Below are 144,179 nucleotides of genomic sequence, written 5' to 3'. Positions count from 1 at the left end.
GAGTGGCCATAGGATAGCAAACTGGAACCCCTAATCCCACCATAGGATCAATGAGAGTTGGGCATTAATCCCAAGGTGGGGGACATGGATGGCATATGTTATTTTGTTATTTTATATATTGTTATTTGACTTATTATATTATCTTATAATTTAAGGAACATTTTTTGTTACATGTTTATTTGATTCATATAATTGTCTTTATTGGCATGTACGAGGTCCATTTTAATTTAATTTAAAAATTAAAGTAAAATTGAAATTTGAATTTGAATTTCAAAAATATCTTCACACATGTATGAAGGAGACATTAAGTTCATTGTGATTGGATTGAAATATTAAATCTTAAGATAATTGACTTTCATAAAGGTGTACTTTTCTACATATGTGAGTTTTACGATTTACTTTATTGTCCATTGTCTTTGATGGATCTCTACACTATTTGATTATTTAAAATTAAAGGTTCTTGTGTAACGGCAAGTTGGATTCACTTGGAATAAAAATATGGACCTAAGGACAAAAAGGATAAAGTGGCATTGCTTAGGGTTTAATGTGGGTGATAAGGATATTAAATCCCATCCTTTCATCCTAGTGGTTGGATGAGGATGGGTGACTATGATATATTGCCCTCTCATGTACCTTTGGATAGGTGCATCAAGGGTATTGATGATATCCAATCTTACACACTCTGTATATATATTTCATTAAGTCTTATACCCTACCCATTTAAAAAATTGGATTAGAGAGACAGCAAACTTGAGACCTCCACATATCACCCATTTCCCTTTGAGAGTTCCTATCCATTGATGAACTTTGAAGCTTGATGGTGGTCCTTCACTTTATAAGAGCTATCACATACTACGATTAAGGAATTATCTTTCTAAGTTGTTTTATGTCAAAGATCATTTTATCCTTGATCAAAGATTCCTGAATTTTTCATTTACATTCATGTTTTAGCTTTTTTAGACCTTGATTTTGATATTATTTGCATGTCATTCTTACCTAGTGTGATCCCTCACTTGCTTATATGTTTTATGCAATGATAAACCTTTGATCATACGTGCATAGTTTCCTTTGATCTACTTTGTACGAATTCTCTTGAGCATTTCTAAGTTTTGTTATTCAAATTTCAAAGATATTTAAATCATCTTAGATGCATATTTGGTCATTTAGAGTGGGAACTTTTGCATGAAAAGTTGTGGCGGACAGGTGGACCCCAGAAGTAGTTTTGCTCTATCTTACTCCATATTGATCCGATTTGCTCTATTTTTCTTGCAAACCTTTTTAAATCGATTTTGTGGACTTTAAGAAGTGGTTTTAAAAGTGTAAAAGCTTCCAAATTGGATTATACATCGTTGAGATTATAAACAACTTTTGCATTATTCATTGGGAAAAATTAAGTCCCTAAAAGGCTCGAATTTGTGGCCTAGGCACAAGAGGTTCGAATCATGACTTCCCACATGCTTATACGTATATCTATTTACTGTATTTGCAGTTATTAAATGATTCACGGTTGACGAAATTGTGTACATTAAGTGAAAAATAGAATTGTGCTTTTAATCTTGTAGTATGAGCTTTAATGCTATGTTTTATTGTTTATGTGAATTGAAATCTCATTTGGTTATTATAATTAAGTGTATAATGTGTATGAGACATTGTGATATGTGATGAGGATGAAGAATGAAGATGGATTTATCATGTAATTTTGATATAAATGTGAAGTTTAAGTGTAAGTCACGTAATATTTCGTCTAGATGTATATTATAAGTATTTGGATCTTGTATTGAGTTTAATTGCATTTTTAGTAAGGGATTTGTAAGGGACCTATTAGGGTTGAATTTTTATTAGTCAAATGTGTATAAACCAAGCTTGTAAGCTGGATTATGGTTTTGTATTGAGATATTCATGTACGGGTGCAGTTGACGTACGGATGCATCCGTAGCTGTAGAGGTAAGGTGCACCTTCAAATTTTTTCATGGTATATAATTTTGATGTAAAATCTTCTTAGGATTATCTCAAAATCTATTTTTTAATCTAATTATAAAATTTTAAATTTAAAAAATGGTTAAAATCAAGTAGATCTATAAATCTTGAAAATGGACGGTGTAGATAATATGTTGTAAAATGCATTATTTCTGAGACTTAAAATCTTTTTTTTTTCCATGGTCATACATCTCAATGTCAAGGTGATCAATCAAAGGGTTTTTCAATATTAAAACTACCTTTTCCAATGGATTTTTTAGGTGCATCCATAGTTCTATCTTAATAGGTTGCATTCTTATATAAACTTTATCCATCATGTATTTAAACCATTAAGTTTTAATACAATAAAAAATTTATAAAGATTGTGTACCTATCCACTTGGCCTTAGACCACCAACAAAATATAGGCCAAAAGTGAAGTTGACACTACCAATGCATGGTTGTTTGAAATTAAACTTCAATGGTAGCTCTCAAGGAATTCCGGGAAGGGAAATTAAACTTCAATGGTTGCTCTCAGGGAAATCCGAGAAGGGCAGATGTGGGTGGAGTTCTTCGAGATTGGAATAGGAATGTGGTGCTGTGCTATGCGGGACCTTGTGGGATTATGACTGTGAATGAGGCCGAGATGACCCTTTGTTGCCAGGCTTGAAGACATTGAAGGACTGCGAATGAGGCCGAGGTGACTCTTTGTTGCAAGGCTTGAAGATAGCGAAGGATAGGCAGATGGATGTAGTTTTCATGGTAGAAGAGGATTCTTTGAATATCATTTTATGGTGTAAGAGAGAACAGAGAGTTCAGTGGCAGATGCGCCAATGTTGGCTACAAATTATGGATCTCGTAGTAACTCTAAGGGTATCTTTCTACTATGTCTACTGGGAAGCCAATGGTATAGTTGATGAGTCAGCAAAAAAAAAAAAAAGGTAAGCTTTCTATGCTTCGCCTACAGTATAGAAGTTCTATCCTTCCCTTTAAGATTGCTCCAATCATAATGTTACGTCTCTACACTATTTTATTTTTAAATTATTTTTATAAACTATTTTGATACCAAATTTTGGACGTTCATTCCTCTATTATACTCGTGCTAGCGAAAAATATAAAAAAAATATTTTCAATAAAATAAAAAGACCAAAATACCTTTGAGAGATTCAAGAGGTATTTTGGTCATTATATTTCTTTGAAAAATTATTTTTAATATTTTTTGATGATTACACTCCAATGAGAAGATGACATGTACCAAATTTCATATTCATGCAATTTGTATAAAAAAACTAAAAATAAAATATTTTAAGACATTGGATCTAAGATCAAACGGTGAGTGGCTCTCTTAATCAAAATTGGACGGCTGGATGGTAGGAGGAGGATAGAACTTCCATGTTAGAGGGAAGCATAGAAACCTTTGCCAAAAAAAAAAAAACAAAGAGTTTCCATTACTCAGTTAGTGATCAGTAGTGATGTCTTGAGTGTGTTGTAATTTTGGTTTGTATTTTGCTTGAACCATCGATAAAGAGCATTGAATATAAAAAAGGAAAAGAAAAAAAATATGTTGGTTTTCTCTCTAAAGGAAGAGAGGGAGAAACAGGGTCTGATGAAACCCGTTTTTTTTTGCCTTTTCTTTTTTTGTATTTTATGAGAGCAAGAGAAAAGAAACAAGGGTTATTGTATATGGGTTTTAGAATGATTTATATGGGGCAGAGAGGGGGAAGTTGGGCAGTGAAGAATGCTCTAATGGTTTATCAGGTGTAGAGAGAGAAAATAGTGTTTATGAGATGGGTCTTTTTTGTGGTTTTTCGAAGGTAGAGAGAGAAAAGCTGGTTGTTGAAGTAGCAAATACTCTTCCAGCCGTTTAGGCGTTTTCTAGCGAGCTCCTTATCGAGACACCACATTTAAAATTGGAGCAAGTAATTTCAAATCAGGCACTTTCTCTTCCACATGAGAAGTCACGAGTTGCATCCGGTGCAAACGTATCAGCCAAAATATTTTGAGTGTGATTTGTATAAGGTTACAATTTTAAATGCGAAGTGCATCTCTAAAGTTTGTCATGAGATGCAATTTTGGTGTTGAAAATTGTTAGGAAGTTGCGGGAATCTATTTTTATCTCTAACTACAACATTTTAAACTTCAAAAATAGTTCAAATCCAGCAGGTCTATAAATTTATGAAAATTTTGAAAATAATCGGTCTAGATAATGTGTTGTAAGATGTACAATTTTTAGGACTTGAAAACTCTTTTTTTATTCATAACCATACATCTCGATGTCAAGATAATCAATTAGATGTTTTTTCAATATCAAAACAACCTTTTTGAATGATTTTAGAGGTGCACCTAAATTCTACCTTTTAAGATGTCAACTTTATATAAACGTTTTCCATATATCTTATATATGAGCATGGTTTTCTTTTTCCGGTATTATGGATAACTTGCATTTTCTTCTTCCAACATTAAAAAAATCTAATTTCCGAACAATGTTAAATATATTTTCTACAAGTAACACTATACTTGTAACAAAAAGGGAAGCACAGTTTAATATAGCTTAAATTAAAAAGAAGCATGGGTGGTTTACATCAAGTGGCAGACTTACTTGAAGATATAAGATCATGATGTTCTAAACTACAATGTCTGTATTAGTTGGACGGAGCAAAATTGGCATATCTTTGAAGAGATAATTTACAATTCACAATCCTTTAAATTATAAAGGCCAATGTTAGAATGAGTTTTGAATGGTGGATTTACTGTTAAAATGAGAGTCATGAAAGGTTTAAACAGACCTCAAACCCTAATATAACAAAGTATAGTTGAGTGTTTTTTGAGGTCCGAAATAGATTACCCGTCAAAACCCGTAATCCATTCATTGGTTTGCAGGCGGAAGATCGATTTCATGATTTTGACCCCTTGAACGGTAATATACTTCCCTATCATACCCAATTGTTGTGTACCGAAAGGGTGAAAATGAGAGATTTCATGAAAATCGCTTTCCACTTAATGGATTGTCCGGTTGGCAAACGGCCCGTAAATTCTGTCACGAAGTAGCCGTGAAAAAATGATATTTGGAAAACCTCCTCCACAAAATCACCTTCCGTTGAAATTCACGAGAACAATCTTTGTCACTGTGTTACTACTTTTTACCCTTTCAGGAAAGCCGGTTTCTTCAAGGTATTGACCCACTTTTACTCTCCACCCCTTTAGGACCATCCGATGAAGTGTTCTTTAGCCAAAATTCGTTCAAAAAATTTACTGTTTGCTTCCCATTTTGTATTGGATTTTTCTTGACAATAAGAATACTGTTTGTTACCATTTTGCATTGGATTTTTTCTTGAGAATAAGAAACAACCCAAGGGCTTTAAAAATCCGTGATCCATATCAGGAATATCTTGACTGGATTTGGTCGGTAGGTGATACAAGGCCCTCCCCCAAGCCCCCCAAATTTTATTCTTTTATTGATATTTTAACCAGGTTTCCATCAAATCGTCTAAGCTGGATCTTGAGCATCACATCATCGTGTTTCGATATCTCAAAGTATTTTATTTTTTATATTTATTTAATAAATCATTTTGTAGCGATATTTGAGGGAGGGATGCATACATCAGATAGGGGTGGACCTGATAAATAATAATAATATTATTATTATTATTAATAACGATATTTTACGGTAAAAAATTACCAAAATACCCCTAAAAATTTTAGGGATATTTATTTTCACTTAGAAATTTTTTTTTGGTGCTCCCCGGTAAGAAAAGGGAAAAGTTTATATAGAGCTGAGGCTCTAAACGAGCATATTTGAGCTTACTTCAAAATTTTTAATAGAAAAGGTTGTTTTGATGCCCAAATATCTTCCAATTGATCATCAAAATGCATGGACACGAGTTCAAAATTTTCATTAGAAAAGGTTGTTTTGATGCCCAAATATCTTCCAATTGATCATCAAAATGCATGGACACGAGCTCAAAATTTTCATTAGAAAAGGTTGTTTTGATGCCCAAATATCTTCCAATTGATCATCAAAATGCATGGACACGAGCTCAAAATTTTCATTAGAAAAGGTTGTTTTGTTGCCCAAATATCTTCAAATTGATCATCAAAATGCCTGGACACGAGAAAAAAATAGATTTCAAGTTTTGAAAATAGTGTATTTTGCAATACATTTCAAGATCGTCAATTTTCAACATTTTCAAGTTTTCAAAGATATGTCGATCTACATTTTTTTTTAATCCTTAAGATTTCTAAATAAATATGAAAATATATTTTAAGGCTATCACAAGTATTTCCGGTATTGAAACCACATTTCTCAATACTATTTGAAGGTAGGTTCTAATTTGATTGTTTAGAGCCTATGCTCTATACAAACCACACCCATAAGAAAATGGGACATCCTAAATTTCAGTCGAAAATCTTTTGTAGAGAAAGAGAACTAAAATTCAAGGAGCATTTTGGCATATTGCATCGTTTTCACTCAAAAAGTTTTGTAGCAAAAAAAAACTAAAAAAACAAGCAACGATTTAATCCTAGCCATTAAGTAAGATTGAGTGGCTAAGAAATAGGGTCACCTATAATTTATATGTGAGTAGGGTCGCCTAAAAAGCTTTCCCATTGAGGAAAATTTAAGGTGTCAACCTCATACCACTGAAGTAAAATTATGTCGAAGTAAGGTCCACCAGCAAAGTCTTGTGGTGATATGAAAATTTATTGCTGGCCTTTTATAAAGAAATTCACACTACAAAAAATGGTGACTATCAAATAAATCTATAAACACTTAAAAATCTTGAAAATAGATGGCCCAAATAATATGTTAAAAAATGAACAATTTTTAAGACTAAAAAACATCTTTTTTTTCACATCTATGAATCTCGAGGTCGAGATTACATAGAAACCTTCTCCAATGGATTTTTTTGTGGGCACCATACTTGGAATAAAGTTGACACCGTATATAAACATTTACTCTAAATCAAGACGAAATATATATATATCTCACTTCGTAAGACAAAATATTTCGGACAACTAAAACCTCCCAACTATTACAACTATTATTATACGCACACAATTTTGGCCTTCCCAATAGCAGTGCCGCGTAATCCTTGCAGAGAAAAACACTCCTCACAATATACAATAACCGGGAAAAGGCACCAACTTTATGTGCACCATTACAACACCACCTTATTTCCAAACAAGGACCATCATACCCCTAAACAACTTTCCAATGCCCATAATACCCCTCCATCTTGGTGGGGGTGCAATTGCCGGAAATTCCAATTGAGGGGTATGATAGTTATTTTGGATGACGTTGAGGGTGTTTTGGTTAGCCAGCAGCGACGGTGCCGGCCCTGACATGGAAATTATCGTCTCTGGTGGTTTTGGTTTGTTTTTTGTTGTTTGACGAGGGGCTGCTGCGGCGCCTGTTTTCCATGGCCTCGTCCTTCGCCATCTGCTCTTCTCTGCACTCTTCGCTACAAAATGGAGTGTCGCCCCTGCAACTTCCAAAAATACCCCATCACCCTCCACTCGCCCAAAATCAAATTACAATAATACATACATACCCCCTTCACCAAATATTAATGGGGAATTAAAATATAAAGGGTGCGGTTTTGTATGAGGCTGAGGCCTTAAACAATCAAAGTAGGACGCACCTTGTCATTTTAAGGAAATCTTCTGCATGTCTGATTATAAAATTTAAATAGTAAAAAATAGTGTCATCATTCTTTTCTCAACTAATCGGATGGATTCCGGTATTCAAACGTGTCTATGAACACTTGAAAATCTTTTATAAAATACATTACAAAAATACATCACTTAAAATCTATTTTTTCTTGTGCCAATACAGCTGGAGGGCGAGATAGTCGATTTGAAGATTTATGAGAATCAAAACAACCGAATTTTTTATGTGTGCCTTAATTTAATTGTTTACTCCCTCAGCCTTATATAAACTTTTCAAAGATACAACTACGGCTGCAAAATGCGAAGTGCCTTGACTCGAACGTTTCTAAAAAACACCAAAATACCCCCTAAAATAGATGGAAGTACCATTCAGGTATTAGTACCTATGTCCCCCACTCTACATGGTAACAAATCGTCATTTTTAGCTAAAATAGCAGGAGTCAGGCATTGGACAGAAATTGAGGGATTTCAGTGTACAAAAAATTTATCTACCGCCTGCAGGCGTCTTCTAGAAACTGAACACCAGGCCCGAAGTCTTCCTTTTTCTCCTCCAAAAGGACAATTATGCCCCTGACTCTACTAAGCCGAGGACTGAAAACCATCTTCCATATTTTTAAATAAAAAAACTTATCAGATCGGTAACAAAATATCATCATGGAAACTAAGGAACAAGAAAGAGAAAGCTTACTCTCTCTAAATATTCAAAAAAAAAAAAAAAAGCTTTCTCTCTTACTTGAAGAAAAAGAGAGAGAAACAAAGAAAACGATGAGAGAAGAAAACAGATACAACTTTCTCTCTCTATAAAAAGGAAGGCGTTGGATGCGCAAACACACCTGTACATGAAGATATCACGCCCATTTCCCAAAGGTTTGTTGCAGAGATGGCAAGCTTGAAGGAAATGCGCACCACCATCGTAAAAGCTTCGTGATTCATGTGAAAAACCACCATTGGAATGCAGGCTTCTACTTCTCCTGTACAAGTGACCCACCATCTGGGTATCTTCCATCTCTAGAGAGCTTTCTCTCTCTTCAAACTCAAAAACATCAAGAACCGTCTCCTCTGCTCTTCCGTTGTATCGGTCACGGCAAACTGGGTACCTTAAATCCATGGATCCAGGAAACCCTCTCTCTCTCTCTCTAAAAGACAGGACCTATTTCTCTCTCTAAAATGTTATGCTAACCCCTCCCTAGAGAAGCCTCTCTTTCTCTTGATGAGAAAAGACTGATCTTTGTAGTTGCAAAGTTTGTAACGTCTATAGAGACGTTCTCTTTGTTTCTCTCTCTCACTAGGGCACTGGGACTTTCTCTCTCTACTGCTTATACATATATATATGCATGAACATATATTATAAAGGGAAGGGAAGAGAGCAGGTGGGTCTATGGAAACCAGGCGGATTTGAGAAGCCGTTGGCTTCAAAACCTGCAACTCCCTATGAACCGCTTCCAGAATTCGCCTGATTCTCTCTCTTTGCCTTTCTCTCTCTTCAAGCATGTACTTTCCTGCGCTTATAATAATTGAGAGATGACAGGACTCAAGCCCTGGTCTTTTATTCAAATGACATATACTTCAATGCAATCACTATCAACTGAAAACTTACTAGAAAATCACAGTAACATCCTCAGTCATTTCCATCGAGGTCTTATAAACCTTCTTGGGACCACTCGATTTAATTTTCACCATTTTAGTGACTTTTATAAACCTTAGCGTTTTGGATCGGTAAGAAGTGTCTATTCGAATAGACCCTTGAAGCTCAAATTCCAAATTCCATATCTATATATATGAATATTTCAACTTTGTTAGAGTTAAAGCATATGGAAATAAAAGTGAAGCTGGCAAAATTTCTTGAGATTTACGAAGAGGCATGGGCTTTGGCTTCAATTGGGAGGGAGATGGTTTTGCGTGTGGCATGCTCATGTGGGAGTATTATTTACCCTTTGGTCCTTCAGATGAAAGAGTTACTTGAAGAGGATTTTTTATAGCTTAAATTTTGATCCACCTAAGAGTTAATGCTCATAAGACGAAATGCATTTTGAGTTCTTAAAACCATAGATATGACCCTCTAAAAAAAAAAAAAAAGTAGAGAAGTGTTTAGAAAATAGAATCGGTTTCGAAAATCGGCCAAGGGCCGGATCCAAGTAACCGGTAAACCGGCTGGTTCAATCGGCATAATCGAATAGATCATGGGCGGTCAAAAAAGTGTTTCTAATGAAATTTAAAAAGTATGTTTAAAGCATTATTAAACACAATACATCCAAATAAAGTTGACAAGAAGTATAATATATATATATATATATATATATTAAAAAATCGATTTGTAGTTAGAGATATTTTCAAAATTTTTAAAAAAGATGGAAGAATGTAAAAAAAATTTATTCATGATCAAAACACTTTCGAATATTTACCAAATTGATAAAAAAATATTAAAAAACACATTACAAACAAATCTTTTATTTTTTGAGATTTTATATATATATTTGTTTATTTTTTAAAAAACATTAAAAAATACTTTCCAATTTGACCGGCTGGTTTCGAGTTAAACCAACTGAGTTTGGGAACCGTGAATTTGAGAACCTCTATTTAATCACATGACATTGGTCATTTAAAGCACTCCTTTTAGGCTGTTGTCTAGGTTAAAGAAACGTCAGGTAAATGGTGGTCCTAAAAATATTCCTGGAATGGATTCTTCCCGAGGTGCGAACGCAAGAAATGCACTCATGAGGGTACAAAATAATTTGAATTGCGAAAATCAAAGTTTATATTGTATGAAGGGAACATCTTCCTATTGGAAGGAAAAGATAGAAGGTAGTAAGGGAGAAAGAGATATACATCTTGAGGTTGTAGACTTAGGAGTTAAGAGAGAGAAAGGAAGGACTAAGGTCTAGTATGTAGAGATGCAGAGAGAATCTTCCTCTTGGGTTTGGTAACTTTTATAGTCTTTGTTCCTTTCACTCAATGGAGCCTGGAAAGTGGAAATATGTACGAAGAAACCTGGGTTTTAAAGCACCGTAGCGGGATCGTCTCTTGGGACAAACTAGTTTCGACATGCCGATCTGTGATCCCCGTAACCTGGTGAATATATAATTACAAGAAATAGACAACAAAAAAATATAAAAAAATTTAGTTTGGACCTTTGCTTCGATAGAACCAGCTAGCGAACTAGCTGGTTCCCCAGATGATCTGACTGGTTCCCCATACATTGGTAGAGCCGGACCGACCTTATCGATTTTCAATCTGAACAGACTGGTTTCAGTCTGATTGGCCGATTTTTAAAACACTTGTAAAGCTACTAAGTGACTGTATTTTAAAAGGGTGCAGATTGTATAGAGACGAGGCTCTAAACAATCAACATAAAAGCACACCTTCAAATAGTGTCGAGAAATGTTGTTTTAATGTTGAAAATCTTTGTGATAGCATTAAAATATATTTTCATATTTAATTATAAAATTTAAAAAATAGTGTAGATCGAACAAATCTATAAAAACTTGAAAATTTTGAAAATTGACGATCCATAAGTGCTTTACAAGATGCGTTTTTTCTAAAACTTGAAATCATTTCTTCCACATGTATGTACGTCCTAATGTCGAGATGATCAAATTTGAAGATATTTGAGCAACACAACAACCTCTTTTGGTGAAATTATTGAGGTGTGCTTTAATATTTTTTTTAAAAAAAATAAATATCAATATTGGAGGAGGGAATTTAGAGGGCAAAAAAGAAGATGAAAATGAAATACTCGTCATTTGAAGAAGGACAAGGAGGGAAATAGTCATAGTCCAGTAACGGGCCCTGACTCTTTTCCACGGGCGAATCAAAACTGCCCCCCCGTAAGCACCCCACCAACCCCAAGACTCTCGCACGTCTCAACCCCACTTCACATGCCGCTGACATCACGACGCACCGGTTCTTCCGGTGACTATCGCCGGAGAGATTCCAGGGGGGACCGGCAGTAACCGGTCGAGCAACGGGTAACGTCACTATCCGTAGTGTTTTGTCGCTTTCTTGAGCGATTTCCGTCCACTTGCGCCACGTGGGGCCTGCACAGCTGGGAATCACGCTCCTGCTTAATGATTCTATTTCCCTTTTTCTTAAAATTAAAAAAAGAGGGAATAGTTTATTCTATTTAAAGTATTTTATTTATAATTTTTGGGTGATTTATATTTTCGAGGAAATTGTTACCTCTACGAGCTACAGTTTCGCGCTTACTGCGGGCAGGTCACCAGTTAAAAACCGACTCTTAATATCCGTGCTGACGTGGTATATTTTTAGTAAGCACGTGTCAGAATCCCAGATACTATGGACCTTATATTGCGTTTTCTTTTTTTAAACTAAGTTTTCGGATTTTTGCTTTGACTTTTTTTAAAAAAAAATAAAAAATAAAAATTAAAGAACTTGAATACTCATTGGATCGTAAAACCTCCAATTGATTATTTCATTATATACAAAAATAATAATTTTAAAATTTTAAAATTAATACATTTTGTAACAAATTATCTGATATGTCTATTATCAAGATTTTTATATTTTTATATTTATTCGATTTGTACTAAAATGTTATGCTTCATAATTGAAATTCAACACGAATTTTCAAACCATCATAACACAGCAGAAGTACGTCTTTTGACAAAATCTAGAGGTGTGCCTTACTTGTATAGTATACACCTCATACATACCTCAACCAAAAAACTAACATGCTCGTAGAGAAATTTTTTTACGAGGTATCAACTTGTTTTACAAAGGTAACGAATTGGGCAAAAGATTGTTTGGATGTCGGAAAATATTTCAATTGATCATTTCAATATCAAAATTTATAAATATGGAAACAAGGATTTCAGGTTCTAGAAATAATACATGTTATATTCAATTGTTTATAGCTATGCTCAATATACATTATTTGAGTTTTAAATTTCATAATTAGAAGTGACGAATAGGTTTTTTGGGCATCATAGTTGTTTTGACACCAGAATGTTGAGTGAGTGTGGCTATTAAAGGCTTTATGAGTGCTTGTAATAAACATTTTGATATAATGCAACATGAACTCAATTGGAGTGTAGTCCCCCGTAGACCATACTAAACAAATAACATTTGCTGATACCGAACTGAGCTTTACGAACTAGGCCAATCAGTTAGGAAAAACCTATGTTACTGAGCATATAAAATAATCCGATAAGGGTTTTAATAGGTCATCCTTTGATGAGGTCGGAGTATGTCCTGATGAGTGAGCCAAGGGACTGTGTGGCCTCATCCGCATGCCATCACACGGCATGCATATATAATAGTCGTTTAGGGAACGTGAATCACCTTTCAGGGTGAAGCTTGTGCATGTGCGAGAGATACCCCTATGTACCATATGAGCTATGGTCACATCAGGTCTTGGTGACCTTGGTACGTCTTTAGAGAAAAACCTGAAATCCATAAAGTGGGATAACACCCCCTTGCCCATTGGCTAGACTTTAATAACTCACTAATGAGCCCTTGCATGGACTATGGGTCATGGGCAACATTGGTTCAGTTTGAAAAAGCAAGTATGGACCGTAGTTTACAGTCCCCAGTGTTTATTTGTTTAATTCTTATACTATATGGATCTTTTTCCCATCTATTGAATTTAATTATATGTTTGTTTTAATGATATATGTCTTTTAGAATTGTTATTTGATTTTTTATAGATCTCTGGATATTTTATTTATTAAATTTGAATTTATAAAAACAAGGATATTTAATTTTACAATATTTTAAATATTCAAATAAATTATAAAATTATTTTGTTAATTTAAAAATATTCAAAATTGCATAGAGATGTATTTGTGCACATGGGCCCACCATGGCTTAATTGGTGGGGCCCATGAGATGCCCTCATGGGTGGCACCCCCCACCTATTTAAGGCTTTCCATTTTGTTGTGTTGAATAATTCAACTTGAATTGATTTGGCTTGAAGCCCAAGTTGTTATGTGTTTTGGAAAGCTATTGCCTTGAGGAAGGTTTGAATGGATTTTTGAAAAGCATTACGAAGCTTGTGCATATTTTTGGTAAGCACAATATTATGTTTGAATTAATTTGTTTAATTTCTATTGATAGGAAAATGGTTTAGGGAATAGGGGACAAATGTTCTAACACCTTCCATATGATGTTGATGGCCTATATATAGAATGAAAGCTTCAAATATCTCGCCTAACAAGTCACCTAAGATTAATGGTGCATATTGAATATGACTAGAAGAGGCAAATTATTGAAAACCCTAATCCTATTTGTGCACTATAGAAAGAGGACCCCATGCCCATAAACCTCTACACCTAAATCTCTCTTCTATCTCTCTCAAGAATGCCAAAATAGAGGGGACACACCTCACTTAAGAAAGCTCTCTCTCTCTTATGGAAATTTAGGGGCACACCTCACTTAAATAGAACTATTTCTCTCATCTTGTTTTGTGATGATCTAGGGGTTGGATAGTGTAAGTAGATATTGTATCTCTTAAATTAGGTTTTATGAGTGATACCTAAATTTGAGATTTGTGATCAAGAAGAGTTCATAGATCCATTTGAGGGTTTGACCTAAATTTGTTTTTCCAGTTGAGATTGAAGGTTGATCGTTGGTGGTAACTCGATGTGGGGTGTAATAAACCCAGTTGAGGTAATCTCCGATACTTTCTTTTTGTTTATTTCCATAGTTAATCATATCATCTTTATATTTTAAAGCATAAGAATTGTGGTTATTTCTTTATTTAAATAAATTGGTTTTGTGGCATCAAGGTTTTTAAGATATTAGTTTTGCTAGTTTTATTTTTTTTGAAACAACAAGTTATTGTAATAAGACAACTTATAAGTGATCTTTGTCAAAAGAAAAAAGAAAGAGAAAAGGGCAAAAAAGAAGAAAAATAAATCCATCGGTAATATCACATTAGTCTTTCTTTGAAGGTGACCCTTACCTCAAATAAAGGCTCCAATTTTTGGATAGTAAAATATAAGTATTTTCAAAATTCAAATTTTCTCTATAAGAATACTAATTGACGAGTTTAATCCTGATCCAATAATCTGGCACGAAAAAAAATTTCCCGAGTAAATTTTTTGCCAAAAAAAGTAAATGTATAAAGTGCTCCCGCAAGGGTATACTAAAAAGGCTTCTTGGGAAGGAAAACCCCCTTGGAATCTCATGCATTGAGATGTTCCCTCATTGTAAAAAGGAGTTTAAAAAAACGCTGATCCGGATTGAAAAAGAAACTGACTCTAGCTTGACTAGGCTCGAGGGCCCACCCAACCTTTAGTACATAGTCCAGGCGAGGAACGAAGCTATGGCATTTAATGTGGTAAATGGACGGTTGAGATGGATCAACCCTCACAACGGTTCTTGTAAATGAAGACTCCCTTCACAAATATCATCAGCCCAGCATTGAAAATGCCATTTATACGTATTCAAGAGAATGGAATGGACCTTAGCTTCTATTTACATTTAAAAGGGTTGCATCATATTCATAATTGAGAAAGTTTCGGTCCACTTTGGGAGGAGTTGGCCAATGAAGGGAAACTAGGAACACTGCAACAAGGACTTTGAACTATAAACTTTAATCTCTGATGAAAGACTGTTGAACTATGAAATTTTGGCATCATTCATGAAGACGGGTAGGTGGGAGATGAAGGTATGCAAGAAAGTCTCCCCTTGCCCTTATAATTTAACTATTCTATGTTTTATTTCAAAATGAAAGAAAATAGATTTACAAGAACAAAAAACCGTAAAATTTCGAAATTTGACGGTTCCTCATTTCATCATGATTTAGGTGTTTGAGGACCCAGAATCCTGCAAATCCGTTAATTTTTTCGCTCGGATTATTGATCGGTAGAAATTGGATTTAAAGCCCTAAAAATGCTTCATTTTTTTATCTATGGCCCAAACAATGCTCCATCTTGAATGTCATCTCAATACATATTTAGGGTTGCGCATTTTAGTGGACCTGGGACAAGGAGAAAGCAATGTGTAACCGTTAATACAAGGATTTCTTAAAGGGTCAAAGGCCTGCAACGATAATGTTTTCGTGCAAGTCACTTCATTAATCTAAGTTAATCAAGAGGTTCTTATATCATGTTGAATCTAGAGCAATCCTGAAACAAATAGTATGGTATCGACATAATATTGACTTAGTAAAATTGACATTTTGATATTTCATAAAATGAAACAAATAGCATGGTGTCGACATAATATTGACTTAGGAAAAATGACATTTTGATATTTCATAAAAGGTTGGGGAGGGACCGATATTTTTCCAGTGTTCTTCCGGCCAATTTCCCTTTTGTCCTTGACAGCAAATCACAGGAGAGGTCACAACATTGAAAATGACATGCATTAGCAGCTTCCGCCATTGGCTACTCTTCTACCCAAAAAAATTAAAATGTATACGTTTTTGTATTTCAAAAGTGAAAAAGATAGGGTTTGGTGCGTCATCCCCTTTAATCGAATGCGATCTTCTTAAAAACGCTACATTAGATTGGGATTTGAGTCCAAAATTTTACTGGTCGATAATGTCAACAATAAAAATCATCATTTTCATAATAGGTTCAGGATTCATGATAAATATCATTAACAATAAATATAATGTATCTGAAAAGAAAAAAAAAGATTTTGAACTTGAGAAATTGGACTGTTTTGAACTTTGTATTTGGGCTGTTCATCACCATTCATATCAACTCCTCATAGATCATTAAATCCGTATGACTTTCTAAGCCTTGAAATGATAAATCCAAAAGAAAAATGCATTTATAGTGAATTAGGATGTCTTTTATGTCCTCGGTCCATCTATAAGATATATTTTTCACAGAGACTGCATCTGAATACAACCTCATTTAAACTCCAAAGGTTAAAAGCAGTGATTTGAAAAATGTTGGGTTGGCACGGAATCATTTGGAAATCGGTCATCCGATGCCGATTTTGAGAGTATATAAGAAATCGTCTGGGTCTAAAAGAGAGCGGGCTCGTTGCTACAGTAAAACGGCATTTTGCTACAGTAAAAACTCCAATTCACCAATCCGGACCAGTTTTTGGTCGGTTTATTGTTTTTACACATGTTTTTTCGTCGCTTCACTATTTTTTTCGCACAGTAAAACGACTATCAGGACCGGTTTTTGCGATACCCGATCCTGGTCACCGATCCTTTTTGTTAAAAGTAATTATACGCTAATTTCTTAAATCGAAAAGTATCGCTTTTTTGCCCTTTTTTTTATGTATTATTTTTATTGTTTTTCTTTTTAATCCTATTCAATGAGTTTCTTTAACAAAAATGGAGCTCACATGCTATACCACGGTTCTCGTTTTGGACCATTTGAGTGGATGAGTGGTGCGCATCGGAGAGCCTCGCTATCCTGTTTAGACTAGTCAAACAAAAGGTACCGTTGGTTCAACTGCTACACCAATGCTTCTAAACACACTTGGGCCCCGGACTCGGTCTTGGCCCCATGGGAATAACTCATACGAGTCTAAATGGATTCAGTCGAGTAGTGTACATGATATAAGGTCCTAAAAATTAAAAAATAAATTTTTTTTTTAAAAGTAAAAAAAATATAAAATAAAACTAAAAGCAGCATGAAAAGTCCAAAAAATCTAAAACTTTATATAAAACATAGATTAAAAAAAGTTTATTTATGGTTGGAGATACGTTGAAAATCCAACAAAGACAAAAATAAAGAATATGGTATACAACAAGAAAAAACTAACAAATCATCATTAAAAAAATCCAAATTACATAAATAGGTTTTATACATTGATTCCATATTTTTATGTATTTTTAGGATTTTCGATTTTTTTTTTTAGGTGGCCTGAGTTGCACTTGAGTACTCGGATCAGTAAGAAGCCGAGACTAAGTAGACTTGGCCACATTTTCAATCATTTCATAGCACTTTCACTGATCAACCGTGGATAGGTTTAACCACGACTTGTTTGGTAGACTTGGAGATCGCAACTCCTTCATGCCACTTTCGTTTTCTTTTAAAAAAATTATTTATTTTTTGTACAAAAAAAGGTCATAATTACCGGTGGATGTTAATCTTAAAGTCATATGGTCAGGGATGAGCCATTGACTAGCTCAAAATTCAAAAGAAAAATTGCAGCAAATCCTAAGCTTTAAGATTTGTGATATGATGGTTTAGGATAATTGTGACCTCGTTATATTGAAAAAAAAAAATCTTATAATATACAATCCCACAATAACAACAGTTTAATGCTTGTGAGAATGGAATCCATAATAAAAAAACGATAAGGTAATGGTATTGTGAGATACTCCCACATTTATGTTTGTAGAGCGTTAAAGGATTATCATTAAGTTTGATACACATTTTTAAAAAAAATTACTAAATTTCAACCCATTTAATAATTTTTTTAAAGATTCATATCAAATTTAATTATAACTTTTTTAAGTCCTACACGTATAAGTGGGAGAAGGTCCCAAGATCATTACCCTAAAATCAATTAAAGATCATTACCCTAAAATCAATTAAATGCTCGGGAGAATGGTACCCATGATAAAAACAAGGACGCACTTGTGAGAATTGAAGCCATAAAGTAACAGTAAAGCCATAATTAAAGCATCATCGAAGGAAGCACCCATTAAATAAAGGAAGACTAATTATTTATGATGGGAATCCCTTTCTAACATGCCTTTTTCTTGAAACGTTTTGCTTTCTTAAAAGTTGTACTTTGGAACTTTTTTTTTTTTTTTGTTGAAATCGATTAAAAACAATTGATAATGGATTATTCCTCACCGTCCTCGGTAAATGTGGTTCCCTACTTTGTAATGTGGCTCGATTTTATTGGATGAGCCTCTTCAATTATTGCGACTTATGGAAGGCAAATATATTTAAATTGATTTTGTAGTAGTTTAAGTTTTTCTAATTAACTTTTTGTTTCCCGACATGGGTTTGGGTTTCTAGTATCATTAGTGCATCAGTTAAGATCTAAGCTTTTATTCTTACCTAATATATTAAGAAACCATTAATGATGTCAAAAAACGGGTGGAGGCTCATCATCCCCACTAAATTACCAAAAAGAAATAAAAGGGAATAATGTTAGAATTTTTTTGTGCTCCAAAATTACCAATGTACTTACTAATTTGTCTGGGCTGATTTTATTTTATAAAACTGATTTCATTTACATGTCTTTGTCGGGCAACTTTTTAATAAGTCAAAAACCTTGATGTCATTGATAACAACATGTCTCTTTGGGGCCTAATGGGTGTCATTATCATCATCCAAGACTTATTCTGACAATTGCGCGGGCTACATAAATTTTGTTTCTCTTTATTAAAGATCATATAATCAATTAGACCATAATCAATATATATCTTCTCACGATTTTTATCTATGTCTTTTTGGGCCTCTATTTGCCTTTTTAAAATCCTCTACTTGAGCTAAATCACCACTTCTAATTGATGGTGTTCTAGGTCGACGCTGCGTGTGCTAGGTCTACCTAAGTCCATTTTTCATCATCTTATCGCCTTTTGGAGCCATCCTTAAGTTCTGTCAAATGTCTTATTTCGAATTATATCATTTTTTTTGTTGTCACTCATCCATCTCAACATCATTATCTCAACTATATTCATTCTATAGATATGTTATTTCTTGACTACCTAAAATTTTGTTCCAATATAGTATACAAGACATAACTGTTTTTCCAAATCTATATGAGTTCCAAATTCTCGAGGGACAATATTCCTTGCTCTTAATTTTCTCTTTCTTAATCCACGTCCATGAATTTTTTAGGAGAGGTTATTCCTTCCATTTTTCACTTTTTCGATTTCCTATTTCACTGGAGTTCCTCTAGTTCGGTTTCTCTTTAGGCCGAACATTTGTTGATATATTTCTTCATCAAGGTCTTCAATAGAAATCAATTTAACATGATATACATGTTTGCAGCAGTTGGGAAAAAGCTTTGATGATGATGATGACACATGTTTTTGCCCTCTCCATAAGCGTGAAAGAGAGTTATAATGCTTCTTTAGACTTGAGTTGTAGCATCGAGATAGCCAAATCCGATTAACCTTAAAAAAAATCTAGCAAGGACATTTAACACTTTGAAGATACTGGTTACATCTCATGTATCTAGGCCCAAAGTTTAGGGCAATTTATGTTAGTTAGTATCTACTCAATTCAAAAGGTAGTTTCATTCGAGAAACGGAGTCTTCCTCTTCTGAGATTTTTCATCATCAGAAATTAAGTTTTTATTGCGATTAACAGTTCCTCTGAGCTTAGTACTCTATTGCTGCTTTAAGCAATTTGCTATCGCTATTAATTTTCTTTGATGTCAACAGTACAGCCAACAGCTTTCACTGCCATCAAAATTGTGATTAACAATTTTAGTTGCCATTAATGGTTACATCGGCTTTATGGAATTTCACAGTGGTCAACTGTTTTTCTTCTTTTGTGTCGATAATTGTATTGTTTCATGCAATGCCCAGTGATTAACAGTTCGCGTTGCTGCTGACTGTCCTATATTGCTTTGTGCATTTTAGTTAGGTCTCCGTTAGCACACTGCTAAGCCCGCACATGTAGAAATGCAAGCTCGGCAATAAATATATTTTTAAATATAATTTTATCTTAAATTTTAGAGAATATATAATCTTTAACATGGAGATCATGAATATGAAAAACATAAATTTTAAAAACTATAAATAATAATTGTATTAAGAAAACATTTGGACCTTAAGTTACAATTGTTTTAGATGAACCACCTATTTGCATCCATCTTTAAGATTGCTTTATACTTCTGGACCACATATTGTAGAAATGCGGTCCAGCTCGCATGAAACAAATGTTCTTCTAGTTATGGCTAAAAGTTTTTGTTGTTGTTACTTGTTTATTGGCCAATAAGCTAAAAGTTTTTGTTGCTGTTACTTGTTAATTGGCCAATAATTATATTTGGTTAAACTCTTAGGGCTTGTTTGGACGACAATTAATCTTATCCAAAGTAGATAATTTTATTTAAAATTAATTTGCTCTACGTAATATTACTTTGTCAGTCACTTGGTATATACCTATTAATATATATTGTATTATGTAATTATTTAATTTTTTTGTTCAATTTCCACTAAAAACATGTGATATTGAGCAAATTATTTTGAATATAATATTATTATTATTTTCAAAACGACCCCCAGGGAGCATATGTACACTTAATCCCTTGGGTAGAAAACTAAAATGGGAAGACTTTTTTTATCCAAACTTTCACCTAAAAATCAGATGATTATATTCAACAAAGAAAATATATTTTTTAGTATTCTAACACTACATCTCTCCCATTGATGGTTTTTATCCAAACTTGAGGCATTATTTTTTCCTAGCCTATAGAGAATGCAATTTGAAAAAAAAAATATTGAATATAATTTATGGATTGAATAGGGTACGTCCCCAAATTTGGGTAGATTAGGTTTTGCCCTAGGGAATAAATGGGCAGTATGCTCCCTCGCAGGCATGGACAGTTGCTCCGTGCTTATAAATGTTTGTCTTAGCAAATTTTTACGGAGGTATTAATTTTATTGTAAGTTTATCTTAGCTATTAGCTAAACAATATCTAATTTATTGACGGGATTAATTTGTCTTTATTGAAATACAGGAAGTATGTTCTATCATTTATAGCATTATCATTGAAGAAGTTAAGAAATTTGAAATTTGGCATAACGGCTAGTCGAGAAGGTGAGTCTAGGGGAAAAAAAAAGGGTTACTGAAATGCCAATATTTTCATTTACTATGATCAGAGGGGAAATTTTCTTTTGTCAAAGTGGACATTTTCGTATCTTCTGACAGAGGGAGTAGAAGTAAACTATACTCCCAAGAGAGCATGATATGCATGCTCTTAGGTAAAAGGACTGCCCGTGCTCTCCCTCATGATTATTAAAGTTTTTTATTATGCAAACTGAAGAGATATAGACTCATTCTTTTTAGGGTGTGGTGTGCATAAGGTTGCAATTTTAAACAATCAAATTAAGGCGTACTTCTAAATTTTATCATTAGATCTAATTATGGTGTCAAAAAATCTTTTGATGACCTAAGAATCCTTTTTTATATCTAATTGTACATTTTTAAACTCCAAAGTTGATTCAAATCAAGTAGATCTAAAAACACATGAAAAACTTGAAAATGGACGGTCCAGATAATGCATTACAAAATATACTATTTTTGGGATTCAAAATCTCTTTTTTATTTTTTCATAGTCATACATCACGATGTCAAAATGATGAATTAGAGAGTTTTCCAACATCAAAACAGCTTTCAGTGATGGATTTTTGAGGTGCACGTCATTTTTACATTTTAAAGTTGCAACCTTATATAGAATTTTTGCTTCTTTTTATGTAGCCTCATGCTTAGCCTGTAAATTATTTTTTGGTACAAATGAAAATTATTATTAATGGCAAAAACGAAAAATGACATGTAGTTATTTCAAAATTCACGAAAAAGCAAAGTGTACTTTATACCTAGATTCAAAAGTAAGATTTATATTGAATATATATATTAATATAGAGCCCTATGCAACAAGGCATAAATGGGTCCTAACTGACAGGGACAATCATTTCTAGCCATGGTTGTTGCTTTGTAGTGGAACATAAACACATGCATAAGAATCAGAATGAATAAATTAGGAGTGATTTGGCTCTTAAAATAATCAATCTCCAATCTTTAAATATTCAAAAGCTAATAGATATTTTCAAAAAGAGTCGGAAGAATATTTCAAACTCACTTCTTACTTTCTTATATTTTAGTTTGGAGTGTCCACCGGCCACAAGTTTCTTCCCCTCCTTTTTTTGTTGGAGGTCTTGGGAGCGGCCTGTACCTTCAAAGTCACAACACTTTTATAAAGTAAGATCTCTAAGGAAAGTTTCACGAACTTGTTGGGCCCTAAGTAATAAATGACCATTTCCTCTTTCTCCCTCTAATGAATGATGCTTGACTCTCTCTCTCTCTCCATTTGTTGATTCAATTTTGCCCCTCCCCCTTTTTTTTTTTCGTATTTCTACTATTTTTCATTCGATTTTATAATGCCCCAGATTTTTCTTTCCAAGACTTTTATTTTTCCATTTTTTTAGTTATTTTTATAATTATTTATCTCATAGTTTCGGTAGGGGTAGACCCGTTTTGGGTATGGGTATGGGTCTAAAAAATTGGACATGGCAGGTCAGATCGGGTCTGGTCCAAATCTTGGACCTGAATACTATTTTCTGGTACCATATCATTTTTTGGGTCCAAGTCCGCCAGACCTTGACCCTATCCGACCCGCTGCCAACCTACGTTTCAGGTGATTCTGTCGAAGCATGTGTACCCCGAGTTTTAAGGGTTTTCTATATTGAAATAAGGGAAAAGTTTGTATAAGTTTGCAACCTTATACTATTGAGGAAATGTGCATCTCAAAAATCGTACAGTGGGGAATGTTCCCACATAGGAGAATCCTCCGACTGATCATCTCGACCTTGTGATAAATTGACACGAAGAAAAAAAAGAATTCAAAGTTAAAAAAAACAAATACATCTTGTAAAAAGTTATCTAGATCGTATGTTTTCAGGATTTTCAAGTGCTTATTGATCTGCTCGATCTGTACTATTTTTAAAATTTTAAATTTTCTAACTGAAGATAAAAAAATATTTTCAAGCTATCATAAGATTTTGAATGCCGAAATGACATCTCTAAATAAATTTTATAGGTGCACCTGACTTCTCCAATATAAGGAGGCAACCTTAGACAAACCTCACCTTTAAAATAAATCCTAAGTCACTGGAAATTCAATTTAGCATCAGGGCCATGGTTTGGAGCTCCAAAAAAATAAATTCTTTGAAAAAAAAAACTAAATAGACCATTTTAATGCTCGGTATTCATTTATTTTCTGAGATTCATTGGTGGTTGCTTGCTGATTTTTAAACCATTGATTGGGTCATCTCAAGATGGATTTTGGAAAGCGGACCATTAAGACACACCAACACTCTGCCTCTTTATTATTAGTGTGAGGTTACATAAGGCAGCCTCCTTACAATGTGGAAGTAAGACGCACCTCTAATATTTGTTTAAAAATGTTGTTTTAGAGCCGGAAATCTTATGATGTCTTCAAAATCTATTTTATCCTTAGCTATAAAATTTAATTTTTTTTAAAATAGTACAAATCGAACATAGTAATAAACACTTGAAAATCTTAAAAGTATATGGTTTATATAACTTGCCACAAGATGCATCATTTTTTGGTAGAATTCGCTTTTCTTCATTTCATACACCTCGAGGTCGATATGATCAATTGGAGGGTTCTTCGAAATTAGAATACTCGGTTTTGGAGGTGCAACTTACTTCAACAGTATAAAGTTTAAACATTATATAAAAATCTTCCTCATTCTTAACATGCACTCCTTATTAACCTAATAAAATTCTTGTATTTTTTATTTACTAAATGGAAGAAAAATAAATGTGTACTCTTTGTCGCGTTTCCAATTCCTGCAAACACAAATTATTTTCTTTTACTTAGCGTAAAGACAAATTATGTTAAGATCGCATGTCTTTCTTACACGTGCAACAAGAAAACAAATGCATTTTTCATCCCTAATTTTGCGGAGTCAGACACATGGTTGTACACGTGCGTACACGCTGTTCTGTGTGCGTGTGCCTTGTGAAAGTGGAGACACTCTCTACTATTCCATGGGTGGTCCGCACGTGCGTGTCAGCGTGTCTCAAGCGACTGTCTGTCTCCCTTGTAACAATGCGAAAGCAACAATGAGGTGGTTTGGGCACTGAAATGAGACAAATTCTTTGTAAAAATACTCGTCTTAAGGTGGTTTTCAATGTTTTAATAATAATATTTTCAGTAATTTGGACATTTAAAAAGCTCGCTTTCTATGGTGCAAGGCACGTGCAATTATGTAGAGCTTATGTGCAGGCAATGCCGAGTGGTCACTTGGTTATTGCCTTGAAATTCGAAGATGAAATACTTATGTTGGGCACTTATCTTCTTGCCAAGAATTAAATGAAGCAAAAGTACAAAAAGAAAAAAAAGGTTTGGTCAAGCCAAACAGAGCCTGCACGGGCGTAGCCCGGCCCTCGAGCCACAATTTATATAGCCCAAATCCTACTCTTTTGGGCTGGGCTGGGCTGCACTGGGCCAGGCCAAACCATTGCTAGCCCTACCTAAGGGGAAGTCTCTCCGCCTCCAAGATTGAGAGATTTCCAAGCTTCATGTTTATAATAAGGTACGAAGCTGCTTTTCATAAAACAGTGCGAGTGTTTTTGCTCTCAAGTCACAAGCGTTCTATTTTGGTTTGTGTGTCCATGATAGAGAGAGGCTGAGAGATGAGAACAGCCCAATGCAAAGCTGCTAAGCATGACAGGTGTCACAACACGAGGTCTTGAGTTCTACCCTCATTATGTCGAGATTGTGAGTTTCACCTTTACTAATGTCCCAAATTAGATTATAAAGAAAAAATCTATCCCTTGTCCCAAATCAATGTAAAAAACCCTTTCACCCTTGTTTAAAAACTAGGAATCGGGCTCAGCTTAAAGTGGTTAACATTCACGTAAGCAATGATCATATCTACGAATTATTATGGCACAAATTGCAAAAGGAAAATTGTTTCATGCGCTCTGGCCGCATAGAAACCTTGTCCATTGCAAACTGCATTGTAGAAGAATGTGTTCACAATCTTCAAATTATTCAAAACAAAAAAAATGCTAATACGACCAAGGTTATCAAAATAATCCCTTACCGATTTGTTAAAGGCCACCGTGTGGAAGCTAGAAAAGAACAGCGGTCGATCTTTTGGGGATCCAAGGGCTGGCAATTGACAGGACGTCCCGGCCCTAAAAGTACGTTTTGGGTCATAAAATGCAGCCAAGGGGCCTGGCCACTATAGCCCGAGGGCCAGTACAAGGGACATCTTGGTTCGGCCTGGCCCAGCCCTCATTTTTTCTTTGTTTTAGTTATTTATTTTTTCTTCACTTGTTTAGGCCCGTTGAAAGCCCTACTGGGTCAGGGCTGGAACTGGGCCTGGGCTTGGGCTGGACCCATGGCTACAAGCCCCCCGGCAGCTATGGCTTAGCCCGGCCCCTTGCCACCTTCGGGGATCCCATTACCTCACTTTACCGAGGGAGTTTAATGGTGTCTATGACCACTAAATATTCAAATATTCGGCTAATTCTGGACAATAACCTAATTTAGGTGGTAATCGATCGGTGGCTCATGGGCATGGCGTGCTGCGGTGTTCAAATACTCGGCCGAGTACACATGGACTCGGGTCCTTGCCGAGTCACCATGGGATTTTGGGGTATTAATTTTTTTTTTAAAGATATAAAATAATAGTAAATTGTGAAATCAATTGGGATAATTTTAACAAAGATTTTTTTTTTGGGCTTATATATCCTATTTTTATATTTTCCTATTTTTTTATTTTTCTAAAATGTCTCCAAAAGTAAAGAATTTTTCTAAATTCACGTTTTATATATGGGTACGGTTTGTATAGAGCCGAGGCTCTAAGCATTCAAAGAGTGTCGAGAAATGTGGTTTCAATACTGAAAATCTTTGTGATAGCCTTAAAATATATTTTCATTTTTAATTATAAAATTTAAAGCTTAAAAAATAGGATAGATCGAGCAGATCTATAAAAACTTGAAAATCTTGAAATTTGATAGTAAAAAAATGCGTTAGAAGATTCACTATTTCCAAAACTTGAAATCCATTTTTTTTTTCTCATGTTCATGCATCTTTATGTCGAGATAATCAATTTGAGGATATTTGAGAATCAAAACAGCCTCTTCTAGTGAAATTTTTGAGGTGGGCTCTAATTTGATTGTTTAGAGCCATGCCTCTGTATAAACTTTTTTTTATATATATTTCTTCATCAGATTTATATTTTTTATGCTGTTTTTTAGTTTTGTTTGACTTTTTCTATCTTTATTTTACTCTTCATATTTTTTAAAATTCTAATGTTCAAGGCTTTTTGTCCTATACACAACTCGGCCCAGTTCACTCGGACTCACCAGAGTATCTCGGCTTTCCGGGGCAGTTTCTATAACCCCTGCTTCGAATTAGCTGTGTCGAAACTCAAAGCTCATACTTGAATTTTTTTTTTTTTAAATATAGTGCTTTATTTAGATACTTGGGGACACAATTTTGAAACACCTATTCCAATACTAGGCACATAACAAGAGTCTACTGTCGACTAACCGGTCCATAAGGATCTGTGTGTCAAAAGACTTGGATCGGTCTGCTGTTCTTTGTTTTCAGGAAAGTGTTTGGATCGTTCTAGTGATTGTTGACAATGTCATAGGCTTGTAATAATTGCAATAATAAAAAATTAAATAAACAACTGCCAACCAGAAACACGTAGCAATACAATTCAACAAACTACAAATAACTTTGTCAATAGCTTCATTAAAAAATATATGACCAAGTCTTTGTTGTGTTCTTAAACTTTTGTCCCACTAAAAACTAGAAAATAATACTAAAAAGAAGTTATATTGCAGAATTTAGGGAAAATGTGTCGAAAGTTTATTTATTTTTGGTATTAGTTATGGAGTGGACCAGGAATGTAGACGGTAGACCACCATGTATATAAACTGTTTTATACGTCTAAGGTGTCAATTTACTAAAATACCCCTAATCGGTCCATGGTCAAAAAAATTCACTGCAGTCAGTTTACCCAAATGACCTGAAATCTATGCCATTTTATGGAAAACTAAAATAAGATTTTTAATGGTACAAGTCTCGCATCGATCCGATATAGCTTTTAGAAGATATGGCTGATTTATTGAACAAATTTAAAAATACAAAGTAGCAGGCACATATTGAATTAGAGCTTGGATTTTGTGCCAAAAATGGTTCAACAGTTCTGGGGTAGTGTGTCAATTTTCTCTATGGCTTTGTGTAATTTGATGTGATGCTTCAGCCTATGAATAACCCCTTACAGGGTCCAATTCAAGAAGCCACAGCCATTGCTCCTCTGTTCAAAGGCTTTGTTTAACTATGAATACCATACCAAAAGCCTTTATTCCATTTTCTGAACTTTTTTGCTCCAAATTCACCCTTAAAAAACCTAAAAAAATCTAAATAAGGTCCAAATTATTCCTAATTTGGACATGGATTTTTCCAATTACCTTAAGTTTCCTTAATTTAATCCCAAAATCTAGCCCTAGGGCAATGTTTAACAATGGAAAGTTCAAGCACAGGCAGCCAAAAATTCGTAGATGCTATAGGAGTTCCAATATAACTTGGAATTGCAGAGCAATTAGAAGGTGCGCATTTCTAAAAAAAAATAGAAGGTGCGCACTTCTAAAAAAAAATTAGAAGTGTGCACCTCCAAGCCCCAATAGAAAGCCCCCATTGAATGGGAATGCATACTTTTTATGGGAAGTTCACCCATGAACATCTTTTATTTTTATTTTTTCAAAATTCAATTCAAGGTAAAAATTTGAGGGCGAGTTTGCCCTCATTTGGGCACATCTATAAAAATATGAAAAAAAGATAAATTGTAAAAAATAAAATGACCAAAATGCCTATAAAATTCAGAGGTATTTTGGTCATTTGTATTTTATTTTTTATTTTTATTATTTTTAACATATTCTTTTTATAGGTGCTTGTGGGTGATAAATTTCCATAATCAAGATTTTACCTAAATTGGATATGTAGAAAGTAAATAAATATAATTAAAATACTCTAATATGCTCTCAAAACAGAACTACTCCAGGTTTGGAAACTTCCAAGTTTATCAAACACGTCTCAATTGTCCATCACAATCTTAGACACGCTATCAAATATAATATTTTACCAATCGGAAAACAAAAATTTGATAGCTTTTAGACTCAAGATCTGGTTTTTTAACTTCCAATTATCAAACACACCCCTTGAATCAAAAGTCTTCCTCTAATCCCTTCCCACAGATTTTAAGACCCAATCCATAGGACCTCCATTAATTTAGGCCTTAAAATCCTAAATTTTCCATATACTGCCTCATATAGGTCCTATGTTTCCCGTATACCAATAACACTTCCCACAACATCCCGATCAAAAACTTCATAATCTTATCCCAGTCCCATATAATCATATTAGGGATCCGCTTCCAATCAAGTACATATATTCAATATGATTAGGCATATTCCTGCCTATGAGTTCTATACTCAAAAGGTAGATTTTCTTTTCTTTCTATTATTTTAATTTGAAATATTATATAATGAGACCATTTATGTTTAGTACAAGGTGATCGTCATTAGTATTGACTATTGGATGTAAAATTTGGTAGCTGAGTTTATTCCATTGAGTAAGCTTAAAGTTCAGAAAAAAGTTTTTTAAATTTTGTTGCATACCTAAGCAATCAAATTTCACATCGGATAGTTATAAATAATTGTGACCTCTTTGTACCAAAAGTAAAATGGCCTCATCGTATAACATCTTTTTCAATTTTAGTTTTGTACTTTCACATGATTTCTAGAACCTTTGATCTAATACTCTTCAACATTCAAACCCCAGGTTTTACTTTGAGTCTGTTCAATTTAAATTTTGATTCCTAAAGCATTTTACTTTGAGTCCGTTCAATTTAAATTTTGATTCCTAAAGCATTTTACTGTATGTGCCTAGAAGTGTACGAATAGAGATATATTTGTCTGATTTTGGCTAGAACTCTTTCTGTGTTGGGTTCAAATATTTTTACATTCCCTTTTCTTTGAAAGTTTTCCGACAATGTACTTGTGCGCAGCAGTGGATTCGCTTATAAATAGTTACATGCATTACTTCCACATTTTTTTCATTTGTTACACTATTCCTACATTTTTGTGTTCATCCATATGGTTAACTCTAAAGTTGATTTTGGGAAAACTTCCCGTACCCGTTATGGGAGGTAATGTCTAAGATCAGTATTTTAAAACCTGAAATGGTAGGCCTGATCATTCACCCATAGATCCATGTCGGATTTTTGGATCGGCGATGTGAATTGAGTCTTGATCAGTTTGAATAAGTGGTCCAAAAACTATAAACATAAGATAAAATAAAAATTAAAATAAAGGTTTATAGGGGTGGGATTAGAGGGGACCCAAAAATATATTAGATAAAGCTTAAAATAGATATAAATTATGTAAAGGGGGTTCAAGGAGGTAATCGGGGCCTGTACCTACACAATTCTGGAATTGGTTCAACCTAATTGATTCTCGTCTATATCGATGACCTGGATTAGAAATAATCGAGTTTTAAAACATTGGTTGAGATTGTGCTCATAGTGTTAAGTGGTTTAGGATGCACATTCTTATCGTTATTCATGCCGTTAATAAGCTATAAATTGCATTGTTGATGTAGCAAAAGCTAGTAAGGACAAATTGTGGAGAACATACGATTGATTAACTGAAAAAGGAAGGTGTATCAGAAGGAGCCAATGTCGGGTTCTTGGGAGCCCTAGCTTGTAGAATCAGGAATCTCAAATACTGGGATCCTATCCAAGATCGTATATATTATTAGCTAAATGCGAAGTAGATGAATACAACTATCAATCAAAATAAAGCAAACATAAAGAAGCACACCACAAAAGGATAGGTATTATGTTTTCATTGATTATCTTTTATAGATATCATGTTCTTGTTTTCCAATAAAATCCCTTTTCATTTTCAATAATAGCTTTAATATTTTAGAAAAAATATATGAGTACGGTGATTTGGCTATCACCAACCCATCAGCCAACAAATGACATTACAATAATACCTTTAATCTTTACGAGGATAAGCCATTACCTATCCCAAAGGAGTCATAACAAGACTGAGGTCCTAAAGAATCAAAGTAAGGCGCACATTTAAATTGTGACGAAAAATGTTTTAGCACTAGAAATCTTTGTGATGGTCTGTAAATTTATTTTTATCTCTAATCGTAAAGTTCAAAGCTTCAAAAATAGTGTAGATCGAGCTGATCTTTGAAAACTTGAAAACCTTGAAATAAATTCATTGTCTAAAAAGCACATTACAGGATGCAACATTTCATATACTTGAAATCCATTTATTCTCATGCCCATACATCTTTAGGTCGAGATGATTTATTTGAGGATTTTTTACTATCAAAACAATCTCTTCTAGTGCATTTTTAACGTGCACCTTAATTTGATTGTTTAGGGTCTCACCTATATATAAAATTTTTCCTAATAAGAATGATAAAAATACTTTCCATCGTTATATTATTTTAATACTAGTAATATAATATAATAATAAAGTATTAATAATATTATTAGAAAATAATAATAGCATATATTAACAATGAATATCATAGTAATGTAATACAACAATGTGATATAATAATTATTATTGTTGTTGTGGTTGTTACAACAATGTGATATAATAATTATTATTGTTGTTGTTGTGGTTGTTATAATCATCATCATCATCTTCATCAATGTGATATAATAATGTTGTCATGTTATTATAACAGTTTGTATACCAACAAAAATTTCATATTCATAATACAATATCATAATATTATGAAACACAATAATATTAAAATTAGAAATAATATTGTTATTGTTGTCATTGTTGTTATGTTTATTTTTAAAATAATATATGATAATATATTTAATAAATAGCAAACCTAGGTTTCAAACAAATGATCCAAACATTGGATTTGCATAACTTGGGTACTATCCAAAGCTGACCAAACATACATGTTTTAATAACAGGTTAGGATAAAGGGTTGGCGCAACAAGGTTATGATTCAAAACCTAGGTTTGCTTACTCATGGAGCAAACTACCCATTAGTGATTGACTAAATACTAGGTTTGCTTACTCATGGAGCAAACTACCCATTAGTGATTGACTAAATACAGATTCGGATTGAGAATTGCTGATTCAAGTCGGCAATTGGTAGGCGCCAACCCTATTTTTAGCCAGAATTGAGAATAGGTTTAATTTCGAAAAACTCATTCGAACATGGTGAGTCTGTCTGTTATGTAACTAGCCGGAACAAGAGTTTTTCAGGGGCAGAATCACCTATTTCCTTCCCATATTTCTTTCTTGTTATTTTTATTTTTATTTTTTAAAAATAGAAGTATTATTGAAAATTCTTTTGGACCATATCTTTCCTGCACGATGCTTTCTATCAAGCCTTTGTTCGTGTTCATACTTAGCCTTGAACTTGCGTGAAGTTAATAGGCCTTGAATATGGGTAAATTTTTTGCCAAAAGAAACCCCAGTTCTCCAAGGCCAAGTTAGGTTGTATAGATGCAACCAATTGGCTCCCTAACATGTCTGATAAATTTAGTATAGGAAAAAGTTTATATAAGGGTGAGACTTTAAACGATCAAGGTCACCTCAAAAATTCAGTAGAAGGTGTTGTTTTGATGCTCAAAAGTCCTCAAATCGACCAACTCGGCTTCAAGATGTATGGACATGAGAAGAAATACATTTCAAGTTTTGAAAAATGGTGCATCTTGTAATGTATTTTTTGGGGCGGCAATTTTCAAGTGTTCATAGATCTGATCGGTCTATACTATTTTTTAGCCTTTAAATTTTATAATTAGAGATATTAAAAGGGTGCACATGTTTTAGAGCGTTCTTTAACAAACACTTTTAACTAGAAAGAGTCGTACCCAAAGCAGTAATGGCACTCAAGATGTCATGTTGTGGCACCTTATCATCCTAACTACCAATGCTTTGAGCCCATTTCTATACATAAACCTTAAAAGTGCTTCGGAATGATGTTAGGATTTTATAACCGATAAATAAACTTTCGAGAGTGCTTCGGAGAATTGGTAATGAAAATTGAAGTGAATGAACTATTCGGTGCCCATTGAAATAGAAGAGGTGGGCAATAAGAGCGAAGATGATTTTAGAAATTGCGTTCCGTCTAAGTAGCAGATGAGCAAGGAAAATAAAGCAGTATGCAAAAGAATCGGTCTTAATTCTATTTTTATACAAATAAAGAGTGAATGAAGAAAAATGAACCAAACCAAAGAATCGCCATTAATTCTTCCAATGTTAGTATCAGCAATTTCATCCATTATTTTGTCATTCCCTTCATTCATTGTTTTTTTTTTTTGAAACGTCGACTATTAGTAGTAGGTTAGAAATTTTAAAACCATTAGTAATTTTCGAAAAGGGTTAGCAATGGGAGAAATGAAATCCGAGACCAATAGCTGAGTCACAATCGGTGCTATTACCTTGACCTCAACCCCATTCCTATAAAAGAGGTTTATGGGAGTCAAGAGGCACGGTGTCTCAATGAATTGGCCCCATCTTGATGGAGCATCTCGGGGCTGGTCAATTGATACGAAACCGTTGTTAGCATGTGTAGCCATGGAAGAATTAGAGAGAAAGTAGGGATAATATGCTTATTTACTGGGGCCCTCTCCAGTTTGAGTTTGGCCGAGCCCAACACTAAATAAACTTGGCTTGGGCACGGGCTCGAGCAAGGGCTGGCCGAGCCCGTTGCCAGCCTAATTTCCAAAAATAAAACCAAAGTGATAAACTTAAAATGAAATCTAAGCTTAAAGACACACAACACTTGTGAAAATGGACGAAAGTGAATATGATGAAAGGACAACAAAAGTTCTTACTCGAGCCGGCCCATAGGCCTCACTGACGCTAGACTATTCCTTTGACAGACAATGATACTAAGAATTCAAACTATTTTTTCCTTTTTTTTTTCTTTGAAAAAGAAAAGTGCAGGGTTCGTCAAGGAGCGCGCTTCTACATGTGCGTCCCTTGACGCAATGAGCATCCATCTTAAAGATAGACGTTAGAAAGGTGGCAATCCCAACCAAAACACTAATTCAACTGTCTAGAAGAGATTCATAAAAAATTATTGTCCTTATTTTTAAAATTATTAACATATTTTTTTTATACTCATGCTCACCACGGTATAGATTATCAACCTATAAAATTTTTATTCAGACATCTATCTCTAATATAGATTTCGGAAGGAGGGCTCATATGAATAGACGAGTCCACAACTCCTTGAAACCTTGTTCTTTTGAAAATGCTGGCAAGTGAAGAAGGATATTTTGCAGAGTTTCATATCAAGTACATTTTCTCTAACCCTGAGTAGTTGTTTTGCCTATAAGACCAGGAGCACAATTCGCTCATGCGGGAGCACACATAGACATCGACCACTCAATGCCAACAATGTACATCATGGGATCAATTGAAGTCTCGTCGGTGTCTTTTTATTTTATTTTAATTTTTTGAGAAGGTGAGAGTTTCATTAAGATAATGAAAGAAAATAAAATAAAAAGAAAGAAAAGAAAAAGAGCAGCAAATAGCCAGCTAAGGTTGCTGATTTTGTTAAGGAATCAGCATCGGAGTTGAACCCTCTGACAACATGGATGAAGTGGGCTTCAATGTTCTTCACAAGGGACAGGATTTCATCCATAAGGCCACGGAGGCGCCACGGGTTGGAGTCAAGGTCAAGGCGCCAATTTATAACATTGGCTGAGTCACATTCAATAACCACTATTGGGAAGCAGCGATTTAGCAAAAGGATACCCATCTTTAAGGCCCAAAACTCAGCTTCATTAATCTTGCAAGAATGTCCTTGTCTTCAAGTACATGAATATCACGCCATGCAATTCTTTGAAGTGTCTGAATTTAGTTTATGATTAATCCCATTCAAGAGGTTGTGGCTCATTGTTTTTTTTTTTTTTTTTGTCCCTAATAAGTTGGTTGTAGCTCATTGTTCCAATTATGGTTTAAAAAATTGGCCATATGGCTAAGTAATTGCTGAATCGGGTGGGACCCGCAGGGTACTTAGGTCGAGTCTCGCTTGGACTCACGTAGATGGATCATTTTTTAAGGTTTTTATACAAGGCAAAAAGAGTAAAGGAAAAGTTGTTCGTGAGGAGCAAGAGCCCTTGGACTTACCAGTGCCCATCTTTAAGATGTACGTTGTAAAAAACCTAGAGATCTAAAATAAATATGGATGGTGTAGAGATATCATCAAAAAAACCCATATTTTAAATGTTCAAAATTTTATTTATTTTTCATGTTCATGACCATCTTAGCCTAAGTCATGAATCTCTAAAATTTTAGATTAAAAATCCATCTTTAGATAGACTTGAGAGGGCGCCCGCATATGTACAATATGAGTTAGGAGTCGGATCTAGAAGGGTTTAGATCTCTTCTCTAATAGGTACCTATATTTATATTTTATTTGTTATGTTCAAATTATCTCTAAGTCTAACGTTTTTGGAAATCGGCCTAGACATGGATTTCTTCTTCAATGTTGAACCAAGTTTAGTGAAGTTTGGTTCAAATTAATCATGTTAAGCCTCTCTACATTAATATTGGTCAAATTTAATAGATCTATACCAATTATCATGTACATCTTGCCGAGACTAATAGGAGCCATCACTCGGTGTGACGGTAAAAGGCTCGGGTAGCCAACGAAAGAGTGAGGGTTCGAGTCCTGAGAGTGGCCACTTTGTGCATAAGCCAAAAGTTATGACCGTTTCTAGCCCACCCGTCCCGAGACCCTGCTTAGGCGAGACCAGCACTGACCGGGACCAACACTGGGTTATGGTTATGGCCCTTATCTTGTCCAAACTAAGGCTGAGTTCAACCAGAGACCCTGCTTAGGCGGGACCAGCCCACCCCTCCCGAGACCCTGCTTAGGCAAGACCAGCACTGGGTTATGGTTATGGCCCTTATCTTGTCCAAACTAAGGCTGAGTTCAACCCGAGACCCTGCTTAGGCGGGACCAGCACTAAGTTATGGTTATGGCCCTTATCTTGTCCAAACTAAGGCTGGGTTCAATGTTTCTTGATAAATGCTCTTTTATTGAATTTTTTTTGATAAATTGCTTAATTTTTATTAGAGATTTTGATTGATATCTCCTAGGAAGGATTAATGCTATTAATCTCTTTTTTTCAAAATTATCTTATTTTCATGGTTCAAATTTAACTTTTTGGGGAAAGAAGCTAGCATTTTTTTGAAACGAAAGTTTTTTTTTTTTTTTTTTAATGTTATAATATGAAAATTTGTCAAGGATTTTTATTTACAAGGTCTATCTTATTTTCAGAAATTTTTTATTTACATTGATTTTACTTTGCTTTAATAAAATAAAATTTCTTAAAAATAATTGTTATTATTATATTCATGAGCTATTACAATAGAGCGTAAGTGTACAACTCCTCTTTAAAACCAATTAATTTGTTCATTATAATTATATAAAGTTATTAATTTATATTAAAATTGTTATGTTATCTATAAAATCCATTACTTTTTTATTTCATATAAATTGTATTTGTTATATAATATGAAAATTTGTCAAGGATTTTTATTTACAAGGTCTATCTTATTTTCAGATATTTTTTATTTAGATTGATTTTACTTTGCTTTAAATTTTTTGTTGTAAAATAAAATTTCTTAAAAATAATTGTTATTATTATATTCATGAGCTATTACCATAGAGCGTAAGTGTACACTTCCTCTTTAAAACCAATTAATTTGTTCATTATAATTATATAAAGTTATTAATTTATATTAAAATTGTTATGTTATCTATAAAATCCAGTACTTTTTTATTTAATATAAATTGTAGTTATTATATGATACATTTATTATAATAAAATGTGATATTGTTTTTGTAAAGAAAAGTACTAGTACTATCATGTAAAGTCTAATTGTATTTATTAGAATAAAATTTAAAGAACTTTAAACATTAATAATTATTTTTTAATTGCAATATCCATTCAAAAGAATGTAATAATTTTTTTACAACAAATATTATCTTGTAAAATTGAAGGATAGCAATCAATGCCATCTCTCATACATGTTCAACTCCTGGTTGCGTTAAGAAGCTGCTCCCTTAAAACTCTTAATATAAAGAAAAGTGACCCATAAAACAATGAGATGTTGTCGAAGGGCACTACACTATAAGTCAAATGATTGTAAGCACTTCCTTTATTCACTCCCTATAGTGTGCTAAGATTGTATAAAGACAAATTTTTAGGCAGCTAGATCTAAATGTTTAATAACTCAAAATCTTTTATTTGATATTAGCAAGGTTTTAAAACCCGAATCCGTGACCCGGATCGTCCATCTAAAAAATTGGGTCGGATCGACAGGTCGGTTATCCAGATCAGAGAATCTGTCAAATCCAGCCTTAAAATTTTTTCAAAAAATACTAAAATTTTTAATAATATTATGTGAGTTTTTTTAAAAAAAATAAGGGTAATGCATTATTAATATTCATTATCTTACAAAGATAAGTGAATATTGAGATGTCATTTCTTATTTGAATGTATGTTCATCACATTATCGTTATGTTTCCGCCCATTATTTATGGGGCTTTTCTCGTTCTCTCTCTAGAGATGACGATGGAGCATATTGGTTTTGAGGTGGGTCTAAGCTCTTTGCTCTTATGATCTCAATTTTTATGTATTTGATGTTGTTTGTGATGTGATAGAGAAAAATGAATATTTTGAGTTGGGTATTGGAATTTTGAAATAATAATAGGGTAGCAAAAACACTAGCCTCACAGGTCTTTATTCCCCGGGATTTTGAGCAAATTTTATTTTATAATTCTTTTATTTGTTTTTTTAACTTGAGAGAATTTGATCATTGGCAAACTATTGTCCCTAAATTATGTATACTTTTGGAATAAAAATTAAATCTGAACCAAATTTGGTGGGTTGAATGGGAACGCAATATGGCAATGCGTTGCCATAAAAATAGAACTATATCGGGCCACTAAGTCGTAATTTGTTGGCTTGAAATGTGTAAATGCTACTCTCTCTCTTTTTTTAAACTTTCATAGTTTTCTATTTTTTCTCAAAACAATTCATCAAAAAATAAAAAAAATAAAAATTCCTTCTCAAAACATGCATTGAAGTTATTTTGAAGCATGTGATTTGTATAAGGTGTCAACCTTAAACAATCCAATTAAGGCACACCTCCAAACCTCATCGAAAGATGTAGTTTTGGTATTGAAAAATTTCAATGATGACTTGAAAAATTACTTCACATCTAATTATGAAATTTAGAACTTAAAAAAGGTATAAATCAAGTAGATTTACAAATTCATGAAAATCTAGAGAATGGACGGTCTAAATAATTTATTACAAGATATACTATTTTTATACTTTAAAATCTTTTGTATTTTCACATCCATGCATATTGAGGTCGATATTAAAACAACCTTTTTTGATAGATTATTGAGCCGTGCCTTTTTTCTATAATTTAAGGTTGCATCATTATATACTTTTTTTCCTATTTTTAAAACCTTGATGTTATAATTTTCGATCTTGAAAAAATATTTTTAATGCTATTTTTAATACATGCATGGTTGTTTTTAAAACCTTGATGTTATTTTCAACAATTGAACAATTAATTTTTAGCCGTTAAAAAGATGGTTTGTCAAGAGTTAACAACCCCTCGAAATACAAAAGTTAATATTAGAATAAGTTGTGATGAGGGTATTTAATAAAAAATCATTATTTTTTGTTCATAAAAAATACTTTACTACGTATTTAATCATTAAGTAATGAAAAATTTGAAATTTTTATAAAAGTACAATTATATTTTGAAAGTTATTGTCTTGAAACTTTATTAGTAGAATAACTTTGTCTTTTAGTAAAAATTTCTAAGTTTATACCTTACAAAAATGACAAAAATAACCATTGTCTTTTAGTGATATTTACACAAAAACCATTACTTGATGAGCAAGATATCATAAAAAAAAGTAAAAAAATTTTTAACAAAAATTATATAGTTAGCAAATCCGCCCTTCACAACTCACTTTAGTATTAACTTTTGTAAGTTGAAGGGTAATAAAGTGTAGATTTTCCCTTAAAAAAATATATATAAAATGTTATTTTTCTATGCTATAAAGGCCAATTATTTCTTGAGCCATTTATATACACAAGGGTAATTTATATTTTGAGTAGGTCATTAATTATTCTAAGTTGTAAAGGCCAATTATTTCATGAGCCATTTATGTACACAAGGGTAATTTATATTTTGAGCAGGTCATTAATTACAGGGGTTTGCATGCTAAAACCCAAGGGGGCGTTTTAATCCACATCAAACATATGAAGATAAAGGTGGGATGTGTTGCTTGCCGCCTCTTTTGAAATTAAAATATTTTTGTAAAAAATAATCTAAGCAAAGTTGGCTCAAATTAAAAACCGGCTGGTTAATTAATTAAAATAATAAAATAGTTTAAAAGTGGGAATCGGTTCTTGCTTGTTATCAGATGAAATTGGTCAGTTTTGTCAGAGAATTGGGACGGACCGAGCTAAATTGATAAGTTCTGCAGGAGATGCCGTCAGATCCTGTATTATGGGATCTGGAACGATTAAGACGATTTTCGAATCTTGACCAGATGAGTGATTTGGTAATTCTTAGGTAGATTGCAAAATCTGGGATAAATAAGATCGCTCTTTTGCTTTTTCCTAAGTGCTCGATATATATGCTTTACTTGTATGGGATGGCTCTTCGGCAAAGTAATGTTTTTAATGACGCCAAAGACTTTGTGCTCTCGTGGACGCAAACTGTCTATTTACTCGCTCAAGCAAAAACCAAGTAAGGGGTATTTGTAGGATGCCAAATTTTGAGGACTTATCCTCTACTACCTGGAGGCCAACTCTAAAAAGGATAAAAGAAAAAGAATCAAATACGTCGCTCTACAAGCCTTAAAAATATAATGTCCTAAAACTGAATAAAAACCATCCAATTTTTGGACAACATGATCTAAGTGCTAAAAGGCACATTTATGGAAAAACATCATTTGATGATATTTAAATGGATCCCAAATTTTAAGACCCAATTCTTTTTAAAGTACATTTTTACTTGAGGGAGCAAATAAATAGTTGCTCCCGCGAGAGCACAACATAAGTTCTGTTTAACGAATATACTTCCCTTCTGTCTCGAGTGACATGGGATAGGATGCGCAACGTCTTAAATTCCTTACCCAATGTGTAATTGCGCTACAACTTTCTCGCAATAGGGACATATAAAAAAAAAAAAAAAAAAGAAAAAGAAAAAGAAAGAAAAGAGTGCATCACCTTTTTCAAAAGAAAAATTAAGGGAGGTGAAAGAGTGACTTGATACATTCATAATCACTACATTTCTCTTGTTGTAGTTATCTTTGAACATTTTGTCGTCATAATCGTAGGAGTTTTTTTTTTTAACTATTTGGACTCGGCTACATGAATCCTAATACATCATACTATTATATCATTTTTCTCTTATTGTTGTAGTTATCTTCAAACACTTCGTCGTCATTATCATTCTAATAGTTTTTTTCTAACTATTTGGACTCGGCTACACTAATCCTAACATATCATTCTACTCTATCAAAAGCGGTACCTTAAATTATCTTCAAACATTTTGAGTCTCTCCTCGCTAAATTTGCAAACCTATTGAGTATAACCTTCCAATTTTTTAACCCCCAACGAGACGTTTATGATCACCATAAAAACAGCAAAGCCACTTAGGGTAAATAATACACTTCACAAGACTCGATAAGAAATCAATTTCATTTTTCTTACTTGAGCACAAATATAGCTTATTCAGTCCGAATTTAATGAACCAGCCTGTCCACGACACATTGTAAGATATCTTGGTCAAAGGTAGGCCAAAAAAGACTGGATTTCCTTAATCTCCATCATAAATTTTAAGATGTTTTAGCCAAATACACAGCCATCATTCCCACTCCCGGGGTGGTATCGGATCGGACCCGACTCGAGACCGATTGGTAGACCCAATTCGGTTCCGCGCATGGGTTAAAAAATTGGACCCAGCGAATCGGGTCCCGAAACCCAGACCCAACCCGTTACCACCCCTACCCATTGGCTCCTCTTTGTCCCCTCAAATTATCCTCTTTTTGGGTGTGAACCAAAATCTTAAAATTTTAATTTTTTTTTTAAAAAAGAATCACTTCTTTATCAAAAAAGGTGCAGTTGGCATACGGATGCATCCGTAGCTGTAGAGGTAAGGTGCACCTTCAAATTTTATCATGGTATATAAGTTTGATGTAAAATGTTTATAGATTTATCTCAAAATCTATTTTTATATCTAATTATAAAATTTTAAACTTAAAAAATGGTTAAAATCAAGTAGATCTATAAACATATGAAAATCTTGAAAATGGACAGTACAGATAATATGTTGTAAAATGTTCTATTTATGAGATTTAAAATCTTTTTATATTTCATGGTCATACATCTCGATATCGAGATGATCAATCAAAAGGCTTTTCAATATTAAAACTATCATTTCCGATGGGTTTTTGAAATGCATCCGTAGCTGCAGAGGTAAAGTTGCAACCTTATATAAACTTTTTCCTTATAAAAAACAAAGAAGTATCAATTACGGGTTGAGCTAATATCTAAGAAAATCTATTCTTTTTTAGTATGTTACTTCAGTATAAGTTGAAATTTAAGAAAGGAACATCCTTAAAAAGTAACATCAAGTGAAAATCATCTTTTAAAACTCAAATGAATAGGCTGAAGCAGTCACCCACGCGTTCCTAGTAGAATCGTCGGTCCGCTAGGTCTACTTGGCCAAAATAGAAAGAAAAAAAACGCAAGATAATATAAATAAAATATATAAAGTTTAAATTGTTTAAGATAAATAACATTTTTTCTATTTGGCAGAGTCCTGAATTGGAATAAAATTGGACCAGCTACCTACCGGTTTTGGTTTGACTAAATGGTTCGACTTTAAACAATCCAATTAAAGGGCACTTTCAAATTTTAACATAACATGTAATTTTGGTGTAAAAAATTCTTAAGATTATCTGAAAATCTATTTTCATCTCTAATTATAAAAATTTAAACTACAAAAATAGTTAAAATTGAGTAGATTTATGTACATATAAAAATATTGAAAATTGGATAGTCTAGATAATCTGTTGTAAGATGCACTATTTTTGGGACTCAATATATTTTTTTTCCATATTCATACATCTTGACATCGAAATGATCAATTAGAAGGTTTTTCAATATGAAAACAATCTTTTCCGATGGACTTTTGAGGTGCTCTTTAATTCTACATTTTAAAGTTGCAACTTGATATAAATTTTTTCTTTTTATGAAATACTAGAAAATGGAAAAGAGTTCTGCGTGTGAGGTCGTCTTAGCCCAAAATGATGCTAAACCCCCTAAAAAAACATAGATTAAAATAAGTTTGAAAGGCTAGGAAGTGGGGAACGATCTTTGAATGATCAAAACGTAAATTTCAGCACAAAGTTAAACTTTGAACTCTACTCTTGATCTCAAGCGTCCAAGTAATTTCTGGACCGCGTACGTGTTGGAATAGGAGATTTAAGTTTTAAGTGATCTAAAATTTATTTTTCTTAATTTATTGTATATTAATTAAAACCCAAAATCACAACCCCCCTTTATATTCAGGGGCTTGGGAAGGATTGGAGGAAAAGTATCCACCCAACGGTCGCAACCTAGGACTGGATTAGCCCTGGCCCTGCCCAGCCCAGCCCAGCCCAGCCCAGCCGTGATCCCATAGGGCCGGCTTATGCCCGCCTGGCCCTTTTAGGGCTGGATTATGTCGGGAAAACAAATAATTTTTTTTTAAAAAAAAAAAATTAAAACGAGAGGCGAACCGAGCTGGCACTAGCCTAGCCTAATTCTTAAAAAAGTAGGGCCCGGGATGACCGAGCCAGGACTCGCGGCCCCTTTAACCGGTCTCCGCATCATTTCCCCCATAAAAAGCTATGCAACTGCTCATATTGACCTTCTCTTGACATATCGAACGTCTTACATCTTCCGGTCGTGCCACTTACGCCGTTGGTGTATGGTTTCACCGGGTTCTCTCTCTCCTCACCTTCTATTCAAAGTTTGAAACACTGAAACGCACACAAGCTCTCGCTCATTTTCTTACGTGGCTGGGCCACGGAAAAAGCCCCATGACGTGTTCTCTCTCTTGCAGCACAAGGTTGTTCCAGACAAATACATGCACCGCCATGACCTAGAAGCATACAACTCTCTCTCTCGCACTGTAACATGGATTGAATTTGTTTTTCCAGATACTCTCTCTCTCTCACTGCGTCCCCATTGGGATTCCCTCTCTCTCTTTATATATTTTTTTAGTAAATTGCATTGGCTTTCCGAATAGAGACAATTTGTATCTGTTCGTCTTTTCAATGCAATTTGTTCGTTGAGGTTGGTTAAGGACAGGGATATGTTGAAGGATCAGGTTGCTTTCCTATTGCAAAAGTACCTTGGCAATTATGTCAGGGGCCTTTCAAAGGAAGATCTTAAAATCAGCGTTTGGATGGGTACTAATTTCTCACCTCCTGGTTAATCTGTTGTACTTCAGTTTCTTGTCAAGTTTAACAAATTCCTGAGCTTCAATTGCTCATTTATAGAATCTCATGAAATGTGGATTTTCCTTTGGATTATAGGATTTTTGGTGCTTTACCAGAATTGTTTCGTATTCTGTTTAATTTCATATGATATCGAATTTTCTAGTGTTTTAATTGCGAGAATCTTTGTATACCAGCTTCTCTATGAAGTACGAACTATATAGCTTTTTTTTTTTTTTTTTTTGTTTTATACTACTTGTGATTGTTAAAGGTAGTTGTCAACCCTTGTAAGAGAACAGGAAATTGCATAATCCCTTTAGCTGTAAAAGTGTAAGTTATGAATCATCTCACTGATTAACCAGTTAGGATGGGTGAGCAAGCGGAATCGTGATAAAATTGCAGGTTATACTTGGTTTATGCTAGTTTCTCGCTATGAAGTGTTCCATGGATTTTGTAAATAGAACTTGCTATCTGGCTCTTCAAGTGCAATAATGTGTATGGCTTGGGGTCACTTGGTCTCTCCCTCGTATCAACCAGGTTGGTTTTCATGAACTATTATGTAATCGAATATGGATAATAGCCCAAGTCAAAGCTGAGAGGTGAAAAAATGAGCATATCTAGATAATGAAGAAAAAGGAGCTTCTCCAAACACACCAGTGAATCAAACTAAGACACCAGAGTGAATTAAACTAAAAAATTTAGTTGCCTCCCTCTATTCACATCTAAAGTGTAATACATGACATGATTCTTGTAGTGATGACAACTTAGGCTTGAACTTGTGGAGTTCTTATCAACTGAGGATTCCAGAATGTAGTGACTATTATTATTGACTTTATTTTTGTCAGAGGCTTTATCCAGTTGACAATACTAATCCAAACTTCATTATTTGACTTAGGAGAAAAGAATTTGATGACTGTGAAGACAAGAATAAGTTCTTTAGTTCTTATCAACCAAGTTCACTTGAATGTATTAACTATCATCTATTGACTTTATCTTTGTGTTTACCCAATCGACAATGATAACTCAATGTGCATTATTTGAAGAAAAAAAAAGTGGGGAGCTAAAATAGGATTGCCAGGAGATCTACTTCCTATCTGGAATAGCTCTTCAAACAATCTATTGTGCTCAGATGTCATTTCCAACCTCAAAAGATTAATAAATCAGAATTTGATGGAGAACAAATGCAACACCGAGCAAATTAAGCAATGGCAGTTGAGAAATATTTCGGAAGCAAGAAACAAATTTTATTGGCGATCATAAAAAGAGCATTAAAAAATACAAGATAATTTGTTGGCCTATTTATGGCTTCTCTTCTTCCAATTTTAGTTGCATCAGGGATGAAATTTCATTCAGATGAACAAGACGCTTTTCTTGATACTTAAGAGAGGAAGGAAACAATGATTAATCATGTCATGTGATTCAAGGACTCTGAGTCAATCACCCATTGAGGAGAGAGAGAAGCATTAAATAGTAACAGCTGAGTACATGAGGCTTGAATGTACTAGAATGGTTGTCAAAAATTCTCTTGAAGAGGGCCAAAGAAGCTATTGCACGTGTTTAGTTAGAATAAGAAGTATTCCTTCAATTTATGTCACAGCCGTTGTATGAGGAATGGAATCATCTGAAGTAGTTGTGGTGGTTGCATTTTTTGGGTTGGATAACATTGAATAATCAATTTTCCCTCCGGTCTTACTGTAATGTGTACAGGGAAGAAACTAAGTTCGCCCTTGTCCATGACTGAAAAATGTTGTGCCTTGGGATCCCTCTCAAATCAGGTGTTCCTTATGAAACTGTGCAACTCCAATGAAGACAACAGAATTGTATACACAGTTTACCGAGCAAGATGGTGCTTGATTCTAGTTTTTTCTTTCTAGTCTCACCCCAAATTTCCTTCTTTTTCTTGTTAAACACAAATTTTTCCTTCAATATGTAATATGATTATTGGTAAATATTGACATTCACTGTGCATATCTCCTTATTTGTTAACTCCAAGATATGACGATTCTTGTAGTTTCTTGAGATGTTAGGCCTCAAATGCCCGATTTTGGAATCTGAGGATATGATACCTCACCAATCTAAATGGACTCATTATGGATTGACAGTTACATGCCTACAGTAACCAGATTTTGCTTCAATGCACTCTGATCAATGTGTGTCTTTGAAGTTTCAAAATTGTTGTGTAATTGATGGGTGAAGGGGCTGGTTCGACATGGGGCATCAATTGAGACATTTATTCTACCCAAGGCATTTTGACTTTCAAGTGGATGTCTGACTTTTTTATTTTTTTAAAGCAACTTTCATGTGTTGAAACTGAGATCGCATTGCCTACTGATTTGTTGTTGATGAAAAAAGCCTTAGGTAAAACATGATGCTTAAAGTAATTACTATGTCTTCATTTACAAATACTTGCATGGACCTGGATTTCTGCGCCTGCTGAATTTGATACACATACTTCCTACAGGTGATGTTGAGTTGACAAATATGCAGTTGAAGCCGGAAGCTCTGAATGCCTTGAAGCTGCCTGTAAAAGTCAAGGCTGGATTTCTTGGGTCTGTCAAGATCAAGGTTTGTGTTCCTTGATATTACTATTGATGAAAATTTCTTATGCGTGTAGCATTTGGTTCTCCAGGATTTGTTTTGTCCTAAGCAAATGACCTTAAGATAAATTATTTTATGATTTCATGTTCTGGGTTTTGCTCTTCTACTATTTTGGGTTTCAGGTCCCATGGAGCAGGCTTGGTCAAGAGCCCGTTTTAGTTTATTTGGACCGCATTTTCTTAATTGTTGAACCTGCAACTCAAGTTGAGGGACGTACAGAGGATGCTGTCCAAGATGTTAAGAAAAACCGAGTGCGAGTAAGGGAACTGGTGCTATGTAATCGAACTGCCATATGGTGCTTTGATTAAAGAATTGTAACTAAATAATTGAAAATGTTGTTTGTCTAACACAAGGAACTGGAACTGAAGCTTTTGGAGGCCATGCAACCGCAGAAAACAGAAGTGGTATGTTAGTTTTGGACATCTTCATGCATGCAGCTAAGAGGATTATTTATTATTTTTTCTTGTAGATTGAAAATCCTTTTGTATTGAAAAAAACATGACTGACAGATGGTGTTTTCTTTTGGTGAGTCTCTTAACAAAGATGATTATGTGGCTTGGATTTTATTTTAACTGTCATGTCCTATCTGAATCTGATACATGTCTATCCTCCCATTTTCCATCATCAATGAATGACACATCATTTATCTGCATGACTTGTTGTGCAGCGTTTAAAAAGTCGCATTTTCTGACTCGGACTCGGGAGACTCACTCACACTTGGCAGCAGTGTTCAGAAAATCGACTCGGCCAAGGTACTCGGGCCTTGGCCGAGGTGGGTTACTCAAGTGAGTCCAAGTAACTTGCCCGAGTCTAAGTAACTCGCTCAAGTCCAGCTCAATAATTTTTTTTTTAAGAAAATGAAGACAAAAAGATGATATATATATATATATATATATAATATAGTGACCGGCTTTTTTAAACAAACGGCGAATGGCATGTTGGTTAGGCCACCCCACATAATATGCCTCTTTGCAAGAGGTCTTGAGTTTGATTCTTGGGGGGCTACATTTTTTTTTGGAACTCCCATCATATAAAAGAAAATGATGGTATTTAAAAAGTGATGTTCTCTAGTGAGATTTGAAAGCCAACCATGCTAAAATATATGTGTTAGAACGAATCGTGGATCCATTCAAGCACATGTGACTTAAATTGACATATTAAAATAAATAAACTTTGCAAACATGCTGTACAGCCTACTCGCCCATAGGTCTAGGATGAGTGGCCTCGGCCAATTCTCAGAATACTGCCTGGCAGAGTGCTGGATCCAAGTAAAATACCTTGGGAATCTGCCAAGTGCTACTGGTTCTCAAGGTTTCTTTGTTAGTTTTCTATGACTCAGTCCAACTCAGACTTGGTCTGGTTAACCTGACTTGGACTCGGGACCTTAGCGAGTCCTGACCTAAGTCCAGGTTTAAAACACTGGTTTGTGTTTTGTTATTCTAACTCTAACCGCACCTTGGTACCTTCTTTTTGATGTTCAGTTGATGTTCCTATCCTTATCCTGGTTTCTATTCTATATGGTTGATGGTGTACTGTCATTGGATCTGTTTAGAGGGTACATTATCTGAATTGCTTTTCATGGGTGCTTTCAAATGATCAGATCCAAATATTTCTATCTCGTAGATAATCTTCCATTCGCTTCTTTTGTCATTTGTGTCCCAAAAATTCTTCATTATGACTTAGCTGTAATAAAACTACAAATATATTGGAGCCTGTTTTGGTCTTTGTAATTCTAAACAAAGCCAGTCAGCTCAAAGGATGCCATATTTTGATTCCTTTTCATACATATTGAGGGAAATTGAGTTGTAATGCAGAGGCATATCCACCAAGACATTCTACCTTAACATTTTAATATTCTAAGAGCATGTTGACTGTAACAAGGGAAAAAAATAAAAATAAAATCTAAATACCTGTATGTTCTATATTTGAATGGGAATCTAGACGTTCCGTCTTCTCTGGTCCCAAATCAACACTCCCGCTGTTTTAGGAGCTTATAGTGCAACTGGATTTTAAATGGATCATTGTACTGTGAAGATAAAACAAGCAGAACGCATACCTTCAAGAAAAAAGGTTTTACAAAACAGTTGATGTCAGTTGTGATGATTGTAACTGATGTTGAATTGTATGTTTCCAAATGCTCGTGGCATTATTATGTACTCATCGCAACTTTATTTGAGGCTGCTGGATTAAATAGCCTTCTAGGTTAAAATGCATTTTCTGTTTTTCTCCTTTGTCAATTTGACATTAACTTTCAAGAAAATTAGTTTTAGAACTTATATATTAAAACAGTAAGTAGTTATGACATTTACGCTGTTGACATTCATTTCAAAGAGATGCTGGAATTCTTCCTGAGAAAAGTAGTTATTACCCATATCTATTCCTCTTTTCTCTGAGATGGACTTGGACTATGAAGATTCATTCTGCAAATTTTCACCTTTTTATCCAATCTTTGTATTGATTCTAATTTTTTTTGTGCATGTGCACCAATTTTAATTATTTCTTTACAGAATACCTCATGGCTTGGTTCTTTGATCAACACCATAATTGGAAACTTGAAGCTTTCCATTACCAATATTCACATTAGATATGAGGATCTGGAAAGGTATGAAACTTTGTATATATCAACTTTGCTTCTGTACCTCATGATGCGCCCAACTTCTTTCGTTTGGTTTATGTAGTGATCTTGTCACTGTTATTTGGTAGCAATCCGGGTCATCCATTTGCAGCGGGTGCAACTTTGGCGAAGCTTTCAGCTGTCACTGTGGATGATAGCGGGAAAGAAACTTTTGTTACTGGTGGTGCACTTGATCATATTCAAAAGGTACTCTGACAACATGAAATACCATTAACATAGTATATAATCACTCAATTGAATAATGTATGTTTCAATTGGAGCATGTACTTTTGGTAGGATAGACTATATTACTTAAACCCGCATGCTCCTGAAATTCCCTGATCTGTTTTGTCTTATAAACTATCTGAGATAGGTAGCCTTTTGTGGCTTTTCTAGCTCTGTCAACAATTACCAGCTCTGCTATATGGTTCAACACAGGGATCATATTGTCTGATTTCTAGGCTTCTGTCAGGTACTATATGCTTTTCTAACATCTTTCTGGGTTTTCTGTAAACTTTGTTGCAGTCTGTGGAGCTTGATCGCCTAGCCGTGTATCTTGATTGTGATATTCATCCGTGGAAGGTTGACAAACCTTGGGAGAATTTGCTTCCTAATGATTGGAGTGAAGTATGTCATAAACCTTAACTAAATGCTTCAAGTTCTTATCTCCACCATATTATTAGTTGAATGTATAATGATATTTGACTTTGGAATTCAGATCTTTGAATGTGCAAGCAGCCCTTCGACTAATGTGCTTGCAAAAGGTCACAGTTATATCTTACAACCTGTGTCGGGCAATGCGAAGTATACCAAGCTGAGGCTTGATGAATCCCGGAGTCTTGATCAACCCTTACAGAGAGCAACAGTGAAGTTGGATGATGTCACATTATGCTTATCCAAGGTTCCTCTCTCTTTTGGCTATTCTCCTGTCTTAGACTGGGAGGCTTTACTTTCCTATTGGACTTCCTGAAAGTAACACACTTTACTCTACCCAGGATGAATACAGGGACATATTGAAGCTTGCTGAAAACTTTGCTACATTTAATCAACGTCTGACATATTCTCATTATCGACCAAATGTTGGAGTGAGATCAAATCCCAGGTTATGGTGGAAATATGCTTATAAAGTCATTTCTGATCAGATAAAAAAGGCCAGGTTGTGTATCCTTTTTCCTTTTATGTCTCTACCTTTTCTCACATTTTAAGTCTTATATCTACAGGACTAGTAATTTTCAAAGAAAAGAATAAGGAAATATTTTCATGATTGATGAATATAGGATGTTCATTTGGCTTTAAAATAAACTGACTCAATAGTGCAATTAACAACATGTGCTTCAGCAAGTGATTTATTCCTATTAAAATTAAAATATAAACCTCATGCCATTCTAGTTTTAGATAAACCATTTTGAACATCCTATGGAGGATCTTTTAGTTTCTTTTAGGTACAAATTTTGAACATTTTACTAAGGATTTATAGGAGGTGAGCACATGCTTTTCCATGTGGCCCATGCTTTTCAATGCGGCAAAATTAACATGTGCTTCAGCAAGTGATTTATTCCTATTAAAATTAAAATATAAACCTCATGCCATTCTAGTTTTAGATACATCATTTTGAACATCCTATGGAGGATCTTTTAGTTTCTTTTAGGTACAAATTTTGAACATTTTACTAAGGATTTATAGGAGGTGAGCACATGCGTTTCCATGTGGCCCATGCTTTTCAATGAGGCAAAATTCTTCACTCTTCTGTGTTGTTGCAGCATAACGAATAAATCTTAAAACCATAAAGGCCTGTTTTATGACAGTTTTATCAAGAGTCGATTATTTTGTATAAAATTATCATATTCTGCATGATACTAGTTCAGTAGTTTTTTGTTAGGTACCCATATTCTGTATAATATTATTTGGTTAGTTCGGTACCTGGCATCAAACTTTGTATATTGAAAATCGGTCATGGCCCTAACCCCCCTTAAAGTTCCTTCTTCTCCATTCGATACTTTTCACTCTCTTTAAAGTTCATCTCTTTTGCACTAACTGCTGATCTTCATTTCTTTCTGCATCAAATAACCCCATCTACCTTTAAAACCCCACAAAAGACCCCAATTTCTCCCACAAACTCCGCTCTTCTCCCAGTTTCCATCTCTTCAATGTCTTCACCTGTATGTATCGTCTTGAATTTTTCCCTGCGATACAGATTTAGGGAAGCTAAACCCCTGTTTTGAGATGGGATTTGGGTTAGTCTATCGGCTAAAGTGACCATTTTTGCGGGTTTCCTGCTCTTTTTGCGAGATGGGTTTCCTGTGTTCTTTGTGGATTCTGCACTGTAATTGTGATGAATTCAGAGCTAAAATAAGAGAGATGCTGATTAGGTTTGGACGACTTACCTATCCTCGCCACCTCCACCGTTGTCACAAAACACCACCAACAGCAGTGCATTTAACACCATTACCATCACACGTTCCATCACCAGCATCACAGCCTTTCACCACCAAAATACCCGCCTCAGCCATTCATGGTGGATCACCATCATGGCCTCCCATTTCCGCTGTCACCAAATCCCTCAGTAAATCACAAGCAACCAACTCAGCCATGGCTGAACTTCGGGCTAGACATGCCCTGCAAGAACAGACCCAACTGGAGAAAACTCTAAGATATTCTTGGAAATCCTCCTTGTGGATTGTTGCAGGCCAGAAACTCAATCTTGGATTCAATCTGGCCCCATTCCCCCTGGAAAAAGGATTGAAGACAAAGTGGTTGTTAGTCTTCCGCTGCCAGGATCTCAAGGAAGACATCAAAGAGTTCGACTGCTGCCTGGTTGACTACTACAATGCACTAGGAGCTCCATGCAGTGTTATAATAGAGAAAATCAAGGCCATCTTGAATTTGTGGGCACCCATCCAAGCAGTCTGTGAGGAAACAAACAGCTTGTCATCTGACTTGGGAGCAAATAATTCTCTAAGGGACATTTCCAAACAACAAAAGAGTTTTTACATTCAATATCTCTATTGTATCAGTGAATTAGTAGTGGTAATCACTTGAAATTTTGTGGGTCCTTGCATGGTGTCTCTGCAAAATGCCACCCATAATGGTAATTGCCTGTGTACCAGAATGAGAGACAGATAGTGTTACATAGAACAAAAGAAATATTTTTTATCAAGTATCTTCTAACTGTAGCACCTCACTGAGGGTATGGCTTTAAATAGAGCAGAATGACGGACTAGGATTTGTGTAGCCGACCCCAATTAATTGAGAAAAGGTTATGATGATTATGATCTTCTAACTATGTCATCCTTGGCTACTTTCTCTCACTTTGCTTTGAGATTTTGGGCATATGTACTTATCACCATCAAGCACTCAAAAAGAATTAAAAAATAATTTAAAAAATAAAATGACCAAAATAAGCATGCAACATTGTGGGACCATTTTGGTAATTTTTTTAGAACTACATTTTTAGGCGTGCCAACTAAGGTGCACTCATTGGGCTGTAGATGGATCAGGTCCTAGGTAGGTTGCCCTCCAACTGGATTTAAGTTAGACCTTAACATGGACTGAATGGACCTAACCTATAGGGTTGGCCCTGGTCTAGGTTGAAATATAAAAGGTAAAAAAATAAATTTTTTTTTGTACTATATATAACAGATTTTTATAGATGTATAATTATTATATGAATATATTATGTTGGTTTAGGTTAGGTTAAGCCTGACCTGGACCTAATTCGACTTGATTTGGTCCAAGATGGATCTGACCGGACCTGACTTGGGCCAGTACAAGTCAAATGGATCCAGATCCACACCTGGGTCGGGTCGACCGGACCTGTTTACCATGCTACGCACACCTTCAAAATTTCATCACAATATCTTTTGCATAAAAAGAAAGAGTAAAATTCAAATAGTGAGAGCATAACCGGAATCACTATTCATTTTAGCTGACAACTTAATGGCAGCTTTTCCATGTGTGTGTGTGTGTGTGTGTGGAAAAGATTATATATGTCCACTGACTTGTACTGTAGTGTAGGCCACTTAGAAAGTAGGGGTCCATTTGACCCCAAGTTTTGCACACAGGTCGATCTCATCTAGGCAATACAAAGTAGGGTCTCTTGGACCCAGATCTAGAGCTGGGTTGGGTTGACCCACTAACTGTACCTGTTTACCATCCTACGCACACCTTCAAAATTTCATCCCAATCTCTTCCATAAAAAAAAGAAAGAGAGTAGGATTCAAATAGTGTGAGCATAATTGTCATCGCTGTACAATTTAGCTGACAACTTGATGGTAGCTTTTCCACATGTGTGTCTATATAGAAAAGATTATCCAAGTACACTGGCTTATATTGTAGTGTAGGCCACTTAGAAAGCTGGGGTCCGTTCGACCCCAAGTTTTGCAAACAGGTGGATCTCATCTAGACGATCCAAAGTAGGGGTCTCTTGGGCCCCAAATCATGTATTTATCTGTGTGAATGTTTTTGTGAAGGATTTTTTGATTGTTAGTTATAGTTTTGATCAGTGGTTTAAAAAGCGGATCGGTGACCCGGATCGGGCATCTCAAAAACCCATCCAGATCGGCGAATCGGCGATCCGGATCGGGAATCGGCTGAATCGGTCTGATTAAGCTTTAAAAAAATTCCAAAAAAAGTATTAAAATTCATTATAAATATTATCTTTTAGGAATCCAATAAGAAATGAGGGTACTACATTATTAACTTTCATTTTTTCATCAATTTGTGAATATTGAGATGCTCTTTCCCTGTATAAACTTATGTTAACCATTAAATTTGCATCACATAAAAGAAAAATCATATAATTATCATGGATAAAATATATAATCATACATGGGCTATTATAAATAGTAGACTAAACCAATGAAAGAATGGCCATTAAAATCTCGTTTTGGTAAAAAACCCTAATTCGCTAAAAAAACCCAAATTATTACAGCCTAACTAACTATAATCCAAAGTTATTACAACCTAACTAATTATAATATTATATATTAAAATTATAATTATTAGTTTATATTTTATAATTATTTTATTAGACAAATAATAACAAATTAAAAATATTTTATAATATTATCTAATTTAAAATGTATTATTGACAACTGTAAGAAAAATAGTACATTACATGATTTATAATGTAAAAATTAATAAATAAAATAAAAGATTTGGTTATCAATGTAAAAATTAATAAAATGCATACATTACATGATTTTATTTTTTATTTTTTTATGCCTTTCGTATTATTTACAAAAATAATTATACCACTATATACAACAAAAATTAACTGCTATACCAAAAATTAACTTTTTTATTTTTCATTTTCTTATGCCTTTTATATTATTTACAAAAATATTTATACCACTATATACAACAAAAACTACTATACAACAAAAATGTAACGCCCAAGGGGATTCGACCTTGGGACATCAAAGGAAATGGCAGAGGTCATAACCATCACGCCGCCTCGCCGCATGTGATTATAAGTTGTTGATTAATAGAATATATTTACATTCCGTTTTCATTTAATGATGTTTGGGAATTATCCCACATCGCAGGATGGGTATTCAACTTTGCTATATAAATACCTATGTAATATGAAATAAGGCATGCGGGCGGAAACATTGGGGCAACCTCACACGTGATATGTGGCACCTGATTTTGTCGCACGTGTCCGCGTGTCCGTGTTGGAGTGGTGACGTCTGCACGTGTCTATGTAGAATCGAAGTGGTGACGTTAGCGGTTGATGATGTCATCGGGCGGTTTATTGTTTAAAATCGTTTAAAACCGCCCGGTTCTCTTCAGACACGGGCGGTTCCAGTTTTTTGAGTGGAACCAGCTCATTCTGTGGCGATTCCCGAGTCGAACCGGGCGAGTCCAGCTCGACTCGGCGTTTTTTTAAACCCTGGTTTTGATTAAAATATCAGAACTAAATTGACTAGAGCGTCTTTGTCTTATGGTTGTAATGTTTTTGTTTTCCATTTTGTTTAGTGGTTCTCTATTTGCTTTTGATGCATATTTTCACTGCATTGACTGATCAAAAACGTATTTCATTGTAGTGGGAGGCTATATTGGGAGCAGGTTCTGAAATATGCACGTTTGCGCAAGAGATATATATCACTTTATGCATCACTCTTGAAATCTGATCTCAATCGTTTGATAGTTGAGAATAACAAAGACATCGACGAACTTGATCGTGAGCTTGATATAGATGTCATTCTTGAATGGAGGTAACCTGTGGGTATTTCGAAGACTGCTGTGACATTATTACTTTTTATTATGCTGTCCATATTCTACTTCTAGGATTTATTTTTCTTTTATACCCTGTGCCAACAGGTGGTCTTATTGTTTGTATCAAGACTATTGTTTGTCTTTTACATTTATGCATTCACAAATGACAGTCCTTTCATGTGCTCTTAAACTTGTGTTTGTTAAAGTTATTGAGAAATGAGAATGAGCCATGTTCCCCTAAAATCGAGCTGTACCATTGTTGACTTCGGATCTAGAATCTCCGTTTATATACTCTGGTCTTCATAAATATTCAGAATGTTTCTTGCAACGATGAGTGTTCCCTCTTTGAGGTCTTGGAATATGTTGGTCTTTTTCCTTTCCTGTTGGTGCTGCCCTGGTTTATCTTCTCTTGTGCCTTCTATTATCTTCAGAAGTCACAAGTTTGAATGCAATAGAAAGGACATGTGCTTGATATCGAAGTCAACTTTTTCAGAGCAATAAAAAGAACCTAAATCTTTCTGGTCCTTGTTGGTACTGTATAAAGAAAGTATTTTTTCTCATTAAAACGTCCATTCATTTCTTGCTGGATTGGTCAAGATGACAATCCTCACAAGAAACTGTGTTGAGTAGGTGAAGGCTGTTGTAGTTTCTTCAGCTACTCCCCATCCATGAAATACAAAACTGAGTAAACAGCTGCCTAAAATGAAAATGTCAATGTGCTCAGTTGTGTATTATCCATTTGTTAGCTTAGTTCTGTTATCAATCCACTCTGCTTATTTCTTTCAAACACACAGCTGCCTAAAATGAAAATCTCAATGTGCTCAGTTATGTATTATCCATTTGTTATCTTAGTTCTGTTATCAATCCGCTCTGGTTATTTCTTTCAAATGTTTGAACTGCGTTTCTATTCGTCTGTACTTTGTAGGATGTTGGCTCACAAATTTGTTGAACAGTCCATGGAGTCAGGTGCTGATCTAAAGAAACAACAGACAAAGAAATCTTGGTGGTCTTTGGGATGGTTGAAATTCTTATCTTGATGTTTTAAATTTAATTATCTATTGTAGGTTACTGGTTTCTTTTGCGGTTGAACAACCTAAAATTGAATCATAAACAATTTACAGGTCTGGGCAATCCAATTTGGATAGTACTGAACCTCGGAGCTTCACTGAGGATGATTGGGAACAAATAAATAAAATTATCGGCTACAAGGAGGGAATGGGTTCTCAGTTGCTTCCAGCTCAGGATAAGAGAGCACTTCAAACCTTGTTGGAAATCCGTATGGAAAAGAATGCTTCAAAGCTTCTCACCGAGGATTTGCATTTCCTTGCTGACCTATCTTGTGAAGGTTTAGATTGCTCTGTAAAGCTTTTTTCAGAGGCAAAAATTGTTGATGTGAAATTGGGATCATACAGGCTATCTTCCCCAAATGGCCTACTTGCTGAGGTGAAGCTTTCATTATAGCACAGAACCTTGATAGTCATTTTTGTTTGATTTCATGGCCATGGCTAATGTCCATTTGATGTCCATACAGAGTGCAACAGCAGATGACTCATTGGTCGGTGTTTTTACATACATGCCTTTTGATGCTCAAGTGGATTGGAGTTTGGTTGGGAAAGCTTCTCCGTGTTACATGACTGTAAGTTAAATCTTTCAATGATTTTCAGTGCTTTTCCTTCAAATATTCTGTGACTTGAGGTTCAATACCACTGATCAAGTTGTCCTTCTTTTTATAGTATCTGAAAGATTCTGTAGACCAAATTGTCAGTTTTTTTGGAAGCAGTAATGCTATTAGTCAGACCATTGCTGTTGAAACTGCAGCTGCTGTTCAGGTTGGTTTAAAGATATCTGTTCTTAAATTTAAGTATTTGTTTTTTTGGATCCTTAAAAAGACCATTGCTGTTGAAACTGCAGCTGCTGTTCAGGTTGGTTTAAAGATATCTGTTCTTAAATTTAAGTATTTGTTTTTTGGGACACTAAAAAATCTTTAATATTTCTATTGCATGGTCATATGCAGATGACAATCGATGGAGTCAAGCGTAGTGCTCAGCAACAAATGAGCAGAGCATTAAAAGACCGTGCCAGGTAGGGGCAGCTAATTGGGCATGTTACTGCTAGAATGCAAATAGGCAAAAATAGATATTCTATATTAACTTAATTAAAGTTAAGAGTATCTATTTTACATATTTTAAGTTATAGTTAAGGGATTGATACATGTTGTTAAAATAAAAGGGGCCCTTGCTAGAGAGAACGTAGGGCAGTTAACTTTGAAAGAGAGGGATTTTAGTGCAAACCATGTTGGTGTCTACATACAATATGCCACATAAAGGGAATACTGACATGAGAAAGAGGAATACCCACATGAGAGAGTAGATTTAAAATAATTTCTTCAAACATTTCTGGTTGTGTTTCTATCCTCAAAGTATGGAAAGAATATTATAAAAAAATATGTGACTTTGAAAACTCGGAAGAGTTTAGGATAATAGAAATTTTGGAAACTCGGAAGAAAGTTTAAGATAATAGAAAGATTCCGAAATTGCAAAGCTTAATGAGAGGATGGGGAATCACTCTAGATTCCTAATATTCTTTGAATATGAGAGAGATTTTACATGAGTGGAAGGAGTGACCTAGTGTCATTCTTTTTTAAGTTCGGATAAAAATAAGGAGGGGGAGTGAACTTCACATAGGATTTAAAGTCCTAATCTATTTATTGAATCAAAGGGAAAATAGAACTTTTATGCAATTTTATTTCCTAATCTATTCATTGGAATGAGGAGGGAATAAACTCCATGTAAATTATTTTCTAATCTATATGCATTAAGAAAAAAAGAGAAATTTATCCAAATACCCGTTAGAGATGAACTATATTTAATATTACACCTACATCTTTGATGTAATTTCAGAATACCCATCAAAAGACGCATGATCTTGAGTTGGAATAATTGCAAATCATCTCTTATCGGTATTTTGATCAATTTCCCTAAAAAACTTATTTCCTAATCTATACATTCTAATGATAGATAGGGGGAGTAACACACTTCTAATAATAGATGAGGAGAAGGAAAGCTTAATCTTCAATGTATTTAATAACTTTCAAGTCTTCTAAGGATGCTAAAAGCAAAATTTAGTTAAAATATTGAAGATTTATGTCTTCAATTTTCAAATGTTAGGATGCTTCATAAAATTGTGTAGTTTTTTCTGAAAAAAAAATGGTAACATGAAACCGTACTTTCTTCCTTTTTCCTATTAATTTAATAAATCTGTATTTTCAATCATTTTTATGCTTTTAAAAATATTTCATACAACTGCTTTTTGTATATCCTCAATTATACTTACACTTTTTTGTGCTTCCAAAAATATCTATAACAGATTTTAAATTTTTATTAGAAAAATCTTTCAAATTAATAGAATTTTAAAGTATTTGTAAATAATTATATTGTCTTGGCTACAAAAAAGAAACTTATCAAATCACACCTAAAAATATAGCTATTTAGCTATTTCACCTGTGATTTAATGAATTTCAAAACCCATAATGATGTGTCATTTGATGGCCTATTCGAAATTTTATAGAAAGAATGATGTCCTAGTTGAAATTAGATCAAAAGATAAAGACGAGATGTTAAATAGGTCTACTTTTAGGTGTAATTTCATAAATTTTATTTATAATTTTAGAATATAAAAGAAGCTTTAAAATTTGTATACTTTCAAATCTTGTCTTTTTAATGGTTTGGGTTTCATTTATGACTCATTTTGCTGCTTCAAAGAGATTTTGGAAATGTAAATATTACAGGAAGTTTTATGACGAAATTTACATAGAATACTCATTTCTGCTTTGCTTTTCAATTATAATCTTCCCCCTCCCCCTCTCCTTTATTATATTTAAACTTTCTTGTTCTTTCGTGTGTGTTTTATGTAAATGATGTCAATTTCCACCTAATAGTTCCTTTTGGTCTTTGTATACTTTGTCATTCTTTTATCTCTCTTTGCTTGCATGCATGCAACACGCATGAATCTACTAATAATATAGTTAATCTAAAAGTGAAGGAGATGTCAAATGATTCATTTTTGGCAACTAGTGTAAAAAAGAATTACTCTTTGGTCCATTCACTAGGATATCGTAGGGTCAGGCAACATAGAATGCAGTGTCAACTAACATATAAACTGTAGCATCTTTTTTTTTGTGATATGCCTGAAGAGAAATTTCTTTGAATTTTTTGGCGCTCTTGTGGAGATAGTTAGAACTCTGAAGTAAGAAAGAGATTGATTTAGTAGTCTTGTTTGAATTTTTGGATTCACCAGTTGATGTCATTTGGTATTCATAATCCTATTGTCCTCCGGCAGCTACATCAGTTCGATACATTTCCAAAATTCTCTTAAGTGTGCAGGCCTTAATTATTCATGTCCCTGTGCTTTTACTGGATAAAAGGAAATATATTGTCATAATTACTGGAAATCAGATAGGGCATGGATGCGCATATATATTGATAGGGTTCATTTAGGAACAAGAAATTGGATACACATACGAAAGGAGGGATATGATCCTTCCTTATATAATATAGTCATCTCTTCTAGATGCCCTTAATAATGCCTATGTGAGAGTAATGAGATGGGTGACTTTTGGTCTGATATGTATCTTGTTAGGTTCTTGTTGGATTTGGATATAGCTGCACCAAAGATAACCATTCCAACCAACTTCTGTCCAGATAATATTCGTGAAACTAAACTTCTGCTTGATTTGGGAAGCTTCACACTCCGCACTCAGGTTCCTGCAGATGAAATCTTCTTTTGAAAATTTGTTTGGTTTTTGCCATGTCATCCTGAATTTCTGATGTGATATTGCTTGCTTGTTAGGATGATGGTGTTCAGGAAGCGGGGTCCCTTGAGGAACACCTGTATTTGCAGTTCAAGCTGGGACTAAGGGATATCTCTGCTTTCTTGGTGGACGGTGACTTCAATTGGAGAGAGAGTCCTTCAGATTGGAAACAAAACCGTTACTTGCCTGTTCTTGATAAATGTGGGATAATGTTAAAACTTCAACAGGTTGCCCACTTTTCTATCTTCCTCATAATCAATGCCTTAGACTCTCAAAGCATGGACTCGGCTGAGTCCCGAGCTGAGTTGATTCAGTATGAATTGGCCATTCTTATGAGTCTTGTAAATCCCAGCTGTGATTCATTTGGTTGCCAAACTGATCAGCGCATAATTAGACAATGCCTCTAGTGAGAATTTTCTTCCAGATAATACTATGTGAATCATGTCCATGTTTTCTTGTTTGCTTAAATATTTGTTTACAGATTCGATCAGAAAATCCTTTATATCCATCAACAAGAGTTGCTGTGAGGTTGCCTTCACTTGGTTTCCATTTATCACCAGCTCGTTATCATCGATTAATCCAAGTTGTAAAGATATTTCAGACTGACAGAGCCACAGAGGACTTAGATTCTCTTCGCCCTTGGAATCAAGCTGATTTTGAGGGATGGCTGTCTCTCCTTGCATGGAAGGTATACCCCTTTGTTGAAGTGTCTTATGGTTTTCATTAACCTCATGAAATTTTCTTAGTTTTCTCTATTCAATTTGATAGGGTGTGGGGAACCGGGAAGCCGTGTGGCAGCGCAGATATGTCTGTCTTGTGGGACCATTTCTCTATGTATTGGCGAGCCCCTCATCCAAATCATACAAACAATGTGTTAGGTACTTTAGTTGGCCTTTTTTTCTAATGGTTATACTAATACATGGCATGTTATCTCTAGGCCTTCTGAACATGCACAAGCATGCTGAAAGGGTACATGCAAAAACTTACACAGAAGCGCATACACTAATGCAGGCATTCTGTCATTCATTACTCGGTGTTATTATGCGTATTTGTTTCCTTTTTTTTTTTTTTTTAAATTCACTCATGCATGTGTGCATATTGATTAATAGTTCTTTGTTGAGCTCTATCTTATTTGTTTCATCGATTGTATTAATGGGTTCTTCTTTTGACTTGAACTCTTTCTTTTGTGCAGTCTTAGAGGGAAGCAATTATATAATGTGCCTGCGGAATCTGTTGGCAACCACGAACATGTTCTTGCAATTTGTGATGCTGGGCAGTCGAATCTAAAGGTTTGACTGGCTTTACTTTTTTAAATTCGTTTTAAGCTTGATTAGCTTATAAGAAAGCTGAAATAGTGTTAACTTTCATAGATTAATATTTTTGCTGGATGCTTAGGTTGTTGAATTAGCAAATGCATTGGTGATGCGGTTTGATAGTGATGAATCAAAAAAAACCTGGCAAAATCGCCTTCAAGGGGCTATATATCGTACATCGGTAAATTTAGAATTTAAATAATTTCTACATATGTTTTATTGTAGCCTATTCATTTATGTCTTTTATTTCTCTGTTCAGTGGCTTCAGGCTATGCCATCCTTTTGTTTTACAGATTTGTGTAAAGCAATAGATGCATCTAGATTACCATCGAATGAGTCAACAATTATGTTAGAATGAGATTGACATGCATGTCCAAGAACCAAGATGTTTCTGTTTGAAAAAAAGGCCATGTACGACATTGATACATATGCAGTTATGCTCTTGTCTATGCTGTGCAAACTTGTCACACATTTTGTTGTATATTTGCTGGATGCACATGTCACACTGTCACACATTAACTTCCAGAGTCACACCTGATTGAGGGTGTAGGAGCTGCACACAAGTGGACTCTTGAGCACAGCCAGAATGCCATGCAAGGCTATAACATAATTTCCTGAGCACTGTGAGAGGCATTAATGGGGAAAAACAGCACTGCTGTGTTATTACTTTGTTAAACCAAAACATAGGAGGAAGAATAACCATGACTAAGATTCTGGATAATGTAACTTATAATAAACACTCCTACAGAATAGATTTTCGAGAATAGTCTGTATATTAGCAGTGCTCAATTGACTTAATGTAGGTATGTTCACATCTACATAATCACTTACAGGTGAATTGCCAAACTACCTTGTAAGCCTTCTTAATTCGTAATAAAGAAAAAAAGGAAAGGAAAAATGTCTAAATTATGTCTAGAGTTCTAAACTGCCCCTGACAGTTCACTTATAATAGAAACATACAATATGGATAAGCTACCAGTCTATGTGAATGAATACATGTTTCATTTTCTATTGATGATAAAAACAAGCTGGATTACAATTTGGAAAATGTTTTTTTAAGTGTGAGGCTCTAAACAATCAAATTAGGGTGCACCTCAAAAATTTCACTAGAAGAGGTTGTTTTGATGCCCAAATATCTTCAAATTGATCATCTCGACCTCAAGATGCATGGATATGAGAAAAAAATGGATTTCAAGTTTTGGAAATAGTGCATCTTATAATGCAGTTTTAATTGTCAATTTTTATGATTTTCAAGTTTTCATAGATCTGCTCGATCTATACTATTTTTGAAGCTTTAAATTTTATAATTAGAGATGAAAATATATTTTAAGGCTATCACAAAGAATTTCAGTATTGAAACCACATTTCTCGACACTATTTGAAGGTGCGCTTTACTTTTGATTGTTTAGAGCCTTGGCTCTATACAAACTGCACCCTTACAATTTTGAAAATTAATCTTTCAAACACGTGATTGTTTGTCCTCAGTGGAATTAAATGTTAGGTGCTCGTATTTATTACCAAGTTCATGGATGCACATGCCAAAGTATTTTGGCCTGCATGCTTGCATAGAGGAGCAAAACGTATGAACATATATGTATTAGAAATTGGAATGGAACCTTTTCTATATAATATATAGACATGCGCACAAAGTTATGCAGGAAGGTGTTTCTTGCATGGACATATTACAAAATAACTATGGCAGAAGGTAATATATATCTGAAATCAGTATGAAAATAATTCCATAGAATGCACTGAATGAAATTTTTTCCTTATGATATGCCATATTTCAATCTCGGCACGATTTGTTCTTGAGTAAAATGAATGGGTTCACACACGATTTTCTCTTGAGTAAATTGAGTGGTGCACATTGCATCCTAGCTGCTTTATATTGTTGTACTTATTCTGCATTGGTTACATTTTCATTTCAACTATGCATTTCTGGTATATTTAAAATATTTTTCACTGACACATATTTCTATCTGCAGATTCCATCCGTTGCTAGCATCTCAGAAATTTCAAGCAGTACTGAAGACACACATACTGCAAACTTTGATGTCAATAAATTGGTGAAGAATGAAAAAATATTCATAACCGGTATTCTTGATGAGTTATGGATCAGATTTAGCAGTAGCTATCAGGTACGCTTGTTCTGGTTTTGGCAATTGTATTCGAGTTGCAGTTCTGCTTTCCATATTTTTGAACAAGTTTATTTTTTCATGTACTATCATTCTGTAGGGAAAATACAGTTTTAAGAAGATGCTGCTTGCCAAAGAAAGCCGCTTACTTGAATTTCGCGCCACAGGTGGTCAGGTAACATAAATATTTGTCATATAGTATATCTGCAACATAGAACTTCTTATATGTAGGGTACTTTAGCCAGATAAATACCTCTTTTTATTGCTTGAAAACAATTTCTATTAACTTGATCAGGTTGAGCTTTCCATAAGAGAACACGAAATGTTTGTTGGTGTTCGTCTGAAAGCATTGGAAGTTGAAGATTTATATGGTTTGAAGGATGGCAGTCCTCCACGGTTTCTGGCAAAATCCTTCATTGAGAGCAATGTAAATGCCAGTACCAATTCTTCCTTGTCAGCTGATGCTGGCAATGCTGGCAGGACAGGTATCTATGATCAAAATGAAAATGATGGTGATGACAAATTCTTTGAGGCTTCAGAGAACCTGGTCGAGTCATCTGAGACTAATACTGAGTACTTGAGTGCACAAAGATCCTTTCCAGATGACATATTCTTAAAGGAACCTCCAAGTTTTAATCGTATTACTGGTCTACTTCCAGATGCTGGGCTTCAAAATCAAAGTGAATCATTGGAATCTAGTGGGAATATAGATAGCTTTGTGAAAGCTCAAATAGCTATCTATGATCCAGATTCTCCATTGTATATTAATGTAGATAAACAGGTAATATTCTCCTCTTGTCTAATTGAGTCATCATATTTTGTTCTGATTCAGTGGCTCTTCCATGATGCTTGATGCGTAAATTGCATGATTTCACGTTACAGGTGACAGTCACCCTTGCAACTTTGACATTTTTTTGCTATCGTCCTACGATTCTTGGGATTCTGGACTTTGTAAATTGCATAAACATGGAGGAAAAAGTAAGTGATTCTTCCAATAAACATGTGGACTTTTCCACATCAATGGAACATGATTCCTCCGGGATGGATCTGGCTGAAAATATAGAATCCACATACCAGAGGTCAGATTCTATTGTTAAAGGATTGTTAGGAAGAGGCAAATCCAGGGTCATCTTTTCTTTAATTTTGAGTCTGGCTCGTGCCCGGATCTTGTTGAAAAATGAGAATGGAACACGTCTTGCCACATTATCTCAGAATAATCTTCATACTGATATCAAGGTATTCATGATGTTTGTTCTGTATCATAAGCCTACTTTATATTTAGTGTTTTGTACTTCTCTGTGATTAGTTGTGTTTTATTTCTGTCATATTTGATCAGGTCTTCCCATCTTCATTTAGTATAAAAGCTGCACTTGGGAATCTGAAAATAAGTGATGACAGCCTCAGCAGTAGCCATCCTTATTTCTGGGTCTGTGATATGCGGAATCCTGGTGGAACTTCATTTGTTGAGGTACGGTAAAATTTTCCTCTTGGAAATGCGAACATGTTATTGTCTTGTGAGTTTTTCTCTCTCTCTGCTTTCGTCTTGTTGAATTTATTTACTTTTTTGGTAGTATAGATATGATATACAGTAGAAATTAATAGCTTGATGTGCAGTAGTAGTTAATGGAGTACAATTCTTCCCATCAAGATTCTTTATTGATTATCCACATTATGAAACAAATGGGGTGATTGTAACAATTTTCTGACCAATAATTCTTTGCATTCTTTTGTCAAGGGGGAAGATAAAAAGCGTGTGTGTGCATCATCTTTCCTTTATGGGTATTTCATGTTGCTCAGCCCATGCATATTGCTCATTGAGTCATTTTACACATACATATGCTACATCCAGTTTCCTTCAACTTTATTTATATGAATACCAACTAAGGGAGGTTTACAGAAAGATAATAAATTTTGCACAGCCAAGTTCTCTCTCTTTACGTGGCACACTCATTTTGATTTTTTTCATGTATCTTCACATAGCATGATCATTTCTTCTTTGTAATTTCTTCTGTGTTTTGAGATTCTTCTCAGAATATTTCTATTTGTCATAGAAAATTGGATATATAGTGTGGCTATTGTTTGTATGTAGGAAAATTTGCACAACTAATTCTACATGCATATGCAGCTTGAGTTCAATTCGTTCTCAGAGGATGATGATGACTACAAAGGATATGACTATAGTCTTTTCGGGCAACTTTCTGAAGTACGGGTCATATATTTGAACCGTTTTATTGAAGAGGTACTTCACATACTTATGGTAGTGTATATCTAGATGTGGCTTGCTTATCTTTTTCCACTCATGCTTTTCAAATCACCCTTATAAATTGATTCTGTGCAGGTTCTTAGTTACTTTTTGGGTCTTGTTCCCAGAAACAAACAAAATGTTGTAAAATTGAAGGACCAGGTAACCAACTCGGAGCAGTGGTTCACTACTTCTGAAATTGAAGGGTCTCCAGCCTTGAAGTTGGATCTTTCTCTCAGAAAGCCTATAATCTTGATGCCAAAGAGAACAGATAGCCTAGAGTCAGTATATTACTATTGTTAGATTCCTTTCTGATTGCTTGTTTCTTATTGGTTCTTTGGGATATATTATTGATTTCATCAATTATTCTCAGTTCTTGTCTTTTGCAGTTGTTTCCGTTTGAATCATTAGTGCATTTGTCGTTCTTTCTTGGCAGCTGTTTGGAACTTGATGTGGAACATATTACAGTGCGAAACACTTTCCAATGGCTTTGTGGCGACAAGAATGAAATGAGTGCTGTCCACATGGAAGAGATAAAACTTCAGGTAGTATAATAATTTTTTGAAACATTGTCTTTGTTAGTGTGATTTTATTTGCATTTCAGGTAGTAACTGTGGGCCATCTCATACTTCAATAATTCTATATTCCAGGAAAATTTTGGCTCTTTCTGTTGATGCTTTTACCTTAACTGCATGTATGCCTGTTTGCACTTCCTGATGTGATCACTATTTCATGCATCCTCTTGAAAAAGCTTACAGAAACTACAACTGGAAATACATATGCCTGCACATCCATTAATGGGATTTTATTATAATTCATCTATGAAAGGCCCTCAACTTGCAATTGTATACTCAAGTTAATTATAGAAATATCATTTCCGACTGTTATTGCCAGAAATATTAATTCCAACATGCATGTGTGAGAAATGAACGCTGCATGTGTGAGAAATGAACGCATGTGGAAGGTTTTGATTTGTTGTTGAAAAGCCTTGTAGCATGCTGTCCAACAATTTTCTTATCAAATCATTCACCTAAATTTGTAGACTAAAACCTTTATGTTAAAGGTACATAACCTTGAATTCATAGTTTAGATTTGGTATAGATCAGCGCTATTGGTTCATATGATAAGAGGCATTCAACTTTATCCTTTGCAGTATCAGTTCACATGTTTGTTGGATTTTGTCTTATTTGCTAGTAATTTATATATTGGAAACGTGTTCATGCTTTGTCAACTAAAATTCACTACATGAAGATACGGAGGATTTTTTGTTTTCTGGTTCAGACTAGATGGACCTCTATGACCTTGGGGTTTTCACATTTTGAGGGTTTTCTTCCATAGCAATTTTTGTAGGCAGATTTCTCATCATGTCTGAGTATCTCTTGTCAATTGTTCTTTTACTTGTATTTCTTTCATGTGAGGTATTCGTTCTTATTTCCTTAATGAGTTTTTCCTATGCAGATTAAGGATATAAACTTGGCTGTGGGTTCTGGTTCTAGTTCTGGTGAAAATATAATTCAAGAGATTCGAGGATTTTCCATTGTTATTCGGAGATCACTTCGTGACTTATTGCATCGAATTCCCGGTACAGAGGTTTACATCAAGGTGCCTGAGATTCTTTTCTTTTTTTTGATATAGTTTATTCACTGGTTTACTGTTCTAGACATTTTTTTTGGTGAATCAGAAAAAAGAAAGGGCAAGTCAGTGGGGATTTAGGCCCCAACCCTTTGGTGAGAAATGGAGTCCAAGACTTCATCATCGGGCTCGGTAGTACTACCGCTAAGGCCCCAGTCCATTCTCAAAAGAAAAATTCAGTACTATGATCTTCTAGTATGCTCCTTAGCATTCTCATACCAATGCTGTTCATAGAGCTGGTTCTGTGTTCTGTTGAAAGAATTTAAACGCCGCTATGACCCCGATTTATATTTATCGATGATCTATTATTAGGAGTGCATTTTGGCGCGCATGCGTGCAATAGAGTTTAGGACAAATTTGCTCTTCATCTTATCTTTTGTTTATGATAGTACAAAAAACCCTAAACTATCTATATAACACTAAAAATAAAAACCTTTCTCTCCTTCTCTCTCCCTGCATCACATTGGGCTGTATGCTAGCATGTAGTCATACCATGGCTTTTAACAAATCTGCCTGTTTCTGTACTTAGATGGAAGAGCTTAAAGCTGCATTGTCATGCCGAGAGTACCAGATAATAACAGAATGTTCAGTGTCTAATATCTCGGAAGAACCACATCTTCCTCCTCCATTGGATCATGGTCCAGAAGATTCTATTGAGGTTGAAGAGGAACATGTGGTTACTAGAGCGTCAGGCTCAGGTAGCTCTGAATTACCAGATAGAGGAGCATGGATTACCATGAATGTTTCAGTGTCCATTTGTCTGGTAGAGTTGTGCCTGCATTCTGGGTCCTCAAGAGATTCACCTCTTGCTACTGTGCAGGTACCAGTTCTTTCTTGGTGAATATATATTGAGTTGTGGGTGTTTGTCCTGTCATGATGTGATACATATGACTGGATTTTTGGAGAGTGACTGCATTGTTGAACCATACATCCTTTGGTTGGGGGGAATTGGCTTCTATCCTTTTATGTCCTGTTTCTTGTTTCTTTTCCTTTGTTTATATTATCATATCCTATTATTGCTTTCGATGTGATAGCCTGATAAATGTGTCTTTAAAAGTTGATGGCATTTTCTAATTCTCATTTAGTGAAAGCATTATTGTGGGAGAATGACAATGCTGCCTGCTTAGCTGAATAATGTTTCTCTGGATATCTACAAGGGATTACAATTTCATGAGGATTTCGAATCCAGCTTTGGCATTCTAGGAATAAATTGAGGATTCCTTTCGAACATGTTCAGCAACATTCAGCTTCAGTCCTTTTGTGTTTAGAATTTAACGTCAATGAAAAAATCCTGTTGTTTTCATAATCTTTAGACATTCTGAAAACTGTGTAAGAATAAATAACGCACAAAGCCCTCTGAGACTTTTAAATATATCTTGTTTTACGTCATTTGCCTTACAGAACAAGATGACATAAGATTAGGAGTCATGGAATTTTCTCCATGGATCTGAAATTTTTACGAGATTTTGTGACTTGTTGTATCAACTTGGTTGAGGTTCTGTTTTTCTTCTTTCTGTTGGTTCATGCTGCCTTATCTAAAAGATTTTTTGTTTTGCAGGTCAGCGATGCATGGCTTCTTTACAGATCTTGTTCTTCTGGTGATAATGTTCTTATGGCCACACTTAAGGGATTCAGTGTTTTGGATGATCGTGAAGGAACAGAACCAGAATTCAGGCTTGCAGTTGGAAAACCCAAAAGCAGTGATTATATTCCCATTGATAATAAGGAAAGTCTTCAGATGGTTGAATCAGGAATTGAAATTTCCAATAGCAGGTACAGTATGGAACCCGTTGTTACAATGCTGATTCTTGATGTCAAATTTGGGCCCTCATCCACTATTGTATCGTTATGTGTCCAAAGGCCATTATTGCTTGTTGCACTTGATTTTCTGCTGGCCACAGTGGAGTTTTTTGTTCCATCAATCCGTGATATATTGTCCAATGAAGAGAATGATTCTGCTCTGGATATAGTTGGTGCAATCATTCTTGACCAACCAGTTTATTATCAGAGCAGTGAAGAAATCTCACTTTCACCAAGAAGGCCCTTAATTGTTGATGATGAGAGATTTGATCATTTCATATATGATGGAAAAGGAGGCTGCATAAATTTACAAGACAGGCAGGGAGTGAACCTTGCCCGTCCTAGCAAGGAAGCAATAGTATATGTGGGAAACGGAAAGAGTTTGCAGTTCAAGAATGTCCATATAAAGGTACATTTGTGTTTGTCAATGAGTCTATTTTCTGTGATCTGGATTACAATTTATAAGTTTGTCTCTGTGAAACCTGAACATTCATCTTTATATCTGTAGAATGGAGAATTTTTGGATTCTTGCATTTATCTGGGAGCTAATAGTAGCTATTCAGCTTTGGAGGAAGATCATGTCTTCTTGGGGAAGGGAAATGTGAGGCTTCCGCAAGATGGTTTAGAGGAAATGACGGGATGTATACCTTCTTCTCCAAGCGTGGTGACTAGTAGCTCGATCACAGAGTTTATCGTTGAATTGCAGGTTATATGTGATGCTTGTGATTTCCATTTATAATAAAAATATCAAACATTATTCCAACTTGACATGTTGAAGCTGGGTTTCAGGCCATTGGTCCAGAGCTTACATTTTACAACTCTTCAAAAGATGTTGGAGAGTCAGTACTGCTTCCTAACAAACTTTTGCATGCTGAGTTGGATGCAAATTGCAGGTTGGTTTCTATTGAATCATGAATTTTGAATGTCAAGTTCCCCTAGTTTTAGACACTCTTGTTTGTTTAATTCCATGAAGTTCACAATTTATTTTCAGACCTTTCAGAAATTTTATGTTTAATGGATATAGAGTCATCCTTTGACTGCTTCCTATGAAAAGTGGCAGTTTTATTTATGTTATCAATATTGCAAATATTCCATGGTAATTCCTTCATGTCCATTATTACCAGTTACATTCTTCAATTTAGGAATGTTAATCATTGTTAGTAGTGGTAGTTCTTGACTACAGGGTGTCATTCTTGTTGGTGGCTTGAAGATAAGCAGCAATGTTCAAAGAGGTGGAGGCAGCCACCTTGGCGGCCAAGGGGGAGTCCAGATGGTTGGGCGACCCTAAAGTGTTGGGGGGTTGGGGGTATCTCTTTGACATACATGCATACTTATATACTTTGTTGGTGTGTGTATGTTTGTTTATATATATATATATATATATATATATATATATATGAAAAATGGAAAATGCTGAGGTTAGCCCCCTAGCTCATATCAACATATGAGCCTAACGGCCCCGATTAAATCTGGGTTGATCTGACGTCCACGACTTCATTTCGTATTCGAATTTTAATTTCTTTTCTACAAATCCAAATAACTTGAAATTTTAGGCATCAATTCTTTTCATCAAGGCGCACCTAATAAAAATATTTTAAAAATAATTCGTAAAACATAAATTGACCAAAATACCCCCCGAAACTTTTCAGGGGTATTTTAGTCAATTTATTTATTACAAATTATTTTTTTGATATTTTTATTAGATTATCATATTTTTGAAGAATACACGCCTAAAATTTCAAATGATTTGGATTCGTAAAAAAAAATTAAAATTAAAATACGAAATGAGGTCGTGACCGTCAAATCGGTCGAGATTCAATCTGGGCTGTTGGGCTCATATGTCAATATTTTCCTATAATATATATATATATATATATATATATATATATATATATATATATATATATATAGTTATGTTCGGGCTTACGCGTCAAACAAATAGGTGTTTGGAGGGTGAGGGTTAAAGAAATTTCGTAGAAAAGAGGATATAGGAAAGTTTGGAAAGGGGTTAATTTGTATCATCTAGAGAGAGATTCATGAGGAGTAACGCCTGTGTGGGGGGGGGGGGGGGCGAGAGAGAGAGGGTACAACTTGGGGATATGTTTTTTGTATTCTACTTTCTTTTTGAGATGCTTGTTTTAAAAGGGGATGTGGGACGTCCTATCCGTAGACTTTGGTATTCTTTTGTAAAGAGGTTTCTTTAATGAAAGAAGAAAAAAATTGTTTCTTTTATTTGGCTTGAATTAAAACCACTAATTTTTCTCTATTACTGTTGATTTTGGCTAGTTCTAAGATCAAAAGAAGGCCGGATATAATTTTCGGGCTCCTTTTGCATCATTTGGTATCACAAAAAGGGTTAGCGACTACGATGACTAGTTGTGGTGGTTACAACTGTAGGAATGCCAAGCAAGACCAAATATACAAGAAATCGACAACTTGATAGAGATGGTTGAAAAATTGTCCCATAAGCGAGATTGCAACAACACACATCGAACAAGATGAGATCTACGGTGTTAGATCCATATTGTGCGAGTTCTTTTGGTGATCGGCATAAATTAGAGCGTGAGTCTGAATGGGAACGGCTTGATGTTACGCTCGATTGCGCTTATGGGTTCGATGCACGTGGCATCGACGGGAGCATGAATACAGAGAAAAGTTGGGTAACCGACAACCCTATATCGATGTGATTGGTGTCGGAGAGTAGATCGAAATCAGTGTAGAGACGATCATAGAAAGAATTTTACCTCATTTAGATCCACCCCTAAAGCAGGATCGTCCCAGGCTAGGAGACTGACACCTCCAACCAAGGGACTTGCTATCCCTACCACAAATATACGACTTGAGCATCACACAAGTAAATAGAGCAAAGTATGTGATTTCTTGATCAAAGAAAATTCTAAATTTGTCATTGGAGCGGTAGATGCATTGAAAGATACAAAAAACCCTTAGTCTAATGAGAAGAAGGGTAGAGTTAGTTATAGATCAATCTGCTGAAAGGAAGAGATGCTATGGGAGACGCACACCAAGGAATTGATGATAATTCCCTTTGGTGTCTCAGCTAGAGGGTTTATTATAGGGTGATACTCATCGAGTAGTGGATGTTATGTCCACCAAGGCATGGGCCAAGAATAGGTTGGTACCTTGTTTTGATGAAACTCTATTCTCTCTCTTCTTCCCTCAAAACCTAAGTCAAAGAAGACCAATATCAACACCTCTATTATGCAAAATTATGCAAGATCTGAGCACTTGCAAATAGGTCAAATGGTTTGTTCGAGCATTGTGAGAGAAGACTCATCCTCATTTGTGCTTGATGCTAGTGACATTGCACATACAAGGATGTAACATTTTTTGGTATGCACAAAATGTTATTTCTAGGATGCCTATGAGATGCACAGTATTTGGGCATCTTCCAATTGCAGAATTGTATATCAAAAGCATGAAGGATATAGAAGCAATTAGGCAAACACCGATCAATGCTCAGAGAAATGGGTTTAATTGAGGCATTTGTGCTGCCAATGCACTCTCATCAGCTTGTACCAAAGCTGATTAAATGCTCAAAATTGTGAGCTGTAGAGATGAAGGATCATGACAAGTTGTTTTATTGCTGCTACAATGTTGACAAGACAATGGGATGCACGTGATATTTGTTGGGAGCAGACCATCCTCAGTGATCTCATGCAGAAAATGCTTATATTTTTGTATAGATATGGATATTGTAAGTCTTCTATTATTCTTGTGCCCATTAATTCAATGTTGAGGGGTTTGTAAGCCCAAAGCCTTGCTAGGAGCATGATCATGTGGAGCCCAAGGGTTCAAAGGTACGCTAATTTTGAGCAGACGAAAGATGTAATCAAAGTTTCAAGGGAGATGAAAGAAAATAGGATTCAGTTTAATGAGTTCTTTTTTGAAGTTCTAATCCCTGCGTACTACTGCACTAAAAGCCCGCTTTGTGCGCAATTGCTCAGCCTTAGGCTCGGCTTCGGCATAACTTCGGTAGTCCTCTCCATACTGTGTGTCATTATTGTGAACTAAAGGAGAAAACTTTTATGTCTTTTAAGAGGATTGGCCACAGAGGATCAACCGTATGTGATGAAGTTTCAGATCTGGGGCTCAAGGATCTTTCTTAAATAACACTTGTGTTCTATTCTCTGGTGGATTTGGAGTTTGGACTGCGCTTGGGAAAAGGCTTCCTTGGTGCGAAGTCAAACTTCTTCGGCTGGAAGTGATTTTTTTTCTTCAGCGAGGCTAGTCGTTTTGATCCCTCAATCAGCAATGTATTCTCCACCATATATGCCAGATGAATGACCCTTCCAGGTGCATCACGATTGCTTCGTCTCATGCCTTACAAAGAAGGATTGTGTTGGGATGTAGGACTTCACCATAAGCTAAGGGAGGACATTCATGCCACAACAAGAACTCGAGACTTTTTTTTTTCCAACCCATGGAGTATGACGCAAATTGCATCTAGGATGTTCAAGAATAGGGCCGCTTAGAATTTTATTTTATTTTGTTTTTATAGGGGGTGTGGTTAGTCTTGTTTATTTTTTAATGATTGTTTGGATTAATTTTGAGGGATATCCATGTTGAGATTGAAAAGGGGTTTTTATTTTATGTCATGAGCAAATTAATGAGTTCTAGTTGGATGGATTTTCTTATTTGTCGGATTCCATGGTCCTATTTTGGTAGGGATTGTTAGCTAATTAAAAAGAGAAAGATGGGTGAGGGTTGATCACGTGAGGGTTAGAGAAATTTCTTAGAAAAGATGATCTAGGATAGAAAATAGGAAGGTTTGGAAGGGGGGGGGGGGGGGATGGAGAGAGATTTATGTGGAGAGAGAGAGGTTACAACTTGGGGGTATTTTTTTGTATTCAACTTTTCTTGTTGAGACGTTTGTATTAAAAGGGGAAGTAGACTTTGGTATTCTTTTGTAAAGAGGTTTCTTTAATGGAAGAAGAAAAAAATTGTTTCTTTTATTTGGCTGGAATTACCACTGCTAATTTTTCTTCATTGTTGTTGATGTTGGCTTGTTCTAAGATCGAAAGAAGGCCGGATTTAATTTTTGGGCTCCTTTCGCATCACTCGTTAAAAACTTAATGAATTTCATATGAATTTTTATGTAGTGGTCCTGCTAGATTATATATTCATAGATAATTACATATTAAAATATAAATAATACCTGATTTCTTTATTAATTTTTAAAAATAAATTTTATTATTCCTAGGTCTTTCTGTATAGATGTATAATCTGAGGGTTGAAACACATAATACAGGCCGGTTCACCTAAATCTACGTTTTTCAAGTGGACACCGCCCCTTCTAACTGGAAACGCCCAAATTTTGGTGTTAAGCAATTTTTTAAGGTATACTAGATTATATTATGCTGTATTATAATATAGCATATTACATTTTGTTAATAGGACAAAATGTCCTCACGTGAAGCTTATAAATTATTTTGCATTATTATATATAATATTATATTATATTATGTTGTATATTATATTTGAATTAAAAGAGTTTTCTTTTTTTCAAACCTCATGGTAGATGATATGGTCTTCTAATGTTATATTATACAATATAATAAACTTTTTCAGTGTTATATATATAATGTAGTATAAAAGAAAGAATATTTTATTATATATATCACATTATATATTATTTATGTAATCTTTTCATCTTATATATAAGTTAACAAATAATATTTGGTGAAATTGTTGTTGAAAGATTGTGACTTGTCATCATATAAGAGTTCGAAGCCATAAGTCATTGAAAGATTGTAAGTGACGTGTTATCATATAAGAGTTCGAAGTCATACAATAATTAAGAGACTTATGAGTCCTATCATTCTGCGATATATAGTACATTAGGTCTTTGTGATAAAATTTCATCAAACATATGGTTTAACACAATACTTTTTATTTTTAAATTTAGTCCTGTAGTACACAACCCCAATTTGTCTTTTTTATATAAGGCATACTTTATATCAAATAAACATAGGTAAAATTCCTGAATTACAAGAATTGCTGAAACTTTTCTCATTTACTGTAGTATCTATAAATGCATTAGAAAATTCCTTGAGCATGTCAAAATAGAAATATCTGAATTGTAATGCGCAAAACATGTGTATCCCTCGCATATATATATATATATATATATATATATATATATATAGAGAGAGAGAGAGAGAGAGAGAGAGAGAGAGAGAGAGAGAGAGAGAGAGAGAGAGAGAGAGAGACTTAACATCAAACACCTAGAGGTCATCTTTTTTTATTTCTTTCCTTATATGTAGACTTAGAGATAGCATATGCATCCATGTGTGTGAGAGTGAGGCCTCACACATTTAGAGGGCATGTTCATCTGTGTCTTCTTCGTATAGGTAGAGAGAGATAGAGATAGAGAGGCTCGTGTCGATCACTTGCAGGTCACCTTAATCTTTTTCTTCTTATATGATGAGAGAGAATATGGGTCCATATATGTGTTTATGTGTGTGTGTGTGAGAGAGATGCCTTGCATCGAAAACTTGGAGGCCATCTTCTTTTTCTACTTCTTATATATATATTGAGAGAGCGCATATGGGTCTGTGAGCTAGAGAGAGAATGGCCTTAACCATTTTTATATGCCCATGTTTTTTTTTATTTTTTTAAAGGGGCTTCATGTGTTTATTTATTTATTTCTATTTTATTTTTAATAGTGTGGCACTAGATACCCGTCTTGAGCCCTCCTAGGCCTAACATAGGCTTTTTACAAGCTGGGTGGCCGAATTTTTTAATACTGCTCGACAATCATGCTACATCTGTAGTTTATAGGGATCATAGTCCTACAGTTGCATGAACACCTTTGTGGTCTTTGGCAGTTCATAGGGGTAGGCTTTGGCCCTCGGGTTTGATGGTTTATGCAGAGTTTTGTCTTTGCGCAAGGGATTGCTATTTTTCATGCAAATATTTTTAAAAGTACTTATCCTATTGGGTTTTTTTGGGAGTGTTCTAGCTGTGGTGTTATGGGGTAGTGCAGTCCATATTCTTTATTTTGTTTTTATTTTTATTTTTCTTATAAGGCCACTTAGGTTCTCGTTCTCCCTCCAGGCCTCTGCCCCGATCCCATTAAGGACTTGCATTCCCAAAAAAACTGTTCTGATTGTAGTAGAGCAAGTATGCTTCTCCAAATTTTGTCTTTTTTAAAGGTTCTAATTATGCAGTCAGATGTGGAAAAAAGAAGCAATAAAAATAAGCAACATATCTAACAATGAGGATATTTTGAATAAGAAAAGCATAAAACAGAAGTTAATTTGATGGAAAATAGTTTTATTGCAATGCAGGGAAAAAAATTGGTAATAAATTTTTGGGAAAATATCTCCATACCCCCTATTTTTAGGTTTCATTTCACAATAGACCCGAGGATTTAAAAGATATCTTGAGGCATAAAAATTGTAGATTTTATTTCTTCTAACCCCCTGAGCTAATTTAAACTTGTTTTTTTAGGCCAAACTAATCTAAAACGACATGCCTTCTCTCTCTTGTGCCGATTACCCCTCTCACTCTCTCTCCCTCTTGTGCTCACTACGTCTCTCTTGCCTGTCAAAAGAACTCACGGCGTCCAAGCGCTTCAATTTCTCATTCCAACAAAACAAAATCTTTCACCCCTCTATTTGTCTGTTTTGGGAGATTGTTCATCAGTAAGGCCAAAAACCTCGTTTTAGATTAATTTGATTTCCCTTTCTATTGAAGGCTGAAAATAACTACTGAAAATTCTCAGAGAGAAAGTGCCTCTCTCTCTAAATTCTCTCATTCTTCTAAGTTCTAACAATTGAACCGGCACTGAGAGAGAGAAGGCATGGCTCAGTAATATCAAAACCCCAAAACCTACTAAAATTATTTCGACTTCCTCTGTATTGACAGCTGAAAATAAACTATGGAATGGGGCTTTGGTCACGCTACTAAGATTGGACCAAGCTTGCAAGATGAGAGAGAGATAGAGGACTTCAAAGCCCGGTTGGAATATGGTGGTTTGGGGAAATAGAGAGAGAGGTAATGGGGCACGAGATAGGGTAAATGGGGGGAGGGTTTTAAGGAGGTCGAGAGAGGGAGAGGTAATGGGCAAGAGAGACAGAGAGTTTTGGGGGCTACTGGTCTATGGTGGTTTGGGGAAAGAGAGAGGTAATGGGGGTAGAGAGAGAAAGAGGTTGGAAAAATGGGGAGGTAAAGAGAGAGGTGGACGCAGGAAGAGAGAGAAAGAGAGAAGTTTGGGGTATATAAGTGAAGAGAGAGAAAGGATTGAGTTTAGAAAGAGCATGTCTTTCTCACATTTGTTAAGGTTAAAAAATAGATTTAAAGTGGCCAGGGGGTTAGAAGATATCTTTTGAAACCTTGGGTTTATCAAGAAATGAAACCTAAAAATAGGAGATATGGAGGTATTTTTCTTAAAATTTTTTATTGCACCACTAAAATATTCATCCAGAGTATTTTATCATAGGATTGTTGAGCAAGCCTATTGTAATGGAAACCATTGCCGTAGTTTGTCAGCATTGTCTTCTATGGACGTAATCTTTTCTGATAAGTTTTACATAAACACATTTCCAACTACAGCATAAGTATGGCTTGGTAGTTGAAATGGAGGTCACATGCTACAATACGAATTGTGAGTAGTTGAGTTAGTCTTTTAATTATCTGATATTTGTGGCACAGGTTCATTTTTCTTTTTTTTGCTTCCAGGCTCATGTTAAAGGGAGATACAATTGATGTAAATGCAAATGCACTTGGATTTACCATAGAAAGTAATGGAGTTCGGATTCTAGAGCCTTTTGACGCATCTATATCATTTTCGAGGGTTTCTGGGAAGATGAATATTCACCTAGTTGTCTCAGACATATTTATGAATTTCTCCTTCAGCATATTACAGTTATTCATGGGGATTCAGGAAGACATTATGGCTTTTCTGAGGATGACATCAAGGAAGGCTACTGTCATCTGCACTCAATTTGATAGAATTGGGACAATTCAGAGTATGCTATTCCGTGTAGTATTCATGTAATATTGATCATTTAAGTAGCAATAATCATAGGATAGTGTTATTGTAGGATAGTCCATGCAACTACAACCCCACCTCAGAAGCCCAAGTTTTTGATGGATTAATTCATTTTCTTGACATCCACGATTAAGATCCTGCAAGAAAAAACAGAAAAAAAAAAAAGAAGAAAAATTTGGATCCCTAAAAAAGCACCATCTTGACTGCTCTCTCAACATTTGATCTCAAACTACCATTTTGGGATCCTGACTGGACCGTGCGTTTAAATTTCATGGATTTTGAGGTATGGTTGTAGTTGCTTGAAGCCCTGGATCGTGGTTATACAGAAACAGGACCCATTATTATATCATAATTGATATTAACTCCCGTGTAAGAGGTTTGACTTGCTACTATACCTTGTAGGTGACAAAAGAAACCAAACTTATGCCTTTTGGCGGCCGCGTGCTCCACCTGGCTTTGCTGTTCTTGGGGACTGCTTGACACCACTGTTAGACATCCAACCTTTTCTCTCTTTCTATTCATGGTTGATGAAAGCATTTAGATTTTGATACATGTCATTCCTGTGGCAGGGATAAACCACCATCAAAAGGAGTTCTTGCAGTAAACACCAGTTTTGCTAGAGTTAAAAGACCCATATCCTTTGAGCTTATTTGGTCCTCTCCTGCATCAGATGAGGTCTCTAATTCCCAAATACTTGAGCCTGCTAAGGCTCATGAGAAAGAATTCGGCTGCTCTGTTTGGTTCCCTGTTGCACCAGCAGGTTATGTCGCATTAGGCTGTGTGGTTTCATCTGGGAGAACTCAACCACCATTATCTTCTGCATTATGTATCCTTCAATGTTTAGTGTCACCTGGTTCTCTGAAGGATTGTGTAGTGTTCAGCTTTTTGGAACAGTATGAATCCGATTCCATGTTTGTGCTTTGCTTTGATTTCAGCTGTAAATCCTTTTCTAGCATTTATCGTGTGTGCTCCTCTGCTCTTTTGCAGGTACTTCGCAAATCTTGCATTTTGGCGAGTGGATAACTCTATAGGTTCATTTTTACCAGCAGATCCTTTAAATCTGAGAGCTAAAGGCAAACCTTATGAACTGCGGCATATGATTTTTGGCCACATTGAGGAGTCTTCTAAACCACCTAGTAGTCCAAAGGTTGGAGAGATTGTACATAAAAACAATGAATCTCGTATTCAGTCGCAGGGAGCAGCAACTGTGTCACCAGGCAGTTTGTTTGAGACTGTGGCGAGGTTTACTTTTATCTGGTGGAATAGAGGCAGTGGCTCAAGGAAGAAAATATCTATATGGCGTCCTATTGTTTCAGATGGTCTTGTTTATTTTGGGGATATTGCCATGAAAGGGTACAGAATATCCTCATATTCTCATTTATTTAAGAAATGCACATTTAACATTTGATATGAGGATTTCTTTATATAAAAATTACCAATGATTTGCATGACTTGGTTTATCAATATTGATGTAGGTATGAACCACCAAATTCCACTGTTGTACTTCGTGATACTGCTGATGAAGGCGTTCTAAAGGCCCCTTTAGATTTTCAGCAGGTAGGACATGTCAAGAAGCAGCGAGGTGTGGATACCATCACATTTTGGCTGCCTCAAGCTCCTCCAGGCTTCGTCTCTTTAGGATGTATTGCATGTAAAGGTGCACCTAAAAATGATGACTTCGGATCTTTAAGATGCATTCGTTCTGACCTCGTAACTGCTGGAGATCAATTTCCTGAAGAAAATATGTGGGATACAAGTGAGCTTAGACATGCTCCAGAACAATTTAGTTTATGGACACTTGATAACAAGGTCTCTTTCTATTTCTCTGCCTCTTGCTCATCTCTGCATATGTTGGGCATAAATCCTTGATTGAAATGTTTCTAACCATGCCCTGCAGCTGGGTACGTTCTTGGTTCGAAATGGTTTAAAAAAACCTCCAAAAAGGTTTGCCTTAAAGCTTGCAGATCCATATTCATCTTCTCAATCAGATGACACTATGATTGATGCAGAAATAAAAAGGATTGCTGCTTCCCTTTTTGATGATTTTGGTGGGCTGGTAAGGAAGCTAAATTGATCATGTTCCTTTCCCTTTTAGTTTATCTGTTCAAGAAACAGGAAAGGATCTTATACATACTGCTAGAAGAAATTCAACTGACCACTTAATGAAATATTTGCTGATGTTAATTTCTGCAGATGGTTCCATTGTTCAATATCTCTTTTAGTGGCATCACGTTTGGTTTGCATGGAAGATCTGACAATCTGAATTCAACTTTTAACTTCTCATTGCTTTCAAGATCATATAATGATAGATATGATAGTTGGGAGCCTCTTGTGGAACCAACAGATGGCTTTGTGAGGTGAATTTCTGAAACATGCTCACTCACCGCTTTGAATTATCTTTTAACCTAATGTGTCCTGGAAGCTCTTGATAGGGGTTTGAAGGTAAGACCTGCTCTCTCATATAATGCATCATGCATCTTTTAGGAGAACTCCGCAGGTCAATGTTGTCAGACTCGCTTCGGAGTCTTCTTCGGTTTGGTGGGAAAAATAAAGCAATTCGGTGCTTTGGCCGATTCAGGGAAAGACTTAGGACTTTTTTTTTTTAAATTTAATATAAATAAATTTGATATTTGTATATATAATATATAAAAATAATGGAAAAAATTCAAAATAAAGATTTCAAAAAAATTACTTTTATATAGATATTTCTTTGCTTCGGCCGAATCGTCCCGAAGCAGACCTGAATTGGACTAAAGCAGCCCGAAGCGGAACCGAATCTGACCACAAAGCGGCAACAGCAGGCGTCGCTTTGCTTCGGTCTAGGCCTAAAATCCGAGGGCTTCGGCCTCTTTGGCCGAAGCGAAGCTAATTTGACAACACTGTCGCAGGTCTTGGATCTTTCTTATTTGTATTTAGCTTTGTCGGATACTTGTCCAATGAATTACATTCTTCTTCGGCACAGAATTACGTTCTTCTTCAGCACAGTCTCCATGTGTGACAGCAATGCCAGCATTGTGAGAATAATATCATGCATGGTTCATCTTATTGATTTTTCTGTTCCTTAGGCTTTGCCACTTCAGTCTAATGATGGATATCTAGTGTATATGCAGGAGGTCAAGTGTTCAAATCTTGAAGTTTGTCCCAAAACAATGCCATGCTTTATATACATTTATATATAAAACATGACTTTCTAATGTTGTAGGTATGTCCATACATGCCCTTACCAAGGTTTCTATGCAGATATCAGTATGATCAGAGGACACCAGGTGCACCCTCACAGCTAAGCTTGACATCGACAAGAGATCTAAATTTGAATCTTTCAGTGTCCAATATGAACATGCTTTTGCAAGCATATGCAAGTTGGAATAATCTAAGTCAATTCCATGAATCCTACAAAAAGAAGGTGGGCCATGTTTTATCTAGCTTATGAGTTTCATGTTTTAATGTTGGCTTACAGCACGTGCTAGGTTGCGTATCATGCTCATTCCCTTGAATGGCAAGTTGGGTCCTGTAACAGTGGGCCAGGCTGAATCTGAAACCAAGACCCTTTTAAAGTAATTGATGTGGGTGAATTCATTTGGATGATGACACAGACATGGACTCAGATTTATCAGAGAAATAATAAATTCAATCTTGCTAATAATGAATATTGATAACTAAGTGAACTAAATATGATAAAATCATATGCAGGGAATGAGTTGGCAGATGGTTTTCATTGTAATATGATTTTCCTTTCCTGATATGTGGAAATTTTCTGTTGTGATTCCTCTTCTAGATCCAGATTGTTCTGTTCTTCCTTTCCAAATAGAGGAATTGGGCTATCCATGGTGGAAATTGGACTCATTGTACTAACATGGACAAGGCTCGATTCTATCAAAGTAAAAGTTCCAGCTAATTATAGAAAAGAAGAAATTGTTCTTTAAGGATTTTTTGTTTCTTAAAGGTCTAGATTTTATGATTTTTCTTTCTTCTGGATTTTATGTTTATTAGATCTCTTCGTAGGGGTCACTTGTTGATTGGTTTTATGTTCAATTATATTAAATATTCAGCTGAATTCCCCCCCCCCCCCTGAATTTACCGAATAAACTTCTATGGGATCAGCTTGAATTCTTTCTAAGCACTCTGAATTGTATAATGCTTTTCTAACTACTGAAAACCATTTTGTTATCTTTATACGATTTTGCAGCGATCAATTTCCGCAGTCATTGATGGAAGATCTGTCATTGACATCCATCAAAAGAAAAATTATTACATTGTACCACAAAACAAACTTGGTCAAGACATATTCCTGCGCATTAATGAAAAGGGAAGATCATATATTATTAGGCTGCTATCTGGTGGTACTGTGACTGTAAAGGTTCCAGCTGCGAAAGACATACTAGACTCAACCTTGAGGGATAACATAAATGGGCGAGCTCGGAAGATGGTGACAGTTGTCATCGCGGATGGAGAGGTTTGATTGTCCATTTTCAAATTAATTGTATCTAATGTCCTGTGTATGTGCTAGCTATACCAACTTGGTAATTTGGGTGCTTGTTTTTTTCTTGCAATAATGCAGCTACCCAGTTTTGATGGAATAGCTTCTCATCAATACATGGTTGCTGTTCGAATCTTCCCTAAAGAATACATATCAAATGAGTCTATGAATCGGCAATGTGCACGCACTTGTTGTGTTAATTCAGAACATATTTTGCCTTCTGGAAATGCCATTGTGAGCTGGGGAGAAGTTTTTTTCTTTAAAGTTGAATCTTTGGTATGTTCAACACTGATTGCTAATTTCATTTGTTTATCTAAAGTTGTTTTTTGGCCAACTACAGGAAGTTGCTAGAGATGTAACATAGTGGCTTGCTTATTGATAGATCAGAGATCCAGATTTCTTCCTCTTAGACACTTGAGTACATTATTAGAGAGTATTGAAGGCATGCTATATTTTGGGGCATTATTACCCATTATTGAAATATGTGCATATATGACCCATTATTGGGCCTCATGATAAATAAACTGATCATCAGTTCTCTTTTTTCATGAAGATTCTAGATCTAGGCAGACTATATATTATTTCTTTCAATAGACTTAAATATTCGAATTTTCTTCCTACAAATACTCCTACATGCAGTAACTTTCTTTAACTGTATCCACTTCTCAGGATTCTTTCATGATAGAGTTCATGGTCACTGATTTGGGAAAAGGTATGGCATTTGATATTGTTATATATTTGGTAGTTCTATCTAAAATGCTGATGATGCACTTAGTTTGAGGTTAATTGGTCACCTTTTGGCTTGGTTTTCATATAATGTTTCTTTTGGCAGGTGAACCTGTAGGAATATACTCATCTTCGTTAAGGGAGATGGTTAGCATGTTCCATATGAAATCAAACTCTTTTGAGTCCAAAAGCAAATTTGCTTGGATCGATCTTGCACCAGTAAGAGACACTCTGTATAATTCTTATTTCATGTATTTTTTGTAGCCTATCCGAATCTTAATTCTGTCTTTCACATTTCAGGGATGATAAATGTTTAATAATACTTATTTTTGCTGCAGGTGCTTCAAGGGGAGAGAAATAAGAAGTCAAATGGGAGATTAAGATGTTCATTAATTTCACCAAGATTTGAAGATGGAAATGAAAAGGAAGTGTTGTCCACTGATACCAAGCATCAGTCTTTTCAGATTGCTCCTACTAAAGATGGTCCTTGGACTACGTTGAGATTGAATTATGCAGCACCAGCAGCTTGCTGGAGGCTGGGTGATGATTTGGTTGCCAGTGAAGTTAGTGTCAAAGATGGTGATAGATATGTCACCATACGCTCTCTAGTTTCAATTGTCAACAACACAGATTATGCAATTGACTTGTGTCTCCATTCAAGAGATTCCAATAGAAACTCTAAGTTGGTGGATGATGACAACCAAGACCAAGAGAAAGAAACCATCAATAACAGCTTCATGGTAGATGAGAACTTTGAAATTGAAAAGTACGATCCCTCTGCTGGTTGGGTTAGGATTTGTAGGCAGGTTCCATCCCCTCATGGATCTATAGAACAGAAAGGAAAGGAATCATGCTCTGACTCGGTGAGGATTTCTACTATGACTCAGACTTGCTTTTTCTGTATTAGTCACTTGTAGATTAGTGATACATAATTTTCGCCTATTTGGCTGAGTCGATGTGGACTCTCTCGAATCACTCGGGATCAAGATTCCAAGCCCGTGTATATATAAAGCTATAGTACTTGGCGAGTACTGAAGCAACTAGCCCAATTACTACAACAAGCGGTGAGGTTTTTGTGGACTTGAAGATTCATCAAAACTCTACTGAGTTCACAAGCAGTGAGGTTTTTGTGGACTCAGAGATTCATCAAAACTCGCCTGAGTTCACACTGGCCTTGATATATTATGGCAGTCAGAAATCTGGACTGGTTTTCCACATTTTGGAATATATATATATATATATATATATATATATATATATAGGAAAATGATCCTGTGAGCCAGTGGGCTCACAAGAAAAAATGAGCCCAACAATCTGGGCCGATCTGGCTTACAGGAAAAAATGAGCCCAACAATCTGGGCCGATCTGGCGATCACGGATGTCTGGTAGTGTTTGAATTTTAATTTTTTTTCTACAAATCCAGATCACTTAAAATTTTATGTGTGTGTTCTTCTCATCAAGCCGCACCTAATAAAAATATAAAACAAATAATCTGCAAAAAATAAATTGACCAAAATACCCCCGAAACTTTACGGGGGTATTTTGGTCAATCTTTTTCATGTAAATTTTTTTTTTATATATATGTTTAGAAGATTCACCTATTTTTAATGAACACATTCCTAAAATTTCAAGTGATTTGGATTTGTAGAAAAAAATTAAAATTAAAACACTATCGGGCATCCGTGATCATCAGATCGGCTCAGATTGAGATTCAATCTGGGCCGTTGGGCTCATTTTACTTGTGAGCCCACTGGCTCACAGGATCATTTTCCATATATATATATCAACTAGATGGATCAGATTTGTTCAGAAACAATCGAATTTGACAGATATGAGAGATTGAAGATTTCAACTAGCGTTTGTCCAAAAACGCTTGAGATTTATTTGTATTAGTTGGTTGATCTTTGATGTTTGTTCCCTAAGCCGATTGTTGGGGTTTTCATTGGAAACTAGGTTGATCCTCAAAAAAAAAATAAAAAAATAAAAAAAAGAACCTTAAGCTGATTGTTGGGGTTTCATCAGAACATAGGTTTTCTTAAAAAGAAACAGAAAGAGGAGCTTAAATTTGTGAGATTTTAGTATTGGATCTGCTATCCACACCAAATTTTCAAGATCCAGGAACACCTAGATCTGAACTCAAAACCAAATCTGGTTCGAGGGTTTTGATTGGGGTTGTCTGAGGAAGCATTGACAATGATTGAAGGCACCTGTTCATAGCGATCCTATAGATTGGTCGATCAGTCTCAAAACTTGGGTAAATTTAATTTTTTTTTCAATTTAAATTCATAAGATTGAGAGTTTTTTACCCATTGTATTCATGTTTGTAGCATTTTCCATGTTGTTTATACTTTCCTTAAATATTTTTTATATTTATATTTTTCTTTTTTTCCTTTTTTCTTTTTTTCTTTTTTTCTTTTTCATTTTTCCCAAAATTTTGTGATTTTTTCGGGCTTCTTGGTGACTCCGGGCAGGCAAGTTGACTTGTAATCTCTCAAGTTGCTTGGACTGGCCTGGGGCTGAGTTCCGGCCCCAATCTCCTTACTGGTCATTCATAGTGAACCATTGCTATCATTGGAATAGATAATAGTAATTTCTTGCATTCCTTTCCTTTGTTAGTATCTGTTAATTTCTCTGGTAGTATGAAATAAGTTCCATACTAAAATTGGTTAACAATATGAGCTACAGTTTACTCACTTTGAATTTCCATGTCATGTAGATATTGTGAAATTTGTGACATGATGTCATATTTTCACCATGCAAGAATGGAGTCAAAATTTCTGTGAAGTAATGGATATAGGGTTCACTAAAAGCTAAGCTTAGGCTATTCAGGTATGTTTTGGGCATTAAGGGACTACAATACAGCATCCAATATTCAGATCCCACCTCAAATATGCTTGAAAAACTCTGGTTTCAACAAAATTGAAGGCAACTACGTTTAGTCATTGGGGGATTGTACTGATTGGGTACGCTTGAAGACTGGTTGAGCATAATGAAATGTGACCTTTTTGAAAGAGAACTCTATTGGTGTAAAATGGTAAAAGGAACTGGAATGGCATGGTCTGCCATTATTGCTAGGGAATCATGCAAATATAACCGAAGGAGTTTAAGCCATAAAAGACGGTTAAGAAATGCAAGAGATTATGCTATCTCTACCCTATCCGTCGAGTAAACCTCCATGCTGTTGATGTCTAATAATACTGGTGGAAACAATGTGACAGAGCCATTGCATTTTTTAGTTGTCTAAAATTGAGAGGATTATTTTGGTAAACTAGGGACATCAAGAATATTTGGAAATAACAAAGTTTAGGAGATTAAGATGTGCATAACCAATTCAAGAAATTATGTAATGCTGGAACTTTAAGCTAGAAAACTTGAAGTCTTACCTGAAATCCTGGCAGTAGAATAATGATCTGGGAAATCCGGTCATATGATTGGATTCTAAGCACAGTAGAAGGTTGAAGAAGAACCGAAAAAGCAAACAATGATTACATGCATATGGTAAATCGTTGTTCACATATGCTTAGGGTGAAAGTAATTTCATCCATCCATTTGCGAAATGATTTTTACCTGCAATAATACTTACTCGCTGCCGATGTTGTCTTTGTCTTGTAATAAATTAACTTTTAACCATTTCTACTTGATTTTTATATTTATCTTTTCCACTATTGCATTGTGAAGAGTGTCTGGTCTTCTGCCATCCTTGAAAGCTGGTCAATTTAAGGTTTCTTTCTTTGTTACAAGTGTTCTCGCAATAGCTGTCATTAATCTCTTAAAATGTATTATAAAATTGAAAGATTAATCTCTTACACGTTTTATAAAATTGAAAGATTTGATTTCACACTTTGCTTTATCGTTTTCTTTCTTCGTCAAATAGTGAGAGATGGAGCTTCATTACCAGTGAAGGTAATCAAGGGAATATCTTCTTTTAAATGACCCAACATGTCATTCTTTTTTGTTGTAATATATGAGATAATGAGCTTCATTACCAATGAAGATAATGAAGGGAACATCTTCTTTTGAATGACCTAAGCAGAAAAATATTTGCTTTTTGGTTTTTTCTAATTATGCAGAAAGCTAATAGTGTGGTTTATCTTTGACCTTCTTGATCGCCATGTAGGTACTTTTCAATATGGACTTGCCAACTGGCTGGGAGTGGTTAGATGACTGGCACGTTGATAAAACATCTGTAGATGATGCTGATGGGTGGGTATATGTTGTGGATCTTGATCAACTAAAATGTTCCCTCTCATTTAATTCTGAAAATTCATCAAACTCTGTGAGGCAAAGACGGTGGATTAGGAATAGGAAGCGCATCTCCAGGGATATGACACAACCAATAGCAGTTGGCCTTATAAAGCCAGGACAGACAATTCCATTGCCTTTGTCAGGCTTGACTCATCCTGGTTCAACTTATGCCTTGCAATGTAAGCCTGAGAATGATCCAAGTGAATATTCTTGGAGTTGTGTTGTAGGTGGGAATTCTAAAGATTCAGGTCAACAAGAAGAAGTTTCCCAAGTTTGCGTTTCCACACTCTGTGAGTCAGAAGTATTGTTGTTTTGTCCTGCTTTGAGTGAAGGATCTTCGAAGGACCCCCGTGGGTTGTGGTTCTGTTTGAGCATACATTCCTCAGAAATTGGAAAGGATATAAATTCTGATCCCATAAAGGACTGGAATCTTGTGATAAAATCTCCGTTCTCTATGTCTAATTTCCTTCCATTATCAGCAGAATTTTCTGTGATGGAAAAGCAGCCTACTGGTGAGTTTGTGGCTTGCTCTAGAGGGATATTCTTACCAGGAGAAACTATCAAGGTTTATAATGCAGACTTGAGAAATCCTTTGTACTTTTCCCTTCTGCCCCAAGGGGGATGGCTGCCAGTGCATGTATGCCTTCCTTTTCCTTTCCATATATGCTTTGTCGACTGTTTGTGTAGCATCTGTTGCGTTATTTTTTTTTTGTTCTCTGACCGAAACTATTCTTGTACAGGAAGCTATTCTCATTTCGCATCCGAGCAAGAAACCTTCTCAAACACTAACTTTAAGAAACTCGTTTTCTGGAAGGTCTGCTGATCCTTTTATATTCAGCAATGAGTTTTTGTTGAAATTGTTCATTTAAGCATTGACTTTTGGATTACTGTTGATACTGTACATTTAACTTACAATTTTAAAAATGCAGGATAGTCCGTGTCGTTGTTGAACAAATCCAAGATGGCAAACAACCCGTAGAAAGGGTTTTTAGAGTCTATGCACCATATTGGATTGACTTTGCAAGATCTCCACCTTTAAATTACAGGATATTTGATATATCTGGAAGGTCAAAAGCGAGAAGAAGAGGAATCTCTAATCCATTTTCGTCAAATAAGTATGTGGAGAAGGTCGTTGAGTATATTAGTTCAGAAGAAATCTTTGAGGGGTATACCATTGATTCTACATTTAATTTTGGGTTTATGGGCCTTGCGGTGGCTATTAGTTGTCCCAGTGAGGAGTGCTTTGGACCCATTTCTGATCTGTCCCCACTTGCTGGTTCGGTATGTTTATCTTCTTCTTTTAGTAATCGGTATTTTGCCAATGATTTCGTTAATAACTCTGATATTTATACGACACAGGATGGCTTTGTTGATCTTTGGGCCCGCGATAATGATGGAAACAATATCCGACTCTTTGCTTCCACAAAACCGTGCCCTTATCAGTCTGTTCCTACAAAGGTATGGATTGACACTTGTTTATTGTTATCTAATGAGAACTAAAAAAGTTTGTTTGTAATTATTTTCATTATTGCTGCAGGTTTTGTGTATACGTCCATATATGACATTCACTAATAGAATTGGCCAAGATATGTATATTAAGTTAGGCACCATGGACTTCCCAAAGGTGCTTCGTGCATCTGACTTGAGGGTTTCGTTTATGACTCGTGCAATGGAAGAATCGGAAAAACTCCAGGTAACTTGATTTCATCGCAAGGAAGTAAAGCGTCACAAAAAATATAATATGTGTGACTTTCAGTTTTATCAAAAACTCTATGATACGTGTGTGATTATGCAGGCACCGACATGTGCATGTGAAATAAATAGGTGTCATCATATTGCATGTCATGTGCATGTTTGTCATCACATAACACATGTTTATGCATAAGTATTAATAAAAAAGAGAAAAAAAGAAAAGGAAAGAAAAGAGAGAAACTAGTCAACACTTTTTTGTCAGGTCCATTTTGATAGACCCAAACATACATTTGTGTTAGTTATGTCTTCTTTTTTTTTTTTTATAATTGGCATCATGTTTTTGAAATCATATTCATTGCTTTCAGTGAGTGACTGGGTTTACTTTGGATTTGGCGTATGAAAACCATGTTGGGCTCCAAAGGCATGCCACAACCCAAGTAGAAAATAGAAATGGAAAGCCCTATCATGTAGATTTGGACCCAGAGGTTTGTTGGCACAAATCTATGGGGCATTATCATTCACCCAGCAAAGTTATTGATAAATTCTAGTTTTGTAGAGACTGAACATTCTACATGATCAAGTTGATTTGAACAAACCTCAACTCAAGTGAATGACTTTAATTTTATGCTGAACATGTTAAGTGAATGATGGAGATGATCATGTTGATCTTTTGCATGTGGAAACAGACAGTCTTGTTGACATTTATTGTCAATAATCTGTTCTTCCCTTTTATCCTTTACTGCACTTGAGGAAGTAATACCATGCCATACATCTTATCACATCCACTTATTGACTTCCAGCAAATTTCTGTAAATCATGAATTTCATGAAAATCGGATATGTGGATTTAAGTGTACTACGGAATTTACAGAATGAGACAAATTCCAGTTTGAAGTATATGGCTTATAGTTATCCAAAATAAATATGCAATAATATTTTTATTTCCAAAATAGAATCTCTTGAATTCTATAACCATAAGAGAAAACAAGAAAACTTAAAAAACTCTTATATACAGATATATTGCAGATATTTATCTTGACATTTAGGACATTGTAGTCCAGATAGTAAATGTGCTTTGGGCCTAGGCCACTTTGATCTCATTAAGCATCAATGCTTATGATGCTTATAAGTCGTGATCCATTAGTGACCCTTCTACAAATGGACTCTGTTTCTAATTTCTAGATGCTGGGTCCTCACGGCCATCAGAATACCTTGCATTCTGTTATGTTCTTTCCATTTGATTAGTGCTAAGAGAATTGTTATGGAGGATCCTTGAGCTCTAAGCATATTCTGTTAAATTTTATGCTTTAAAGGTCCTTTTACTACGATAGTCAGCAACTTTGCATTGCCCTGGTCAATTATATAGAAATTGCAATATGATTAGTATTTACTTGTCTCCTTATATCTATCGTGTGTATTGCATTTGGGGTACATTTCTTTTGTTTGAAATCTCCTTCTTGGAAAGAGATTTCAACAGGATTAGCGACTTTTCCATGGTTCTGGAGTGAAAAAGCCTCTCCACCCAATTTTGGAGAAATGAGCCCCACAAAATGGCGCTATAGAAATTAGCAGATTTTTGTGGGAAATTTATTTCATACGAGTAGAGGTATGAATAGATTTCCAATTTGCATTCAATCTATTCCTGTCGAATTTATTTCTGGAAATACATACTTAACAAACATGTCCTTGATATCCTATTAAACTGATGTCAGCATTATCTGTCTTGTCAATTTGGTTGCATGCATTCACTGGTTTGGTAGTTCAGATTATCTTGCAAGCTTAGATGATTATGATGGCACCTAAAATATTAAATGTATATGAACAGAGTGAGAGTTTATAATAACCTGTTAATAACAGCTTGTAAGGTCTACTTAATGGTTTTTCCTCATTTTACTTTGTATGTAGAATCTGTGTTGACAATTTTTCTTCTTCTTCTTCTTCTTCTTATTATTATTTTTTTGCAATTATGTTAGTAACAATCACTTCTCCAAAATTAAATACAGTAAAATTATTCTTCTTGTAGATCCGGTTGGAAGATACCGAATGGAGTTTTCCTTTAGTGATTTTAAAGGAGGATACTGCTACTGTTGTACTAAGGAAACATAATGGTAATAGGATTTTTCTGAGAACCGTAATTCGTGGTTATGAGGAAGGATCACGATTCGTCATTGTGTTTCGTCTGGGATTGTCAATAGGTCCCATAAGGTACTGTTGTCATTTTAGATTTTACTCTCCAATTCTACTTCTGTTGTTAAACTGTAGTTTGCAGGCAACTTTTTTTAAATGATCTTGTGAACTTTCAGGATCGAGAACAGAATGAGCAAGGCAATCAACATTCGCCAATGCGGTTTAGGGGACAATGCATGGATCCCTTTGAAACCTTTTTCTACCACAAATTTTACTTGGGAGGATCCTTGCGGCCAGAGGCTTCTTGATGTTACTGTTCAGAATGAAAGTTCTGTTAGTCGGCATCAATTCAGCCTCGATAAAACTGGTGATTATTTATCCACTGATGGGAGTTTCCAAAGTATTCAGCTCCATGTTGTTGAAATGGGTGATATGAAGATTGCGCTTTTCATGGATAATCCAAGAGCATTGGAACTTGGTTCTCAGGAGAAAAAGGAACTCTTGGAATCTGTAGGCCTTTGGGGTTCTCCTATGCTAAACAAGAAGCAGGCAGATGCAGCACCTATAGAACTCATGATTGAGTTAGGAATCCTCGGTGTTTCTATTATAGACGCAAAGCCAAGAGAAAATCTCTACTTGTATTTGGAGAGAGTCTTTGTTTCATATTCAACTGGCTATGATGGCGGAATGACAAGCCGGTATTATTTCTTATCTTCCTCATTTACCTTAACTTTTTTTTTTTCGTTTTGTTTGCAATGAAAATAATGTGATATGAAAGAAGAAATATTTTTTTTTAGCTTCAAATTCAAGATTGATTATGTTATGACTCCATTTTGATGCCCATCCCATTCTATGTACAATAATATGATACCCCTCATGCTTGATCTGTCTTCTGATCTAATAGGAACACCATTTCTTGAATGCGAACTGCCAGTCTTTCATCACTCTATGGTTTAACTGAATAACCATCAAAGAGACAATCACATGGCTACAATTTCATCTTCATCACTTTTGTTTTTCTTTTCCCCAGACTTTCCCGATTCCAAGGCGCAGAAACTTTTTGACTTCTCTAATGATTATATTTGTGCTCTGAAAACCCCAGTGGCCTTGTGATTTGAAAAGTTTCAAGATTTTCTTCATTCAGAAGTTTTGGGTTCAGATCCTATGTTTGCCTAGTTAAAGGAAAAGCTTTTGCATGTTATTAAGCCCTTGGAATATGTCTGCATTAAGGTAGCAAGATTGTTTAGGATGAACTTTTTGTAGTGAGAGTCTTTGTCTTTTCATAATGGAGTTTGTTATTGATGGAGTTATTTTTTTCACAGGGTGCTTATTTAATTCATACTGCTTCACAAGCAACAATAAAGGATTTTCTTCTATGTGGATATTCAGAGATTGACGTGTTTCTTATTTCAGGTTAAAACTCATACTGGGATATTTACAGATTGATAACCAGCTCCCCCTTGCCTTGATGCCTGTGCTGTTGGCCCCTGAGAATACTGTTGATGCACATCATCCAGTCTTCAAAATGACAATTACAATGAGCAATGATAACGTTGATGGCACTCTGGTGTACCCGTATGTGTGCTTCAGGGTAGGCTTTAATATCTTAGTCCAAACAGAATTTACTGTTCATATTGTAACTTTGGGTGATCTCTATACATGCATGGATTAAATAGTTTTTCCTTGAATGGTGAACAAGAAATTAAATGGAGTCTATCTTTATGGTCCAGGTAACTGATAAATACTGGAGTATTAACATCCATGAACCAATAATTTGGGAACTTATGGATTTCTACAAGAATCTCCGAACAGATCGCATTCCTGCAAACACCAGCATCACTGAAGTTGATCCAGAGATTCGAGTAGAGTAAGTATTTCTAATTAAGTACATCATACAAAAGAAAATGTGAAACAGTCAAAAGCTTTGATGATGTATGGAGAATTGGGCTTCAAGGTACATGCTATAGCTCGTACTATAAGAATCTCGTTTTATCAGCATGCACTCACAGGAGCTTTTTGCCATAAGGTCTAATGCAGCAAACCAAATAATTGTTGTTGATGTGTGCTTCTGTAAGGTTTCAAATGTGCTTCTGGGATGCCTTTCTAATTTAGGGACAAAAATAATTGCCAGCAAGCATGCTTTATTATTCCGACAGCAATGGAAGCAAAGCAGTATAGTACTATTCATGCTTTTAAAGTTTTTTTTTTCCTATCTGAGAGATAATAAAGCAGTACACGATTCGGTTTAGAAATTTTAGCTGTCCAAGATTCCAGGGTTTAGAGAGACTCAAATATGATGGGGGGGCTCCAAAATACAAGTTAAATTTGTAGTATAATAGCATTGCTCTATAAAGATTGGAGAGATATCAGCCAGTGATGTCATAAGTACAGCTCTCCCGACTCTAAATGTTCCTGGTATCGGAGGAGGAATGCCAAACCTGATAAGATTGGAGATAATTGGGGAGTATGGCAATAGCGGCCTTGATTTTGTCATCCTGGTCTAAATACACTGGCTAGACGTAACAATAACAAAAATCCTAGTGATACATACAATGAAGTATGATGATGAAATTTATATTTGGACCATGATGTTTGAGTTATAATTCCTTTAACAATATGTATATCCGTCTTAGCCTTCGAACCATCTGGTTGGTGTTGTTAAAACTTAAACCATCTTTTGCTGCTAGAAATCCAGTTTGATAAATATTTATAAGTAAATATCTTCACTTTGAAACCACTTTCCAGCTGCTATATGCAACACTATGATCATTTCTGTCATGAGTTATAGCAATGTTTGCAGCAACTTATTTTTTGTATATTTTTCAGCTTAATAGATGTTTCCGAAATAAGGCTGAAGTTATCCCTGGAGACCGCACCATCTCAGAGACCACATGGTGTCCTTGGCGTGTGGAGCCCCATATTATCTGCTGTTGGCAACGCATTCAAACTTCAGGTCCAAGAAGCTATAGAACATGTTTGATACTATGTGCAAAATAAATGAGTTTAAGCGTACATTACAGACTGGTGTAAAGCTTGAATTCCTATAGTAATATCCATACCTTTGTTTGCTCTGATTTATCACCGTGCGGATCTATTTCAGGTACATTTGCGAAAGGTTGTACACAAAAATCGGTTCATGAGGAAAAGTTCTGTTCTTCCTGCCATTGTTAACCGCATTTGGAGAGATCTTATCCATAATCCTTTCCACTTGATTTTTTCGGTGGATGTACTTGGTATGACAAGTTCAACTTTGGCTACTCTTAGTAAAGGATTTGCGGAGCTCTCAACTGACGGACAATTTCTGCAACTACGCTTAAAGCAGGTGAAAAATCTCAAATCATTCCATGGATTTGTATACATACTTCATACGTATACAAGTTACTGATTTACCACATTAATCTCAGGGGCGGTCAAGGAGAATTACTGGAGTAAGTGACGGGATTATTCAAGGAGCTGAAGCTTTAGCCCAAGGAGTAGCATTTGGTGTGTCTGGAGTTGTAACGAAGCCCGTGGAGAGCGTTAGGCAGCACGGTGTCTTAGGATTAGTCCAGGGCTTTGGAAGGGCATTCCTGGGATTTATAGCTCAACCAGTCAGTGGGGCTCTGGACTTCTTTTCATTGACAGTCGATGGCATTGGTGCAAGTTGTACAAGATGCCTCGAGGCTTTTAATAACAGAGTGACACCCCAGAGGATCCGAAATCCTCGGGCCATCCGGGCAAGAGGTGTACTTGAGGAGTATTGTGAGAGAGCAGCAGTTGGACAGGTAATTCAATTGTTTTTTTGTTTTCGTTTTTTGGGCTTTCAATTTATTAGTTGTTTCGTCTAGAAATAATCTCGCCTGGTAAGATAATAGTACTGAATATCGTTGCTTTTTCTTTTTTTTGTATTTGATAATCATTTGGTGTTACTCAATGTACCATTCAGATTCGGGTTATTAAGTGTGACTATTAGGGATGGCTATCAGGCAAGATAGATATCATCTTCACACTTTTTGTTAGAATCTTTTAGGGATGAAAGAAGTGGTTATGTGGAACTTAAGATATTAAATTTTAAAGTTTTCTTTTTCTTTTATTCAATAAACTTGAATTCCACTTATAAAGGCCACTAAATATTGTCGTAAATAAAAAATAATACTCTAGATACAACCTAGGATCTTTATTTTCATTGCCAAAGCAAATAAAAAAAATCCAGGAGCAATATACCATCTTCCACTATGATTTTTGTACAATATATGTTCTTAAAAAATCACAGAAAAATAAGAAATATGACTGAAAATTGATTAAACCAACCGGGAAGAATCATTAGAAGGTGCTTGGAATTACCCTCACGGGTCTTGATCCACCTCACACTCGATTCCTTGACTGATGACTCACTTTTGGTCCTTTAGGTGTTGCTGAAAATTCTGAGATGAGAAGCTTTTATGGGCAATGTCTCTTACTCTAATAGAGCATGGAAACGTAACTAGGGTTTGTAGGAACCTTTAGGAACAAATTAGGGCTGGGCTTGGAGGCATAGAAACCTCCTATGGCTGGGCGTACCCCTTTTTTTTCTCCAAGTAGCAAATCCCTAACTAGAGTTTCAATGTGCCACCCTTGTCTTGTCAAATTTTAGGTGGCATGACCCTTTTTGGAAAGAGGGAAAGAGAAAAACGCATTTTTAATAAAAGAGAGAAAGAGAGATTTGGTACATGTAGGAGAGAAAAATATGTGTGTTGAGAGAGAGGGGCTCAATGTTGTTTAAATAGAAAGAATTCCTTCTACTATTTAAATTTGAATGCCTTCCTCGGGTATTGTCTATTCAATGACACAACTTGACCTATTGGAACTTAGGAAATATATGGGGTGAGAGAACAAATTTGAGCCATCCATCCCACAAATTAGCCAACACGATTTTGGGAGGGATTATTTGGAACTTTATCCCCTTATAATTTGACCCAAGTCGAACTTATATTTAAGCTAAAATTATAGCCAATCCAAATCTTTCTAATATCTTTCCAAAATATGTAGGAAGTCGAAATAAGCGGAGTTTTGGTGAAACCAAACTCCTAATTAAAAACTCTTTGAATATTTAATAGATTCCTCTAAAATAACAAATGTCACATAAATAAGAGAAAAAGGGTGTACCACCCAATAGAAATTAAGTGATGCCCACAATGCCCCATGTCCCACCCATGGGTGGCACAAATGTGGGGCTGGATCCTGGGCCCCATATGTGCCCTTCCAAATTTTAGAAATTATGAAAATGCCCTTTTGAAGGATTTTACAACAGAAATAAAGTTTTAAAATTATGAGAAGTTTGTAACAAATGATAAAAATATTTCTAATACCAAAAAAAAATATTTTAGAAGTGGACTGGTACCAATGAGTCAAAATTAGCGATAATAAGGGCACTCCACTCGACCTAAGGACTATGATCTATTATTATTTTCTTGTCCAACCAACAAAGACCTATGACCCACAATCTTGATGCAGGGGCTCATGATTAGCTTGTCAAAGTTGGACAATAAACATTTGAACCATGATCATAGAATGTGGATTTCAGTTACCCTTTTTGAGAGCAAGTCCAGCATTAGTCACTATAGTGTAAAAAGGGGGCTTTCTCTATACACATATATACGTGTCCCTCTATAGGACTGCTTCTTAGTAATGTGGCTGTAATGTTTACATGCTGTGCGAAAGTTTGTTGAGGCTTTGGCTCTTGCTCTCACAAGCCTATAACTGCATACCATAGACCACAAAATTCTCCACCTACAAACATCATCCCTAGGCATCTCTCCGACCTCAACAAGAGATGACCCATCGTAAACCCTTCTCGGCAGTGCGACATGCTCAAGGGTGAGGGTTTTGGACATAACCAGGGTCATAAACCGCCCAACTCTTGGCCAGTCAACACACATTGCCACTGAAGTGTGTATTTCACTATAAAATTTCTGTTTTACAAGATCTCTAGGCATTAGAAAGGCCACAAAACTCAAAATGGAGACAAATTATATTATTATATACTGCACTTATCCACATAGTGTGGGCTGACAGAACCCTCTGCACTACATAAAATATAGCATAACACATTATGAAAAGTGAAAATGAATACTAACACTGAAATTCTCCTTTTGAGAATTCAGGAGGATTTCAGGTGAAAAACCTTTATTGGCAAAAGAATGTCTGTTATCAAGGGCAATGGAATTTTTTGGAAGGACAAAAGTCTTGTATGGAAATAATAATAAGGGTTCGAGAAGATGAGCTAACAATGCTATATGGTTGGTTCATTTAGAATTGGATATGATATGTAGGCACTTCAAGAGTTTATATATACATAAATGGAATATTGAGTTTAACACTAGCAAGTGTTATTTATAGGATTTCTTAAGATCGAAATTTATTTCTATCATATTTTATTTAAGGGAAAATATCTCCATACCCCCTATTTTTAGGTTTCATTTCACAATAGACCCGAGGTTTTAAAAGATATCTTGGGGCATAAAAATTGTAGATTTTATTTTTTCTAACCCCTTGAGATAATTTAAACCTATTTTTTAAGCCAAACAAATTTAAAAAGACATGCCTTTTCTAAAAGCCATCATTCCAAACTTTTAGAGAGAGAGAGAGAGAGAGAGAGAGAGAGAGAGAGAAGGGCTTCTTGGAGGTGAGAGGTTACCAGGAAGAGAGATAGGTGTTTGGAGAAACATAGGAGAGAGAGAGTGAGAGAGAAATGCAGGAAGAGAGACAAAAAGAGAAGTTTGGGATATATAAGTGAAGAGAGAGAAAAGATTGGGTTTATAAATCACATGTCTTTCTCACATTTGTTTAGGTTAAAAAATGGGTTTAAAGTGATTAGGGGATTAGAAGATATTTTTTGAGACCTTGGGTTTATCAAGAAATAAAACCTAACAATATAGGATATGGAGATATTTTCCCTTTATTTAAACGCTCAGAAAATTACTGTTGTCCTCACTAATGTCTTACTGCAGATGGTCCTTCACCTTGCTGAAGCTAGCCACCGTTTTGGTTGCACAGAGATCTTCAAAGAACCATCAAAGTATGCATGGTCTGATTTTTATGAGGATCACTTCGTAGTGCCACAGCAAAGAATTCTTCTTGTGACAAACAAACGCATCATGCTGTTACAGGTATGCTGATTTTATATGTATTATTTATCTTCATACTAATGATCATGATTCATATTTATCCATTCTAATCTTCCTCCTTATCAGTGTTCAGAGATGGAAAAGATGGATAAAAAACCTTCTAAGATTTTATGGGATGTACCTTGGGAAGAGCTATTGGCATTGGAGTTGGCAAAAGGAGGTTATCGGAAGCCTTCCCACTTAATTCTTCATCTTAAGAATTTCAAAAGATCAGAACCCTTTGCTCGAGTTGTCAAATGCAATGTTGAAGGTGATGAAGAGGAAGGTGACAGCCAGGCAATGAAGATCTGTGCCCGGGTCGGCGAGATATGGAAAGCATACCAGGCAGACCTAAAGAGCATAAGTTTGAAGGTCAGATCTCTTGGCTTGCTTTTCTCTCTCTCTCTCTCTCTCTCTCTCTCTCTCTCTCTCTCTCTCACACACACACACACACACACACACACACACAGACACACGCACACAGAGATGCACATGCGCACACACGCACTCACATGCACTCATTCACACACACATGCGCGTGCACATATACACACACCCCCTCCCTCCCTACCTCCCTTTGTCTCATGGCATGGCTTGTGTTCCAGGTTATTTTAAATCAGGGACAGGTAAGTGTAGCTCGTAGTGAAGCATATCGTGACGTGTCATCTTATCAGACCCAGGCCTTGGTGAAGCCTAGGGAATTCCACTCTGTGGCTTCTGGGTCTGATGCCACGAGATTTAGAGTGCACACTGTCAACTTTCAGAAGGTGTGGAGCAGTGAGCGTGAGATGAAGGGCCAGTTTACATTGTGTCCACAGCAGGTGCATATCTGTAAAATTTTGTTCTTTTCTGGTTTGGACTAGGCTTTATGTGATGCTTGTATATTAAAGTTGCCAGTGCATGAATACGTCACAAGTTTCTTTATTTGCAGGCCAAGCATGATGATGAAATATGCAGCATTTGGAACCCCATGTGTCCCGATGGGTAATGACTTATACTTGAGGCTAAAACCCAATACTGTTATCACAGAATAGCGTAATTATAATGTAAATGTACAACATATTTTACTAGGAGCCTTTTTAGTTTTTGTAGTTGAATTGAGATTAACAATAATCACGTTTCCTGTGCGATTGGTTAGAAAAAGCATCTCACTGGATGGCATAAACATAGTGTTCCAGGAAAAAACAGACGAGTCTGTATTGTATCTGAAGACTATATTGCATCAATAAATATGTTAGTCAAGCTACAACGTACATTACCTCAGCCTTGGTTAAGCTTTTAGCCGAGGTTCATGGATCAGTCTTGACATGAATTGTGTATGCGAAGCCCCCAGATATATTACAGGTCTGAAAATGAACATATGAAAGGAAGGTGGCAGATTATGAATTTGGGAGTAAACAAGATCTACTCGAGAGAAGGCAGGGAACTTCATTTCTAGGAAAGTTCACGGGGATAAAAACATGCAAAATCAACTTTGAGAAACAATAAATAAAAAGCCATTGTTGGAAATTTTAATTTTTTAATTCTATAGATTTGGCAAAGGATCTGTGGGATTTTCTTTGTTACTTCCATATTTTATCAATCATAAATTTTAGTTTACCTATTTTGAAGAGGTTGCATGTTATTTGTCAAAACTACCCTGGGGAGCTCCTTCCCCTCAATTAACTACCCTGGAGCTCCTTCCCATCATGATTTACTCTTGTCACTACTTGATCCATTTAATCCAAGGGCCCTTTCATGGTAATCCATGTGAGCCATTAAGGTTGAAATGGAAGTATAACTATTTGTGGATTAGGATCTTCTGAAGCATAAGTTTTGCAGGTATGTCTCTGTTGGAGATATAGCCCGTATTGGTTGCCACCTGCCAAATGTTGCAGCCGTGTTCCAAAACGTCGATGGTCGGTTTGCTCTACCCATTGGCTATGATTTGGTGAGTTAATGGCCAATGATTGATTGTAAGGTCAAACTTATTTTGTGTGTGACAAATGATCACTGACAATGGCTTTTTCTTTTTCCTTTGCTTATGTCCTTTTTCATTTTCCAGATATGCAAACCCAGAGTTGTGATGAAATTTATGTTGGTGATCAACATCACTATTATGACTATAATAATGGTTTATGATCATGATTGCAGTCATGATGATCATGATCTTATTGTCATTAACTTATTATGAGATCATAGCATGATTATGAAGATGAGGGTTATGACGTTGTGACTTAAGTCATCATTGTTGCCATGGCATCTCATGAACATGATGGTGATGATGGCAATGACCACACAATGCCGAATATCTCCATTTAAAAACTTAGGAATATTATGAGCCAAAGAGGTTTTCCGCTGTTTGAAAATTCTTTTGATAATATATGATTTAACAAAAAATAAGTTTCTTCAATCTTAAAACTTCTGGAAACATTCCAAGTTCAAGCTGCTGTACTATTCGCAAGATGGCAAATTCTTGATTCTCCTCCTCAGTTTTCTTCCCCCCTGTACTCTCCAGGATTGCTGTTTGTTGTATCCCATGGGGATGCAAACTTCGTTTGATCACAGTTGTCCTCTTTGGAAGCATCTCTCTTGTTGGAATTGTTTCCATTCTATTTATACAATTCAGTTAACATCTTAAAAAAAAAAACTTCTGGGAACTTCTTGTTTTCTTTTAAGATAATTTCTAAATATTTCAAAAATTTATAGCCCCGAAATTTTCTTTGGGCATACCAGGAACTTTTCAAATCTGCCCAACATATTACCTCAAATTCCCAAGAACAAGATTCCTCACTGTGAAAACAACATTATAATGGCGATTTTCATGGCCTTGAACAGGTATGGAGGAATTGTATAGATGATTACGTATCACCAGTTTCCATTTGGTTGCCTAGAGCCCCAGATGGATACGTATCAATTGGGTGTGTGGCTATAGCAGGGTATTTTGAGCCACCACAGGAAGCAGTATATTGTGTCCATGCTGAGATTGTTGAAGAGACAGTGTTTGAAGAAATTAGGATTTGGAGTGCACCAGGATCGTATCCTTGGGCATGTTACTTATATCAGGTCCAAAGTGAGGCACTTCAATTCATAGCCTTACGCCAACCCAAAGAACATTCTGAGTGGAAACCCATGAGAATTTCGAAGCGTTACACCGAAGATTTGACTGAAGTTTGATTGATTATGAAGCAGTTTTTGTGAAATTTGTTCAATGCAAACGAGAATTTCATGTGTTTCCTCCAAATCTGGCAGCGATTTGCATCAGGTTCTTCCATGTTCAGGAATGAAGTTTTGGTGTGTTTTCTCCAAGTGTGGCAAGGGTTAATGTACAAATATGAGGGGGTTAATCTTTTGGTTGGTCACTCCATTGATGAGAAGATGATTTCATATATTCTTTATAGAAATAAGACATTTTTATGCCCATCTTCCAGGTTTTGTGGAAGCTTTCATTCATCTATGATCATACTTTGCTGTTATGAAGTTCCTGTTCAAGGATCATGAAGATAAGTAGCATAATAGTGAATCTTCAATATCAGGGTTACCTTGTAGATCTAGAATGCATAACGAGGGGCTATTTTAGATATTATAGGAAAAGAATGTGTATTGGAATTTATTCATTGTCTGAGATCGTTGTGATAGTTGAATTGAATAAAAATAAGTGAATAAATGGAAGTGATAGGGGCACATACAAGCCGGTCCTATGAAGATTTAGAAAATAATGCTTATGGGCATTAGTAATGGCGAAAAAAGGGACTGAAAACAGAAATATTACAATTATCCATGATTTACCACAATATTTGAGAGAGAGAGAGGTCCCCTGCTTCTCTAGTTGGTCCTCTTCTCAAATTGCTTCTCGTTAATTATGGGAAAAGGAAATGTTCAATACATAGATCAACAATTTGTATCGAAACCAATCTTTTAACTTCATTTTTTTTTTTTATTACAACTTTTTTTTTTGGACAACAACCACGGATCCGATCTTAACTTCCTTAGGTAGCGATTGTTTTGAACGACATCTAGTGGCATTTTGTGAGTCGACCTCCACCATTAAATTGTCAGTCAACTTTATAAAGAGCTCTACGTCTTGTAATAACGGCTGCATTTCTGCCTCTAAATTGGTTGCACGGCTACCCTTATGGTCTCCTCCCACTCCAGCTGGACCGAGGTTATTCATCGAGCTTCCATCAGAGTTAAGATTTAACGTGCCTGAGGGGGAGATACCCATCTCAGCTGTATTTTGTGACAGTCTGCATCCACATTACTAATATTCATATCTAGATAAGCTTCAATCTTTGTTAACTGCAATCTAGTTGAAAAAGGTTTTCAAAATCCTATTTTGATCAATTCATCGTCTAACAGATGTCTTTCAGAAACTGTTCTGCTTCTTTCTATCATCCACATCTCTCACAAAATAGCTGTTCTGAAGACGTCTAAATAATTTTCCAATCTTCGGAAGAAATGGAAAATTTCAGATGAGACGATTTAAAATGTGACATCGTCTCTCAGGCAAATTCCCTAATACAAACGCACGCCCATCTTGTTGAAAGCCCAATTCCAAATCTAATGAGCAAAAAGATCATCTAAGAAAAGATCCCCATCCCATCCTCCGCATTGTACTTACGCATCATACACATACTGATCATTACTCGCCCTCTCTCTCTTATCTAATCTACGATTAATAATTTTTCCAAACTCAATACCCAAAAGAAAGCCGGGACCAGTTCCATAGCTTGTCATTAAACAATAGCATGTACAACAATATAACCGAGATCAAATCATCTTGTCTCAAATTCCCAAGAGACCTCATCCATCGTCAATGTCCGTTGAAAGGTAAGTTTCCTAATGTTTTTATAACAAGAGCCAAACTAGTCGATTACATCTGACACTATCATATCTGCAACAAATATTCCAGTTGGTCTCGAAACCCGACTCGAAACCATCTCCCCCACCCATCTGTTTATAGTTCAGGAACATCTTATCTCCTTTGTCAATCATCCATCTAGAGTTCCTTACGAACAACCCATTGCATTGTCCAGTCCGTTTTCAAATGTACAAGACATATCTTCCCTGCTTCCCATCATCAATCAACAACAAATCTTTTATCTATACCACACTTTGCCATTGAAACTTCCTTCCACAACCTTGACAACTTTCCCACGACCACTTAGTTACCAGAGCTTTATTCATGTGCTTCAATCTTGTAACGCCAAGACCTCTATCGCTTTACTTTATCTTAGCTAACAAGTTGGTATTTATTCTTCCTTGCATCTCGCTCTATTTTCTTTCCCACCTCATGCATGCCAATCTTTCTTTCTGACTATGTGAACAAGATATTTCTACCAAAACTGGTTTTAGTCAAATTTACCTTTAACCCCAATATTGCTTCTCAACATCTCAAAAATCTTCTCAAGACAACAACTGTTTGCCCTATGTATCATAAAAATTAATGTATTGTCTACATATTGCATGTGAGAGATGATAAGTCCTTCCTGCCAACCATAAACCCTTGGCTTCCACCTTTTCTTTTGAAGAATCATAGGAAGGCTTCTTTTTATGAACTTTCTCCATTTTTTTGCCCAAAATCCACAACTCATTATTTCTTGCAAAACATTCCAATCCAGTCCATGATATAATAATTATTAAAAAGAAATATTGTATAGGTGTATCTTTCCCTCATCGCTTTTTTAATAAGCCGACATTCGAGATATTGCTTTTGATAAGTCGACATACTAGACACCTTTGTGCACTTGTAGACTCAAACTTTGGGTGTGTTTGATAAGTGGAAGTTTCTGGAAGTGGGAGATAAATGTCCCACTTCCATGTTTGATATTAATGTGTGGAAGCTGTAAAATGGAAGAGCAGTCTTCTATAATTAGTGGGAGAGTCCCTTTCACTCCCAAAACTCCATGTGCCAAACACACCCTTCATGTTGATGTTGAAGTGTCGTATCTTCAATTTATAAGTCTGATATCAATTTTAAGGGAATTAAATAGAATTGATTAGGGCATGTTTGAAAAACAAGTAAGAGGGGGCTGCCACGGCACCCACTTCCACAAAAAGTGGAAGGTGTGGCTTCCATGCATCGTCTTCCACAAACCAGGCCTTTTTGCGATGGGCATGGAAGGCCACGCTTCCACATGGGCTCACAAATATGGAAGTTTGATTTGGCCGAACTTGGGAGTTTTGCTCCAAAAAAATTCCACCAATCCAGCAGGCCCTTATTGTGAGGCAACCCTTTGAGTTCGTTCCTGACATAAGCCAATTGAGGATGTTCAGATCGGTCCCCGTGTCAAGAGATAAATAGGCACATTATACTACATGCAAACTTTTAGGGAAATTATTGAAATTTTCTATATTGATGATTCAGAAGATACTATATTTCTTTTAAAAAAATCAAGGCTTGTATCTATTTTTTCAAAAAAAAATGTAAGGCTTAAAATGCCTTTAATAGAGTTAATAGGTCCGCCAAGGTTGCTTATGGACCTATTAGGTCTGTAAAGTTTGAGGTAATATATCCTCAGTATGCTTGAGGCTTCAAGAACATAATAAGTTTAGTGTCACGGATCTATTTAGGTCGTGATGGGTCTTTACGGTAGGTTAGTGAAGCGTCAAACACCCACTTGGGTGCTTTTTGGAAATCCAAGAAGCATGCAAGGCCAAGCGCCTGGAAATCCAAGAAGCATGTAAGGCCAAGCGCCTGGAAATCCAAGAAGCATGCAAGGCCAAGCACCCATTTGGGCGCTTCCGAACCCGAAGTGGGTGCTTAGGCTTTTACGGACATATTAGATCAATAAAAACTTAGTAGGTCTGTGATGGTCCCAAACATCCACTTGGGTGCTTAGTGGAAATCCAAAAAGTTATGCTTAGGGCTTCACGTACCTATTAGATATATGAAGCAATACATAGAACTAATAAGTTTGCTGGGGTCATTTTGGGAAATAATGAAGCATGAAATATTGGGCATGCATGTAAATTTGAAGATATATGGTATTCTTTGAACTATCCAAAAGATGGATATTTTTTATAATTTCCTAAATTTTTGTGAGAAATATATGAAAATGCACCTAAAAGATGAATTATTTAATACTTAATTCATAATTTTATTTAATTACACATGATCATTTGGAATAATACAAACTAGGTCAAATGTTAAATACGTTAGGTGTATTTTGAAACTTTTTTTTTTTTTTTTTTGGACTAATATCATGACTTCTATTCAATTACGAAAAGGAAATTAGATCATCATAAACTAAAAAAGCATAAACAAAAATTCCCCCTTAGCAAAAAACTTGGCTACATCATTAGCCTCTCTATAAACATAAGCGAATGACACAATTTCATAAGCAGCCAAATCTATTACTCGAAGTTCCCAAGGCTACATCATTAGCCTCACTATAAACATAAGCGAATGACACAATTTCATAAGCAGCCAAATCTATTACCTGCAATCATAAAGGTCGAAGTTCCCAAGGGACTTTCTGTTTCTTCTTACCCCATCTAATAACGTTGAAGGAATCACCTTCTATCGTGCAACATTTTCCCATATGCCTTCAAATGAAAATATTCAAACCGCATAACAAAGCCCTCAATTCTGTAAAGTTGGCTGTTGCAAAACCAATTGGGCCAGCATAAAAGAAAATAACATTACCAAAATAATCTCGTAAAATACCTCCTATTCCTGTTAATCCCGGGTTTCTCAAGGACCTTCCATCAAAATTAAGCTTGCAGCTACCTGCACACGGAGCAATCCAGATACTTCTTGGTCTCGATCTGCAAGAACCAAGATAAAATAAATTTTACAGATTAGCCATCACATCCACTTTAAATATATCAAATCCTTCTTTATTCACTAAAATCCACCACCAAATAGAGGGCTTGAAACTTTTATTTACAATCTTGAATTACACTGAAAGAGGGTTTTGACCTGGCTTGATAATTATTTGGCTCGATGATTATCTGAGCATTATGGCTATCTAATGAGGTCCAAGACAAGACAACTTTTAAGGTAAAAACTTCGAGCTGAACTTTCGTAGAATAAGCTGTTATCATTGTTTTCCAATTTGGTTGCTTAATGTTTTATGCGGGCTGGAATGTAGGAATCCACCAAACCAAACAGCGCGCGTACATGCGGACCACTGCTTGTGGGCATAAATAAATTTATTCCCCAAAACGCCTTCAAACCAATGTTTAAAAAATCGCCGTGTCGAGCCGGACTAGCCCAGTTCGACTCGGGAATCGTTATAAAACGCGTCGAATCGACACCAAAAACGGGAATCGCCTGTGTCCAGAGAGAACCGGCCGATTCCCAATAGTAGACTCACGATTCTGTCCAAGTCCCAATAGTAGAATCGCGAGTCACCCGGAAGAAAATGGGCTGAACAGTGTTCTTCACGAGATTTCGATTTTTTTTGTCTTTTTTTGATCGATTTTCAATGTTTTCAGCCTTATGAACGAATATTACAGGCTTTAATTCAAATTTCGAATCATTTTCACTCAATAAAACGAATAAAAAACCACTTATTTTGATGAACAAATTTGGTTCGTAGAGTGAGTTTTAGGGTTTCCGCCATTTCAGTGATTTCAATCGAAATAAAGCTTCATTTTTTGTTAAATTTCAGGCTGAGTAATTGTAAAAGTGTTGGTCCGATTTTTGAATTCATAATTTGTGATTATCTTGGAGGAATACATATCAATTTTGAGTTTGAAGGCACGGATGCACAAAGAACAAATAAAAACTCGGTTTTTTTTTTTTTTTTCCCCATGCGATCAAATCCAGTCAATATTTTACAAATCATGTATTAAATTTATAGGGTTTTGATGCTTTGTAGTGTTGTTTATCATTAGATATATTCAATTTGATTATATTTGTCCAATTTCAGTTGGATTTTATAGAAAATAAGAGTGATGTATTTTAACAAAACAGTAGACTGTTTTTTTTCTTTTTTTCTGCCATTCTTACGATTTCAATTGAAATAATAAAGCTTCATGGTTTGTAAATTTTCAGGCTGAGTGATTGTAAGAGTGTTGGTCAGAATTTTGTGTTCATAATTTGTGATTATCTTGGAGGAATACATATCAATTTTGAGTTTGAAGACACGGATGCACGAAGAACAGATAAAAACTCAGTTTTTTTTTTTTTTTCCCCATGCGATCAAATTCAGTCAATATTTTACAAATCATGTATTAAATTTATAGGGTTTTGATGCTTTGTAGTGTTGTTTATCATTAGATATATTCAATTTGATTATATTTATCCAATTTCAGTTGGATTTTATAGAAAATAAGAGTGATGTATTTTAGCAAAACAGTGGACTGTTTTTTTTTTTTTTCTGCCATTTTCACAATTTCAATTGAAATAATAAAGCTTCATGGTTTGTAAAATTTCAAGCTGAGTGATTGTAAGAGTGTTGGTCAAAATTTTGTGTTCATAATTTGTGATTATCTTGGAGGAATACATATCAATTTTGAGTTTGAAGGCACGGATGCACGAAGAACAGGTAAAAACTTAAGTTTTTTTTTTTTTTCCCCATGCGATCAAATCTAGTCAATATTTTACAAATCATGTATTAAATTTATAGGGTTTTGATTCTTTGTAGTGTTGTTTATCATTAGATATATTCATTTTGATTATATTTATCCAATTTGAGTTGGATTTTATAGAAAATAAGAGTGATGTCTGTTAAAAAAAAAGTGGACTGTTTTTTTTTTTTTTTCCGCCATTTTCACAATTGCAGTAAATATTTTACAAAGAATGTGTTAAATTTATAGGGTTTTGATTCGTTATAGTATTCTTTATCATCTCATGTATTCAATTTTATCTGATTTATTCAATTTGAGATTGATTTTTGAGATTGAATGACTGATGTTTGTGAAGAACTGCGTTTTTTTTTTTTTCCTCAATTCAATCGATTTTATTTAATATTTTGATAATAATATGTTAATATTATAGGGTTTTGATTCCTTATAGTGTTGTTTATCAAAACATGTATTAAATTTAATGTAATTTGTTCGATTTGAGGTGGATTTTTTAGTTGGAATGACTGATGTTAGGTTGGTCTGTGAGGAATTGCTTTTTTTTTATTTTTTTTTATTCATGATCAAATTTTTTGAGAAATCGTGATTTTTCGAAAATTTGTTTTTGATTATCCTGAGGAATTAAACAATATTTTTAATTTTTATTGTTAAATTTCTAGTTCAAAACATTACATGTTGATAGATTATTTATGTAAAAAAATACATGTTATTATATTTTTAATGCAAAACTGTATTTTCCAAGTTGTTGTTAATGCAAAAAAATATATTAACAAATACATGTTGTTGAACTGTATTATATTTTTAATGCAGTTTTGCATTAAAAAAGTATTTTAAATTTTTAAAATTTTTAATACAAAAAATACATGTTGTTAAACTTTATTATCATGACGAATTAAAGTGAATATCATTGTAAAAAAATCGTGGCATGTTGTTATATTTTTTAATGCAAAATTGTATTTTTAAATTTGTTGTTAATGCAAAAAAATACGTTAACAAATACATGTTGTTAAACTATATAATATTATTAATGCAGTTTTGCATTAAAAAAGTATTTTAAATTTTTTAAATTTTTAATGCAAAAAATACATGTTGTTAAACTGCATTATCATGAGGAATTAAAGTGAATATCATTGTAAAATATCATGTATGATAATTATATTAGCTTGCAATTATCAATTTTATTATTAAATTTTTAATGCAAAAAATGTATGTTCTTGATAATTGAGTTGTAGGCATGTTTGGAGCTTGCTTTTTTTATTATATTATCTTGCATATTTGTAATTGAGATGTATGAATATTTGGCATGTGTGACTTATACTGACTTTTTTTTATCTATAAAGTTGCATAAATAATTTTTTTTTCTCAGTAGGAACTAATTCACATTTGTCGAAATGAAGATTTGTGACAAGTCCATATGTATTGGCTTTGTGAATTACTATACCATTGTAAATATATTTTTTATTGATACTATGTCAATGTAAATTTATTGTTCTTTATGTAGTGGCTAATATAGGCTATTTTTATCTATAATGTTGCATAAATAAATAATCAGGGCTGCCATAACCTGCTTTGCGACCGATTACTTAGCTGTGGACTCCATTCGGGAATCTGAAGGTGCATTAAAGAGATTGTTTACTTGTGAAAAATGGTTAAATGACTGCCTCTCGAAGTCCAGTATCAATATAAAAGTGGAAGGCATAGTCTCAAATAAGAGGTTCTGGTCTCGATGTTCCAGTGTTGTAGAGGCCACTGCCCCTTTGGTCACGATGTTAAGAATGGTGGATGCTGACAAGAAAACTACCATGGGCATCATTTATGAAGGTATCGAGAGGGTGAAATCAGCTATTGGGGAGAAGTGTAGTTTTGCTAGCAAAGTGATCGAGATTATAGAAAGGAGGAGGAACACCAAATTTGAATGTCCAATTCATTATGCTGGTAAATATATATTTATATCATTAGAATGTTTCACTTTAAATCCTTTTTTTATGAAATTGTAAATGACCTTTTTCTATCTATATATTTTTTAGGTTACTACTTCAACCCAAAATTTTTCTATTTGACACCTGAACATCCTCACAAGATTATGGAAGGGGTAAGATATATTATTGTAAGGTTGGAGAGAAGCCATCGAAACCAAGTAGCAGCAATACAAGAGGTATTATTTAATGTTTGGGTAAGAACTTCATTGAGTTGTTATATTTGTGAGGAATAATGCACTAAAACGAAATATATTTGTTTTAGCTTGCTATGTATAGGGATGCTATAGGATCCTTCGGAGACTTGCCAGGAATTCTCGAACTAAGATGGATCCAGGTTATCCCCTCGCTAATATTTTATTCATTCATATATTTAATCTTATGAATTGTTCTTGCCCTTACAATGCTTTTTGCATTTAATCCAGCTGAATGGTGGGAGGTATATGGTACTGATGCATCTCACCTAAAAAGAATAGCAATCAAGGTGCTCTCCCATACATGTTCTGCTACTGGCTTTGAGCGCAACTGGAGTACGTTCCAATGGTTGTGCACTACTAGGAGGAATCGACTCGCTTCGGAAAAGCTTCATAAACTAGTCTACGTTCATTATAACTTAAACCTCCTAGAGCGACAAATAAGAAGGAAGCTTGAACACTATAGGCCGATAGACTTAGACACATTATTTGTCACAGACACAACAGACCAATGGGTAGTAGAAGAGGAGGAGCCAATGTTGCACAAGAGAGCGTTCCTTGAGGCTATCGGTGAGGAAGATCTTAAATAAGGTGATGAGCAGCATGAAAGAGGAAGCAAGCAACCAACGTATCTACAATTCGTCGGAGATGTAGGTGATATTGCACCTAATGAGGGAGAGTGGGAAGGGGGTCTAAGGAAAAATGAGAGAGATGATGATTCTGAGGCCACCCTATCCCAGCCATATTATTCACATATCGAGTCCCAACAGCAACAGTGTAAGGACGAGCACGAAAGTGTAGGTGAGCATGAAGGATGGAAAAGCTTCGGGGATTTTGGATTGGGAACACAACAGAACACTAACACTCAGGGATTTGGGTATAGTCAGACGCCTGCTAATATCGATGATTCGTTTTTAGATCGAATCAATGAATTGTCAAACGAATTCAATCAATGGCACCAACGTGACCAAGAAGAAGAACGACGTCGTCTGTCATTTTATTTTTAGATCGTATGTTACTAATTCTATGTTTTATTGTAGTCCATGTATGTTGATATACTTATTCCATGATAATTCTATGTTTATCCTTTTGTGTGATGTAAATTAAATGATAAATAGTAGTTCATGCAGGGCAAGAACATATCAATATTCGCATATTCATGCAAAGAAATGAAAATTCTTAATGAAGTACCCTCATTTCTTATTGAATTCCTAAAAAATAATATTTATCATGAATTTTAATAATTTTTTCTGATTTTTTTGAAGCTTTAGTATGACCGATTCACCCGATTTTCGATCCGGATCGCCGATTCACCGATCCGGATTGTCGATTGGCCGATCCGGATCGGTTTTTCAGGTGCACAATCCGGATCACCGATCCGCTTTTTAAACCATTGCTTCAAACCATATTTTTGTGGTTCTATATAGGTTAATAACAAGAAATTAGATATGTATTTTTGGTTGAATATGAAGTCTTAGAAAGAAATTAGGGGAATATTTGGGTGGTCGGTCACTTAAGATTGTTTTATGCATTCGTTTGAAGGTCAATGCACATTATACAGATCATTGTATGGCTTGGGCACGGAATGTATTGATGAACTTTTTTTATTTTATGTCATAAATATTTGGCCTTTTGAGCTTAGATTTTGAAGTTTGGAGGTTATGCAAGGGTAACTATGTTTGTAAAATGTGAAGTACGATTTGATCATATATTTTGTATTTTGAATGGTTCGGTCTTACTTCTAAATTCTAATAGAATGGAATGGAATGGAATGGAATGTGATGAGCAACGCCGCGAGCCTAGAGAACCAGCCATCCGTTCTTAGTGCTGCTCCGCGGGACGGATAAATCATACCGCGTTGCTGTCGCACGCGTGTGGTCTTGGAGTTGCATATGATGTTCCACCGGGACCAACTTGCACGGTAAGTCCTTCATAAAATGACGTTTCACTCGAGAGACCAGATGGACCCGCTACAAAACTTAACCTTCTTGGTAAATAAAGTTGGGAGACAGCGTAACAACCAATTATTGACTGTTGAGATAACGGTGTCGATACGATACGATACGATACGCTGCAATTGGTTCCCATCTACTGCCGACACGATTGATGTTAACCTGTTGAGAGAGAATTCAGAGAGAGAAACAGTGGTTGAGAGTTGCGGTGAATTGGAGGGATATGGAGACTTAGACGGCGAGAGTTAGAGAGATAAGCAGGGAGTTAGAGACGCAGGGAGTTGAGAGTTGCGGTGAAATGGAGGGGTTGATCAAGGGCCTCCTCGATGTTGCTCTTGGACAGGGGAATGAACCAGACTCTCCTTCACGAGAAGAACGCTCCAGATCCACCTGGGCCGAGGTAAATTCAAATTTCCCAGTTGAGAAGCTCGACTTGCCAATAAGTTTGTTTAATCAAACTTGTGATTATTCAGGTTGTATCGGAAGGAAATGACAATGAAGGTTCACGTCCTCAGGACAATTATCGTCCCCATCATAGACAGGTTTCTCTTTCTTTCTCATTTGTTTTCTACTTCTTTCTTTTTATTTAACTCAATAAGAGGCTTCAGCTTTTTTGTTGTGAAATTTAGGAGGAGGCTGATGATGGTTGGCAAAATGTTGGTGGGTATCAAAGGAAGCATGAGGAGTATCCACAACACAAGGTAACAATACCTTTTTACATTTCTCCTTTTTTATTTGGTCCTCATATTGAATATATTTGTCTCTTTTTTATGTTGAATTATGGGCATCTTAGTTGTTTCCAATTTAGAAGATAGCAGCGAGAATTAGGGCAATGAACTGAGTGGGCACTTGCAAACAATTATCTTTTTAACTAAATTGGATTTTATATGAAATCTGTAAATTATAAATGTTGAGGTAGAACAAATTACAATTAAGGCTGACTCCCTCTCTTTGTCTCTCTTGAATCTCTATATCTCAAGCGTAATGATCCTCTCTCCCTTCTTCACCATCAATCTTATTAACCACAGGGTTTAGCAAGTAGCCAACAATATGACAACGCGGATTCATATGCATCTCACGAAGACTGCCGTCCACATCGAACCGACATAGACTATCCTCCCCGTAGAGAGGTCGGCTTTATTTCTTCTCTATTTCACCTTCCTTTAGTTTCCTAGTTATTTTATTTGCTTTTGAAACATACATTGATCAGGACACTTCTTCTTTATTGTTGAGTTCAGGGGGTGAATGTAAATGGTGATGGTTGGCAAACTTTTAGTGGACATCACCGGAAACAAGAAGAGCACTCCCCCAAGGTTTCTTGCCTTTTTTGTCTTCCCTTATTGCACATATTATTATATTTCAATTGGCTATTACTTCTTTGCTTTTTTTTTGTGTTCATTCTCATATTGGATCCATTTAATCACAAAAAATCTGATTATTGTCAAAGTTGAATGCTTCTTTGCCAACTTGAGAAATGAATGAGATCTTTACATCTTGTGCTAAGTGCATAACCATGAGAAGATTAGGTGCCTTTGGTGGCCGCGAGATATTGGACAATGTACCAATTGAATGTATGAGGCTGTCTTTGAAGGTGAGTCTTTACAATGTTTGACTACTAGGGCTAGTTGACTTGGACTCGCTCGAGGAACTTGGGCTTGACAGGCTGCCTTGCCAAGTACCTCCCAAACTTGTGGCCCTATAAAAGTTCGTTAATATTAATTAAAATGGATTTATAATTGATTTAATCTTTGATTAAATTAGTTATAATTGACTTGTTATTGGTTTTCTTATATACTTTTAATGGTATTGTGATTTTTAATTGTTTTCTTAATTGTTCTATTTTTCTCAGAAAATGATATTCAACAAAAAAAAATTATGTTTTTGACCTTTTGAATATATTTTTTTCATCATCTGAATACTATTTCCACTGTTTATCTTGCTTTATTTTTTCCAGTTTTTTTTTTTTTTTTTTGGGATCTTTTGATCTTTCTTGGCTCGGTTCAAACTTAGGCAAGTTGAATCGGAGTTAAACCGAGTAACCAGGCCATGCTAGGCCTGAGTTCCATCACGACCTGAGTTTGAAAGCATTTCGCTAATGTTTTCGAGCTAGTAACCTCTTTTCTCATGAGAAGAATATCACCAATATATATTGTTGTGGAAAGATATACTGAAAGGGTTCACATATAATGCATAAATCTACTATGGGGACTCTGCTTAAAAATAAATATCTCAGAACCCTATGCATATTCTGCCTGGAGAGTTGTAAAATAAATCTTTCAAGTTAAACTTGTGGGATTTGTATGAGACCACAAAAAGCCTTTAACTGGCTTCAAATAATTCTTTGTAGAATGTGTCAATTATTAAATTTCACAAATTCTTAAGATTTTTCATTTGCATTAATGTTGGAAGGTTTTTATATAAATCATATTCAATTTGTTCTGGTCGCTATTTTGATATTTGATTCCAAGAAAGGGAGTCGACGTTATACCATTTTCCTGCCTGTCTAAAAACAGCTTACTAGTGAATCTCATCATGAATATGGGACTGGTTACACTGTTGATACAAACCCCTCCAAAGAAGAGCTCTCTGATCTATCAAAAGCATGTAATAGACTCTGGGAGCTGGATCTCAACCGCTTGGAACCTGGAAAAGACTATAAGATTGATTGTGGAGAAGGGAAGAAGGTTTATCAAAAGGAAGATATGGCTCAAAGTAAACTGTTTACCTGGTTGAACCCTGATATATTTAAGCAGCCAACTTATTTTCGTTTCCGTTTATTACTGGATAATTACAATCCAAATGAAGGATGCAAAGAAGTTGTTACTTCTCAAGAAAGACAAGAACAGGCTGCATTTATTGAGGAGATTAGTTCCACTGCACCAATCAAATATCTTCATCAATATCTTGTCCACTTAGGTATTGCACCTGAGAGTTATGAAGATTTCAAGGGAATGCTGGTGCATTTATGGTTCGATCTTTACAACAGAGGTGGGGCATCCAGTTCTTCTGCTTTTGAACACGTTTTTGTTGGTGAAATCAAGAACAAAACAGAAAATGAAGTCTCTGGTTTTCACAACTGGATCCAGGTAATGTGCCCCCTTCATAACAATTGATTCATATTATGCTTTTGTCACTGTTCTTGCTTGATTATTGCAAAGTTTGCAAAAGGCTTCATTAGGCAGTATGCTTGTTGGAAAATATGCAAAGTCTAGGAAAAGAGCCCGGGCTTAATTGGTTAACGCTTGACGATTTGCAACGCTACGTCCTAGGCTCAATTCCTACTAAGGGTAGGGGCCCTCTCCCCACTGACTCTCCCAAAAAAAAAAAAAAGATGCTAAGTCTATGGATTCGTGCCCACTTAAGCTGATGTGGTTTATCACTTGGCAATGTTAGTCACAAAATTCCCCCAAAATATCACTTTCAGGAAATTTATTTGCTTTTGTGCCTGCCCAGACAGGCGCTTGGTAGTACACACGCACATGCACATGCACATGTCATAAAGCATATCAGTAATTTATCGGATTTAAATTTCTTTCTACATTCTGATTGGCTCATTCCATAAGTTCTAAAAGGACATAGTGAGAAATCCATATTTATTAATTTTTATTTTTGATGAGCTATTCATTAGCAAAGAGATGCTAGATTACACTTAGCTCTCCCCACCGCACGCCACCCCCTAAAAAAAAAAAAAGCATGGGAATTAATGATCTCTAATAAACCACAATAAGGAATGTTCAACAATTAAAAGGTTCGTGGAGAAATGTCTATTCTCCAATTGATAAGGCTCTAGCTTTTTCTTTCTTAGTTTTGATTCTCCTATTGAATCTTTCATGATGATCCTTGAGCAGTATTTGTTGCCTTGAGCACTTAAAATACTGGACTAGCACCAAGCTATAGACTTTCAAACCTCAAGTAGGATCACCACCTATTTTTGTTTTTCATGTTATCTATTTTGCGTTTTAGGTTTTTAGGTCCTGAGGTTGTTGGCTTGCAGTATTACTCGGACACTTAACACGTGTGTCAGTGTCTAGTTTATGTTGAGAGTGTCTAGCACAGGAGGCTACAAAGCAGTAACTATTTGCACATCCATGTAGTATCCTACCCCTTAAATCTTTTAGTTATATATGTGAATTTCTCATGCTTAAACTCCAAGGTCATTAGGCCGAGATGGTAGAGCGTGCTTCGCTTAAAGGAGGAGAGAGAGGTCATGGGTTGAAAACCAACAGGTGACGTTCTCTTTGGTGCCATTTGTTATTGCTTCATATCGTCCAGGAGCAATATTCATTTATAAAATCGATGTTACTCTCTTTGGCAGAGGGGGCTTCACTCTAAAGAGGTCTTGGATTCAAGTTGAGTAGCACCCATAGGAAGTCGGGGTGCCGTTTATATTGCTTCATGTTGTCCCTTAGTAGTGTTAGCGTTACTCTCTCTCTGTGTGTTTGTGTGTGTGTGTGTGGATGTGTATCATCAAAGTTACAAAGTCCCCTTGATTGAGTGAACTTCATTAAGAAGAGGTCTTGAGTTCAAGTTCGAGTGGGGCACAAAATTGGGTGGTTGCACATTCTCAATATTCAATTAAAGGGATACGACGTGTTTTGAAGTCAACACTTCTCATAAAAATGTCGACATGTACTGGAAAATGGTCAAATAACCCGATGCATCTGTCCATGGTGCTGGAGGAGTGTCTGGATGTGTCGCACCTGACACAAAGGGAAAAATGGTGTGTCTATGTGAAATAAAAGCTAAATGAGATCAGTTTGCTAGTAATTGTTGTCCAGCTGAAATCAATTGTTCATCACAGACTGAGGATTGTTTTATTTGGAATGTAGAATCCATCAGAATGCCTCATCTGTTACGCAAAATTATTGGAAGCAACATAAAGATGGTTCTTTGCAATGTGTGTGGAGCCATACAGTTAGTAGCCTATTGTCAGTTAGCTTTATGTGAATGATTGAGTTGTGCTCATAATAGCTATGTTACTTGTAAATGTTCCAAGTGTTGTTGGTGAATCTCTTTCAAAATATGTGTAGGTTATCTTTTAAATCTAAATTTAGTGATTTGAAGAGATACATGTGAACTGATATTCTTTTTTTTCTCTTGGTTTATGTTTTTGCACTTTGCAGTTTTATTTGGAAGAAACAATGGGAAGAGTTGATTATCAAGGATACATCATTCCCAGAAGGCACAGAGAAATGGTAAGCAATAAATATTCATTTTGTGTCTCGACTTATTAAAAATAATAGTCTTTATATTTTCATATCTTGCTTCTATCTTTTATATAAGTTTAAAACCCAAACAGTGCAGTAGGATGCACATTCTTTCGTTGACTTTCCATCTTTCTATGCACCTAGGGATAGAAGACGTGCAAAATGAGGACACACACATTAAGAGAACGATGCTTATTTTTTATTTTTTTGGTTTCACATAATGAGCAAGATTATGTTGAAATGGCTGTTGTCTAACTGGAAGGGTATCCATTATCCAGCTTGTCATTTCTGGAGAGGGACTCATCATCTTATCTACCTTAATAATGGGTATGGAAAGGAGGAAGGAGTAAAAAATCTACTCCATAACAGTTGATGTATAGTTGTCAATGCCAAATGTTTTTAAGAGTTAACTGTCTCACAATTGGAAATTTGGAATTGATGACACGAATATTGATATTGATATTTCTGTATTCTCTCTGTCTCTCTCTGATCCACCTGGAATAATTGCAGAATAGTCTCTAATCCTTGACTTTCTCATCCGTGAAACAATAATAGGAACTTTTCTTTAGTTATTTTGATGTACCCAATTGTTTAAATAATATTTATGGTATCAAGTAAAACTGATCTGGATTACTCATAAATCTCTCGCTTCAGCTTTTATGATTTTAATATTCCTTCTTGTGATCTACAGCCAGATTCTGAAACTCAGTTACTCACAGTCCAGTTCGAATGGAATGGTATTTTGAAATCAGTTTCCAGCACTTTGGTTGGAGTGAGCCCAGAGTTTGAGATTGCACTCTACACCCTCTGTTTTTACATTGGTGAGGAAGACAACCACGTTCAACTTGGTCCCTACCCTGTGAATATAAAATGCTATCGTTTTGGGAATGAGAAGATTGGCTCCGTCTTTCCAATAGCTCAGAACTAGCTTTCTAGTGGATGAAGGGAAACTATATGGATTTATGTTGGGCGTCTGTAAATTGAGCAAATGCTTTATTTCAAAGAGAAACGACCATGCTATTCATTATGGACCTTTGGCTAACTCTCGTATAAGCATACCTCTTTGATATATTATTAGTTTTTAGTAGAATTGAATAATAAAAAGGAGTGTTGGGGTTTTACTGGAAATTTTTGTTTTTTTTTATCTCAACAAAAAAATGCATGTCCAGTTATTTGTTACTAATGTGCCTGAATAGAGAGAGAGAGGATATGTAATGATCTAATGTGCCTGACTAGAGACAGAGGATGTGTAATAATCCAATGTGCCTGACTAGAGAGAGAGATGGTGCCCTCTCATACTCTTAGGATCCCATGCGCTCTACCACGTACCACATTCAAATATGGAGGGTTTCTCTCTTCAAATCGACTGACTGCTTAATCCTTTTCTAGAGCTTGTTTTCCCTTTTTTCCAATCCATTTCCATTCTAATTTCTCTCTTAATACTGCCACTAAATTTGCTCTCCCGCTACATGCATGATTCATGAATCGGGCTTGGTCAAGCTGGACTTGCCCGGACGATCATGCCTGATCCCAAACCAGGTCAAATTGGAAGTTAACGCGGTGTTCCTTAATTCCTTGATGTTGTGTAAAATGCGCCCAGTCCAGGGGGATATTCACTCCGTCTAGCGGGTCAAACGAGTTGAGTGCTATCCTCTTCATTTTTTTGCTTTTATTTTTTATTTTTTATGTTTATTTTTTATTTTTTTTTACCAAAATTTAGGTATCCACTCTTCTCTTAATCTACACTTAATCTAGTACCTGTAAAAAGAGAAAAAAAAAAAAATCCCAATAATAAAATAAAATGAAACACCTAATTTCATATTCATATGGTTATTAAAAAATAAAATATTCGGAGGCGTTGGATCTAGATCAAACGATTAATGGCTTAATTGATTTAAATTGAATGGATGGGTGGAAATATATAACTTCTTAATTGATTTAAATTGGCTGGATGGGAGGAAATATATAACTTCTATATAGTATGGAGTGTATAGAAAACTTTCTCAAAAAAAAAGAAAAAAAAAAAGGATGTAGGTGCTCTTATTGTTAATGGGGAAATTTATTAAGAAAAAGTTTCATTTAAGGTTGCAATCTTATACTATTGAAGAAGGTGCACTTTAAAAATCCTTTAGAAAAGAGTGTTATGATGTTGGAGTACCTTCTACTCAATCATCTCATCCTCAAGATGTGTGGATATAAAGAAGAAACAAAGAATTTCAATCCCTAAAAAGATGTACGTGGTGACTATGTTATCTGGATGGTCTAATTTCATAACTTGATTTGAAAGGCATCATAAATTTAAATTTTTAAAAATTTTTAAAAATTGTTTTTGAATTTAATTTTTTGAGAAGTCAAATTTAGATAAAACTAGATTTAAAAGCCATCATAAAGATTCCAAAACTTGAATTACATTTCCAAACAAATTTTAGAGCCTCGCCTATAAAGAAGGTACATTATACAAACCTCACTCATTTATCAAAATGCACTTAAAGATGAAAGATGAGCTACTTAAACGTTTTATATATGTTTTATTAATTTAAAAGCACTATCAAATTAGACGACCATTGAAAATGAGTAAAAATACTAAATAGTAATTTCTCCTTTCCTTGGAAAATGTTTCTATACTTCCTCTACAACATAGAAGATCTATGCTTCATCCAGCCGTCCAATTTTGATCATGAGAGCCACTCACCGTATGATCTTAGATCTGACGTCTCAAAGTATTTTATTTTTAGTTTTTTTTATACAAATTGTATAAATATGAAATTTGGTATGTGCCATATTCTCATTGGGGAACACCTATAAAAAAAATATTAAAAATAAATTTTCAATAAAATACAATGATCAAAATACCCTTTGAAATTTTCAGGGGTATTTTGGTCATTTTATTTTATTAGAAATATTTTTTTTTATATTTTTCGCTAGTACGAGTTTAATAGAGGATTGGACGTACAAATTTTAGTGTTAAAATAGTTTATAGACAAAATTAAAAATAAAATAGTGTAGAGATGTGACAATGTGATTGGGGCAATCCTAACCCTCCATTCAGAATGGATGGTTGGATAAGGAGAAGTATATAAGTTTTATGTTGTATGGAAAGCATAGAAAGCTTGCCCTTTTTCCTTGGTCAATACTCATTAATTGCTAAAAGCTTTAGAAGATAAATATATAATACCTGTGAATATCTTCCTGTACTACACATCGCTGCATCGGATAATGCATTGTTGAATCGATCTCAAGAAATTTGATTGAATTCGAAGGTAACTATCTATTTATTTTTTATTTACAACTATTACGAATTTTCTGATTTTAAGGGCATAAAAGGTATTTTTTCTCTTTTTTTTTTTCTTCCAAAATGCCTTTATTTGAAACTTCAAGTTCCGAACTGACTTGCTTGCATTATGCCTTTGTTGTTGCAAGGAAGTTACGATTACTCTTAGCTGCCAAATGTCAAATTAAATGGCTTGATTGTACCAAAAAGTTTGCGAAGATTTTTTTGAACTTTGAATCTAGTCATTGACATACTCACACCTACCTGATTGGAAGTCGGACAAACATGATTGATTATGTTCTCCTTTTATTAAAAATAAATGGTCTTTTTGTATACTTTTAATTAAAACATATGCTCAGAATCTAAAGTTCTGAACTTAAATTTTAGCAAAACATTTGTTTGGAACTTTAATTCCTAAACACTATTTATTTATTTATTTTTATTTTATTTTATTTTTAATGTTATGTTTGGAGCTATGTTCTATCCATAACTTTCTTGTTGAACTTTTAGAAAAACTTATCTTCAAAATTATAGTTCAAAACATAATTTTTTACTCAAATCTAGATTAGGAACTCTAAGGTCAAGAATGTAATTTCTAAGCAAAAAATGAACTCACAAGTTAAAGAGTTTTGAACCCATAACAAAGGCGCATTGCAAGCAAGTGGGTCCGAAATTTGGAGTTATGAACTAAAAGCATTTTAGGAAAAAAAGAAAAAAGAAAATAAGACATGGACATAAAATAAAAAAGTTAGACATTTTTAAACGCCTCAAACATAGAAAGATATTTACGTTAATTTCCCATAACATTTAGGTATATCAAAATATTTTTACTTTTTTTTGTTTTAGAAAATCGTGAGGTCCATTTCATCAATGTTAGGGAGAGGAATGCTAGGGTTGCTTCTTTTGACATTTTCTGTATCTTTTCTGTTATCTTCTTTTCTTTATTTTTCTGTTGTATTTTCTTTTCATTAATCAATGATTCGTTAAAAAAAAATACAAAAATTTCTACTTAATTTGAATCAACTTTTAAGATTATTGTATTTTTTGTAGAATAGAAATTATGTGAACAATTTCAAAATCGTTAGTCTGGTTTCTCTCTATGGAGCGGTTGCCCCGCAACCAAGACAAGTGGGTACTAACTAACCGTTGTCTCTCTCTCTCTCTCTCTTTCTCTCTAACCAAAGTTAAAATCAACGCTCTTCCCATCTATCTAGCATCAAAAAAATCGGGAATCAATGGAATTAAGTCTCAAGTAAGTAATTGCGAGAAGCTCTATTCGACTCTAGGCTTACCGCAAACTGTTCGTTCCATTGCCCAACCTCTTTCCCATGTCCACCACCGCCCTCTCACTCTTCAATCCCCACCCCCCCTCCTCCTCCCTCTCTCTCTCTCTCTCTCTCTCTCTCTCTAGACCCCTCCGCTCCACAATCGCACCTCACTCCTTCCCCATGTCGAACGCGCTTCGCCTCCATTTCTCTCTCTACAAACCCCGGTCCTCCCTCTCTCTATTCAAAACTCCCCTCACCAGAATTGCGTCCGTTCCCCCTCTTTCTCTCTCTAGAAAACTAAGCCCCAAAATCTCAGCAATCACTCTAGATGAATTGGTGAGGAGGGTGAAGCTCAAAGAGGTCTTGCGCACTGCAAATGAAGGCCTTGAAAACCTTATCTACAGTGCGAGAATTGGCGCTCAAAGGCTTGATCGTCGATTTTCTCTCTCTTTGAGATTTGAGCGTGCCCTAACGCTTGTATCTAATCAGACCAAGCTCATCGATCGCGAATATGGAATCTCTCAAAAATCTAAGGCGTTTACCATGGATATTCGTCGAAATTGGCCTAGGGTATGTAATTCTTCTTTGTTTTAGTTCTGTTCGGGCTGTAGCATTTCCTTGTTCTTTTCAACGTAGTAGAAATCAGTTGGTTATAAGAAAAAAAAATTTGGAAAATATCTCTCATCGACCGAGCTGTGCCTATTGTTTTGGATGCCATGGGCTCTCTTGAGCTTTTAAATGGGTTTGTATAAGGTTGTTGAATTCAAATTATTAAAGCTGTTGCACATATATGGCTTTTCGTTTCTTTGAGTTTGGAACTTGATGGTCTCATGGATAAGTTAATCGTTTGTGCATTAGAATATGGTTTTATGCTCATTGAAATGCATTTAGAGTATGGATTATGATTTACTTTGCTTTCTTCTGCAAGGAAGCATTCGTTTGTTTTCCCTCAAGTAAATCTATATATCTTCTGGAAGAAATGCATTTGAACTATCCATACACTATGTATAATGTCTTGTGGTACCTGCAAATTCTTTAGCACATTTTGCAACCAAATTGCATGACATACACATGAACATGCAGCTACATATTTGGTTTCACATGTGGATAATGCAACAATTGGTTACTTCTTTGAACATCAAATAAATGCTGTAGGTCCAATATGAAATACATAACCTGTAGTACTTTTTCTATCATACAGGTCACCTTCCCCGTCGCTATCACAATAACCAACAATCGTGAGTTCATTTGAATGAGAAGTAGAACAGACCATGATCCAATGTGCCTTTTAGATAGCAAAGAACTTTTTTGGCTGCCTTCAAGTGAGTTTTATTAGGAGCTTCCATATACCGACTTAGTAAGCCTACTCCATACAAAATATCGGGTCGAGTACATGTCAATTAATGCAAGCTTCCAACCAGGCTTTAAAAATAAGTGGCATCCACTCTAGAATCATCATCTCTTCCATTCAACTTGCATTCTACTGGTTTAGTTACCGACTTGCAATTCTCCATTTTAAAATTTTTGAGAATTTCCTTTGCATATCTATTTTGGCAAATAAAAATCCCTTCGTCGCATTGTTTAACTTCAATTCCAAGAAAGTAATTCATAAGCCCAATATCAGTCATCTCAAATTCAGCAATCATGTATTGCTTAAAATCATCAATCATGCTAAGGCTGTTTCCAATGAAAATTAAATCATCAAAATATAAGCAAACTATCAATAGATCGCCATTGTCATTCACCTTCAAATATAAGGCATGATCATAGGGGCACTTAGAAAACCATTTTCTTGAAAATATTTATCAATTCTTGCATTCCAGGCTCTAGGAGCTTGTTTCAAACCATAAAATGCCTTTTTCAATTTATAAAATTTATCTTCATGCCCCTTTATAATGTAACCCAGTGGTCATTCAATATAAACTTCCTCTTCAAGATGACCATTCAAAAAAATGAAGATTTTACATCCATTTGAAAAAATTTCAATTTTCTTTGGTAGCCAAAGCGATAATTAATATAATAGTATCCAATGTAGCCACAGGAGCAAATAACTCTTTGTAGTCAATCCTGGCTCTTTACTTGTATCATTTGGCAACCAGTCTTGTTTTGTATCTTTCTACTTCACCTTCTCGTTCTTCTTTGCCTTATTGTTAGTGTAGTAAAGAGCTGTGTCCTTTTATTTGAAGAAACAAAACAAACTAATTTGCCTTATTGTCAGCCCTTTTACTACACTAATTTGTCTATCTACATCAATGAAATGTGCTCATTGTTAGTATTTTTTGTTTGAGCATAAATTTTATTCATACTCTGTGTCCTTGGTGGCCTTTCATTTGAAGTTTCATCCATGGAAGAAATAGATGAACTTTACTCTTGTTGAGGAAATGAGGGTGGAGTATTTTGTTCTTGTGATCTCTCTTGAACATTGGCATTTCCACTCAATTTAATTCTCAAATTACCTTTCTCTTCTTTTTTGATCCATTCCCATGAGGCTTCTTTATTAAATTCCACATCTCTACTAATCATCAATTTCGTAGTTTCAGGACCATAAAGCTTGTAAGCCTTTGATTTTCATCATATCCAATAAAAATACATTTTTGACTTTTGTCCTCGAATTTGGGTCTCATTTGATTTGGGACATGAGAGTATGCAATGCACTCAAATACCCTTAAATGTGCCACATTAGGCTTATGTCCACTCCAAGCCTCTTGGGGTGTTCTAAATTGCACACTTTTGGTGGGACACCTATTCAAAATATAGACAACACAAGCGTCCGCCTCAGCCCAAAATTCTTTTGCGTATTTTTGCATTTCAACATGTTTCTTGCCATATCCAAAATTATCTAGTTTTTTTTTTTCAACTACTCCATTTTGTTGGGGTAAACATGGTGCTGTAAATTGATGAAGAATACCGTGATATTTGCAAAACTCATCAAATGCCTTTGAGAAAAACTCACCACCCCTATCTGATTTTAAAACTTTAATAAAATAGCTTCTTTGTTTTTCCGCAAAAGTCTTGAAATTTTTGAAGATTTCAAAAATTTCTGATTTTTCTTTCAAGAAATAAATCCAGGTCTTTCGACTGCAATCGTCAATGGAGGTAAGGAAATACTTATGTTGCCCATAAGAAATTTGGTTAAGTGGCCCACATACATCCGTATGAATGTGTTCAAGGGGCTTTAATGCTCTATGTTAAACACCACTTGGGAATTTTTTACGGTGATGCTTCCCGAGCACACATCCTTCACAAAGTTGTTCCAGATCATCGATTAATGTCAGCCTTTTTACTACATTTTGGTTATGCAATAATTTCAATCCATTAAAATTGAGATGTCCAAACCTCAAGTGCCATAACCATGGATTTTCCTTTAAAGATGCATTTGAACATTGCAAAAGATCACTTTTGATAATCGAAGAAAACGTTCTGTTTTTTGACATGCCAATTTTAACAATCCAGTTTTCATTTCTATCTTTTATGGTGAGGGCTAAATCCTTTTGATGAATATCATGACCTTTTTCCAGAAGCTGCCCCAAACTGAGAATATTATTTTTCATGTTTGGCACATAAATTCATGTTTTCTATTCTTGAGTCGAATTAGAATTTTACCTTTCCCTTTGACCGGAACTTTTGAGAAATAACGAAATGTTACATTACCGTTCGTTGATTCATCCAATTCCACCAACATTTCTTTTCTTCCACATATAGGGTTGCATGCCCCACTATCATGAAACCATGAGTTGCTATTTTCACTTTCTCCTTCTTTGCATGCTAACAGTTGCAAGCCAACAGGATGATTGGTTCTTGATAGTATCCAGATTTCTCTCTAAAATTCACTTGTTCTCCATTCTTTTGGGAGTTCTTAAACCTACATTCAGAACTGTAATGACCAAATTTTTTGCAATTAAAGCATTGAATCAAAGATGTATCGTACTTTTGACGATTGAATGGTCAAGTAAAGTTTCTACCACCTCGACCTCTTGAGGATTGCAACATTTGGCTGCTTCCTCTTCCAGCACTGGAATTGGAATTGTCATAACCTCGTCCACCTCTGTTGAATGTCCAACGTCCTCTTTGACTTCTGCCTCTAAATCCTCCTCTTCCATCTTTTAGGGAGAGATTGGTTTGAAGCACTTGCTCCAAAGGAGTGTTTGTTTTCTTCATCATTCTTTGTTCATGGGCTTGCAAGGAAGGTTTTCATAGTCGACAAATCTTTACTTTCTTCTATTGCTACAACTATGTGCTCAAATTTATGGGTATTAGATCTTAATATTTTTTCCATGATATGTACTTCGTCTAGCTCTCCACCATTCCTCTTGAGTTGATTTGCTATGACCAACACCCTAGAGGATTATTCAGAAATTAATTTTAACTTTTTGATGTGTAGCATCTCAAACTCGGCTCTTAATGTCTGCAGACGGACTTTCTTCACTTTGTCTTCTCCTTTGAAGACATTTTGTAGGATCTCCCATGATTTCTTCGTGGAGGTGGCGGAAGCAACCTTTTCAAAGGTGCTTCGTCAATGCCTTGATAGATTAAAAAGAGGGCTCGCTTGTCTACTCTCCTCAATTCTTTTAGAGTAGTCTTCTGATTGTTTGGGGTTCATTGTACCCTTTTTCAACGACCTCCATGCATCATGCAATTCGAGCAATGTCTTCATTTGGATGCACCAATTTTCATAATTTTCTTTTGTAAGATGAGGAACTTGAGATTGGAACATCATACCTGAGGATGCCATGCTTTACGCTCCATGTTCTAATACCAGTTTGTTGGAAATTGTATGACAAAATACAAAATATGGAATCAATAGAGTGCTTCAGTACAAAGGAACAAATATGAAGCTTGCAATGAGTCAACAAATTTTCACTATTGCATTAGAATTACACGAATACAATCAAATGGTATGGTTTTTAGGACCACACTCTCTCTTTTGAGGTTTTTGCGCATCTTTCTTGTTTTTCTCCGTTGATTCTACTTCTTGAGGTTGGTCTTACATGCTTATTTTGAAGATTTTTAAACCGCCAATTGCACCGTCATACTACACTGCATAAGATGGTCTACAAGGTTCCACCGCCATTTACTAGTCTTCCATACGTGTTTTCGTGGGAGGCGATAGGGAGATGTGGAATGGTGCGGAAGAGGATAAGTCAGTGAGAGAGTTCGAGAGAGAGAGAGAGAGAGAGAGAGAGAGAGAGAGAGAGAGAGAGAAAAAACTGATGACGTAGATGTTGAGGGTTGACATCAATGGAAGAGGGGGACATATTATTTTTATTATTTTTTAACATAATATGGTTTCTGTGTTTCTGAATGGTCTCTTTGTAAAGAACTAATAGTTTGTTGATTGATTTGTTGACTAATCCTTGATGTTTATCTGGTCTTGCAGTATAGGAAGCAGCTAAATGAATTCCTGGAAACACCATTAGGCAAACTATTTGCAGTGAGTACCCTGTATTACATCTTGATAGTTCCTTTTACATTTTTCTTTCTTATGTCCATCTAGTATGGTTCATTGATGTTCTTGTAGGTTTGCATACTGATTGGATATTTTTAAGTTTCTTCACCACGAGGTTTGCTTATGCAATCTTTATGTTTGCTTATAAGGTCTTGAAACATTCTTTTTTTATCACTACCAGATTGGTATCTTAGGTTGGGTGGTTTTTGTCAATAAAGAATTGGAACTTAATTAAAAGATATAAATCAGGTCATGAACTTAAGAGAGTCAGCGGATGGGGGTATTTATCCCAAGGTTGTGCCTATCACCACATACTTGAGATCCCATGTATATACAGTTCATAATAAAAGGAAAGGAGTTCTTGAAGAGATGACCATGATGATTCCATAAAGATATATATATATATATATATATATATATATATGGTGAGACCTCTTTGTGCAGGAAAAGGAAGTATAATGTGGGACTGTTCTGGACATGTGTTTGAGTAAAAAGGCTATTATGAAGGAAGTGCATGGATTTTTTAGGGATTGTATATAAAGAGATCGTTACCTTTTGTACACAAAACTCACACACCCCCAGCTGTTGGATTTCATAGATACCATTTAAGGGTGAGTGTGGCCTTTTTGTACCTCAGGTAAATTGTCTTATTATATAATTTCCTATTTTTAATAGTGAAAACAAGAGGTAGGTGTTATTGAGAGAAGTATTATTTAATCCACTGTATTCATTATTCAATGCATTAAAATTGATTGTGTACTTATCCCAAAAAAATAAAAAAAGACATTTCTTTAATGCATTATATTCAATTGTCTAACAGTACTGTAGCTCTTAAATTTCAGTCTTCTAACCAGCACCCAAATGGAGACAAGCATTCTTGTATATTCGGCATTAAGAAATTACATAAAAGATGGTATCATAGTTGTGCATGTGAGTTCGAACCTAAGATCCCTCTCCTACAGACTGGGTATCTCACTGTTAGATCATCGACAAAAGAGGACCATCTTTCCATGAACAATTTTGGTGGTTTGTCATTGTATCAGAGACATCTACTTAGAGCTTGCCTCCTTACATGGATCAAATTGGGGAATTAACCTTAGGATTGTTTGAAGTGAACTATCAAACAAAGGGCAAAGTCATGTGGGTCCAAGAGCTCACTTTCCAAGCTACAAGTAGTCCTGTCATTGTATATGACCCAAATTCACATGTGTGTACTATAGTTGGGAACAGACCGGACTGCCAGGCCGCCCTAATTAGCCCTGGCCTGAAAAACTAGCCAGCCCAGCCTGGCCCAGTCAGCCTTGCCCTGAAAAACTAGGGCCGGGCCACAAAATGTGGCCTAAGGGTTGGGCCACGATGACCTGGGGCCGAGCCTGGGTCTACACTAGGGCCACGATACGGCTAGCCTGGCATGTTGCAAACCCTACTGTGGACTATGGGATGTGCGTGACTAGACTAGAAGGGGTTACTATTGCCTAGCTTATCATGCCTCAAGTTTCGAGTAATCCATACTCAGGTTTTTCTCTCGTCTTGTAAACCGAGAGGTTTCCACCTCTTGTCGAGTTACTACAAGATGGGAGCTGGAATTGGTTTACGGACATCATCATTGAAGCTGGGAAACTCCCCTTGAGGTAGAGTATCACCTAAGGTTATCAAAGCTCGATAGGCTGAAAAAGAGTGACATAGTTTGCTCTCTCTATTCAAAATCCTCACCTCTTGGTAGAATATCATCCAAGTTTAATATCCTCACCTCTTGAAACCCTAGATTACTCGGTAAATATTGCCCCAAAATCCTTCAAAATCGAATTGTTGGCTAAGGAATCCCCAAAATTTATTGTAATCTTTAGATTCGTAAAATAGTGGCTTCCAATTTTCTAGATTTTAATCTCCTTATGACCATGAAGATGTGGTTGTGTTTTGAGAATCTGTTATAAGTTCTATCTTTGTACATTTTGATCGCTTGTTCATACTAGATCCAGCTGCATTCTATTGAACTTGAAAATGACCAAAATTTATTTTATTCTTTTGGCTCCTGAAGTAACTCACATCAGCTAACACTATGATGAGTGAACTATCAGGAACAACTCATCGAATCAGTTAAGTCTTAGGTATAAACAACCCTCCCTTCATATGATCCCACCATGTATGCTTATATATGTATCTAAATATATAAGAATCTCAATTTCTAATCTGTAGTTTTATGTTTAGATTGCATTTTCAAACAGCTATATCCTCTTACACATGCATTTATCCATATATCATCTATGTACATGTATAACAACTCTGAAAAAAAAAAAGAACAAAAAAAAAACCCTTTACTACCAATATTTGAAGCCCCCCCCAGACGGGTTGGTTGAGGAGATTATGATATACATACTCGTAGATTTTTCTGCTCACCCATCTATCGGCCACATATGCAGACACGTAATTCAATGTGAGACGCTCGAATATGTGGTTGCCATGTGGTATATGTGGGTGCGTAATGAAATCCAGCATATGTGGGTCCATGTGGTGCACACAGTGGGTTGTCTCTTCCTAAGGATGAAGTTCATTGTCTGCAATGTTCAAAATTGTGCCGTCTTAAGAGATATAATAGCATGGAACTCGTATATCTGTTGGTGCACAAGGATTGTTGCATTTTGAAGCCGAGGGCACCAATTGAAGCCAACCCCCCCAGACGGGTTGGGTTGAGGAGATTGTGATATACATGCTCGTAGATTCTTCTGCTCACCCATCTTCGGCCACATATGCAAACACTTAATTCAATGTGAGACGCTCGAATATGTGGTTGCCATGTGGTATATGTGGGTGCGTAATGAAATCCAGCATATGTGGGTCCATGTGGCACACACAGTGGGTTGTCTCTTCCTAAGGATGAAGTTCATTGTCTGTGATGTTCAAAATTGTGCCGTCTTAAGAGATATAATAGCATGGAACTCGTATTTCTGTTGGTGCACAAGGATTGTTGCATTTTGAAGCCAAGGGCACCAATCGAAGCCAACCCCCCCAGACGGGTTGGGTTGAGGAGATTATGATATACATGCTCGTAGATTCTTCTGCTCACCCATCTATCGGCCACATATGCAGACACTTAATTCAATGTGAGACCCTCGAATATGTGGTTGCCATGTGGCATATGTGGGTGCGTAATGAAATCCAGCATATGTGGGTCCATGTGGCGCACACAGTGGGTTGTCTCTTCCTAAGGATGGAGTTCATTGTCTGCGATGTTCAAAATTGTGCCGTCTTAAGAGATATAATAGCATGGAACTCGTATTTCTGTTGGTGCACAAGGATTGTTGCATTTTGAAGCCAAGGGCACCAATTGTTTTCATTGAGTGGGGTGGAGGGTGACTTGATCTCTATGTTTTGATAAATATATATATCTTTGTCCCGGCTGAGTTAGAGGGGTGGGAGATTCTTGGGGTTTTATAAATGCTTTAGAGGTTATTTATGTTGCAAATTAGTTGGGTTGACGATTAGAAATGAGCATGTGATAGCTGCTGCGCGTATAATTGCAGTTGGATGGACGAAGTGGAGATATGCATCCGGATATTTCTGTGATCGTTGCATACCAATGAAACTGAAGGGAAAATTCTATTCAACCAGTCATGCTTTATGGGGTGAAATGTTGGGCGTTCAAGAAATAACATACCCATAAGATGAGTGTAGCTGAAATGAGGATGTGGAGATGTATGAGTAGCAAGACAAGAAATGATAGAATTCAGAATGAATACATTCGAGAGAATTTAGGTGTGGCATCAATAAGCGATAAGATGAGGGAAAGTAGACTTAGATGGCCTGGCATAAGCCTAATACAACACCAGTTAGGAGGTGCCATTTGGTTCAAATAAAAAGCTCTAAAAGGACAAGGGGACGGCCAAAAAAGACATGGATGGAAGTAATGAGAAAAGATGTGTGACTTATGGTCTTATTGAGGGTAAGGCCTTTGATAGAGCGGAATGACATAATAGGATTTTTGTAGCTGACCTCAAATAGTTGGGATAAAGCTCGGATGATGATGATGATGTTTGGTTGTGTTGGCGTCCTTTCTCATGTGAGGCTTGTCTAGTAATACTTGTACCACTCAGGATATCGATTTTTATGTCTTACATGCCACTATGCCATAATACTGGAATCTCTTACCCTAGGTGGCAGTTCCGCTTCAGAATTCTGATTCAACGATTCCATAAAGGAATCTTCATGGAACCCATTTCCTTGAAGTTAAGAATCTCGATTCCACATTTTTAAATCTCGTTTCCCATATTTATTGAATCTTGATTGATCATTTGTTGAATCTATTCCACTATTTATTGAATCTCGAGTTGATTTTTTTGGAATCTAGATTCTACAACATCAAATATTGCAGTTTGTAGGTCCAATAAAATGCAATTCAATCAACATAGTATCTTGCTTCCGCCTTCATAGATTCTCGATCTGATTTTTTGGGATTCCACAGTGTCAAATATTATGGTTCATGAGTGCATGAAAGCATGATTCGATCATTTATGAAATCTGATTTGAGTTATTTGGAATCCAATCTTTAAGACCTTTGGGGATCTTGATTGTAATACTAGAGTAAACCATGGCTAAGCATACTTAATATATTGATCCCAATACTAAGGAGTTCTTGCATAAAATTACTCTAGAACTTGAACTTTTTGCCTTATAAACATGATGTAGAAACTCTAGAAGTTGAAATCTTGATTGCAATTGGGTTGAAACTCGATCCCATAGAGGTAGGAATCCCGATTCCAACTGAGTTGAAACTTGATTCCAAAATGATATTGAGTCTTGATTTGAATTAGGTTGAAACTCAATTCCAAAGAGGTAGGAATTTTGATTCTATTTGGGTTGAAACTCATTTTCAAAGGTGGGAATCTGGATTCCATATGGGTTGGAACTCGATTCCAACAAAGTTGTAATCTCGTTTCTTGCATTATAGACAGTGATTTCGATAGCTACAATCTTCCAGCCATATGCGATTTCGTGTTTTTTATTCCTAATTGATTTAGAATCTCAGGTGTTTCCAACAACTTATAACAAGCTCACATTGGATCGTCTTCACCTTAGAGGAATGCAATTCCTAGCATGTGCATATGTTGTCGAGACGAGTCAGAGTCAGTGGCATAGCTACTCTATACACTGTAAACATGCTCTCTTTATCTGGTCCTATGTCCTGAATCTTTTTAGTATTCACTACGTTGCTTCCACATCACTTTAGACATTAATGGTTATCTCCTTATTCCTCTCCCGACCAATGTTTTACTACTAGTGTGAGTCAAGCCAGACTCACCTGAGTAATTCAAGCTCAGCAGGTTGGCTTGCCTGAGTTCTCCACCCCCCCCTAAAAAAAAAAAAGAAAAAAAAAGGGACCCACAGAAAAATGGGAAAGAAACCTCAGGGCGACCTATTTATACTAAAATGGTTTTATACTAAATAAGTCGATTATAAAATGATAATTGCGTAGGTGTTTTGTACTTCTTCACATTTTTATGTCTTTTGATTAATTTATTTTTTGCATATTTTCTCATTTTCCTGAGAAAATAACTTTAAACAACTTTTTCCTTTTTGTACTTTCTGAAAACTTTTTCTCAATATATAAAAGGTGTCAACCTTATACTGTAGAAGTAAGGTGTACCTTAAAAACCCATCGAAGAATGTTGTTTCGTCACTGAAAAATTATTTGGTCTGTCCATTTTTAAGATTTTCTAGTGCTCATAGATCTGCACCAGTTTTGGAACTTTCAATTTCATAATAAAGGTGAAAACTTTCAAATGATAATAAAGGTGAAAAGTTTCAAGTTCATAATAAAGGTAAAAAATAGACTCTTAGGCCATGATGAAGTTTTGACACCAAAAATACATCTTTTAACAAGATTTTGAGGTGCACCTTACTGTGATTGTTTCAGGTTGACACTTTATACAAACGTCACCCAATATATATATAAATATATAGGGTTTTGTTAGGCTACTCATGCCTCCTATACATGGAGTAACTAAATGTACTCAACATTTTTGGACTCTTCGATACCCTTGATTTATGATATGAAATTTTCAAGCAAGGTTATTTTTGGTCATTAGGATGGATAAAATGGATATTTCTATAAGAAATTAGTGGTATTCTATTAGTAGTGAAAAAAAAATTAATGCTCCATATTGGTAATGTCACACATCATGCTGGTGATGTCATTTTCCACTTTAATTAATAAATGCTTTTGTTTCTATTAAGAATTTGTATTTTACCCTTGACTAATTACTTAAAATACCCTTAGACAAAAAGTTACTACATTATTGGATAAGGGTATCAAGTGTCTTAAAATGTTGAGTACATTAAGTATAGACTCCATGTGTTGGAGTAGTGTAACAAACCCATATATATATATGGAAAAGATATATGTATGGAAAAGTTTTCCCAACGCCTATAGGCGAAAATGAACAGTGCTGTTGCCTACCCTCATCACCGTTCAAAGTTCATCGCACGGTCATGACTGTCCGATAGTGTTTCATTTTTCATTTTTTTTCTACAAATTGGAATGACTTGAAATTTGGAGCGTGTGTACATCTTAGTGAGACACACCTAAGAAAAATATAAAAAAAAATAATTCGTAAAAAAAAAAATGACCAAAATATACCCCCAAAACTTTTCTGGGTTATTTTGGTCAATTTTTTTCATGTAAAATATTTTTTTGATATTTTTTGTAGATTCGCCTATTTTTTATGAACACACGCTCTAAATTTCAGGTCATTCCGATTTGTAGAAAAAAAAAAAATGAAACACTACTGGACAATCGTGACCGTGCGATGAACTTTGGACGATGATGAGGGTACGTGAAATCACTGTTTATTTTTACCTATAGGTGTTGGGAAGACTTTTCCTATAGGCGAAAATGAACAGTGATTTCGCCTACCCTCATCCTGTCCAAAGTTTATCGCACGGTCATGATTGTCCGGTAGTGTTTTATTTTTTATTTTTTATTTTTACAAATTGGAGTGATTTGAGATTTGAAGAGTGTTTACATCTTAGTGAGACGCACCTAATAAAAATATAAAAAAAATAATTCGTGAAAGAAATAACCAAAATACCCCTGACTTTTTTCGGGGGTATTTTGGTCAATTTATTTCATGTAAAATATTTTTTTATTATTTTTTTGTAGATTCGCCTATTTTTTATGAACACACGTTCCAAATTTCAGATCATTCTGATTTGTAGAAAAAAAATGAAAAATGAAACACTATGGACAATCGTGATCGTGCGATGAACTTTGGACGATATGAGGGTAGGCGAAATCACTGTTCATTTTCGCCTATAGGCGTTTTGCAGTATCTTCTATATATATATATATATGTATTTGTGTGTGTGTGCGTGCGTGTGTGTATTTGTCCTTCTCTTTGTTATTTTTCCTGATTTTAATAGACTTTTAAAGATTTTTCCTTTATTTTTTGAACCTTTTTTTAGCCACTCGGCCAGGTCGGTGGCTGACTTCTGCTGCCAAGCCAAGTAAAAAAACATTGTTCCCAACTAGAGGGTGTGTACTGTGCGGTTATGTGATTTGCCAATTCTCTGGGTTATTTGGAAGGAGCGTAATGGTCGTATCTTCATAGCTTAAAGATTCCTTACAAGTTCTAGAGGAGAGGGTTAGAGATATGATCATGCATCCAGTAGGCTCTTGTTCAACTTGTGTTTCATGGCTCTAGGGCAGTTGATTTCATTAGGGGTAGGAAGACCATGGGTTCTCAGGACCTGTTCTTTTTAGGCCAAGAGCGATATGGGTTGCCCCCGAGAGGTATTTGATTAAGTTGAACCTTGATGGTTGCTCATGAGGGAAACCTGGGCCAGCTGGACTGGGTGGGATTTTAGGGATACAGAGGGGAGGAAGAAGAAGAGCTTTTGGGCCCTCTTGGCATTTCTGACTTGATGATTTTAGAGGCCAGTTCTCTTACAAGGTTGTGGATTTATCCTTTTAATATGGGTCCCTTGTGATTCTATAGAGCGATTGCCTAAATGGTATTAGGTGGACTGGGCACCTCTCATCCATGGAGAGAGGTTTGACATTTGTAATGCTAAGAATGTCCCCTTTATACACATATACTCAGAGACACAGCTGGTGTCTCTTGGAATAGCCTTGTGGATATTTAGTAGAGTGCCTTTTGTGATGTACTTTTTAATTTTACTTTTCCACTGCCCTTCGTGCATATATTTTCCATCAGCCAAAATTTATTATCAATCAAAAGAACAAAAAGGAAAAAGATACTAAGATTGAGATTGTATATCTGTAATGCTGACGGAAGAAAAAATAAACATATCTAATAACAAAGATGTATATAAGAATCTGTCTTTATTGAAAAATATTGAGTGATACACAGCAATGCAAAACATGTGAATAAATTTGGTTGTTAAGGTTTCAGGCAGTAGGTAAGAGATCTGTGTAATGAGATTTGGTTCTTCACATCTAGATGTGCTAATCCAGGGTTTGCAAACATGAACATGGCAGGGCCCGAGCTGAGTGACATGGGTGAGTCCCAAGTGCGGCTCATCTGGAACTCGCAGGGTCTTAGTAACTCAGGCAAGTCTGAGTCAGATTATCCGAGTTTTGAAACACTGTGTTAAACACAAAACCTTAGTTATGAGATTATAATCAAGAATGGCTTGTTGTTAAACAGCCGACGGTAACTGTTTACTTTTAATTGTTCTTTCCTTCCATGCTATTTTTACAATCATTGCCATTTTCCGTTTATTGTGCTTTATTTCTATGTGCAGACCCTGGTTTTCCTTTGGTTTGCGTTATCAGGTTGGTTGTTCAGATTCCTGATTCTAGCAACATGGGTTCTGCCATTTGCTGCGCCTTTGCTCATTGGAACTGTTGCAAATAATCTTGTGATAGAGGTATTATCTTTTTCAATCAATTTCTTATGGCGTTCTTATTTTCTTTTGACAATACCTACAGAAATGACCTCTGTTATTTGACTATAAAACTTTTATGTAAAGGATTGTTGCAGTATAGCATCTCTGTTTTGATGGTGTTTTTTTTTATAATAATATTGTAGTGAGGTAGGCACATGCAATTAAGTTTTTTAATGTTCAAGCTTGAAACAATTACATCAAATGAGTGAATTCCTGAAAAGATCAAGTGTTCATTCTAATGATGCTCTTGTTTAACTGGCCATATAATAAGTGATCTATGTGCATCTTGTAACTTCTTTCTCTGGAAAAATAAGAATGCCTTTGCTGTTGAATTTGAGCGGCAACTAAAGAAAATCCAAAATTTTAACTTAAAAGGAATGTATATTGCGAGTGTGTAACTATAGATTAGTGGAGGAGATTGATAGGGCTGGCTATGGTGGATGAATGGGGACAATGATTGATTATAATACTGATGGCAGACCAACACTTCAATGATATGCAGAATGAAAGAAACATAGGATTGAGAAAAGAACAGAACAGTAACCCAAAAGAAACAGCTTTCGTGAAATATTCCAAGAAAACAACTAGTTCAGAGAAAACATAACCAAAGAGTGAATTTTGACGCTTGAACTTCTGTAATTTGTTACTATGAAAGTAGGGATAATGATATGAAATTTCTTGATTAAAAAGTTATAGTCTGCTAGCTTAGTGATTGAAGAATTTCATTGGTAACAAATGGAAATAAGACATTGTTTTACTAAGCAAAAACCATTATTAAAAGTGAGGTATTTCGGGATACCTCTATTCCTCTCTCTCTCTCTCTCTCTCATCTAACCCATACTCAAAAGCTTCTGACGAGTGGAGAGCTGTGTCCAGCAGCTTCCACTAAGTCACAAGAACCATTGGTTTATTGTGTGTTGTTCTTGAAATCTCGATATTCCTTTTCATATCAGTAATTCCTACTTATCATATTTCTTGGTAATTGTGGTTATCTTTGGCATTAGTCTTCAAATTCATTATTTCGTTGAAAGCTAGTTTTCAAATTTGTTATTTTCGTTGAAAGCCAGTTTTCAAAATTTATTATTTTCGTTGAAGGCCAGTTTTCAAATTTATTATTTTTGTTGAAAGCCAGTGTTAGCCTTTAATTTTATCATATATGATTCATAGGGGGCATGCCCTGCTTGTAAGAGGAGGTTTATGGGGTATCGGAGCCAGGTGATAAGGTGCGTCAGTTGTGGAAGCATAGTATGGCAACCAAAAGATCGCTTCTCTCGAGGCCCTTCTTCCTCTTCATCTTCTGCAGACTCTGATGTCATTGATGTTGAGATAGAGGAGAAATGATGAATTTCTATGCTCTATTGTGGGGATGCGTACAACAGCTTTGCAAATTCAGATATATTTAAGAAGACAGCCATGACAAGGCGATCCTGTAAATTTTTGGCAGATGACTCTAATAGAGTGATGTGAAGTTCCTGTCACAGTGAAGAACAATTGCCTGACTGGGATCTAGGAGGATAGTTGGGGAAGCATTCCCCATGGTTGAAGAACAGGTACAGATATAGCCAGATCTCTCTTTCTCTCGATTGTTTTTCGTATAATGCAAATTGAGAAATGCCATGTGGAAAGGAATTTATAGTTATGCTGTGTTTCGTTTGATCTGTACTTTGTAGCCATATCATGTCCTGGTTCCTTTTCCCCATCGTCGAGATGAATTACATTTTCCCATCTTCAGGATGGAAATAATCTGATTTTCTTCCTGAATTTACATGCAACTTGTATACCCCCTGCAAGTATATTGTATTGTCAAATCAAATGAAGGAAAAATCTGGGTTTTTCATGCTTGGAGATCCATGCATTTAGGGATTACACCCTATTTAAAACTTGCAAGATTTACGTTTACATCCCCTGTGAGTTGTGCAATTTAAATATTATGTTTTGTTTTATGTTTTATGCTCATGTTTATTTTTCTGTATTTTTCATTTATCAAAAAATACCGTATGTTCAGAATTTCAAGTTTTGAACTGAGTTCTTTTTTTCTAAGTGAAATACTGTTTTGGAACTTAAAGTTTAAAACTGCTGATCGTAATTTTTTTGGAGTGATAGACCAAGTCGGAACTCCAAGTTCTGAACTGTATCATCTGATTTTGTTCAGTGAAATGCCTGCTTGGATTTCAGGTTCTGAAGTGTTTATCACCTTACTTATGAAAATAAATGTCTTAGAGAAGAAGGATAGCTGGTTCTTGGGGAGCATGGTAAACTTAGAAGCCAACAACTTCTTTAGGGTTATAAGGACCTTTTAAACTACATTTTCTTAGCTAAGCTACCATCATTCTATAGACAGACCGGTGATCTGACTGCCATTTCTTCTCCTTTTGTTCTACTTCTTCCATCCCGCTCTATGCCTTCTGTCAAACAAATATTCGATGGCGGAACTCCAAGTTCTGAACTGTATCATCTGTCTTTTGTTCAGTGAAATGCCTGCTTGTATTTCAGGTTCTGAAGTGTTTATCACTTCACTTATGAAAATAAGTATCTTAGAGAAGAAGGAATATAGCTGGTTCTTGGGGAGAATTGTAAACTTAGAAGCCAACAACTTCTTTACGGTTATAAGGACCTTTTAAACTACATTTTCTTAGCTAAGCTACCGTCATTCTATAGACAAACAGGTGATCTGGCTGCCATTTCTTCTCCTTTTGTTCCACTTATTCCATCCCGCTCTATGCCTTCTGTCGAACAAATATTTGATGATGGACCGAAAAAACTCGTAACGATGGGAAAAGGTCTCGTCGAAGGAAGGCCCTTCTTTTTGTTGTTTTTGCTCTGGGGAGCCGAAGGAAAGCCCTTCTTTCCTCTCTCTAAGAGAATAAAAGTCTAGAATCAGGGCTGCCTTTTTGTTTTAGGCCAATCACGATTGAGCTTAGCTGTAATGGAGTTAAAGGTCAGTGAACAATTTTTTTGTTTTTAGAAAGGGTGTGGTTTGTATAAGGCCGACGCTCTAAACAACCAAAGTAAGGTGCACCTCCAAATAGTGTTGATAGATATCGTTTCAATACCGAAAATCTTTATGATGCGTGAAAATTTATTTTCTTCTCTAATTGGTAAAGCTTAAAGCTACAAAAATAGTGTAGATCAAGCATATCTGTGAACACTTGAAAATTTTGCAAATTGGCTGTCTAGATAATGCATTACGAGATGCACTATTTCAAATTAAAGGTTTTCTTACGTCCATGTATCCCAAGAACGGGATGATCAGGGTTGAGGGTTTTTCTATTGAATTTTTGAGGTGCGCCTTAGTTTTTGATTGTTTGGGTCCTCAAGTTTCCTTTTAAAACTAGTCATCTAATAATTTTCAAGTGGATTTTAGGATTAAAAAAAAGAAGCATTTTGACGACGTGTACCACTAGCAAGACAAGAGCATGGTGAAATTGTTAATTTGCAGGAAGAAACTAGGGGAAGGGTGCAGGTACGCACATTTAAGGAGATGACCAACTTACTAAATATTCCTTTTATTTTTGTTGGCTTTTAGCTTTTTGGTTCCCGCATATAAAATGTAGATCTTTTTTTTAGAGTTTTGTGATGTACTTTAGAATCATCATATAATTAGAAAATAGTTTAGGTTTTTTTATCTAAACAAGTTTCTTGTTCAAGATTTCAATGTGTTCTTACAGGAGCACGCTATGCTTCCCTTGAAATGTTTGCGCTTAAGTGCTAGATTTAGAAACTTGACGTGCCAAACTGGTCTTTCATTAAACAAGGGACACAGGTTTTGGTGGGTCAGCCAACTCGGTCTAACTTCTATCTCTAAGATGGATGTCAAAAAATGCTGGATCTCCTAAAGTTAAAATGGACGGTGAAAAAAGGAACTAAAAAAATAATATATTTTTTGAAAAAAAAATCCAAATTTAAATCATTGTCATGGTTGAGATTTTTAAACCCTAAAATTTTGGATAAAAAATACATTTTTGAGATATATTTCGTAGGGAGGCCGCACAAAAATAGTGAGTTGGCTGACTCACCAAACAATTCTCCTTAAACAAAAGAAATAAAAAAGTACAAGTGACACCTAGTTGGGGACTTGAAGTTCCAAAAAGTCTTTCACTAGAAATGAAAGTGACCTGAAAGTTCTGAATTGGTATTTAAGTAAGAAAAGTACAAGTGACCTGTATAGAACTTGAAGTGGGTATTTTGAGAAAAAATAGGCATTAACAACAAAATAGTTCATAAACATAAAATATAAAATACAATGCGCAATTTTTAAATTCTCTTAAAACTATTCAATATTTTGCCTTGTTTGCTTATTGTATAGATTCGTTCTGCTTGATCATGTTAATTCAGGTCTATATAATATATTAAAAGCACCTGAAGAATTTCTAGTTAAGAACTTTTCTTTCTTAAAAATAAATTAGATAAATGTTTGGCTAGAGGAAGATTATTGAAATGGCATATATGGTTTAATCAATTTTCTTTTGCAGTTGAACATCTTTCTGGAGAAAAGAATTGTTTGCTAGATGTACTAACTAGAGAATTGTGTTTCATTTTATAGAATAACTCCATGGATTCATAGGAGTTGCCAAAAAAAGCAGAAGATAGAATTCCAAAAAATTTGACGAAGGAATCTCTTAATTCAAAACATTACGAGCTATTAATAAATTTAATAACTGGAATTCAAAAACGTTCTCATAAGGATATCTGTGAGAATACAAAAAAACAATTATTGAAAAATTATCCAAGTATAAGGATATCTCGGTACTTGAAAAAGTGAAAAGATTTGTAGAGGAACTCGTTGAGGTCATTCTCTCAGAAGAATTCCAAGAAAGTTCTGATCATATTTTACTAACAAGAATTTTTATTGCAAGAATCTTTGGAACATCTTCCAGATTAGCTAGGATGGCTGCCAACGGAAGATTTACTAGAAGTTTGGAAAAAGAAAGAAAAAAAAGTGATAGAAACTGCAAAAAGTTCGGAAAAAGAAAGAAAAAAAAGTGATAGAAACTGCAAATCGAGGCAAGAGAAAAGAAAAAAAAAGATAGAAACTGCAAATCGAGGCTAGAGAAAGACAAAAAGTGATAGAAACTGCAAATCGAGGCAAGAAAAAAAGTGATAGAAACTGCAAATCAAGCTAGTAACTAAGATTTCTAAGGAAATAAATAAAAAAGAACAAGCGGAAGTCCTTGTAGAAATCTTGAAACATTTTCAAAATGAAATATAGTATCAAGGAAATAGAATTTATTTGAAGAGGGGCGTCTTGGGTTACACCTTCATTAGGGAGAAAATGAAGAATTATTAATGATATAATGAGTTTAAGTAGTGTTTATACTGAAGGTAGCAAGAAGGAAATTCCTAATATGCTGTCAATTTTCCTTAAAAGATTACCAAATCCACTCTTTATGACCTGAAATAACGCATTACCAGAAATTTATCAGGGAGCATTATATGCAGCTCATATCGTATTCGTTATTAATCATGAATAAAGGAGAGTGCTTCCATTTCCAAACTCTAAAGGCCTATTTTATAGAGAAAATAGTATTTTGGCATAAGGGTTTTTCGATATCTATATATGAACATTATAGTGAAGATTGGAAAATTTATCATCAAGAAAGAATAACAATATTTACTCAAAAAAAAGAAAAGAAAGAATAACAATTATTATATCTAAAGGACGGGTTAAAAGAATGAGATAATATGATATATTTTAATACGATTGAAGTAGGTCAAGTAAAAGGAAGTCCCGTGACTAGAAGGCTTCTCAATCAAGAGAGGAAAGGAAGAACAATTATTGGACGAATAAATGATGATGGAGAATGATTTTTGAAAGTTTGGATGATATAGGATTGTCTAATCTGGACAATACGATGGAAGATTATGAAAAAGCGATGTTGTTGGATGCTGTATGAAAAACAATGTCGTCGAGTCCACTTTATGGTGACAGATGATGTTTTCCTTCGATGCAAAACAACAATCAAATGATGCTTTACTTCTAAGCCAAGCAACTAGTGTCGGTAACTGATGTGTATATTAAGGAAAGATAGAAGGCATTCAAAGTAGGAGATGTTAGTTTAAGAGTCTCTTGTAAGGTAGGCCTGAGTGTGTAAGTCATGATATGTAAATTTAAGCTATATATAAAGTTATAAGTGAGATCAATATGTACCTGTAAGTTTCTTGTGTACCAATGGGTTTCTTTGAGTAATAAAATATTTGAGTTTTTGCTATTATGAATTGCTTCATTAGACCTGTATAAAGCTCTTTTTACTTTTATCCTAAAACCTATTCTCTTTAACTCTCAAAACATTCAAGAGTGTGCCGTAAAAGATGGTATTTTTTCAAAAAAAGGACAGTTGTATAAAAGGTAGTTGTATGGATCCATTAGCTTTGGTGGGTTCTAGCCAGGAGTAAAAAAGTTTGCTCTCAGATAAAAGGTAGTTGTTTGGATCCATTAGGCAATTTCTCTTTAAATTTTAAATTCCGAATTCCGCATCGACAAGTTGGTATCAGAGTCTGTAGATAATGCTTGATTCCTATAGAACATTTTAATGAAGACTAAAAAATTTATCATCAAGAATGAATAAGAGTGGAGATGTTTAAATTGTCTTATAAGCAAGTGCACAAAGGCAAAGGAAGCTTCTCATTTATTAAAAAAACCAACACAACATAGGTCCAAACCAAGGCGCAAACCAAAGTGACAAGGTTTCTAGTGAGACTCAGATAAATAATTTGCGACTTTTTCAGCAATGAGTTTGAAAGGCATGATAGTAATTGGAGGAGGGGTCCACGCGTGCTCCTCATCGATCTCATATTGAATGCTTGATTTTATGACCGAAATACCCCCGGGCTTCTCTTGAATTTCAAGCCTAACCAAGTATTTCTTGAACCCAAATTCCTTCAACCCCTCAATTGCTAGGGCCTCCTTCACACGTGCTTCATTGTCAATCTTCACAAACCTCTCTTTGTAAGAGCTAGGCCCAGGGGTCCCTGCCCACCACCACAATAAACCAAATTCAATAGGAAAGGAATTTTTGGATTTATTTCTACTTATAAACGATTTTAAATTTCCCTCTTTCACTTTTTCATCCCCACCCATTATATGTTTATACTGCTAGAGATATATGTGCATTGCTAGGAAGTAGATAAAATTTTACATTAGTAGGCATTTTATGAAATATATTATTAATTTTCAAAAGTAGATGATTCTTGCAATAGATTGTTTTAGTTTTATATTGAGCTTACAAAAGATTGCTTATGGTTAAGGTGCTTCTTGAAGTTTAACATCCTATTTCTCACAAGTGAAAACCAAGCAATTCAATAGAAAATTAAAAAAGGAATAAAAAAACTGAATTTACAATATAACCAATAATAGAAACTTGTAAAAATTGACGTTTTGTTTTAATAATGTAAATCATGTGGAAAGTAAAAATAATTAGTAATAAAGACAATGGAATTTGCAAACGCTACGAAATTCAAAATCTCATTAAATTTAAGACAAAAAAATATTGGAATATAGTTGGTAAACATCAATTATGCCGAGACTTTCAAGTTGTATAATCATGCGGTATTAGTTTCCACCTTTTGAATCTATCTATCAAGGTTGTCAACACTACATGATTCCTGCAAGCCATTTTTCATACCCCAGATTGTATTCATAAATCATAACCCTATAACCACAAGGTTAACGTAAACTAAACTCTATATGGGAGTAATTTTACGATCAACCACTCCTTAAATTAATAAATAAATAAATGCACCCAATATTTGCCTAGAAGAAATAATGTTTTAAGATGGAAAATAACTGACCAATTTTTTGTAGTCTCAATATATATATATATATATATATATATATATATATAGGCAGTGATTTCATACAACGGATGTATCATAGTATAATGCAACAATCTTAAAAAACCATGTTAAGACCATTTGTTTGATCTAAATTTTGAAATATGCACTCTTTTCATTCTAATGAACAATTACAAAAAAAAAGAAAAAAAAGAAAATTGAAAACGGAACCTAAAAAGTATATATATAGAGAGAGAGAAACTCAGGTGTAGTTCACATCTACATTTATGTATCTACAATTCGTATGTCACAACAATAGTAAATCATCACAGAAAAGTAAAATAAAAATAAATAGCCCAAAAGAGTGTTACTTTGTGAATTAGACAAGGACAAAAAAGCAGCTGCCAAAAAAATTGATGTAAAAATTTGAAATTCTACAAACTTTAAAGACTATCAATTAGGCTCATTTCACCAAACCCACTTGAACCCACTAATGGCTCGGTCAAATCATTATACAAGTGCATATCATCTAACTTAACAAATCATGATCAATCAACATATAAATATGAGGAGAAGAGCCAACCTAAAAAATGAAAGAACTTCTACACTATGGTAAATACCATTGCATCCACAAGTAAAACAATCTAAAACTTAGATGGGTGAGAATCTAAGTAATCATCTCCAAACTAAACCCAGTAAATCAATAGTAGCTGGAGCAAACACAAACCATGAGCGATGGAGTTCCTAATTGGCTTGTTCATAAGTAGGGGAATTGGGGAACATTGAGAAAGAGATCAGATGAAGATTCTCAAGTTCATGACTTGGTGAGGGAGTAACCACAAGGTGGGGAAGGAGAAACTCATAAGGTTTATCAGTACTTTAAATAAATAAATTATTTTATTTTATGGAAAAAGTGATTTATTGTAACCCTACATAGGAAAATGAAAATATTTTAATTTTTATTCTAAACTACTTTTCAATTCCAAATTAATTTTTATTTTGAAAATAAAATATTGTTCCTTAAAAAATGACTTTTTTTTTTTTTTTTGTAGTTCAGTAAGGAGTTTTTTAGATAT

The 144,179-nt window shown here is 35.3% G+C and overlaps 3 protein-coding genes across 7 annotated transcripts; all 3 read left to right on the top strand.

Annotated features, from left to right (window-relative positions):
* The first annotated feature begins 42,270 nt into the window (after positions 1-42,270).
* LOC18443778 (pleckstrin homology (PH) domain-containing protein) lies at positions 42,271-101,004 on the top strand. Of its 5 annotated transcripts, none has more exons than XM_020673277.2 (65): positions 42,271-42,806; positions 45,295-45,398; positions 45,554-45,688; positions 45,785-45,835; positions 47,939-48,033; positions 48,135-48,252; positions 48,571-48,672; positions 48,764-48,946; positions 49,041-49,201; positions 54,093-54,263; positions 55,190-55,282; positions 55,386-55,707; positions 55,796-55,900; positions 55,998-56,093; positions 56,279-56,346; positions 58,903-59,023; positions 59,113-59,301; positions 59,556-59,762; positions 59,843-59,952; positions 60,267-60,363; positions 60,470-60,568; positions 62,373-62,525; positions 62,623-62,697; positions 62,818-63,303; positions 63,405-63,758; positions 63,859-63,990; positions 64,648-64,761; positions 64,861-65,045; positions 65,201-65,309; positions 66,223-66,366; positions 66,926-67,216; positions 67,955-68,605; positions 68,705-68,902; positions 68,986-69,089; positions 76,900-77,189; positions 77,615-77,699; positions 77,782-78,105; positions 78,200-78,565; positions 78,688-79,021; positions 79,110-79,268; positions 79,406-79,569; positions 80,453-80,615; positions 81,399-81,665; positions 81,771-81,965; positions 82,359-82,401; positions 82,522-82,634; positions 82,754-83,278; positions 86,533-87,297; positions 87,401-87,474; positions 87,590-87,941; positions 88,020-88,118; positions 88,198-88,353; positions 90,375-90,556; positions 90,655-91,176; positions 91,892-92,069; positions 92,209-92,345; positions 93,305-93,431; positions 93,579-93,800; positions 93,883-94,242; positions 97,447-97,605; positions 97,690-97,974; positions 98,208-98,423; positions 98,534-98,586; positions 99,424-99,532; positions 100,420-101,004. In XM_020673277.2, exons 1-65 carry the CDS (start codon positions 42,710-42,712, stop codon positions 100,756-100,758), a joined length of 13,083 nt encoding a protein of 4,360 aa, XP_020528936.1. In that variant the 5' UTR covers positions 42,271-42,709; the 3' UTR covers positions 100,759-101,004. The 5 variants fall into 5 exon arrangements, 3 of the variants coding, with proteins under 3 accessions (XP_020528936.1, XP_088717200.1, XP_088717201.1); XM_088861074.1 differs by having other exon boundaries at positions 76,873-77,189; XR_016051428.1 differs by lacking the exons at positions 81,771-81,965; positions 82,359-82,401; positions 82,522-82,634; ... (17 more) ...; positions 99,424-99,532; positions 100,420-101,004 and adding an exon at positions 80,988-81,090 and having other exon boundaries at positions 81,399-81,457.
* Positions 101,005-111,509: 10,505 nt separating this feature from the next.
* Positions 111,510-117,572, top strand: LOC18443780 (uncharacterized). The gene is made up of 8 exons (XM_006853962.4): positions 111,510-111,637; positions 111,711-111,779; positions 111,867-111,938; positions 112,266-112,367; positions 112,476-112,550; positions 113,751-114,323; positions 116,361-116,432; positions 117,136-117,572. The coding sequence occupies exons 1-8, from the start codon at positions 111,536-111,538 to the stop codon at positions 117,370-117,372; spliced, it is 1,302 nt and encodes a 433-aa protein (XP_006854024.1). The 5' UTR covers positions 111,510-111,535; the 3' UTR covers positions 117,373-117,572.
* A 3,581-nt stretch (positions 117,573-121,153) lies between these two features.
* On the top strand, positions 121,154-137,178 carry LOC18443781 (replicase polyprotein 1ab protein). The gene is made up of 4 exons (XM_088861073.1): positions 121,154-121,553; positions 126,361-126,414; positions 135,190-135,315; positions 136,501-137,178. Exons 1-4 carry the CDS (start codon positions 121,164-121,166, stop codon positions 136,672-136,674), a joined length of 744 nt encoding a protein of 247 aa, XP_088717199.1. The 5' UTR covers positions 121,154-121,163; the 3' UTR covers positions 136,675-137,178.
* Positions 137,179-144,179: the final 7,001 nt, after the last annotated feature.

The sequence above is a fragment of the Amborella trichopoda genome, chromosome 3, assembly GCF_054954075.1.
Source record: "Amborella trichopoda isolate Santa Cruz 75 chromosome 3, AtrichopodaSantaCruz75HAP2 v2.0, whole genome shotgun sequence".
Lineage (NCBI taxonomy): Eukaryota > Viridiplantae > Streptophyta > Magnoliopsida > Amborellales > Amborellaceae > Amborella > Amborella trichopoda.
The sequence above is the reverse complement of the archived record's forward strand: the minus strand, read 5'-3'. Positions and strand labels throughout refer to the sequence as shown.

What these genes read in the sequence shown, in the direction of transcription:
- LOC18443781 (XM_088861073.1), top strand. Translation starts at nt 121,164, where the DNA reads ATGTCGAACGCGCTTCGCCTCCATTTCTCTCTCTACAAACCCCGGTCC. An exon ending in CATTAGGCAAACTATTTGCA is followed by an intron (nt 126,415 to 135,189) that starts GTGAGTACCCTG and finishes TTCTATGTGCAG; the next exon opens with ACCCTGGTTTTCCTTTGGTT. An exon ending in CAAATAATCTTGTGATAGAG is followed by an intron (nt 135,316 to 136,500) that starts GTATTATCTTTT and finishes TATGATTCATAG; the next exon opens with GGGGCATGCCCTGCTTGTAA.
- LOC18443778 (XM_088861074.1), top strand. Translation starts at nt 42,710, where the DNA reads ATGTTGAAGGATCAGGTTGCTTTCCTATTGCAAAAGTACCTTGGCAAT. An exon ending in TCTTGGTGGTCTTTGGGATG is followed by an intron (nt 55,283 to 55,385) that starts GTTGAAATTCTT and finishes AACAATTTACAG; the next exon opens with GTCTGGGCAATCCAATTTGG. An exon ending in TGTCCCCACTTGCTGGTTCG is followed by an intron (nt 87,942 to 88,019) that starts GTATGTTTATCT and finishes TATACGACACAG; the next exon opens with GATGGCTTTGTTGATCTTTG.
- LOC18443780 (XM_006853962.4), top strand. Translation starts at nt 111,536, where the DNA reads ATGGAGGGGTTGATCAAGGGCCTCCTCGATGTTGCTCTTGGACAGGGG. An exon ending in CCAGATCCACCTGGGCCGAG is followed by an intron (nt 111,638 to 111,710) that starts GTAAATTCAAAT and finishes GTGATTATTCAG; the next exon opens with GTTGTATCGGAAGGAAATGA. An exon ending in GTTTTCACAACTGGATCCAG is followed by an intron (nt 114,324 to 116,360) that starts GTAATGTGCCCC and finishes TGCACTTTGCAG; the next exon opens with TTTTATTTGGAAGAAACAAT.